This window comes from Polistes dominula, unplaced genomic scaffold, assembly GCF_049000335.1.
Source record: "Polistes dominula isolate Pdom_NZ unplaced genomic scaffold, Pdom_raw_medaka scaffold_35, whole genome shotgun sequence".
NCBI lineage: Eukaryota > Metazoa > Arthropoda > Insecta > Hymenoptera > Vespidae > Polistes > Polistes dominula.
In genome coordinates, this window is record NW_028300968.1 from 2,428,910 (window position 1) to 2,573,088 (window position 144,179).

The window sequence follows — 144,179 nt, forward strand, 5'->3', positions numbered from 1 at the left end:
TTCCTGCCTCCGGGGTTTTCAGCTAAGTATCAGCAAATTTTTACACCTTTCACCATATCTTTTTTCTCTATTCTTTTTTGCTGATACTATGCATTATGTTAAGATAATTGTATCAAACAGTTCAAAAATACTTTGCAACCAATGAGAACATTAGATAGATCACCCAATATCTTTTGAACTTAGCAAAGAATTTTGAATTAGTTTTGATACTTAGTTTTTTAAGTATATTAACACTTGCACTTCGCGATCTTTATTATACTATATATAATATATTTCTTAATATTAGAAATAACATACACCTATACCTCGAATAAAATGAGAATATTACAGTTGTTGTAATTTTTTCTTTTTATCGAAACATTATTCACTTTTAATGTGCAACGTGTTAATCCTAGTTTGTAATAGGTTCATCATTTAGAAAAAAAGATATCTGCTGGAGCATTCGATTAAATGTGCCTGTGTAGTTGCGCACGATCGGTGAATTCTTTCGAGTCCATTGATCGTCCACAGGCTAGCCTGATTACTTTACGGAATTAATTAAATATTTTCTCACTATTTTACACATTTATTTTTTTTATATTTCTTTTTAACACATAAATAAGTAAGTGAGAATTGTGTTAGAAAAAAATCGAGACGCACTTAGGTAGGAACGCAGTTGAGATTGCGTGTTGGGACTCGTCAGTGGCGTTTGGGATGATGCATTTACAAACTTTGTCATATTTCAGTGGTTATATTATTTAGAATAAATCGATACTGTACGTTGCAAGCTCTTACCTCTCGTTAGGTTAAGTAAGAATAAGAATAAATAAAAAAATACCAGCGCAAAAACCTGCGGAAATAACAATTATTAATACCTGTGTTGATTCCTTCCCCAATTTTCTTTCAGCTTAGATCCAATTGCGTCTCGTATAATAAAATGCGTTTTATTAAACACGAGGGTTTGAGTCTTGTCGCGTATGGTGAGAACAGGTCGGGATTAGGTCGGTTTAGCTCAGGGACGATTTCATTCTTTTGATATAATCCACTGAAATATGCCAATTTTTGTGATGTATTGTTTCAAACGGTAGGGCGTTTTTTGACACGTAATTTTGCCTTGCGTCGCACGTAGGGAATGCTCTATTGCAGTGGTCAGGGCACGAAGCAAAGAAGAGGCAAAATGCCGAAGAGGCCCCCACAAATTGTGGCTCAAGAGGGCAACTATTTGACTACGAGTTATTTTTCCAAGGATTAATCCTTTGAACGATGATTCGTGGTCTTATCAAAATCCCTTTTTTTCCTTTTATCACGTTGTCATTTATGCTCGTAGTAGTATTAGTTATAAGTTGTTCCTGAATGGAGATGATGGACCATTCCATCTCCCTGCTACGCTGTTCCACACTCGCGTTCGTGAAAAATTAGAGTCTTTTAAATATTAGAGTCTAGATTTTGCTATTTTTATTTAATTAATAGATTCATTGCATTTTTTTATTTAATTCAAAGTCGAGTCATTGCAGTTTTCTTATTAGATTAAAATTCGAGTCTTACACACCCCACCACACACACACATAGCAGTTTTTTTATTAAATTAAATTAAAAGTCCAGTCATTGCAGTTTTTTTATTAATATAAATTAATAGTCGAGTCATTGCATTTTTGAAGTATATAAATTAGAGTATTTTCTTAGATATTTTTCATTAAATTAGAGACACGATCGTTTAAATTGTGTGGACATCCATGGATTGCTGCAGCTTGCACAAAAGAGTGCATTTGGATACAACGATGGAAGAAGAGGATATTTCTGCATTCAAAAATGCAGATAAGGTCAACGAAAAGGTTTTATCATTCTGAGTGATTCAAATTGAATTAATAAATGCATTAATTAAAGTATATAATAAATAAATATTTTCAATATTTTTTAATACCATTTAAATTCATTTCAATTTTTTTCCAAGATATAATAATTTATTGAATATATGTAATGTAATGCATCCAAAAGTTACAAGATTCTTTTTTTACATAGTCTCTTAATTCATATATACATTTTATTTTATTAAATATATAGTCGTTGATTTTTATCTTAAATAGTAATAAATAAATAAAAAAAAATTTGAATCATTCTGATTAAGTGCACTGAAGAGTGCATATGAAAATCGCAGTAAGTACATGCCTTCACTAAAAAGTGCATATGAAAATCGCAGTAAGTACAAACATACCTGCTGAATGCAGATGGAAATACCTGCTGAAGTGCAGATGAACATATGATAAGAATATACATTTTTCATTCAAATAAATGAAATAAAAGGAACGGCAGCCAGCACTCATAAGTGCATATTAATATGTCCGGAATGTACATTTTTATTCTATAATTATTTATAAATAAATACCAAATGAAAGAATTAATAAATTCATAAGAGAGAGAAGGAGAAAGTATTTTTACTATACATAAATATTTAAAAAAAGATTTTATAAGAGATGTATGAAAGTGAAATAATGAGTAATATGAAGATGATTAATATATTTTTAAATTTATTATATATAAAAGTAGAAAGATTAGTTTTTGGAATAAAAATGTATAGTTCTTGGTACATAAATGAAACAATTGAAAAGGCTTGCCTGCACTTAAAAGTGCATATGAAAATCGCAGTAAGTACAAACATACCTGCTAAATGCAGATGAATATAATTGCTAAATGCAATCGAACATACATACCTGCTAAATGTAGATGAACATACAGTAAGAATATACATTTCTCATTCAGAATGATCAAAAGTGAATGAATGAATGCACTGATAAAAGTATGTAATAAATAATTATTGAAAGTTTTTAAATCTTCATAATATTTTTTTTAACTACAGAAATTTATCTAATAAAAATTAGAATATTTTATTTAAATCTATATATAATAATTAATTTATATTTACATAGTGCAAATTAATGAAAAACTATTTTGAATCATTCTGATTAGAAACGTATAAGTCTTGCTAAGCGAAATGAAAATACATAAAAGTACAGCCAGCACATGCGAGTGCATATAAATATGTCAAGAGTGTGCATTTTAATTCTAACATTATTAACAAATAAATATGTAATTGAAAGATTTGAGGAGAAAGTATTTTTATGAAATATATATAAATAAATATCCAAGTTGTTCTAAGAAATGAAAGCAAAGAGAGATGATACAAAAATCATTCGACTATTTTTATACAGATTTATAATAGAAGAAATTATTTAGTTGGAATAAAATGCATAAGTCTTGATATATAAACAAACCTAAATAAAAGGCTGTCCCACACTCTCGAGAGTGTGGATTATACGAATAAGTTGAGAACAGGGAGCCCAGGCTTTGCATACGGGATTGTAAATGCACCTGGGTGATTATCAAGCTTGTAGATATTAATTTGGAATAATTTTCCCTTGGCATTTTATTTTTCTATTTTTTATGTAGATTTGTATTATAATTCCCGTAGGGTAGGGACACCCCTCTCATACAGCTCATAGAGCTGTGGGTAATGTAAGGTAAGCCTTACATACCCTTCATTCATGTTCATTCATAATTGCGTCTACATATATAATCGCACTCTTCGACGATTAGTAGTACGCTTCATCTAAATATTCATCCTAATCACAATTGCTTCCACGAGGGTATATCCCTCTTACGTGGTCGCAGAAGAACATTATCACCTTGTTTAGATTTGTGTATTTTTTTTTTTTTTATATATGGGCTAATCAGATTAGTCCCATTAGTTAGAGTCAATCATCCTTTCCCATGAAAAATTAGTCATATTATTCCGATTAATTATCTATGAGACTTGATTAGCTTAGAATCTGTTAAAGCAAGCAGTAGTAATTAATTAATTATCAATTTTGTTTCAATTAATATTTTTCTATATTGAATTTCAATTTTGTCTTCATTTAAAATTTCATATTACATTGTGTACACTTGAATTCATATTTATTTAAAATACGTACTTCGAAAATTGTGAAATTGTATTACTATTTTTTTGCTTTTTTAATAGTTTACTAGAAATCAAAAAGTGTCTTGTACATAAATGTTGTAATATATGTACATCAGACACTCGATGTAACTGCATACTTCGCGTTAATATAAATTCAATTAAATAAAAAATGTGTATGTGTAATCTATCGATCAAATGTATATTTGATCTCAATATGGTTATGGTTATGGTGATATGCATAATTGCGTATGCATTTTGTAATACGACGTAAGGTGCAATATTGTTTTTTTTTCCTTTTGAAAGCGGTGTTAATTAATTTTTAAAATATTGTGAAATATTCACAATTGATTAAGTTTTTTATAATGTGTCTTGAATTATATTTTCTATGTGTATTTGTAATTGTATTAATCAATTAATAATTTCGTATGAATCAATATATTTGCATATTGAAAAAAGCATGCGTCCAGAGACATGCATTTTTTCATATTCACTTGTGTTTAAAATATAGAAAAACACATTTTCTAATGTATCGAGAATTCGATATTTTTTAATGTCCACTTTTTGGTCACTTCAAACTTTGTTTTTTTTTTAAATTGGAAATTTTTGGTCGGGGATTCTACATCGAATTTTATTTTTCCACACATGCCCTTTTAATCTAGTTTTTTGTTACAGAAGTGGAATACAAAAATAAGAAGACAGAAGACAAAGATTATTGGCAAGATCGATTCTAGTGTTTGTAGTTTGTGTTGTCGTAGTAGTGTGGTGGTGGGTTTTGTATCTGAATATATGAATGTATGAATGTAATAAATCTATTTGTGTGTTGTGTATGAACAATTTTTATTGATTCTTTTTTTTTATAAATCTTTCTACATTGTTTCTATTCACAGGTAGCAATATTGTTAATAGCATCTGAAGAGGATTAATCTTAGATAGAATGATATATCAAATGATAAGATAATAAAATAAATGATTGATTTATGATGCTATAATAAGATGAGTAATGCAAAAAGAATTTGTTAAATTATTTTAATCTTATGAAAGAATAAAATATAAATTTAATAATCATGAAAATATTTTGATCCAACGAGAAATTAAAATATTTTTATCAGGTTTTAAATAATATTAGGAGTATTTTTTATAACATTACGAATTCTTATTATTATTAAAATAATAGTCACTGCACGTTAGTGCACATAAATGCGTGCGTGCGTGCGTTCATATTGTAACACTTTGCGTGTTACATTGTAAGTTCAAATTTTTGCATTTGTTTAGTAGGAACTTGCGTTTGTATAATAGGAACTTGCGTTTGTTTAGTAGGAACTTGCGTTTGTATAATAGGAACTTGCGTTTGTATAATAGGAACTTGCGTTTGTTTAATAGGAACTTGCGTTTGTATAATAGGAACTTGCGTTTGTATAATAGGAACTTGCGTTTGTATAATAGGAACTTGCGTTTTATATTATTTAAAGTTCCAACCGAATCTACGTCACAGCTTTGACATTTTTGCGTTAATTTAGGATTGTAAATCGGGTAGGTAGGTCGATTTAAAACGATGTACATGATTTTTCATCTAACTTTAAATAATAAGTTGGATAAAAAATTTGGTGACACGTTTTTCCGGTTTATTTTTAGAAATTAATTTCTTTCTAACAAATGACTAATGAAAATGTAATAGTTAGAAAGATAATTATAGAATTAGAGTCTTAGCCCGTGGGTCTCCGAACACAGCAACCTTCTCGCGGTGAGACCTGGGTCGATATTGCTTGTGATCTATTCCAAATCTAATTGTAAATTATGTAACGCAAGTACTATCGGGCGAATGGCTGTGCTAGATTCAATTTAAATTCATATTTACATGTTTAAATTATTATTTAATTTTGTTGGTCCTTCTGACACATGAATTTTATTAAAAATAATCAAATGAATCTTAGATTTATCAAATAATTTGTTGAACTAGGAAATGTATATATATATATGAAAAAAAGTATTTAAAGCGTGTTGCGTGTGTGTTTGTACAAATACTTTTAATAATTAAAAATAAAAAAATGTAGGATATTCGAAAAATCATTGTTACAAAACTTGATGAGAAAAGGGGTAAATGAAAACATTAGGCAACGTAATATTTTAAAGCGAAAGGGGTTGGTTTAAAAAGTGGTCGATTTGACGTGGAATGCACCATATATATGTTATACATATATCAAAGTATATTCGTTATCTTATTTGAAGTAAAAGGATAGGAAGTAAAGTTAGGATATCACTTCTTCTTCTCTCACTGAACTATTCCACCCCCGCAGTCCCTTCCCATCTTTACATATTTCCTTTCTCACTATCGAGAATGACTTCAGTAGTTCCTTCTCGTTTAACTATGACTTTGCGAAGAGACCTCCTTTTATTCCTGCAACCCGAATTTCGTGTCGCATCTTTTCGTGCATTGTGGCATTCTATCCTCGTCTTTTTCTCCCTTCCACTTTACCAATTCTTCCTAACAAACAGTGCACACACACACACACACACACACATTAACATTCTTACATACACAGTTATATGTTTATATTCTTATCTATACGCATTCATACTTACTGACATTCTTACATACACAACTATACACTTGCATTCTACATATATAGTTACACATACACTTCTATTCATACATACAAAATTACACACTTATATACTCTCATAAACATACTAACATATTTACATACACACTGTAACTATTCTTATACACCCAGTTATATACTTGCATACTTGCATATTCGTAATACACAATTGCATATTGCATACACACCAGTATACAAACTTCCAAAAGTTATACACTCATATAAATACAGGTATATAATATACACAATATATATATATATATATATATATATATATATTATTTCAGTATATATTTTATATTCGTGTGTGTATGTGTATTCGTCCAAGTCCACGAATACTTTTTCATCTATCAGCCATCTCGTTCTACCTCTGACCCACCTACCACCCACGCACTCTTTTCTGTACCCATTTTTATGCCAAGCGACCGTCCTCTCATTGTGCCAGCCGGCAGAATGTGCCACGAGAAAAAAGAAATGTTAAAAAAAAAAAAAAAAGAAAGAAAAAGAAGGAGAAAGAAAAAGGAGCGAGGGAAAGGGGGAGAGTGTGAGAGGGGAGGAAAAAAATGGGAGGATAAAAAAAACAACAACAACGGCAAAGGAAAGGAAAATAAAGAAGAAAAAAAAAATCATCCACCCACCAACCTTTCATACACACACACACACACACACACACGTGAGCATACGTGTACACTAGCATACATCTATATGCAATCTCGCATACATTTACAAACGAATACGTGGAGAGAAAAAAAATAAAAATAAAAAGAAAGAATAAAAAAAAAAAAACAAGAAATCTGAATGCACCGCCTTCTCACTCGGCTCCCTTCCATTTCGATAATTGAAGATTCGTGACTTCGCGAAGGTAATGCGCACAAACCTGTCCCTTTCTCTCTCTCTCTCTCTCTCTCTCTTTTTTTTTTCTTTCTCTCTCTCTTTCCATTTTTTTTTCTTTCTTTCATTCTTTCTCTTTCTTTCTTTTTATTTCTTCATTTTATTATTCTTTTTCTCTTTCGACAAATCGTCGTTTCGTTTAATTGCGCGATAGATGATCGATCGTTTTTATATTTAATTCCATATAATTCGATATAAATTAAAATTTTACAAAACCCAAATCGTTTCATTTTTTTACACTACATTTTTACCATACATTTTTGCATTATATAAACTATGCAATACAAACTTACATATGTGTTTGCGCATATGTAACTTGAATATAATTTCATTGAGGGAATGTTCATAACGATATTTGCAAATTTTTCTGAAGAATAATATAATAAAATAAATTATAGTACAATAACAATATTATATTAACAAAACTAGAATAGAAACAATATTTTTCTTGATATCTAACACGTTTACTTTCATAAATTATATTTTTTTTCTTTTCTTCTCTTCTTTTTTGCTGATGATCGTTATTATAATGAGACTAAAGTAAAATGTGTATTGAGTAATAATTAATTATGATTATATATATGATTATTATTATTATTAATTATTTTCGTAATACATGGATTGATTAAAACTATGAATAAATAAAAATGTTATAGTAAAATGATATAATATTTATATAGAATATGCATTTATAATATTCACGTATATAATTAATATTAAATTGAATATTAATAACTCATTTGAACTTAACTATTATCAAAGTAAACATAATACTTAACCAAAATGAAATTTTCTGATGAAATGTATCCCCCTAAAAAAAAAAAAAAAAAAAAAAAAAAAAAATTGAAAAAAAGTAAAATTTGTTTCAGTTTCTTTACAACGCGTAGTTACTTTTGTTCTTTTTATTTATGTGTCAAATGTTTTGTAGTTTTCCAACCCGAAAATATAGCATTTTTAGGTAACGACCAACCGAATGTATTGTGGTTCATCATGAAGGAAAGATTAAAAAAAAAAAGAAAAGAAAAAAATGAAAGAGAAAATGAGAAAAATGTAGAAAAGATAAATAAAGTGCGAAATTGTCGAGCGCAACTGTGTTCTAGGAATAAACATAAATAATTCATAATTTTACAAATAACACGGGGTATACTCTATCTGAGTACGTGGTTTCTAAACATTGTAGAAAAATTCACCTAACTTGGTTTAATGCATCAACATTTTTACTAAACGTTGCACTACAATACAAAACAGATCTTTAAAATAATGTAATAATTTTGTTAATACATAATATTGTTATTAACATAAGTAAGTTTATATTCGCATAGTTTTCGTGACTAACGAAATAAATCGAAGAAAAAAAAACTAGGAACCTTGGGGTAAAATCGAATCTTGGAAACTCTTGTTTCATTCTCATTCTCTCTTTGTCTCTCTTATTCTTTCTCTTTGTCCCTTCGCGTCGTCTACACAAGGGTGGAGAAGCAACTCGAACAAGCTTGACGTAAAAGCTCGTATCTACGAAGGAGTGCGTCACTTCCGAGGCGTTAAAGCCGAGGGGGTGGAGTACCGACTTGACGAGTATCTCCCACCACCATCGCCACCACCCTTTCCCAACCCTCTCTCATTCCCTTTTGACTTCTGCATTCTACCTTCTACCGCGATTCTTTTTATTTATTCTTCCTTTTTTTCTCTCTCCCTTTCTCTGTTTTTTATATCCCATATTCATCATATACTTTTCGTCTCTTATGATATTTGTACACATGTTGATATATACAAAAGAGATTTAATAAAATAAAAAAGAAAGGGGGGGAGGAAGAAATGGATAATAATATATCATCGATATAGTAAATTATATTATTATATATATTATTTATTATATATTATATAATAAATATTTATATACATATAAAATGTGGTCATTAATTATATATTAATTATTTAATATTATTTAATTGCTAAATAATAATTATTTAAAATTCTATTATAATATAATTATACTATATATACTATCAATGAATACTATATTCTTTGATAGTATTCATTGATACCATCAATGAGTACCATATTCTTTGACCGCCATTACGTTAAGTACCTACTATCGCCCACTAGTGGTCAAGCTAGTAACTAAGATGAAAGTGAGGGTTATCATGTGTTACTATTTATCAATGAACGTGTGAGTTCTTTCAACCAATCTCGTTCCAAGAATCCTCGTATCTTATGCGCGGCAATATTTAAATCTTTTCTGTAGTTATGAATGATTATTTTACATTAGTTTAAATAAATTGATATTTTTTGTTCATTAAAGTCGACTTATATTAATATTAACAATCTTTTTATTAAAAAGAATAAAAGTAATCCTTTTAAATTATAATTAAAAGTGATAGTAAAAAAATCATCATAACGTGGCGCGATCTGGTGGCGAGATATGGAACAGAATACTTTGCTATGTCGGTAAAAAAGTTAAAGTGAGTATTGTCAATGGTAAACATATGGTCGTATTGAAAGAACGTCGATATCCAGCACTTCGTTGAATGGAGGGGACAAAAGTTGAATAAAGTGTAGGAGTAGTGGTGGGAAAGCCTCGTTGAGCTAAGTAATGAATAAAGCGCATGCGTGTGAACAAGACGATTAAAAGACAAAGAGAGAACGAAAACAAGTCTTTGTAGATTGGAGCGAGAAAGATAGATCTTTAGAATAAATTAAAAAAAAAAAAAAAGAAAGAAATATAAATGTAATGTGTAAAAGAGAGAAAACATTAAAAAAGAAACAAAGATCGATTAGAAAAAGCCATTAGTGCGTGTGTTTCAAGTCGAGTCGAGTTGATTTAGTTGTCGTTGAACAGCCGTTGTTTTGAGTAGGGGGGTAGTATGCACCGCCATCTATAGCGTTAAACTCGTAGACATGCATTCGTGAGAAGAAGGAAAGTAGATGTACTTCTTCGTCCGTATCGCGTTACGCTTTCGAAATCAGAGGTTCTTTTTAATAAAAATTGTTCGGAATATTTCATATGGCTAGTGAGTTTATTCTACATAACCTGTTTGTCTTTATCGTTATTATCGTTGTTTTCGTTCGCGATCATACGGTAGAGAAATAAAACGTTCGATAATTATCGCATGGACGAAATTTTGTTGAAATTTAGCCAACATGAAGATTCGATTTTAACAATACGTATTATTCTAACCTCGAATAAAACATTAAAGACTATTAATTGATAATAATAAAATTGAGTGAGTTTATAATATTATATTCGACGATTTAAAAATTAGGAGAAAAAAGAAAAAAAAAAAAAGAAACGACGATGTTTAATCAAATACGACGACGACGACGATCGTAGACATTTTCTTGACAACGAATTCACTAATTTATTAAAATTGTCTCTTTGTGTGTGTGTGTTATATCGATATATTTCTAAATTCTAATAGAAAATATTACAAACATTATTCCTGGGAGATTAATATTGTGAGAAAGTTGTTAAATAAAGTCTGACGACATAAAGGAAAAATAAGTTTCATATTTCTTCGTAAAGAAAGGGGAAAAAAAAGAAAAAAAAAACACCTGTCTTGTGTTGAACACAAAGGAAGGTTTAAAACCGTGCGACAGGAATAGTCAGCAGGGAAGTTTGGTGCTGAACAAGAGTTGAAGAGAAGAAAGAGGGGGAAGAAAAAGTTAGAAAGGGAAGGGGAAGAAGTGGGAAGAGGTTAGGTGAGGAGAGGAGAGGAAAGGAAAGGTTAGGTTTGCTGGTGAAGATCATGATAGATCATCATACCATGGGGCGCCATGACAAAAAAATGGATTTTGCTCTAATTGTCTACAACGCTGCGAGAGATGGCTCCCTTCATCGACTTAAAGTGAGTAAATGTTATTTATTTATAAATAGATATATATATATATATATTTAATATATAATATTAATTAATATATTAATAATATTAGTTTAATAAATATAATATTTAATTATTGTAATATAAATATAATTGTTAATTTATGTTGTTATATGGGATAAAATAGAAAGGATTACTTTAATAATTTCGGATATATTTTAATATGAGATAATCAACACGTGTTACATCTTAAGTCAAAATCGTAGAAGAAGAAAAACAAAAGAATAGCGCATAAACAGGGTTCAACTATTTACATCTTTGGTCTTTTTGACATCAATGTAATTTAACAATACAGTCTCAATTAACTATAATATAAATTAAATTAACATAACCTAACAATAATATTACCTGAAAATTACTATGGAAACTCGAATGATCGAATTAATAATGGAAATTAAAAAGTATATTTAGAAATGTTTGTAGGATAATAATTTGCGTCATTTTATCTCGATTTTAAATTTAATAAAAAGAATAAAGTAACATAAAGGACAAAAATAACACAGAAAAAAAAAAGAAAAAACGAAAATGAAAATATTAAGAAAAACGAAATGTAAACATTTTTACAAGAATCGTGTATATGTATATATATAAAAGATGCAGAATGAACACAAAGTGTATGGGAAGAAGATAAACGATAAATGTCTGATCGTGCAAAGTTTTTTTGTAAACAAACAAATCCATGTTACCTTTCTGTCCGAATATTTTTGAAGTGAAAGGGGTGGGGGGGAGAGAGGGGGAAGGAAAGGGATAAAAAATTGTTTAAAAAACACACTTTTTCGTTCGTTCATTGTTTTTAACATTTGTTTTCTTTATTTCGATTCGTATAGTTTACATTTCCTTTTTAAAGTGATTCATTTTGAACGATCGTAACTCGATCATTTTTCATTTTTTATGTATAGAATGTTTCATTTCATTTTTATTTTGATTTGTTCACTCGATCATTTTTCATTTATAATTTTCAATATTTTCTTTTTTATGAATTCATTTGAATTCATTTTCTTTCTTCTAATTATACGAACAATTTAATTACAAATATTAACCATAATTAAATAACCAAAAGAATAATACGTTGGTAATAATAATAAATCAAAAGATAAATACGTTGGAACAATTTATTAATATTTTTTAATAATATTTAATTTATTTAATATATATATATATATATATTTTAATAATATTATAATATATTATTTTATTTAATTAAATTTAATAATATTTAAGTAATATTTATTAATAATTTATTATTCTAATATTATTTTCAATCGTAATAAATTCGAATAAATATATATTTATATTTAAATATAATTGTCGATATTTATATTATTATTAAAAAAAAAAGAAAAAATATGATATAAATATAATTTGATCATTGAAGTATCGTAGTTTTAAATGATGTGTGTATAGTTTAACGAAAGGAGATGATTTTCTGCTCTCTTGGCTCGAGTTTATCTCGAGTAGGAAATAGCCAGTGCAAATGGTAGTTATATTTAGGAATACTGAAGTAAAACAGGACCTATAGTCATCTACTTTACCAAATCGTTCATACCATCACGGTTTTTTCAATTCAATTTTTTTAATATACTTTTTTTTTTTTTTTTATATAATACAAACATTATTCAAGGATTTTTTTTTCGCTTCATACATTTTATCGTATTCCATTTAACACGAATAATCAGAAAAATATTATGCAATTATTTCTTGTAATTCAGTAAATACGAATACTGACGTTAAAATATTGTATTTTTGACGTCATCAATGTTTTTTTTTTCTTTTTCTCTCGTCACGTGTATTAATTACTTCAATTTCATACACGAGAATTATACTTCTTGATTATTTCGAATTGAAAATACACATATCATTGATTTTAATTAAACAAAATAACCAAAAAAATAAAAAAGGCACATTTTAATATATAATATTACGATGATTAATGTTTGCGATAGTTTCATTGATTAGAATAATAAATAAAATATGTATACATATGTGTTTTTTTTTTTTTTTTTTTTTTTTTTTACTACATGTAGGATAGATACAAGTACAAGTAGAATAGATTTATCTTAAATCGTAAGAATTCAGTCGAATAATTATTCGTGTCAATGCTACAAGTGAAAATGATCATCGAAGGATATAAGTCAAATTAATTTTTTTTTTTTTATAAAATATCAGCTGACATATTTCTCTTCGTGTTGTATTATTATTTATTTGGAATAAAAAAGAGGAAAAAAATATTCTTAAACGTGCGAATAATAATGAATAAATTACAAAGTGATTAGGTTTAATAACAGAAGGAAAAAAAATAAAACAGAAATAGTAGAAAATAATTACGTTTTCTTTTTTTTTTTTTCTGACCAACAACGGCGTAAAATAAAATACAAAACAAGGTTTTTTTTTTTACGTAGTTGTAAATATGAAATATTTAACAAACAAAAAAAAGAAAAGGGACAAAAAAGTATATATAGTATAAATAGTATATATAGTATAAAAATATATATATATATATATATATCTTTATTTATTTATTTATTTCTTTATTTATTTATTGATTTATTTACGATCATTTTAAGCTGATTTTTAATAATAAAAATAATTAGCAATAAAAATATAATTGGTAATAGAAATAATTGACAATAAAAATATAATTGTGTGGTAATAAATAATAATTATTAAATAAATATAATTAGTAATAAATAATAATTATAAAATAAATATAATTGGGTGTGTGTGTGTATGTGTGTGTGGTAACAAATGGATTGGTATCGTTGTGTCATTTACATTAATTAAAATTCATCATGTAACATTAATGCTATAATCGATCATATAACATTTGTTATTCGAGATTTAAACTCGTTAAAGAAGTTCAACTCGAAGTTTTGTCAATTTATTTATGTACACACAAGTAGATAAACTATTTATACATATGTCCTCGTTTTCTTAAAATAAAAATCTATTCGATCATCTTTAAATTCTTTTATTTTTTCTTTTTTCTTTTTGTGTTCTTTTTTATTACGAAAATTATTATCATTCGTCATAACACTATGATCAAATTTTAGTTGAAATCAATTGTATAAATCAAAATTCTTTCTTATTTAAAAAAAAAAATGAAACAATTATAAATTATTTTCACTAACGTATGATGAAATAGTTGGCAACGTTTGTTAAACATTTCAATTGTTATCTTATATTATGTTTTTTTATTTTTTTTTTTATTTTTTTTTTAATACATTAACTTATCTTTCCATCGATCGTAGAAGAATTGACAACTCAAAGAGATAAGATTATTAAAAATGTGAAGAATTCATTGTACGATATTTTTTGTTTCCATTTAAAAAATTTAATCAAACAGATCGGTGTTTACTTTGAAAATATTTAATTAACGTTTTATTATTTTTTTTTCTTCTTTTTATTAAATAATCGATTTAATTCGAACAAAAATGTAGAACTATTATACCTTTTTTTTTTTTTTTTTCATTTGAAAATAACAATAAGAGTGATAGAAAATGTTTGTATTAACAAACTTAACTGGTTTATTTCGAGTATCAAAATCTTCTGCCAACATTTTCGACGAATGCTCGATTACAAATAGTTATCTAGTATTTTTGATAAATTGAAATGTTGAAAACAGGTGTTACGTGTATCATTTGTACACATGTATGATTAAATTTTATCTTAGTTTTTAAAAATATTTCTTTTTTTTTTTTTTTTTTTTGTGTGTCTCGTGTGAAAGAGATAAGAAATTATGATTTGTTTCGGAAACAAATGGGGAAACAATTATTGCTTGTCATAAAAATAATTATTTACGAAAGTTGTTACCAAAAAAAAAAAGTAGTAATTAAAAAATTAATATATATATAGTATTAACAAAGTATTTAAAAAGTATTAAAATTCTATATGTAATTTTTTTTTTTTAATTTTTCGTATTAAGAAAAGAAAATAGAAAATAGAAAAAAATATATATAATAATAATAATAATAATAATAATAATAATAATAATAATAAATAATATATTAATATATAAATATATATAATAAATAATAATAATAATAATAAAATATATATATAAGTTCTCTTATATCATATTAATCCAAAAATATAATATATAATTATAATAATATATTTATATAGTAATTATTATATATTAATTTAATATTACATTAAATAATATATATTTTAAATTTAATATTAAATTTATTATATATTATAATATATGTTTTATTTGATTCTAATCATAATATATATATTTTATATAATTAATTGAATAATATATATATATATATAAATATATATTTAAATTTTTTAATTGAAATAACACGAAGATGAAAGCCATGAAGATAATTATAGAAGTATATACCACGTTCTAGTAAATTAAATTTATATACAAGCTTATATAGATTCATATATATATGCATCCAAAATCTACATATCACACATTCGCATATGTCTCTCTCTCTCTCTCTCTCTCTCTCTCTCTATTTTCTCGAAAAGTTTAACAAGAACTTCGAGGTTAAATATCTGACATGAGTTTTCTGAAAGGAGAGCAAATTCTGTTCGAAAGTTAACTCGAAAATTCGCACTGATTTCCCAAGGTGTACTCGTTACGCACGTAACACGCTCCGAATAACTCAACACGCTTTTTTTTTTTTTCTTTTTATTTTAAAGTTAAACGCATTCATTACGCAATATATATGTATATATATATTTTTTGAAATATCAGTTTAAAAAAATTCAATGCTATTTTAAAAACATTTTTTTTTTTCAACATTTTATATTTATTAAATTTAATTAATAATTATTCTAACAAATAGTAAAATAATTAAAAGAAAATAATTAAATGTTTTATAAATGTATAGATAATAATTTAAAAAAGAAAATACAAAAAAAAAAAAATAATATAAATAAGGATAATTAATTTCGCATCATATGTTTAAAGAAAAATTTCAAAGTTTAATTTATAAATGTATTATAATAATTTACAATTTTTAAATATTTTTTTTTTTGGGAAGATTCATTTATTCAAATTCTCGTAAACAAATATAATTAATAATTATTCTAACAATAAGTAATTCAATTTTTTAATAAATGTATAAATAATAATTTAAAATAGAAAATGCACAAAAAAATAATATAAATAAGGATAATTAATTTCGCATCATATGTTTAAAGAAAAATTTCAAAGTTTAATTTATAAATGTATTATATTAATTTACGATTTAAATAATTTTTTATTCGGAAGGTTTCGTTTATTTTCAATTCTCGTAAACAAATATTTTTACATTTGTGTATGCACTTTTGTGAAACCCTTTTAATTTTTTCTCGTATTTTGTTACCTGCGCAACTTTACTTTACAGATACCATGTTAACAAAGTGCATATTATAAAATGAGAATTATACCTGTATGCAAAACCCATTAAACTCTTTTAAAACATATTTTAATTCCTTTCATGTTTTACCAAAAAACTGTAAACATTAACAAAAACCTACAAGTAATATACAAATTGTATAAAATTCATGTTATTTAATAGCATAGTTGAAAATTTATAAAGAATATTAGAAGAAAAAAAGGTGATTTTAACATTTTTCCATCGTACTATACCTAAATCCTATTTTCATAGCACTCTATTAAAAGGGTTCCAGTAAATATGTGTGTGTGTGTGTGTGTGTGTATGTATGCGTATACATTAATATACAGGTTGTTCGAAAAACTAACATGAATAAATAAATAAATAAATAAAATCTTTAATAATTTAATAAATCATCTTACAATATTTAATTTCATTTTTTATTTCATAAATCTTCAGTATTTATACGTATACATTAATATATACAGTATCTATTCTAAAACTAACTTCAATAAATAAATAAATAAATAAAATCTATAATAATTTAATAAATCATCTTACAATATTTAATTTCATTTTTTATTTCATAAATCTTCAGTATTTATACGTATACATTAATGTATACAGTCTGTTCTAAAACTCATTTCTTGTTTTATTTCATAAATCTTCAATTTGTTAGAAAATGATGATGGCTGTCAAATAAACTAAATTTGTTAATGTTTCACTTACGTAGGGATAACTTTTAGGACACCCTGTACTTTATCTGTAAATGTATGCGTATATATGCACCGACTGTGCACGAAAATGAACGACGAGTAACGTTTTCCTCGAGCAACTTGGAAATCGATAAGCTCAGCAATGTTCTATCTTTCTCTCTCTCTCTCTTTTTAACGACGTAAACAAGAAAGTACAGTCAACCAACCAACCAACCAACCGACCAACCAGTTAGTCGACCTTTCGTCGACCATCGAACCTCTCTACCTTTCTTACCCCACCATTAGAGTTCTGTTTCTGACGATAATCGACTGTACAGAAGGTTTCGTTCGACACCTTGACATTGTTCGAACTCTTTTACTATCATTTGTTCTATTCTTTAGATTTTCTAAGTATCCCTTACTCTCACTCTCTCTCTCTCTATCTCTCTCTCTCTCTCTCTCTCTCTCTCTATCTCTCTCTCTCTCTCACACACTCTTTCTTTCCCCCTCTCTTTCTTTAATTCTTTCTAAACTAATTTGTATATTTAATTTACCTTTATTGGATATTATCATTAATAATTGTTAATGTTTCTTAACGATGATGTAAATTCGATTGATTTGGGTTATTTGATAAGTTTGATGATTTGTTTAGAAAAATTTTTAATTTATTTCAAATCTTTGAATTAATTATTGTTGTAAACAATACTTTTATGAACACTTCAATTGATTTGTTTAATTAATTTGCTTTTATTTAACATTGTGATTTGATAATTGCTTGTTTTTAAATTCAATTAATTTGGGTTCAATGTTCAGGTTGTTGTTGGGTTATCTGATCAGTTTGAAGATTTGTTTAGAAAATTTTTTTAATTCATTTAGAATCATTGAATTAATTATTGTTTAAAAGTATTCCCTTTAATTGATTTGTTTATTTAATTTGCTTTTATTGGATACTTTGATTTGGTAATTGCTTGTTTTAAAATTCAATTGATTTGGGTTCCCTGTTCAATAGTTTGAAGATTTGTAAACAATTTTCTAATTTATTTGAAATCATTGAATTAATTATTGTTTAAAAGTATTCCCTTTAATTGATTTGTTTATTTAAATTGATACTTTGATTTTATAATTGTTTGTTTTAAAATTCAATTAATTTGGGTTCCCTGTTCAATAATTTAAAGATTTGTAAACAATTTTCTAATTCATTTAGAATCATCTAATTAATTACTGTTCAATAATATCTTAATTATTTTTAATTGATTTGATTAAATGATTTTTTGTGATATAAAATTAGCAATGTTAATATTTTGCTTCTTATAAATTAATATTATTTTTTAATTAGCATTTGAATGTCATCAGATTAAGAAATATTTTAATATGAATTATATATCCATCGATACCAATCAATCGATAACAAATTCAAGCAATTATGTAAAATGATATAAAACTTAAATCTAGCATAGAAGGTTACCCCATATATTACAAGTTACATAGATAAAAACACGTTTTATAATTATATATATATATAGATAATATGTAATACTAACTTATTAAAACGAATGTAATATGATAAAAAAAAAAAACGTGTAATCATTACACATAGATGATTAATATCTTATCTATCATTTGTACACTATTTTGGTTATCTCGTAGGCCAAATTAAAATATTGGGTTGACAAGAAAGTAATTTCGGTTTTCTAGTGTGAAATATTATTAGGTCGAGTCATAAATAACTTCCGTTTTTTTATGAAACAAAGGATGGCGTTTTTGCGACTGATAAGTGCAAGACACCTTTCATGGAATTTTTTTGCACTCTTTGCAATTGTTCAACGTATCTATTGGATTTTGCTCTAATATTACCTTTAACACTAGATATACCACCATTTTCAGTATACCTATTTCTACCACATTAGTCAAAATGACTGGTGTATAAAAAAAAAATGCTTTTTGAGACTTCCAGTCTTTATTTACTCCTAAAAAATAACAAAAAATCTTTAACAATAATAATTGTAATAAATAAATGGATTTATAGACATTTTTAAATAACAAAACGCTTAATTATTTACAGAAATCAAATGTTACATGAAGTAGAAATTTTGAATTAAAATGGCCCGACCAGTCAAAATGACTGATCTGGTATATCTAGTGTTAAAAGGTTCGTCAAAGTCGGAAATACGTCCTCTACTTGGTTCATCTTTTAAGATCGTATCTCCAAAACGGAATTTTACAAACCAATTTCTGACTGCCCTATCAGTTATCAGTCATGCACTGTATACGCTGCATATTTTTTCAGTTGCCACCTTAGTGCTATTGCCTTGTTTCAATTCTTAAAGCATTACATGTCGAATATGCACTTTTTACTATCCATTTCAGTGGTTAAGAAAAACGGTTAAATGTAACATTGACTGTATAAAAAAGTTAACAGAAGATTAACTGAATTCTCATCTATATAGTGATATCGAAATCCGTTTGTTTCGGTGACTTATAATAGGTAAATACGAAAAATAGATTCTACATAACCGCATCGGAAGTTACTTATGACTCGACCTAATAATTCTATTATTATTATTATTAATATTATTATTATTATACAAATTGTACAATAAGAAAAATTCGATCACACTGATATTCTTGTTGTTAAATAAAACAAATTTGATTACACATTACAATTATTTTCTACTTAACAAAATATAGTTTATCGAATTATTAGGTTATTAACTATGAAATGTCTGATTACTCGTATTATTTTCCCATCAAAATCAGACATTTTTATATTTAATGACCTAATAGATCTTTTCTTAGTTATAATACAAAAACCTAATTAGATAATAAAGATAATAAATGCCAGATAAGATAAAAGTAATAAAAAATACATTTATATATTAAAAACCAACACATTTTATAATGTGACTTGATTACGAATTTAATTATTAACGCGAGATGATAATTAATTCCAAGTTAAGACGATTATAACTAATGTTCCCCCTTATACCCCCATACACCCTTATCCACCATCCACCATAAATAGACGTCAGCAAAGCCAATAATATTTTCCGTCGTCGCGACGAGTCTTATAAAATATGGACGATTCCAAAAAAAAAAAAAAAAAGAACAGAACAAAATACAACAAAAATCAAAATAAAAGTAAAGTAAAGTAAAATAAAATAAAATAAAATAAAGGGGATGGGGGTGAATGGGGAAAGGGAGAAGAGATGAAACGTTAAACTGGGTTTAAAGAAGAAAAGGATGAAGAGGTTGGTTGTATTATTTATTCTTTGTTTTTCTCTATCTTTCTTTCTTTCTTTTTTTCTTTCATTCTTTATTTATTTATTTCTTTTTTTCTTTCTGGTGTGTTTGCTGGTACGTTTCTTATCTTAGCTTAGGTACGTAGCCGGTTATGCCCCTGACTCACACATAGTGTATTTTACTGTGTAATATTAGAACATGGTACAAGAGTTGACTGCACGTTTCTCTCAGGTCACTCCTCTTTTCTGCATATAGTGTTATACTAAAGAAAATAATCAAAAACCATTAAATTAATTTCCTACAATTTCTTCATTTACTTACTTAATTAATTTACTTAGAATAACAAACATTTATATTTTATTGTTAAATAGAAATCATGAATTCTAATTAGTTAATATTATTTTCTATTATATTTAAATATATCTATCTATATCTGTATACAGTAAGAAGGAGCATAACTGAACCAATAAAAATCACTAGTTTTGTATAAATCATTATTTATTGCTAAGAATGTAGAAGAGAATATTAAAAAATGAATGTTATAATAAGTTTTATTACAGTTAAAAGTACTATCAGAAATTGTTTCAACAAATAATGTCTCTTCGTTTAGCACTAGCAACAAAAAATGGATGGACTCTAATGTTCATTTTTTAATATTCTTTTACATTCTTAGCACTAAATAATGATTTATACAAAACTAGTGATTTTATTGATTTAGTTATGTTCCTTACTGTATATAGATATAGGGATAGATATATTAAATATAATAGAAAATAATATTAACTAATTAGAATTCATGATTTCTATTTAATAATAAAATATAAATGTTTATTATTTTAAGTAAATTCATTAAGTTAGAGTAAATGAAGAAATTGTAAGAAATTAATTTAATGGTTTTTAATTATTTTCTTTAATATAACATTATATTACAGTTAGAAGTAACATCAGAAATTGTTTCAACAAATAATGTCTCTTCGTTTAGCACTAGCAACAAAAAATGGATGGACTATAATGTTCATTTTTTAATATTCTTTTACATTCTTAGCAATAAATAATGATTTATACAAAACTAGTGGTTATTGGCTTCAGTTATGTTTCTTACTGTATATAAAAATGTAGATTTCCTTTGTGCCTATTCGATAATTTTTTAAAATACTTTACCAATTGTCTTGAAATTTGGACACAAACGTTGTATTAGCATACACCTAGGTTTTTATTACAGTCATTTTATATTAAATATCTTAGTTCGTTAAAACTAACATAAAATGTAATTAAAAAAAAAAAAGAAAAAAAAATATATTAAAATTCATTCCCATAAAAATTTGATATATTTTATTCTTGTAATTTGAATATAGTTTTGGAATTTACATTTTATGTAAATAATGTCATAACTTTGTCATAAAAAAAAAAAAAACTTCAAATTCTAAGAATCTACTGATGTCAATATATATTTTTATTTTTTATTTTTTTAAGAGGGTTTTTATTAAATAATAAAAAAATAATGATTCAATAATCTTGCTTGGACAACTGTTAAAATCAGAATAGTTTTATCGAAAGGTAAATGTTGAAAGAAGTTAGGAAGAAAAACCAGTTTAAAACCTGTTGCTACTGCATCTTCGTGCAATGGTTGGACGATAGGGTATGGTAGTAGTATGGTGGTAGTGTGATGGTAGTATGGTGATAGTATAGGCTTGTTAGAAAATAATCAAACAATTCTCTATATGTTTATTCATTATTATTTTTTAACATTTTTTTTTGTTTGTAATAAAATATTCAACGAAATTATTGTACATATGCATGTAAAAGTTCAACTAAAAAAAAACTAATTCAATAAAATTAGAATACATAAATAAAATATTAATTATGACTAATTATACTTTAGTTAAACTGAAAATAATAATTTGACAAAGTAATCTTTGGTTAAACTTAAAATATTAATTTAACAAATTAATCTCTTTGGTTAAACTTAAAATATTAATTTAACAAATTAATCTCTTTGGTTGAACTTAAAATATTAATAAATGTATTAATATTTAAATTATTAAATAAATACTAAATTAAATATTATTACAATGTAACTAAATTAACTAATTAATAAATATATTAATATTTTAATTATTAAATAAATATTACATTAAATATTATTAAAATGTAACTAAATTAAATATTAATATTTTAATTATTAAATAAATATTAAATCAAATATTATTACGATATAATTAAAATAAATATTAATATTTTAATTATTAAATAAATATAAATATTTATTAATGTTTTATAATAAATAATAAAATATAATATAAAATATTATATAAATAAAATATTAATATTTATTTATTATATATGTTTTATAGTAAATAATAAAATATAAATATGAAATATTATTTAAGTTCTGGAAACTATCGATTAAAAAGGTATTCAGATTGAATAGAAAAAAAAAATATAAAAATCAAAAAGAAAAAGGAAACGATCGATGAAGTAATCTGTTATCCCGTGTAAAATTTAACGATCATGAAAGATCACGAACCGGAAATATGTCGATAATTATTTTGATTACTATCCATTGAACCAATCAATTTATCGCGATCAATCGATTTACTTGATAATAATCGTAAAAAAAAAAAACACTGGCAAATTCATCTTACCGCAATCCTTTTGAAATTTTTCAAAAATCTAACAATTTGTTTTTTTTTTTTTTTTTTTTTTTTTTTTTTTTTTTTTTTTTTTTTCAAGAAATTATTATCGACACATTTCTGATGAATTTATTTACAAAAAAAAAAAAAAAAAAAAAAAATTAAAAAAAAACTGAAATATGCTGTAACGTGTGTTTTATACTTTTTTTTTTTTTTTTGCAATTTTATTTTAATTTCATAAATATTTATATTAAATCACATTTATCAGATTTTAATTGGATAAATTATTTTTTTATTTTTAAACAGTGCTATTAAAATACAAACTACACAGTCTCATAATTATACAAAATCCTAATGGATTTTTTTTTTTTCAAAAGTGATTATTAAGTTCAACAAATTTACATTTTTTTATTACTAATAATGCATATTCGTAAAAAAGTAAAAAAATAAAAAAATAAAAAATATGATACCTTATACCGTTAAAATTTACAAATACAGGTAACTTGAATTATTAATACAATTGGTTAGAGGAAAGTCAAGAAAATTTTATCGATGAAATCGGAAATTCCATGAAATCGAAACTTGTCATTTTTTCCTTCTTTACCAAGTAAAAAAAAAATCCAAAACATTTCCATAAAATTTTATCTTTCACAATATCAACGATAAAAAAAAAACAATTATTTTTCTTTTTTTGCATAAAGTGTATTTTGTATTTCCCCCCTTTTTTTGTTTTCTTTTAATTACTTTGAAATACTTTGAAGTATTGAATTAATTAAATCGTCCTTTTTTTTTTTTTTCTTTTTTTTTTACTTTCAAGACGAAGATAGATTTAATTACTGATATTAATCGTTATCACGTTTTTTACCTGTCTACTTCTCTTGACAGACAAGTAACAACAACCTTTGTTGAAATTGCTGACATAATAATCGTTCTAGTATAGTTTCTCATATTTTATAATAGCTCGTAACACACGTAATCGTTACACACGTAATGATAATTAAATAAAATATTTCTAATAATATTTTCAATATTTAACAACAATAATAATTTTAGTTATTAATTTGTTTCATATATGATTTTTTAATTAAATATTTCATTAAATATTATACGCATTGATTCAATTTCAATATTTTAATTTTTTAATAAAATTTTACTAAATTTGAATTATACAAATTAATTTAATTAAATTTAATTAATTTATTATTATTTATTATTGTATATATTATATTATATTATATATATGTATTATCTTCTCTTCCTAATATATAAAAATTACGTGTCACGTTGTTTGTCCGCAATGGATTCCTAAACTACTGAACCGATTTTAATAAAATTTTGCACACTGTGTGCAGTTTCATCCAACTTGAAAGATAGGATAGTTTATATCTCAATTTATAATCGCAATATTATTTTATTGCGAATTATTTGTTTATTAACAAAGAGTCATGATTATGTCTGTTAGTTCGATAAGATTCGAACAGATGGCGGTATAGGGTAATTCGTTGATTTAAAGACGTGTGTATCGGACTGATTGTGAGCCACAGCAACGCGTGGCGGGGCATCCTAAGTTATTATATATTATTATATATTATTTATTAATTTATTTATTATTTTATTATTTTATTCTTTATTTAAATAATTTAATTAATTGAATTTAAATTAATTTTATTAAATAATTAAAATATTAAATAAATCTACTATCACATAATAATAATAATAATAATAATAATAATAATAATAATAATAATAATAATAATAATAATAATAATAATAATAATAATAATAATAGTTATAATTATAATAATTATAATAACGATAAAGCAATAATATGTACTATTATAAAATAATTTTGGTTATTAATTTGTTTCACAAATATTTTTTAATTAAACTTTTGTCATATATTAAAAAAATTAATTTAAAAATTTTATTAAATAATTAAAATCTTATAAAATTGAATCAATGCATATAATATTGAAATAAATATTTAATTTAAAAAAAATATTAAATAAATCTACTATCACATAATAATAATAATAATTATTATTATTATTATTTTTATTATTATTATTATTATTATAATTAAGCAATACAAAAGTATTTTGTATTTATTAATTGTAATAATTGTAATTTAGTATTACAAAATAATTTTGATTATTAATTTATTTTACAAATGTTTTTTTTTTTTTTTAATTAAACTTGTATAAAAATGTTAAATATTAAAATTGAATGAACACATATAATATTTAATTAATAAAGATATCAAATAAATCTACTATTACATAATAACAAAAGTAAAGTAATAATTAATGTTATAAATATATGTCGAATGAGATAATTTGCAAATAAAAATCAGAGAAGAATGAAACGTTTTAATTATAAATAGAAGAAAAGACAAAAAAAACCGGTTATTTGACATATCACTTTATTTTTAGCGTTAACGTGTGCAATTTCAAAGTTACAGGAGAATTCTAGAGAGTTAACCTTCCACTTATGGGGGGAGATTGGTAATTTAAGTATTGCAAGTGTATACACTTACCACTACGTACTAACTATTATGTCACGAGTTAATTATAATTTTTTTTTTTAATTCTTTTTTTTATACGATTACTTATGACTGTTATATTGTTGTTAATAATAATAAAAAAAAAAAAAAAAAAAAAAAAAAAAACAGGAAGAAAACAAAAGGGTTAAACGTTAATTGTATTGAGACGTATATTGCATAAGAGAATTATAGATTATGTTTGTTAGTATTGATTATGTACTGTTGAAACAAGAACACTCGTCATAGTTTCCAATAGCTATTACTTAACTAATTGAAATTTTTCTTTCATTATATCATAGAAAGTAATAATAATAATAATAGTAATAGCAGTAGTGTCAATCAATGCATACATATGAGTAATTTGCACATTCAAATACTTTCTTTTACATTTATATATGCAAATTTATTACATAAGTTGATATTAAACTTTTTTATTAATTATTTTTATATATATTTAACGCGTTATTATTAATTAATTTATTAATAATAATAATAATAATAATAATAATAATAATAGCAGTAGTGTCAATCAATGCATACGTATGAGTAATATGCACATGCAAATACTTTTTTTTTAGATTTACATATGCAAATTTATTACATAAGTTAATATTAAACTTTATTAATAATTATTTTAATATATATTAAACACGGTATTATTAATTAATTTATTAATAATAATAATAATAATAATAATAATAATAATAGCAGTAGTGTCAATCAATGCATACGTATGAGTAATATGCACATGCAAATACTTTTTTTTAGATTTACATATGCAAATTTATTACATAAGTTAATATTAAACTTTATTATTAATTATTTTAAAATATTAAACGTTATTATTAAATAATTCATTATTATTATTATTATTAATAATAATAATAGTAGTAGTAGTAGTAGTAGTAGTAGTATCAATCAATTTTTAAATAAACGCAGGTAAATAAATTAATTCAAATATTGAACTCCGAATTAATTTCATGTAGAAAATATTTATCAAATAAGTATTATAATAATACTTGATGTAATATTTAATTCATATTAAATTCGTAATACATAGAATGTCATAATTTAAATTTACATGTGTCATATATATATATATATATATAAATTTATGTATACTTTGTGGTAATCAAATATTTGTGTTGCAAAATTACGAAAGTTATGATGTATGTACATGTAACGATATTTATTTGTGTTAGGTAGACAATGGTCAATGAAATTTATTGAAATTATTTTAAAATTAATTGTTATTTAATCTTAAGTCAAAAAAAAACATTTTTTACAATAAATTTAACATTGTACATTTGTATAGATAAATTATTTTATATTTCTTTGTAAAATTCTTATCATTCATTCGTAGATTATTTTCTATTTTCTTATCAATAAAGTTTATTTTTCTTTTTATGATATCATACTTGTAATAATTTAATATTTAAATTTTAATTTTGATGATTTATAATATTAATATTTTAATTTTAATAATTTAATAATTTATAAATTTAATATTTAAATTTTAATAATTTAACAATTTATAAATTTAATATTTAAATTTTAATAGTTTTGTAATTTATAAATTTAATATTTAAATTTTAATAATTTAACAATTTATAAATTTAATATTTAAATTTTAATAATTTAACAATTTATAAATTTAATATTTAAATTTTAATAGTTTTGTAATTTATAAATTTAATATTTAAATTCTAATAGTTTAATAATTTATCAAATTAATATTTAAATTTTAATAATTTAATAATTTATAAATTCAATATTTAAATTTTAATGATTTATAAATTCAATATTTAAATTTTAATAGTTTTGTAATTTATAAATTTAATATTTAAATTTTAATAATTTATCAAATTAATATTTAAATTTTAATAATTTATTAATTTATCAAATTAATATTTAAATTTTAATAATTTAATATATTTTATAAATTTAATATTGCATTTAATTGGTTAATAACATTTCTATTAAAAAAATACGAGATCAAAATAGTTTTGTTTGAAAGAAAACAAAAATATTTCGAAGGATTGTTATAAGATAATTAAGATTGTTATTAATTTTCATTTTGGATAGAGTGAAAGGAAGTTTTCCATAGTAATACCTGAGATTAGTATTGCATATAACACATGTAACACTGATTGGCATCTGTGTTAGGTAATAGGAGAGGCTGCAAACAAACAGACCGAGTCTCTCACATCGGGTAAAAGTTGAGTTGAGTTTGTACCGATCAGGAAAAACAATTAGAAAGCTGCAGGAAGGTGTTTCGTTCACATAAACCAGTATTTCTCAACTTGGGGACAACTTGATAGATTCATATTTTGGTTCACATGAGTAGATATCACTTTTTTTTTTTTGGCTCACATGAGTAAATATCATCTTGTTTTTTTTTTTTTTTGGTTACATGAATAGATATCATATTTTGTTGGTTCACATGAGCTACATATATAATATATGATATGTGTTTTTTTATTTCTTTTGTCAATCTATTAATTTATGTGAATAAAATTACATTAAATTGATTTATTTTTAAAATAACCTTACAAATGTGCAATATTAAAAAAAATATATTAATAATTTATTTTATTCAATTGAATTATTTATTAAGAACAGGTATACTTATATATATTATTTTAATCAGACAAAAAATATTTTTATATAAGTCAAAAAATATATATTTAATAATATATAAATATATAGTTTATAATTTTATAGTTATTTTTTTAATATAATATATATATATATATATATATATATATATATATATATATATATATATTTTTATAATTATATAAATATTTAATTTATAATTTAAAAATTAATTTAAAAAATATTATATTAATAATAATTATATTATTATATTAGTAATATATTATTATATATATTATTGTATACTAATATTATATAATAATATATTAAAAATATATAATAATAATATATAATTATTATTAATTATATATTTATAAATATATATTTTATAATTTTAAAATTATTTTTTAAAACAAATTAAAATTAAAAAAAAAAAAACATTATTATATTTGAAAACAATGATCTTCTTTACCATACTCCACCCCCACTTCCATTCTTTTTCATAACCAATTTTATAAATATATATATACTTATAATATTTTATTTTAAACAAAAATATTTGCAAACGATTTTCTTTACAATACATTTTACCATACTTTTTAACCCCCACTCTTATTCTTTTTCATTACCTTCAATTCGTATTGATATAAAAAGATCCACTCACGTCAACTATACTAATCTCATATGTATTCCCTTTCTCACTCTTCTCATTCATTTCCACTTCCGAGGTTCGAACTCCTCTCATACCATTGCTGGATCGAACAAACCTCAAGGAAGCATCAGTTTCGTTTCGTGACTTGCTTGAACAACTTGTTAAACTTCTTCTTCTTCATCATCATCATCATCATCATCATCATCATCTTATATTCTATTTTGTTTCTTTATTTATACTTCGTATACGAGTTTTATTAATTCTCTTAACGATACTAATCAACAATCGTGATACAAATAATGTTGAGTGATAAAGGGTACTATTATTTAATAATATATACGTAATATATATTATTATTATTATTATTATTATTATTATTAACATAATTGTTGGGGATTAAATAACCCAGTGGAATAACTTCAGTTGATTGTTCATTGTTTATCAAAACTTAACATCGAATGGAGTACGTGGTTGATGGTTTACAACAAAACAGACAATCGGTGAGTTTTTTACTTTTTTTCTTTTTTTTTTTTAGAGAAGTTTAATTTTTTCATTAATTTTTTTACACTAATTCTTCTTTTTCTTTTTTCTTATTTTTTTTCTTTTTTCTTTTTATGGTTATTATAACTTTTTATTTGCTTGGAAATCACTAAGAGGTTACGCGAAATGTTATATATGGTATTTATGGTGTTTTATTGATTGTTTATTATTGTATTTTTTACAGTATTATTTTGTATTGTTTTATTATTGTTTTTATTGTTTTATTATTCATTTTATGGTACGTATTTGTTATTAATTCTTTTTTTTTTTTATTGTATTTTTTATAGTACGATGATAATTGTGGTTGAAATAATCCTTGAACGTGATCAATGAACTTTGATGAAGTATTTAAACAAATTATTTATAGTAATGATTAATAGAATTTTTTATTAAATTTTTTTATAATTAATTTCACGATTGACGTGTTTGTACATGTTTTTCATTTTTTCAAATTTTTTTTGTTGTATTATTTTCTTAATTCTCGTACGATGATAATCGTGATTGAGATTTATTCTTGAACGAGTGATCAATGAACTTCGATGAAGTATTTAAACAAATTATTTATAGTAATGATTAATAAAATTTTTTATTAAATTTTTTTATAATGAATTTCACGATTGACGTGTTTGTACATGTTTTTCATTTTTTCAAATTTTTTTTGTTGTATTATTTTCTTAATTCTCGTACGATGATAATCGTGATTGAGATTTATTCTTGAACGTGTGATCAATGAACTTTTATGAAGTATTTAAAAAAATTATTTATAATTATAATTAATAGAATTTTTTTATTAAATTTTTTATAATTAATTTCACGATTGACGTGTTTGTACATGTTTTTCATTTTTTCAAATTTTTGTTGTTGTATTATTTTCTTAATTCTCGTACGATGATAATGGTGATTGAGATTTATTCTTGAACGTGTGATCAATGAACTTTAATTAAGTATTTAAAAAAATTATTTATAATTATGATTAATAAAATTTTTTTTATTAGATTTTTATTATAATTAATTTTGATTAAAGTGTTTGCACATTTTTTTCATTTGTTTAAATTTTGTATTGTATTATTTATTATTATATTTTCGTCTTAATTCTCGTACGATATCATAGTGGTTGAGATTTATTCTTGAACGTGTGATCAATGAACTTTAATGAAGTATTTAAAAAAAATATTTATAATTATAATTATAATTAATTTTGATTAAAGTGTTTGCACATTTTTTTCATTTGTTTAAATTTTGTATTGTATTATTTATTATTATATTTTCGTCTTAATTCTTGTATGATATCATAGTGGTTGAGATTTATTCTTGAACGTGTGATTAATGAACTTTAATAAAGTATTTAAAAAAATTATTTATAATTATAATGAATAGAATTTTTTATTATATTTTCATCAGAATCAATTTGACGATTGACGTGTTCAAAAATTTCATTTCATTTGTTCACATCTACCTGAATTAATTCTCGTACAATGATAATTGTGATTGAGATTTATTCTTGAACGTGTGATCAATGAACTTTAATGAAGTATTTAAAAAAAATTATTTATAATTATAATGAATAGAATTTTTTATTATATTTTCATCAGAATCAATTTGACGATTGATGTGTTCAAAAATTTCATTTCATTTGTTCACATCTATCTTGAATAAATTCTCGTACGATGATAATTATGGTTGACAATTATTCTTGAACGTGTGATAAATGAATTTTAATGAAATATTTAAAAAAAATTATTTATAATTATAATGAATAGAATTTTTTATTATATTTTCATCAGAATCAATTTGATGATTGATGTGCTGAAAAATTTCATTTCATTTGTTCACATCTATCTTGAATAAATTCTCGTACGATGATAATTGTGCTTGACAATTATTCTTGAACGTGTGATAAATGAATTTTAATGAAATATTTATAAAAAAAAAAAATTATTTTTAGTAATGATTAATAGAATTTTTTTATTAAATTTTTATTATAATCAATTTTACGATTGATGAATTTGAAAATTGTTTTTCTTTTTTTTTTTTTCTTCGTTCAAATCTACCTTGACAAAAATCGACAAAGGCGAATATAATAAAATGGATTTTTTGTTTTATAAGTAAATGAAAAAAAAAAACAAACAAAAAACAAAAAACAAATATGCGTATAAATCTCTCAATACGAAATTATTCGTCATCGTGCATTAATTCGAAGGTTAGAAATAACATGAATAAATGTATAAATAAATGTATAATCAAACGTTTTTAGTATATAATAGCATTTTTAGTATATAATAGCATTTTTAGTATATAATAGCATTTTAATTCTCTTCGTAAATTTTATTGCACCTAAAGATACCAAAAAAAAAAAAAAAAAAAAAAATCGCATAAAATTCCTGTTTACATTCTTCCGTATTTTTGGTTATTCCTTTTCCTTCCCCCTCTCCCTCCCCGCCCCCACCAATCCACTCCTACCCCTTTTTTTCGTTGCGTATAAAATTTGCGCGGATGTGGAATTTGTTTTTTGGGTGGGCAGGGAGGGGTGGGGGGAGGGCGGGGCTGTAACTTTACTTGTTTGAACGTTTGCTTTGTAATGTCAATAAAAAGATAGAAAAAAAGAGGAGGAAGGGGGAAAAAAATAAAAATAAAAATTTGAAAAGAGAGAAAGAGATAGATGATAACGACACATGTTTATTAATGACGCATACTTGTGAAACAGGAAGGAACGTTTTATTACTCCTACTACTACTACTACTGCTACTACTACTACTACTACTACTACTACTACTACTACTACTAATGCTATTCGTTATTTGATATTCATCAATTTGTATTCTTGTGGAAAAATGTATAATCGTTGCAAATAAAAAGGCAATAAATTGTTGTCGGATTTTATAGAATGAATGAATGAATTATTTATTTTAGTGAATGAATTTTTGTTTAGATAAATCACTTTTTACTTTCATTAATAATACAATATACTTAGAGTCGTTTCGTTTGATTTTGAAAAGATTTATTATTATTTTTCACATTTTTGAAAATTAATAATTTAATTTTATTTAATTTAAATAATAAAATGTATTATTTTGAAAATAAGTTCTTTGACTAATTTACTTTGTTTTTTCATTCGTAGAAATTATATCTCGATCAATATTAATTTGGAAAATTAATTCCTAAATTAATTTACTCTTACAAATGTTAGTAAGAAGAAGAAATTATTATATATTTTATTTATAAAAAATTATCATCGTATCATTTTATAATAGTTTAATGACGCAAATAGATAGATAATTTAAAAAAAAAATTAAATGTTTGTTGCAATTTAAAAAAATTAAATTAATTTATAATTCAACCACACTTTATTTATAAAAATAAGGATTTTTATTTTTAACAAAAAAAACATTTGTTGATTAGTTGCAGTTTATAAATAAAAATTAATTTATAATTCAACTACAATTTATTTATAAAAATAAGGATTGTTATATTTAACAAAAAAAAACATTTGTTGTGTGATTGATTGCAGTTTACAAATTTAAATTAATTTACAATTCAACTACAATTTATTTATAAAAATAAGGATTTTTATATTTAACAAAAAACATTTGTTGATTTGTTCCAATATCAAAAAAATTAAATTAATTTACAATTCAACCACAATTTATTTATAAAAATAAGGATTGTTATATTTAACTAAAAACATTTGTTGATTGGTTGCAGTTTACAAATTTAAATTTATTTAGTGTTCAATCACAATTTATTTATAAAAAAATAAGGATTTTTATATTTAACAAAAAACATTTGTTATTTGTTGCTATTTAAAAAATTAAATTAATTTATAATTTAACTACAATTTATTTATAAAGATAAGGATTTTTATATTTAACAAAAGAAATTTATTATTTGTTCCAATTTAAAAAATTAAATTAATTGATTGTTCAACTACAATTTAAATAATTAAAAGATTTTTATATTTAAAAAGAAGAAACATTTGTTTCCAATCAAAGTATGGAGGTGGAGGTGTAGGTGTAGGTGGTGGTGGTGGTTCTGCTTCTGCTTCTGGTTCTGGTGGTGAAAGGTTGAAAGTTTTAAACTATATTTTTATCAGATTTAAAAAATAAAAAAAATTAATTTTAATAAATAATTCACTAGCAAGAACAATGAAATACAAGTTATAGAAGTTTATTTTTAAAATAGAGATAAAGTTATCTAATTGTAAGTAACAAGTGAAAACATCTAACAAAGTAAAAAGAGAAAAGATGAGATACGTGCCTTTTTTTCCTGCTTGTTCTTATTTTATCGTTTTTTTCTTTGCTTTTTTTTCTTTTTTTTTTTTATTTCCTAGAGAGAGAGAAAGTTCATTCACGAATGAATGCACACTGTGAAAAGTTAAGAACTAGTTGTGTGTGTTGTTGTTCTTTTTAGAAATTCATAGTCATTAAATCAATGAGTCAACTTTGAGTTGATCGATCAAATCTTTTAATTCATTTAAACGCGATTATGATAATGAATTTAATTTTTGACTCTAGTAGGGAATTAAATAAAAATAATTTTTCTTTTCGTCACAATTAAGAAATTAAATATTATTGGATAATTCTAAATCACAAAAAAAAACAAATATTTGTAATCAATTTGTAATAGAAAAAAAAAAGGAAGAAAAAAAGTAAAATGAAAAAATATTGAATTAAAATTGAAATAATTTAAATTAATTTAAAAATATATTAAATTACAATTTAAGTAATTAAAATAATTTTAAATTAATTAGAAAAAATATTAGATTAAAATTTCAATAATTTAAATTAATTAGAAATAATATTAAGTTAAAATTTTAGTAATTTAAATAATTTAAAATTAATTTTTCAAAATATTAAGTTAAAATTTTAGTAATTTAAATAATTTAAAATTATGTTTTTAAAAATATTAAATTAAGTTTTTAGTAATTTAACCCTTTCACTACTACGGGTGACTATAGTCACCCGCCACAAAACGACACCCGCACACGACGGGTGACTATAGTCACCCGTCACACGATGCCACCTATACGTGACGGGTGACTATAGTCATAGACTATAGTCACATAATTATGAACAAAAATCATTTTGGTTCTAAAAGTAATGTCACAAAGTCGTTTTTGAGACAATAGGCTCCGAATGCTAAAGACTGCGCGCGCTTAATGTTCCCACTTTCGGTACGGCGCTCCGTTCTAGACGAGGTACTTCGCGGCGAGGCCCACCGTAGCGAAAGGGTTAAATAATTGAAAATTATGTTTTTAAAAATATTAAATTAAGTTTTTAGTAATTTAAATAATTGAAAATTATATTTTTAAAAATATTGAATTAAGTTTTTAGTAATTTAAATAATTTAAAATTAATTTTTAAAAATATTAAGTTAAAATTTTAGTAATTTAAATAATTGAAAATTATGTTTTTAAAAATATTAAATTAAAATTTTAGTAATTTAAATAATTTTAAATTAATTTCAAAGAAAATATTAAATTAAATTTTTAGTAATTTAAATAATTTAAAATTAATTAGAAAAAATATTAGATTAAAATTTAAATAATTTAATTTAATTAGAAAGAATATTAGATTAAAATTTAAATAATTTTAAATTCATTAAAAACAATGTTAAATTAAATTAAATCTACTATATTTTTTTTTTTTTTTAAGTATAAATTAATTTAGGTTACATATAAAAATCAATATATATGTTAATAACAAATACTACATTGCAATTTGTTAAAAATAATTAACATTACTTCTTTCCTTTGTTTCTTTTTTTTATTTTTTTTTTTATCGCTTACATGTCATTTACAATAAATTAAAAAACAATCGTACAAACACTATGTTTTATGTATCGTGTATAGTATGACATACAGTTATAATAATTCTTCGAAACGATTGATAAAAGTTTAGAATTTAAACGCGACTAGTTTCAATTGCGAATACATTCGAATGACTATTTCGAAAATTTTATATTCAGTACACGTTCTTCACTAAATGAAAAAAAAAAAAAAAAAATAACAAACAAACAAACAAACCTATCGTCGTCATCGTGGCAATACAAAATTATTTCGTTTGCTTTCTTTTTTTCTTTTTTTTTTTTTTTTTGTTGCATACGAATACCCTTTCTATCCCAAAATAATAATAATAATAATAATAATAATAATTAAAATTATTATCGTAATTATGTTAATTTCAGATAAAACGAGATGTTGTAAGTTGCACGAATTAGTCGTAGTATTACGATATATAGTAATTATTTCTAATCAGTTTTTAAATTATATTTACCAAGTAAATAACATGTGTATGTAATGTTATTTTATCATTTACATACACATATCTTATACGTATCCATTGAATGATTAAATAAATGCTGTATCATCGTGATAATCCTTTCTCTTCTTCTTATATTGCATTACAGTGATTATTATTATTATAATTATTATTATTATTATTATTATCATTATTATTATTATTGTTTAATTGCATGCTTTAAAGTACATTCCTCATATAGTAACATTGTAAAACATTTCAAATGTTTTTTTTAACAATCTTTGCATCAATGTTTGCAGATATTGCACTAATTTCATTTGATTTTATTATCAATCTTTTATTAATAATGTTAAATAAAATCAGATCAATTGTTAATCATTTTCAAATTATAAACTAAACAATTTTTTTTCTAATTCAATGAACTCGTTAATAAAAATTAATCATACATGTACACAATACACATTCATATGTGATTATAATTCATAGATAAAAGAATGTTAGAAATTATTTAAACTATTAAACAATTTTATTTGTAAAATATGACAATGATCATTGTACATACAACTCTTTTTTTTTATTCAACAACAACAACAAAAAATTAAAATTTTAATGTATAATATAAAACATCGTTCAAAGTCATACGTTTATATTTTCAAATTATCTTACGTAATCAATAATAATCATTGAAATATAATACAATCAATAAATATAGACTCTAAAATATTATAATGAAATCTGTTTTGTACAGTTAACATTATAAATAACGTAAATAAATATTTTCATAAGTCCAATGTTTTATTTAAACAGATTTAAATATTATTTACACATGATAATGTGATGGTTCTTTGAAATTTGATATTAAAATCAATGAAGTTTCGTAAAGGTCAAAGAATAATTCTCTAATAGAACATAAACAAAAGAACAAGAGATACATTGTTTTTTTTATTTTATTTTATTTTATTCTATGTATAGTGTGTCCCGAAAAAAATACAAACAGAATAAATGATAAGGTGTGGAACATTGTGTTGGGATATAAAAAAGTATTAAAAATGATTTTTAACATCAAAAAACAAAAAATAAAAAATAAAAAGCAAAGACACCTATAACCTATAAGAATTATTTGATATTTTTTTTTTTGTTCGTTTGATTTATGAATATTTTTATATATACAAAAAAAAATGTAAATATGTGTATATGTAATTAACACAACGTTGCATTCGAATACAGCTAGGTTTTTATTACAATAATTTATTTATAAAATAATTAATTAATTTAAAAAAATAAAGGAAATAGATATAGGAGTAAGTTTAGCGCCATCTGCCAGCCGTAGATTTCAAAGAATGGCGCCAAATATTTGAACATAACCTAACTTTTATCTGTTGGGATCTCTGGCAGGAGCGTGGCTTAGCAATTTGACCTATCTAGTCTAATTTTGAATTTAGGCACCAGATAGCGTGTTCAAATGCTAGAGATCCCACGTGGCGTAGCAATTTGACCTATTTACTCTAATTTTGAATTTAGCCACCAGATAGCGTATTTATTCAAGAGCTAGAGATTCCAATAAGAATTCTTTGATTTTTTTTCGTTTAATTTATGAATATATATATATATACAAAAAAAATGTAAATATGTGTATATGTAAATGACACAACATTGCATTCGAATACAGCTAGGTTTTTATTACAATAATTTATTTATAAAATAATTAATTAATTTAAAAAATAAACCAGAAAGATATAGGGTAAGTCCAGCGCCATCTACCAGCCATAGATTTCGATGAATGGCGCCAAATATTTGAACATAACCTAACTTTTATCTGTTGGGATCTCTAGCACTTGAATACGCTACCTGGTGACTAAATTCAAAATTAGAGTAAATAGGTCGAATTGCTAAGCCACGCCCCTGCCAGGGATCCCAATACAATGTCATATTTTGGCACACATGAGCCACAGTAACACGTGACAGGGCACATACTAGTATATATATATGTATATATAATATATTTTACATTATATATATTCAAGAAAGCAAAGTATATATATATATATTAATAAACACGTTGAGCGCCACGCGAATTCTTAGGGAAATTCTTGTCAGGCCACAGGCGTAACTTTGTATTGAAAAAATAGTTGAGTGTCAATCACCGATGACTGACGTGGCCTAAATGGAAAGTCTATTGTCAGTCACCGATGGCTGACGTGGCGCTCAACGTGTTAATAAAGAAATTGATGTCACGATGATGATAATGATAATGATAATGATGATGATGATGATGATGATGATGATGCATGAGGATGACGATGGCAATAATAGTAATCGTTACGAGATGTTAAAAATAATCATAGAAATTAAAAAAAAAAAAATTATAATAATAATAATTTACATTAATTCAATCAAATTCAACTTGTCATCGAAGTGTTAGAAGATTAAGTAAGAAAAAAAATAGAAATTTGTTTCTTGTGACGTCCTCGGAAATACCATTCATTGAAAAAGATTAGTGTTGAATGATTTAAGAGGTCATTCGAAAGTCTTTTATACTATTTTGTGTACACCATATATATATATATATATATATAAAGGTTTCTATAGTTTCTTCTTTTACCTTCATTTTGTCATTAGTTTTTATAAATAAATAGAACGAAGTGACGGTATAAATACATCCAATCGTAAACCTAGTTTTTATTTTTCATCGTAATCGTAAAATGGAAGAAAATTGCAACCTTCACCGTGTGTATTATTGCACATTGAAATTTATTTGTCATTTATTATTAAATAATACGAGAGAGACTATAATAAAATGACCTAAATGAAATAATTACAATTGTGTTGATATTTTTAATAATTTCAAAATTTTATAATTTCAAAATTTTATAATTTCAAAAATTTATTAATTTCAAAATTTAATAATCTAAAAATCTAATAATTGAGAAATATTTAAATTATTTGATAATTTTGTATTTCTATTACTTTTTTTATTATTTTTTTTTTTAATATCAAATTTTTTAATCAAAAAAGACAAATCAATTACAAAAGTTACATCATACCATTCCTAATATTACTTTATTTTCTATTTCTGGTTTTTTTTTTTTTTTTTTTTTTAATAACTCATGCATTTTTTATTAGACATATGGAATATTTTTTGAAGATATTCAAAATAATAAAAATAATAATAATTTTTTAAGATATTCAAAACCACCAATATAAATCAATAATTTTTTTTGTAAATCAAATTTTTTTCTTAAATATTCTTCTTTTAATTATCTTATGCAATTAAATTTATCATGCATCTGTGTGCTGTACGCATGTATATGTGTGCATACAACTACTTTAACATTTTTCTATTATTTTTTATTATCTTCTTCTTCTTCTTTTTTTTTTTTCTTTTTGCATTCACAACAAAACCAAATATTTAATTAATTTTTTAAATAATATAATATACAATAAATTAATAATAAATTGTAATAAAAAATTATAATTTATATTTAAATTATAAATTTGATTGTATTACATTTCAATGTTATATTTATGTTTAAATTAATAAATAATAAATATGGGAGTTTATTTTTTTAATGACAAATAAATGTTTTTGTTAGTATGAAAAATTATTTGCACAAACAAGGAAGCACATGCATGCACATACTTGTACATACATGCTGCATATACATGCAGATATGTATGAACGTGCATGAATGCACATATTCATCATAAAAATGTTTGAAAGACGATGCAATTTTAGCAACAATTCTTTCCCACCACCACTACCACCTCCCTTTCTTCACCCAACACCCCACCACCCCCCTTTCTTCACCCAACACCACCACCACCCCCTCTTTCTTCACCCACCACCTATCACGTTTTGTATGTCCACAAGTAGGTCGACTTTATCAGATGAGTTTGCATTTTCAAAGACTTGTGATTTTCGCGGTTGTACGATGATTATGCTAAAATGTCAATTTATAATAACGAAAAATTATCTTCACACGAATTTATCTAAACACACGCATACACGTAAAGTTAAGAGTATATCAAATTTATTTTAAAAAAACAAATTATATTATTATATGAATTATTTTAAATAATATTTTTATTATAAATTATATTAATTTTATTATATTATTATAAATTATTATAAGTATATCAAATTGTTAAATGTACAATCAATTATAAATTTTAAAATACGTTAACTTTATTTAAAAAAAAAAAAAATCAAATCTAATTTAAATTACTTGCAACAAAAAATCAAATTTAATTAAAAAAAAAATTATATTATAGATTATTATAAATTATATTAATTATAGAATGGAATATTTATATTCAAATATAAAAACATTACATAGAGTATAACACAATAAATCGAAATATAAATTTGAAAATAATTAACATTATTTACAAAAGAAAATCAAATTTAATTTAACAAAAAAAATTATATTATTATAAATTATTATATTATTATATTAAATTATTCTAATTATTATAAATATATCAAATTTAAATAGAATAAAATAAAATATAAATTTTAAAATAATTAACTTTATTTACCAAAAAAAAAAATCAAATTTAATGTAAAAAAATTACATTATTATAAATTACAATAATTATATTATATTATTATATTAAATTATTCTAATTATAATAAATATATCAAATTTTTCTACAAAATCAAATATAAATTTTACAATAAATTAATTTTATTTGCCAAATTAAAAAAAACCAAATAAAATTCTTATAATCTGTACACACCTTGAATTAATTAAAATTCCAGATAGAATTATTTTCTAGCTTTGATGATGTTACAGGTGTAAAACAAGATACTACTGACGATTTAATCCTTTATTACCCAATAAAAACCGAACCATATAAATCGATTCTAGAGAAAAGGAAGGAACGTATTTTTCGTCATTCTTTCTAGTAATAAATAACTAGAAAACTATGTCTCATTTTTTCTTCTTATTTGTTCTTGTAACAAAATGAATTTTTTCATTTTTCTATGTGGGTCACTTTGAAAATGTAAGAAGAAAAAACAAAAAATAATAACGAAAATAAAACTATAACTGGTCAAGTGTACCGATATAAATCCCCTTGTTTTTTTTTTTTTTTTTTTTTATCTTTTTTTTTTATTTTGTGTGTGTTCATGGTTTAATTTTAAAAGGTACTTCAAATTTAACGATTTAACTATAAGAACCAATACATAAAATAAAACAAAACAAAAAAATGTGAACCAATTGCATTCGTTCGTGTCCTCCTTTTTCAATTGGATTCTAACTGTATCGTAATGTTATTTGACCATTCGATTGAATTTAAACGAATGACAATTGACAATTTGTAATATGTCGATTGAAAAAAAAAACCCTTTTTATAAATCAATTCACGATCACGATATGTAAATAAATAAAAACGAAAATAAAATAAAAAAACTCATCTGATATGAGTCATTTACGTTCTTATCCATGTCTTTAAAATGTAATAGGAACGTTTTAGTATTGTAACAGGAATAGAAAAAGAATACATTATATTTTCATTATAATATTTAACAATTAAAGAGATTCAAGAAGTTGCATAAACAATTAACATAATTCATTATGAATTGTAACGTAATCAGTTAAGAGTAAGCATTGTTTTTCTTTTTATATATTTGTATTTTTATATATATATATATATATATATATATATATATATCATGTATTATATTATAAGTTATTATAAATTATATTTATTACAAATTATTATTAATTATATTTATTATAGATTATTATAAATTATATTATATATACATATATTATATTAAATTAATTATAATATATATATATATATATATATATATATATATATATATATTAATATGTATTATATTATATAATATAATACTATGTAATATATAGTTACTAAATGTGGTATATTGTTTAATGTTGTTTAGTGTTAATATTAATATCTAATATATTAGGGCATAATTAGAATTAGTATATTGTTAAGGGGAACGAACATGTAGGGGGGGGCCTTCGGGGTAAACACCCTAAAAGGGTATACCTGAAATAAACTTCTTAATTCTATAAATAATACTACGTAATATATTATATATATTTCAATGTATATATAATATAATATAATATTATATTAATATCTAATAATTAATATATTAATATATTATTATAATTATATATTATATTTTTCGAATAATATGATATAAAAGAACTTAATAATAAATTATAATCAAACATAATAATTTATATTTAAATTAAATTATTTAATAATATATAAAATATATAATATATATTATTATATTAATATATATTCATATATTAATATAATATTAATAATTATACATTATAATTATAATTAATATATTAATTTAATATATAATAATTAATAAATTAAAAAAAATCATACAAACAAAGAAGAAGAAGAAGAGTATTGGGTTGGGTCTTACGTTTGAAAATAAAATTGAAAGATTTTAGGTTAGGTTATATGATATACATATTCAACATAGCTGTAAAGCTGAGTTGAATAAAGATTATCTATCTATATAATATACATAATCAAAATAAGAAGATGACTCATAATTATTCATAAATTTCTCTCTCTCTCTCTTTCTTGTTCATTATTAGTGTCCAACACTATTAAAAATTCAAAATAAATTAAAAAGCAAAACTCTCTCTCTCTCTCTCTCTCTCTCTCTCTTGAATACAAAGAAAAAGAAGAAAAATATTAGGTTGGGTCTTACGTTTGAAAATAAAATTGAAAGATTTTAGGTTAGGTTATATTTCATATATATATATAATCAAAATAAGATGACTCATAATTATTCATAAATTTCTCTCTCTCTCTCTCTCTCTTTCTTGTTCATTATTAGTGTCCAACACTATTAAAAATTCAAAATAAGTTAAAAAAAAAAAAAGCGAAACTCTCAAATACAAAGAAAAGAAAAGAGTACTACCGGGTTGGGTCTTACGTTTGAAAATAAAATTGAAAGATTTTGGGTTAAATTTTTGTCCCATTTACCTACATTCGAAGGTAAGACGAAAAAGAAAAAAGAAAAAGATTGGAAAAAGAAAAAAAGAAAAAAGAGAAGAAGTCCACTGAAGTGTGTGTAGTAATAAAAAAAAAAAAAAGAAATAAAACAAAAGTCGGAGAGAAAGAGAAAAAGGGTGGGAAGTGGGGCCCAAAGTATAAGGTGACTCTGAAAAAAGAAAAATCGGTCAACGGAATAACGGACCCATCTGAAGATGCCCTACAAGTAGGAAGAAAGGTAGAAAAAGATTTAAAAAAAAAAAAAAACAGATCGTAAATGATAGATAAAATGGTTGGAAATGTAAAACTAAAGTTGTTATTGGTCGTTAAATTAATTCACTCCCCTTAAATAAAACATTTTGTTTTACCCTTTCTTCTTCATTTTCTTCTTCTTCATTTTCTTGTTCTTCTTGTTCTTCTTGTTTTATTTCTGAAACTATAACAGTGCATTGATCGTTGGTCGTTAGTTTAGTATCGAAGTAGCTCTCTTGTTGCTCGTTAAGCTGGGCCCTTCCCCCACCCCACCTCCACCCCCAATATCACCGATTATATTAGTTTAACGGGACCAACACGTCCCACACTGAACACAAACGTGCCGGTGGTGGTAATAGTGGTGGAAAAATAAGCCGAGGAAAAAGAAGAAGAGGTTGAAGAAGGGGAAAAGTGTGTGTGTATATATATATATATATATATAATTTCTTCAAAAGAAGAGAGAAAGAGAACACAGTTTTGTATGTGTGTGTGTGTGTGTATGTTAACCTTACGGGAGAATTTTTTGTATCTACGGTCAGTAAGTGACAAAGCTGCTTCGTGCGAGGATTGCACCAATTTTTCTTCCTTCATTGTTTTTCATTTAATTAATTTATTTATTTAATTTTTGTTTTTTATAAGTAAAATATTTATTTTATTTTGTTGGAAAGGATTTTGTTTACAAGGGGAAAGAAAAAAAGTGTAATTTTGATTGAAATAGTGCAACGTGTTTAAAATTGCAGTCAGTCGTTGACAAGGTTTTTTTTTTTTTTGTGAGACGATCGTTTTAACTTGTTTTTTTTTTTTTTTTGCTTTTTATTAAAAATATTACACTTTGTTAATTATTATAATAATATCTTTTAATAGAAATTTATTTTTTTATTTCAATTTTTTTTTTTCTATTAAAATTATAAGTTTGTTAATTAAAATTTACCCGTTGTCAATCATTGACAATGTTTCTTCATACGAAAATTGCTTAGGTTTTTTTTTTTTTTTTTTCTTTTAATCAATTTTTTTGTTTATATACTCCTTCTAACGAGACTATATATATATGTGTGTATGTGTGTGTGTGTGTGTGTGTGTGTACGAAGAAAAAAAGCTGACATATATTAAAATTACATGACTTTTGGCCAAGGTTGATCAGTTCACTGTGCAGATTTTTTTTTTTCTTCGTGCGAGGTTGTTTTGCTTTTTTTCATTTTTTTCATTTTTTTTTTTTTTTTAATAATTTATTTTTGATTTATTTCTAATAATAGAAGTTAATGATCTTTACAACGATTACTGTTTAAATATATATAAATGCGTATTTGTGTGTCGCGAACTTGAGTACTTTGAGAAATCTTCTCTTTATTTTTTTTTTTTGTTTTTTTTTATCTCTTGACCTATAGAGAAAAATGAAAGAAACGTTTTAAATTTGCATAAATAATTTTTTTTGTCTTCCCATAATGTTTTTTTTTCTTCCTTTTTTTTTTTTTTTTTGGAAGTTTAGATTGTCCCATATTTAACTATGCGAAGGATTGTTTGAATAGTTTTTTTTAAATTTTATGTTATTAATTATTGATTGTTTATAATCTTAATAGACACAATCGTGTTGCTAGAATATTATATTATTATAAATTTCAAGGATTATTTAGACAAATATAATTCAATTATAAAATATACAAATAGTACAACTCGTGTATGTGTTGATGTGTGTGTGTACGTGTATATAAGTGGAAAATTTATAATAAAAATTTAAAAAAAAAAAAAAAACACGTTTTTTAATCGAAATATCAAATTAATACATTTTTTATATAATAAATTAATAAAATAAATTATAATGAATTAATTATAAAAATTAATCTCGATACAAAAAAAAAAATAAACAAATTATTATCGTTAAAGTAATATTAGTAAAAATCTTTAAAATCAATTAAAATGTCAAATACAAACACAAATTTGTTAAATGAGAAGAGTTAAGTGATTTAAATGTTTTTTTTTTCTTTTTTTTTCAATAAAAATAAATAGAAATGAACAAATATTATATAGATGACAGAATTAACGAATAAACGGTGTTAAAAAATTAAAATAGAAATAAGGAAACAACATATGTTCAATGAATAGTAGAAGAAGCATTAAAAGTAGAATAAAATAGAACAATTTATTTAAACAATAAAAATAGTGGGAGTAAAAACAAATAATTTTGATGACAGAAATAACGTGTAAACGGTGTTAAAAAATTATAATAGAAATAAATAAACACATTTGTTCGAAGTAGAAGGACAATAAGAATAAAACGGAACAATTTATTTAACACTAGATATATCAGACCAGTCATTTTGACTGGTCGGACCATTTTAATTCAAAATGTCTACTTCATGTAACATTTGATTTCTGTAAATAATTAAGCGTTTTGTTATTTAAAAATATCTATAAATTCATTTATCTATTAACATTATTATTGTTAAAGATTTTTTGTTATTTTTTAGGAGTAAATAAAGACTGGAAGCCTCAAAAATCATTTTTTTTTTTTTTTTATATACACCAGTCCTTTTGACTAGTGTGGTAGAAATAGGTATCCTAAAAATGGTGGTATATCTAGTGTTAAACAATAAAAATAGTGGGAGTAAAAAAAAATAATTTTGATGACAGAAATAAGGTGTAAACGGTGTTAAAAAAATTTTTTTAATATAAATTAAGAAACACATTTGTTCAAAGTATAGAAGGTGAATATGAATAAAACGGAACAATTGTTTTAAACAATAAAAATAGAGGGAGAGACAAAAGACAATTTTGATGACAGAAATAAAGTGTAAACAGTGTTAACAAAAAAATTGTAAAAGAAGAGAGGAAACACAATTGTTCAAAGTATAGAAGGTGAATATGAATAAAACGGAACAATTTATTTAAACAATAAAAATAAAGGGAGAGACAAAAGACAATTTTGATGACAGAAATAAGGTGTAAACTGTGTTAAAAAAATTAAAATAGAAATAAGAAAACACATTTGTTCAATAAATAGTAGAATAAAATAAAGTAGAACAATTTATTTAAATAATAAAAAATAGAGTGGAAAAGCAAAGATAATTTTGATGACAGAAACAAAGTGTAAACGATGTTAAAAAAAAAATGTAATAAAAATAAGGAAACACATTTGTTCAAAGAATAGTGATAGTAGATGAATAAAAAATAGAATAATATAGAACAATTTATTTAAACAATTAAAAAATATAAAAAGATATATATCGTGGAAACGAGAATTGTTTATAAATAAAACATTTGACGAATTAATAACGAGTTGAAACGTGAACATCATTATCATCCTTTCATCGTTTCTCTCGTACGTGAAAAGGAAGAGAGAGGGAAAACACATTTTAAATATTTATTATTTACACGAAAAAAAAAAAATTCAAAAAAAAAGAATAAGAAAAAAAGACACGGAAAAGACAAGAAGAAGAAGACGAAGAAGAAGAAGAAGAAGAAGAAGAAGAAGAAGAAGAAGAAAATATTCTTACGTTTTATGCTTAACTTGGTGGTATCTTTCTTTGAGAGTTAGAGAATAAGAATTATACATATACATATACATATATATAGTGTATGTAAGTGTAGAATGTACACACACTAACACATAGAGAGAGAATATCTTTCGATTGTGAATTTGTACCTGAACGAAACGAAGAATACTGTCAGTTGACTTTGAAAACTCGTTAAAATCGGACGTCTCAATCGTGAATTCAACATTTGGTCGAAAAAATTGTCTTAAACAAAAACCAAAAAATTTTAATAGTTTTTTTTTTTTTATCTTAATTCATCCATTCAAAACGGGTACCGTATTTTCAAACGTAAGTTTGATTAATTTATTGTACACACAATATAAAACAAATATATTTATATTAAAAAATTATAAATACATATATTATATATAAATATGTATTAAATATATTATATAATTTATAATAATAATAATAATTATAAAATTTATAATATAAATTATCTAAATAATATAATATATATATATTTATTTATTTTATTATTATATATATTGAATTTATTTAAATTTATTTTAAAAAATTATATAAATATATTTTTATAAATTATATAAATATATTTTATAATAATTTTATTTAAAAAAATTATATAATATATTTATTATAATAAATTTATTTCTAAAAGATTATATATATATATATACAGGGTGTATTTATTATAATAAATTTTTTTGTAAAAATTATATATATTAAAATAAATTTATTTAAAAAAAAATTGCATATATATTGTAATAAATAAATTTTATAATATAATCAAATTTTGAATAGAAATAAAATATAAATCATAATATACAATACTATCACACAATATATTTACATATTGTCAATACATACACATTTATTATAATTAATTATAATTTTATTATTGACATGTTTCTATAATTATTGATATCAATTAAAGAAAAAAAGTAATAATTATATTATATACATTTATTAAAACAAATCTTGTTTTTATTTTAAAGCGATTTTTGGAGCGGCGTGAAAAACATGAGGTAGAAGTACTGGTTGGTACTACGACTCATGGGGCAACCCCATTGGTTATGGCTTGTCGAAACGGACACTATGACGTGGCAGAATACCTCGTAGAAAAATGTGGGGCTGACATTGAACAACCTGGTTCAGGTAAAAATTCCCAACAAAAAATTAACTTTTGTCAAAAACCAAAGTCATTTAACTGCACTCTCTCCCTCTCTCCCTCTCTCTCTCGTCCACGAAGTCTATGAAAACGTGTTCGTGTAATCTTATATGAATCATGTTTGTTTTACAATTTAAAAGAAAAAGAGTAAAGAGAAAATATACCTTTAAATGGCACTACGATCACTCATTCTATTTTCATTATAATTTATAATTTTAAATTATCTAAAGAAACATTTCAATAATTGTGACACATGTCATTTCTTTTAATTTTATTTTTTTTTTTTTTTATTGTGTACTTCAAAAAGTTTAATCACTTGTTTTAGAGATTATTTTTAAATTATTTAAATGAAATATTTCTATTCACATTTTTTTTTTTATTGCATTATATTACATTGACGAAATTAATAATAATAATACTAAATGAAATGATATTGTGTTATTGCATTTATTTTTATTATTATAACTAAATTTTAATATATATATATATATATATATATATATATATATATTATTGCATTTATTTTTATTATAACTAAATTATACTATATATATTTCATTGCATTTATTTTTATTATTATATCTAAATTTATATATATATATTTTAGTGCATTTATTTGTATTATTATAACTAAATTATACTATATATATTTCATTGCATTTATTTTTATTATTATATCTAAATTTTAATATATACATTTTAGTGCATTTATTTGTATTATTATAACTAAATTTCAATATATATAGTTTATTGCATTTATTTGTATTATAACTAAATCATAATACTATTTTATTATAACATTATAATTAATTACAATTGCATTGATTGTGTATATGCAATATATATATTATCAATATTTCAATAATTGTATTTTAAAATCTACCATAAATTTTAATGAATGATTAATAAAATACAACTTACATTCATGTTTTTAACTGCAATAAAATAAAAAACCACGAATATTAATGTACTGTATAATGTAGTATTGACATATACATATAATGTAGTATTAACTTCATTTGAATGTTTAAAACATACGCGTCGTTTAAAAAATGCCATTAAAATTATTGTATATACGTTCTTCTATTGCGTAAATTAAAAAACATTGTAAAAAACTTTATATACGACAATAAAAATTAATAAAATTAAATGATAATTAAAGAAACAATAAAAGAAAAATTAAATAAGAATGACAAGAGTCTTTCAAAAGTAAGAGTTGGAGGGGGTAGATTTCACCCACTTTTATTCTTGAATGATTAGAAAATGAATTATATGAATTAATTGAAAAATATATACATTTTATGATTTTAGTTGTTTTCGATGGGGAAACGATAGAAGGTGCACCACCATTGTGGTGTGCAGCAGCAGCTGGTCATATTAAATTGGTCAAATTGTTGGTAAGACGAGGGGCTAATGTTAATTCAACAACGAAAACTATTTCGACGCCATTACGTGCTGCTTGTTTCGACGGACATTTTGAAATCGTTAGATTTTTAATAAGCAATGGTGCAGGTATGCAATTTTTATCTTGTATGTCTATTTAATTGTTCATAAAAGGTTTCAAGAAAACAAAAAAATAAAAAACACAACTAGAAACAGTAATTCAAGTTAATACAATCAAAATGATTTCAAAGATTGCAATTAAGAATATATGATACAAAATTCTTGAATATAAACATCTAAAAATTGGCGGCACTTTAAATTACATTGCAATTGGTTTTTACAAACACATCCATATTTGTGGTTTATTTAAAATTTGTAATAACATTTTCTGAAACCTTGCTTATAGTATCAAGGAATTATTCTATTATTCTATATATTTAATATAATATTTATTAATAATAATTTGTATATTAAATATAATAAATTATATTTAATAAAATATAATATTTATTATTATATAATTATTATAATTTAAATATAATATTTCTACAACACCAAGAGAACATTTTCTGTAACAAATTAACTGTTGATGTATACATAACCTAGAAAAAATACAAACAAACATTAAAATCCATAGATTAACGAAACAAATCAGTTAATACATAGATTAAATAAACTTTAATATTCACATGAAATGTTTTCAAGCGTTTACCAATACCAAAATAATTTGATAATCCTTACGAAATTATAGAATGACCAACCACACATTACAACACACCTAAGATGTGTAATTAATTATTCCTTTTTCAGACATCGAAATAGCAAATCGTCATGGACACACGTGTTTGATGATTGCTTGCTACAGAGGGCACATTCAAATAGCTGAATTGTTGTTAGCATGGAACGCGGATGTCAATCGAAAATCGGTCAGGGGTAACACAGCTTTACATGATTGCGCAGAAAGTGGATCTTTGGAAATTCTTAAATTATTAATCGAACACAAAGCTCAAATGGACGTTGATTCTTATGGGATGACCCCACTTTTAGCTGCTGCTGTTACAGGTTTATAAAAAAATCTTTCTTTTTCATAAATATGATTTATTCTTCCTCATTCAATGATTTATTCTTCCTCATTCAATGATTTACCTGTAACATGAATTATTATTAATTATAAAACTGATTTTAAAATTGGGAAGAATAATTGTATTTTGTATCCAATGAAAAATATGTTCAAGCTTCATATTTCTATTTTTTGATTTTGTTTAAATAGGCAACACCGATATCGTCGAATATTTATTAGGAATTCCAGAATTGATAACACGTAAGGAACGTATAGATGCATTAGAATTACTTGGTGCCACATATGTTGACAAAAAAAGGGATATGGTGGGTGCTTTGAGTTTTTGGAAACGTGCCATGGATGAAAGGTATAATAAAATTCATTAAACTTTAATTATTATTATATTCGTTATCATATTAATGCTTAGAGATTAAAATAGGACTTTCAAAGTAAATTTATGGATATACCATAAGGAACAATAATATAATTTGTAACCTTAGTAGTAGTAAGTTCTATGCAAAGAATTATTCAAAAGAAGCAATTTACCTGTTCCAATAAAAAAAAAAAAAAAAAAACAAAGAAAAAGGTAGCATTAGCTGACGTCAATAAGAAATCTATAGAATATACATATCTATATATATATATATAGCATGTAAATACATACTACTACGTCTGGTTTAAAATTACAACTCGTGAATATAAACGTCCGGGGAAAAATACATTTCTCTCTGTGGTATGATTTCAATAAAAAAAAATAAAAAAAAATACAAATTCATTTTATACGCTATTACGTTATAATTGATAAAAACCAGGTATATAATTGTACCTATCACGATAAAGTATATATATATATATATATATATATATTCACAGAGTTATTAAAAAATAAAATAACCGCAAAGAAATGATGTTATTGTTGAAACAAAAATTGAGTATGAGTTAATTAAACATTAATTGAAAATAAATGAAAATAAATTAGAATAACCAACAAGTTACATATATATATATATATATTAGGTGGACGGGAAAGTAATGCCACTTATTAACCTCAAAATTTAAACAAATATTTCAAACAAGTTTTTATCATTATACAATAATTAAATTAATTAACTAAATTAATTAATCATGTTATCAACAACCTTTTTCTATCTGATATGCAAATCTTTAATATCGTAACGACAAAAATTATCAATCGGTTTTTTGATTTCAAATATTAGAAATTATTTGACATGCGTAGTAACGACATTACTTTTCGTTCTCTCTCTCTCCTCGTAGGTTATTCTAATTAACTATATATATATAACTATAACCTATAATTAATAACAAAATATAAACTATATATATTTTTATAATAAACTATATATATAACTATAACCTATAATTGATAATAAAATATAAACTATATATATTATTATAGTAAACTACATATATATATATTAGGAGGTTATGTATAACAATATATAACCTCCTATTGTTCAGTAATAAAAAAAAAGTCATAAAATTAATTTTGATATTAAATTATTACTATAGATATCGAAGAAGGCACGTTATACCAAAACCAAAGCCACAAATGCCAGTACAGGCCTACGATTGTGTGCAAGAAATATGTGAGCCAGAAGAATTAGATGAATTATTGGCAGATCCTGATGACATGCGTATGCAAGCATTGGTGATTAGGGAAAGAATATTGGGTCCTGCACATCCAGACACAAGTTATTATATTCGTTACAGAGGAGCAGTTTATGCTGATGCTGGAAGGTTCGATCGTTGCATACAATTATGGAATTATGCATTGGATATGCAACAAGGAATGTTAGAACCATTAAATCCGACAACGCAAAGTTCATTCTTTAGTTTTGCTGAACTTTTTAGTTTTATGATAGGAGAAGAAGGTAGACAAACTAGTAGAGGACGAAGGGTACCACCAGTTAACAGAAGTGAAATACTTAACATTTTCTTAAAGGCTGTAAGTTGGTTGATTATTTTCAAATTTTATGTTAAACACAAGTGAAAATGTATCAGTGATTTTAATTGCAATTTAATGTGTTACTCTTGTTGTGTAGAGAATTGTTTTTTTGTAAGATTCTTTTTGTATTCGAGTCATTTGAGAAATAATTTAACACATCACAACACATGTAACACTTAAAGACTATTAATAGGTTGATTATTTTCAAATGTTATGTTAAATTACAAGAAAGACAATGTACCAATGATTTTAATTGCAATTTAATGTGTTACTCTTGTTGTGTAGCAAATCGTTTTTTGTAAGATTCTTTTTGTATTCGAGTCATTTGAGAAACGTTTTAACATGTAACATGTAACATGTAACACGAAAATGTACTCATGATTTTTGTGTATAATATTTTATTCATAGATTTATTCTTCTGTTAGTGTAATGTTCTATAATACCAACTTGATGATTAATACAAAAATTAGATTCAAACTCTAATAGAAGATTTTCCTTTTAAATATTATATTATTGTCAAGTTCTTTATTTTCTATTTTTTCTATTTTTAAATTGATTCTCTTAATTACCCGGATTCTAAAAGTTGCACATAAATAGAATAAATTGTCTGCTACTTAATTGAAACTTAATGACATTAATTAACCAGGATAAAATACCTATGTTCAATTTACTCTTTGTTGCAAACAAAAAGAAATCATGACAAATAAATTATTGGTACTAAATGACTAATAGAAAATATATTGCAATACAACTGCGTGTAAACACTTAGCAGCTTTGCAACAACAACAAAATACCACATTCCATATAATTGACTCACTTGCTCTGTTATTTATTACACTCTTGTTGTTCTATTTCTATTTCTATTTTTATAATCCAATATTTTAATACGAAACAACGAAACTAATTGTATGTTTCAGATAGTAGAAGTTAGACAAGGCAAACAGTTATTAGATAAAGTTCCATTAAGGGAACGTGATGTATCGTCGTTAAATCGAATTTTATTGATCACGTTACATTTAGCATGTCTAATGACACGCGACATGCCTCCAGAAGGTACACAAGAGTACGAAGCCATACATAAAGCCATTTACGATTTGGTTAAAATCAATGCAAAGGGCAAAGAGGTAAATTAATTATTCATTTTTAAGAAAATATGAAGTTTGAACAAAAACAAAAATTAAAAATTCAATATTACATTTAATCATTTAATCATTTAATCATTCAAAGCTGTTGAACTACAAATTTGAAATATTTTAATTCTTATTATATTAAAAATAACACTTAAATGGTTCAAAACGAAGTTAGAAATATTCTAAAATATTATTTTCCTTATTTTACAAATTTATTAATTTATTAAAAACATATTAAAAACTTAATCATTCAAAACTAAATGAGAAATATTAAAAATCACACAAATTTAATCATTTATTAAAATATTCTAATTCTTATTAATTAAAAACAATAGTAAATGATTCAAAACAAAGTCTAAAATATTCTAAAAATCTTTTCTTTATTCTACTAATATCAAAATCCTTCCTATTATACAAAAACACAAATTGAATCATTTATTAAAATATTCTAATTCTTATTAATTAAAAACAATACTAAATGATTCAAAACAAAGTGTAACATATTCCAAAATCTTCTTTTCTTTATTCCACAAATATCAAAGAAACAATAATTCCAATTATTTAAAAGACACAACAGGATCATTCACCTTTTATTAAAAAAAAAAAACCTTTCATATTATAATTTCTATTTAAGGATCGTGACGCATTGCAACTGGTGCACAGTGATGACGTAGCATTGGTAGGAAGGTATCCAATTTGCAAATTTCACTCGCCACATTTGACGACAGCATTATTGAAAGTTGGTGCCGATGTTAATTCAAGAGATAGGAATGGAAATACTGCGTTGCATTGGGTTGCCATGTCGTCACCTTGGCGTCCCGAGCTCGCAATTGCGCTTCTCGATGCAGGTGCTCATATCGATACAGTTAATAAGGATAAGAAAACCTTCAAGTGTTTGCTACGGAACAAGCAAAACTTTTATTCCATAAATCCACTAAAATACGTTACCTTGACGTGTTTAGCGGCTAAGGTAATTAGAAGGTGGTGCAAGGAAGAACAACTCGACGAAATTGTTCCCGACCATTTAAGATCATTCGTTAAAATGCATTAGGTTTTTTATTATTATAATTAATAATAATAATAATAATAATAATAATAATAATAATAATAATATTAATAATAATAATATTAATAATAGAAATGCAAAAGGATAGAAGAAGAAAAAGTAATAAACCAAGTTGTGTGTTTGTTTGGTTTATCTTCATGAAAAATATTGTCCCGTACAAGAAGATGATACCAGTTTTTTATTCTTATTATTATTATTATTATTATTATTGTTATTATTATTGTACTTCTTCTTCGTGTTATTAATTTTATATTGAATCATGTCTCTTTCCTTTTTTCTTCGTTGTCTTTTCTTTTCTTTTTTTTTTCCTTCCTTGCAATATTATAAAAACCGAATTAGAATTTTTATATATATGAAAATTTGTTAAAGTCGCAAAAAACAAAAATTAACTCGATATATATATATATATATATATTATTTGATAATAATCGAGTGATTGTAATTGTAACTACACTTACGGCGAAATATTTTACGATTTACTTATTGCAAATGGGATTTACATCATATGATATTATGTTATGTATGTGTGTGTGTGTGTCTCTGTGTGTGATGACGACTGGAGTGAAATTGAAGTAAGAAAATTTCAAAACAAAAAGATAATACATTTTACAATTAAATAATAATTGAATTGACGATTAAATGATAAATTAAATACAAAGCATGAAATGAATGTTCTTTTTTTTTGTACACGAAGCACACACACACACACACACATTGAAATATGATGATGGTAATATAGCGCGTGCAACAACGTCATTAAGAAAGAAAAAAAAGAAAAAATACACACAGGACTCTGTTTACGCAATAAACGAATACTAAAAATTCATTTGTGATAAAATAGAATTTTTCTGTATCTTATCTCGATAAATTTTCTATGATAAGAAATATTTATTGAAATAAAAAAAAAAAAAAAAGAAAGAAAAATCATACTTATTGAAAGATATGTTAAAACTTGTAAAAAAAAAAAAAAAAAAAAAAATAAGAACAAAAGAAAAAACGTGCAGAAAGAGTCCAAGATATATATTTTATTTAAGACGTTTGTGTATATTAATTATTATTTAAATTTTAATTGCAACAAAGAGAATGTTCGTAAGTAAATAAAATAAATTCTTCGAATTTATTAAAATGGCTGATGATGATGATGATGATGATAATTGGTTATATAAGGGGAAAAAAAAAACATTTATAAAAGAAAAAGATTCTCAAAGGATGATGTGTTCGATTGAAAAAAAAAAACAAAAACAAAAAAAGAAAAGTAAAATTAAAAAAATAACCAAGAAATAATTACGCTTGTCAACTTTAGTGTTGCCATCCATGGAATATTTTTGCCAAGAGAAACAAAATAATAATCCAATCGTCGTGCTTTATATACATACACACACACATTAAAAGAAAAAAAAACACGGATACACCGAGCTTAAGAAAAATATTCTGTTAAAAATATCTTTTACCAAGTTGAAATAAATTCGGTATAGTTCGATAAATAAAATTAAAGAAAATAAAATGTAAAACAATTCAACTCAAAAAGAGGTTAGGAATTATAGTAATTGATCGTAAAAATTATTATAAAATTGACATTAAGATTAAACTTGGCAAAATAAGGTCTGTTACCTGTTCATCAAAAACAACCCCCAACCCTTAACGCCTCAGTTATATAAATAAGAACCCCCCCCCATGTAAAAGAAAAAAAAAAGAAAAAACAAAACAAACACCGCGTTGATAATATTTTAGCAAAAATTGTGGTAAATTTAATAATAATAATAATAATGATATTAATAATAATAATAATAAAATTAAATTGAACTTGTGTACTATCTATTAGAAAAAAATTTGACAAACAAAAAGATTGACAGAAAATAAAAAAATAAAAATATATTAAATAAGAAAATGTTTTTCCCTTTCAGTGATGTGATATGTTTAAAATAAAAAAAAAAAAAAAAAATATGCAAGACGAAAGGAAACAATAATTTCTTTAAAATACAAACGCATTTTCTCATGTTTAAGATAATTAATTAATAAAAATATCACTGAGAAACGAAATATAAAATAAAAATAAAAAACATAATAAATAATTAAAGATATGAATGAAGAATAAAAAAAAAAAAATAAAATTACGTCGTTGGGATAGCGCACAAATTTTTCGGATAAAATAATTTGTAAAAAAAAAAAAAGAAACAAACAAAAAAATATTTCGCATAATTAAAATTAATGTGAGATAAGAAAAATTATTTCTAAGAAAATAATAATAATAATAATAATAATACAATGCATTAGTTTACATGTTTTCATATATTCTATGTATAATTAAACAATTCATAATTACAATACGTCTTTTACCATAAACATTTTCACGAAAAAAAAAAAAAAAAAACATAAAAGAAAATGGGGGAAAAAGGGAAGAAATAAAAATAAAAAAGAAAATAATTAAACGATGATAATTATTATTATTAAAAAAAAAAAAAAAAAAAAAAAAAAAACAAAGCACGGAGAAGAATTAATAATAGTAGAAGAAATCACGTGATATATCATCTCGCGCGCATACATCTATATATATATATACACACCATAAGTGATATTTGCATAAATATATCTATAATAATTAAACATTAAAAAAAAAAAAAACATCGAGAGCCTTAAGCTTTTTGCGCCATTTAATAATTATAATAATGATATCATTTATTTAAAATATGTTTGAAACCTACACACTCTTGACATAGATTACAACAAGTATATTATAATAAAAAAAAAAAAACATATTAAACATTTACTTATACACACACACACACACAATATATATATATATATATATATATATATATATATATATATATATATATAATAAGACAATGTGCGAAAAATTATTATACTGCGCTTATTCTTTTTTTTTATTATTAAAAAATTAAAACAAAAAAATTACAGAATTTAATGCAAAAGGTTTTTCTATTTTGTTGTTGTTGAGTTTGTTGTAAGCTTAAAAAAAAACGCGGGAAAAAAAATAATTTACAAGATATACGTATTGTATACTCTTATTTTTTATTTATTTTCTAATTACTTGCATCATAGTTTTTTTTAAATTATATATATATATATATATATATATATATATATATATATATATGTATATTAGGTGGAAAGTAATGTCGTTTCTCTACACATGTATAAATTTTATATTTTTATATTTTAATTAAAAACCAATCTATTTTTATCAGTTCAGTATTATAAAATTTGCATAACAGGTGCAAAAAAGTTAGTTGATAACGAGAAATGATGAAATTATTCATTTAAAAATACAAATTTGTTAAGTTATTCGTTTGAATTTTTAGGTTAGAAAAGCGACATTACTTTTTGATTATTCATCTAATAATTTGTATGCAATTTTTTCGCGTTTGATATATATATATATATATATTTTTTTTTTAGATATTTTAGATATAATAGATTTAAGAAAGTCACATAACACAGACATATATATATACACATATACATATTTACCTGTAATACGGAACGTTGTCTCGATCTTCTGTGAAAAGATAGAATTAATCATCTTATTTACATATTTTAACGAAGAGACTTCGAACCGTTTTATAATGTGTAAAGACTGTCCGAAATACAGGTGTGATAACAAAATATATATATATATATACAGTGAGAATCATAGAAGTATTCGTATAAACTCATCTATCTTTACTATAAATTTCAAATAATTGTGATATTTTTTACTTTGTAACTCAATGATTCATAAAATTATTATACAAAGAGAAAATTTATTTATATTATTATTCAACTTTTGAATTGATACAAATTTTATTACAGATGATTATTTTATTGTTAATTAACATTTACACAACTTGTAATCATTTTCAAACATAACAACTCCGCATTGTTTTTTAAATCAATTATATTTACAGTTTTATTTCTCATGAAATAAAATGGTTGTTTTGCAATCGTAAATTAATATTAATGCATTTTTTTTTTTTTTGTTAATCAATTATATTTACAGATTTATTTCTCATGAAATAAAATGGTTGTTTTGCAATCGTAAATTAATATTAATGCATTTTTTTTTTTTTTTAATCAATTATATTTACAGTTTTACTTTTCATAGAATAAAATGGTTGTTTTACAATCGTAAATTGATATCAGTTTAAAAGTTGAATAATTTTCAAATAAATTTCAGTGTATATGTAAATTAGAAATATTGTATTACAAGAAAAAATATTGATTGTTGTAAATTAACAGTAGAGTTGGGGGAGGGGAGTACGAATACTTTTTGTTAATCACTGCACATATTACATATAATCAAAATATTATTCATTATGTTTATTTATTCAATTTTTATACCTTACACATATGCACAAATATACTTAAAAAAACCTTCCTTTTGATTTGTGCGATTAAATTATCATCCCTCTTAACAAAATATATTGATTAACTTTATTATGAATTTATTTTTCATTTAAATTGCGAAAAGAAAATAATTTTATTTTTTCTTTTTTTTTTTTTTTTTTTTAAATAAAAACTACACGATTATCGATAACGAATTAAATTTATTCGAATCTTTTTCTTTTTTTTTGTAATAAAAAAGAAAATAAAAAAAATTTCTGTATAAACTCACTGACAAACAAACAAACATACAAACAAACGAACACTTCACTTCTCTAATTTACGTTAAATTTTAATATAAAAAATTAATAGAAAAAAATATAAAAAAAAATTCTGTATACAATTTTTGTATAACATTTGCTTAAAACAATTGTTTTACTACTACTCTGCTTCTTTTTTTTTTTTCTTTTTTTTTTTTTTAAACAAACCTGTGTTGTATGTAGAATTAAAAATAAAACTGTTTATTCGACATTTTTGTACGGATAAAAATAAAAATAATAAGAAAAGAAATACTTTAACGTAAATCAATAAAACTTGTGTATATAAAAACGTAAGTGTGTGTATTTAACGTGTGTATGAGAACATATACATATATATATATCCATATATATATATATATAAATAGATATAGATATATATATATATAGCACTTACCATTCGATAAAAAAACATGCCACCTGGATGAAGTGTTTTCCTAAAAGAATAATAGAGACATATGAAATGATTTTGTTCGTCGAAGATCAATAAACTTACCTCGTTATCCTTGATCAAAGTTACATAATCTCAAAGTAATATCTGAAATTGTTAACTTATGTGTGAGAATACATATATTAGGTCGAGTCATAAGTAACTTCCGATGCAGCTATGTAGAATCTATTTTTCGTATTTACCTACTATAAGTCACCGAAACAAACAAATTTTTGATATCACTGTATAGATGAGAATTCAGTTAGTCTTCTGTTAACTTTTTTATACAGTCAATGTTACATTTAACCGTTTTTCTTAACCACTGTAATGGATAGTAAAAAGTGCATATTCGACATGTAATGCTTTAGGAATTGAAACAAGGCAATGGCACTAAAGTGGCAACTGAAAAAATATGCAGCGTATACAGTGCAGGACTGATAACTGATAGGACAGTCAGAAATTGGTTTGTAAAATTTCGTTCTGGAGATACGATCTTAAAAGATGAACCGAGTGCAGGACGTATTTCCGACTTTGATGAACCTTTTAAAGGTAATATTGGAGCAAAATCCAATAGATACGTTGAACAATTGCAAAGAGTGCAAAAAAATTCCATGAAAGGTGTCTTGCACTTATCAGTCGCATAAACACCATTCTTTGTCTCATACAAAACTGGAAGTTATTTATGACTAGACCTAATAATAATCAAAAAAACGATAACATCAAAATAATAATTATCATCTTTTAAATGAAACGCAAATATTATTCGAATACCGAACATATCAAAAAACTGTTATCGACAGTCGTGAATGAATTTTCTTTAACCTTTTGAGTGCTATGGACGCATATATGCGTTTGGTACAAATTACCAGAGTGGTGGTCTATCAATGCATATAAGTGTTTGTTTATATTAATTAATGAAATTATATTTAGAAAGATAAACTTTAATTATTAAATATAATTTATTATTAAAAAAAATTTAGTTAATAATAAATTATTTAATTAAATAAATTATATTTATTAAATTTTTTGTATTATATAAATTAAATTAAATTTTATATACTATATATAAATTTATAAATTTATACATTAAATATAATTTATTTAATATAATTTTTAATATTGATGTTATATTAAATATATATTAATATTTAATATAATAATATAATAATTTAATTAATATATTAATTAAATAAAAATTATATTAAATAAATTATATTTAATTAAATAATTTATTTAATATCTACTATTTAATTAAATATAATTTATTATTAAAATCTATTTAATAATAAATTGTTCCATTTCTATAAAACATTTTAATTAAAAGTATTCAGCACTCAAAGGGTTAATTGTCAACTTATGTGTGAATATACATAATAATCAAAACAATAACATAAAAATAATAATTTTTTCGCATACCAACATTAAAAAATTGTTATCGATACTCGTAAAACAGCTTTTCTTTGATTGAACTTTAGAAATACTTCGATTTAACCAAAAGATAATAGAAAATAAATATAATTCAAGAGAGTCAAGTTATAATTAAAACGAAACTGATAAATGTTGCAATAAGAAACGCCCCCGACTTCAAAAAAAAACAAGATAAAATATCATGAAATTAGAAAAATGTTAAACGCAATCGAAATTCTTTGAGAATCCCTGAATAAGACATTGATAAAACGTTATGAACAAATTTCTTATACACGATTTGTGCAATCTGACGATATTAAAAATCATTGAGAGAAATATAAATTAATTTTATCAACAAAAAAAAAAATATATATATATATAAAATCTATTGGAATACAATCTAAATGAAATAAATTATCTTAAGCAGACAGAATGAACAACACACAGAGAAAAATACGAACTTACAACACATAAATTGTGAACAATCCTTTCTGAAACAAATTTGTACGATTCAACCCTCCTCATCCATCCCTTCAATCTGTGGATTATTTTGTTCTAATATTGAGCCTCGAAAAAAATATACAAAATTCTTGGGGGAGGGTCAGAAAAAAAAAAACTGACAAAGCTTCGTTAAACAAATTGACACAAACTTACCCATCAAAATATTGTCACTCTCTTAAGTTTGTTTAATATTTAAATAATATATTTAAAGAGTCAAAATAGAAATATTCTAACTATAAAGATCTAAGAAAAAATTATGTATACGTTAAGGACACACAATAAGACAACAAAAACAATCGAATCACGAGAATATTTTTCCCATAGAATTTGTTCGAGAATTATCTTCAAGACGATTACTAAATTTCTGCTCTTTTTAAAAAGATCATCATCAAACATCAACACCATGTTAGAGGAAGGAAAAAACTGTGATAACGATTCGAAACTTTAGATCATATTCTTCAATATGGGTCCACCTTTCAAGAGGGTGGTGGCATGGGGTATGGAAATGGAAAAAAAAAAGTTGTTGAAGAAGGGAATAAGATTGCAAAATAATTCAACAAATACCTAGTACAATAACAAAATGTTCAAGAAGAATAAGAAACACTAATATTCAATAATCCAATTTTGATAATTGTTGAATTGTTACAAGGAACATAAAAATTTATAAAAAAGAAAATGAATTAATAAAAATGAATAAATAATATGAATAAAAATGAATAAATAATATGAATTAATAAAAGTGAATAATAATATAAATTATTAATAATGAATTAATAAAAATGAATAAATAATATAAATTAATATGAATATAAATTAATAATAATAAATAAATAAATAATAATGAAATAAATGGATTAAAAAGAGTAGGAGGAGGAGGCTGGGGGTGGTTGAAGGGTGGTGAGAAACGTTAAATAAACAATAATGAAATGAATGAGTTAAAAAGAGGAGGAGGAGGAGGAGGCTGGGGGTGGTTGAAGGGTGGTGAGAAACGTTAAATAAACAATAATGAAATGAATGGATTAAAAAAAGGAGTAGGAAGAGGCTGGGGGTGTTTTGAGTGTGGTGAAAAACGTTAAATAAACAATAATGAAATGAATGAGTTAAAAAGAGGTGGAGGAGGAGGAGAAGGAGGCTGGGAATGGTTGGAGGGTGGTGAGAAAATGATGGAAATGAAGAATATACTAAAAACATATGTGGATCCCCTAATTAAAAAAAAAAAAAAGTTTCCAAAACTGTTGGTCCTCTTGAAGGATCTTTCTTGACAACGATTTTAATGATGACTCAAACAAGAAGTATAACGAAATCAAAGTCACCTGAAAAAGTGTGTGTCTCACCTTGAGTTCATAGCACTAGTAATTATATTTAAAAAAAAAAAAAGAAAAAAGGAGAGTTTCATCAAATAATCTTCCAATAAGTTTCCAGATATATTGCGAAAGGCATCATGAATAAGATAAGATAAGATAAGATAAAAATCTTATGATTGTTTTTTCTTTTAGTTTACTTGATTAATATTATTATTATTATTATTATTTCTTTTACATTTTTTTTTCTTTTCATTTCTCTCCTTAATTTTTTTTTTTTTCTGGTATTGAGAACAAAATTCCAGAACAGAACCAACTCTCGATAGATTGTATTTTTGTTGACTTTTGTTTCTTTTTTTCTTCTTTTTTTTAAAGATAAAAACAATTTGTTAAACAAGTATTGAACTTATTAACAAAATCTTGGAAAAATTGGTTTGCTTCACACACCACCGAGAAGAAAACCCCAACAGCCGAGAGCAGCCACCACAAATGGATTTTCATCATCATCGAAACATATCCTTCCTTTCCTTTCTTTTTTTTTTTTTTTTTTTCTCTTATCCTTCCTCCATGACAGAGAAGCACGAAAGACACCATATACACCACCATACCCACCACCAAACCTGCTTAAAAAATGGTAAAAAAGAGAGACACGCAACAATACAAAAAATAAAACACACAACGACCACAGCAATTGTTTTTTTTTTTTTTTTTTAATCTTTAGTCATTTCTTTTTTTTTTTGCTTTTTTTTCTTACTATTATTTTCTATATGTATATATATATATATTTATCTATATATATATATATATATTATTAATTTTTCTTTTGTATCAATTTTTGTTCTTTTATATATAATAATATTATTTTACTTTAATCTTTTTTATTTCTTTTTTTTTCCTTATCAATTTCTTTTTTTTTTTTTTGCATAGTCAAAATGGATGTGGACTTTATTTTCAATTTACTATTAAATAATGAGGTTGCGGTTATACAAGAGTGTGTTACATAATACGCAGAGAGAAATGTTTTTTTTTCTTCCTCAAAATCTACAATGGCGAAAAAGAAAATATGTTTACCAAAGAATAAATCCGCGCGATTTTTTTTTTGTTTTTTTTTGTTTTAACTATTATCATTATTATTATTATTAATATTATTATTATAATTATTATCGTAAAATAGTGTAATCTAATATTATGTATATATATATATATATATATATATATATATTTTTTTTTGTTCTTCGTGAAATATTATAAAAAGCATAAAACATACATCACCATTCAAAATCTTATTTCACATTGTTTGTTTCATTTTATTTTGTTTGTTTGTTTCTTTCTTTCTTTTGTTCTTCATTTCAAATGATAAATGAACAATAAGAACAAACATGTGCCATATATTTTTTGGTAAACATATGAAATTGTGCACAATAAGTGTAAGACAATTCGAAAAAAAAAGAAGAAAAATCTTTAGAAAGTCATAAAAAAGAAAAAAAAAAAAAACTAAAATCATCCAATGTTCGTTCGCCGAAGTCTAAAAAAATTGATTGAATTCGAAAAAAAAAAAAGGACCTTCCTAATGAGAAATAACAAACACGTTTTTTTATACTCATTAAAATTCATCTAACAACTAAAAATTTAATTACAACAATGTAGCAATGTGCGACGTCGTCTGTTGAATACCGAATGATAATAATAACAATAATAATAATAATAATAATGATAATTAACAATAATAATAATAATAATAATAATAATAATAATAATAATAATAATAATAGTAATAATAATGATGATGATAGTAATAATAATAATAATTAATAATAATAATAATAATAATAATAATAATAATAATAATAATAATAATAATAAAAGAGAGAAGAAAAAATATGAAAAAAAAAACCATATATTATTATACATACACAAGTAAATTTGTAAAGATATGAAAAAACGTAGCGGAGAAAAATTGTTCCCTGTCGAACCACACGATACACATCATCATCATCATCATCATCATCATCTTCTTCTAGTTACATATTAATAAGGCATAAGAACAGATGTTATATGAGAGAAACTGACATTAGAATAAAAACGATAGATATATTAAAACTATATATCTATATCTATATCTATATATATATACGAGTTGAGTTGTTGGACAACGAATCATATCTAATAAATATCGATGATTTATCAACAAAATTTAACTGTTAAATAATATTCTTGAGAGCCGTGCAGCAAGCAGATTTAAAACAAAAATATTTATACATAAACTCTCGACAAGAAATATTATCATGCCCTGTTTTATTGACCTGTAAATATGCGAACGACCAGAGCGTCACTTTAGACCGGAATGTCAAAAAAACCAATTGATTGATTGATTGATCATAATCATCATAATCATCTCTCTCTCTCTCTCTCTCTCTCTCTTTCTCTTATTCTCATCATTATCATCATCATCATCGTATGTGACAACTATGAAATAAACTTACAATCTACTTTTTTTTTTTATACCGATTACTGTAAATAGTATAATATCCTAGATACTGAAAAAACCTACGGATTATGGTATGAGAACAGTACGAACCTAAACCTAACAAACTAAACTACGTTGTCGATCACTCGAAGAAAGCCGATATAAGAAGTGAACAGTTTAAATAGAGTTCGACTGTAAAAAAGGAACGATGAACTGACGCTGGTAGAATTTAGAACAAGATTTGTTACGTCAAAAGAAAGGCTGACCATTAGCCGTTCAATAAGAGCATTTCAACGTTGAACAGGTATACGACACAACAGTTGTTCTCTCTCTCTCTCTATCTCTCTCTCTTTTCCAACGACAAAAACTTCTCTTATCACCATTCACTGTCCTACGTTCTCTGCCAGATAACTACGATGAATTTCAAGTATTGTCATCGGGAACGGAACAATGCTGTTGACGACATAGCAAACCCCAGTCTCCTCTAGCTGCATCAATAAGTTATGGTCAAGCATCAAATTCTGCGAATATTAAATTCGTACTAGGGTTACCTTTAATCCACTCTCCAAGTCATTCTATCGTTAGTATAAGCGTACGTCGATTGTCCTCCCGTCAATTCTCGATCGATTCATCATCGCTGTTCATATATTATTTGAAGTAAAGGTAAATATATCAGTATTTTTTCCTAGATCAGAAATTGTTCAAAAAAAAAAAAAATAATAATAATAAATATTTTTCTTTTGTAACATTATTCTCTTTAGAAAGGATACACACTGCTCGCTCCGCGTCCCATTCTGATACAAATCGTACCATTCCCATATCCGTACCTCTCATTTCTGCAAACTTCACCTCGCCAACATCTTGGAATTTATCTCGCAACATCTGCCACGTAGTGTTTGGTGGTAACTGTAATCAATTTTTATTCATTTATCTTATTAATATTATTTTTGTTCAACCATCTAGTAAGTTCTAATAACACTTACGTTTCCTATGAGAATTGTGTCTGACATTGGTCGAGATCCATTAGCATTTTGTCGATTACCTCCGCCACCTTGTCCTTGATTACCTGAGAAAGCACCACCTCCTCCAGAAATACGATCGCCGTCCCCTCTGTTGAAACCTCCATCAAAGTCTCTGCCACCACCGAATGATGCAGTTCCGAAAGCATTGTTACCACCGAATCCTATGTCGTTGTCCAATTTAGACATGCCTCTTGGCGCAAAAGAATTGTTTCCTTGTCCACCAGCTAAAGATGCTTGCAAACCTGACAAACCTCCAACTCCTCCACCAAAGTTGTTCAAATTAGATGCCAGATCATTCGTTAATGAAGAATTCAATAAAGAACTTGTAGTAAGATTTGCACCTAATCCACCGGCAAGACTTGCTTGAATGGCTGCAGCATTTGAATTGGACAAAGCAGATGCTAAAAATAAATAAACAATTGAACACAAACATAGGACATATATCAATTATAAATATAATTAATGTTAACATATTCATAATATACCTAATTGGGCAGGCACGACATTATTTAATCCAGCACCGAAAGCCCCAGCAGCCAAAACAGGAGCAGAAATTGGATTTACGACTGGTGGATTGTTGGCTTGTACACTAGGAATGTTTCGAGCTACATCCATCAACCTGTTTCCTCCAGCTCCCAATCCCATTCCAATGCCCTTTAAACCTAATTTACAAATATATATAGATAGATAGATAGATAGATATAACAACATGGAATCTTTATTATATCTGTAAAAAGAAACATACCTTCTGGTAATTTTGGTGGCATATCTGGTTCATTAGCTCTGTCGAGTCTTACTGTCATTCGTCTATCATAAAGTTGTTGATTGTGTAACATTGAAATAGCCTGTACAGATTCTACAGGATGGTCATATTCTACAACTCCAAAACCGCGAGATTTTCCGTCCTTGTCTTTACCCAACTCAACGTGCAAAACTTTTCCAGCTAATTTAAATACTTCCAATAATTTCTTTTCATCAACTTTATAATCCAACTATAAAACAATAATAAAAATATATAATTAATGATTGTTACAGACAGTTTTGAGTAATAGTTGAATAAACTTACATTTGCTACAAAAACTCTGGTAACCAAAGGTCCATTGATGCCTAAAGATTCTAAAAATTGTGTACTTAGACCAAAAGTGTTTCCAAATTTGCTATCACCTCCACCACCGCCACCACCGCCGCCACCGCCACCGCCACCAACACCACCTCCTCCAACTCCACCACCTCCACTAGGTGCAGGCATGTTTTGTCTACCAACTCCTGGTTGCCGAGGGGGATCCCTAAACCTATCATCTCTTGGTCTATCATTATTACGTGCTGTTGCTAAACGACCATATTTATCACGCTCAACATCAAAGTCCTTAAATATTGTTACAATTATTATTATTAAATTAGTTTAATCGTACATTATATACCATCTTTAAATAATGTTACATAACAACTACTTGAATTACCTCTTTAACGACTAATTTTCTTCCTTTTGTATCAAAACGATGCATTTTCTCAACTGCAACCTTAACAGATTCTGCATCTTCAAATTCTACAATACCACAACCGCGAGGTTTATCATTTTCATCAGTAAAAAGTTCAACATGTGCAACCTTCCCAACATGTGTCCTAAACAAATCCTTCAAGTCCTGCCATCGAAAGTCATATGGTATATTGGACACATAAATCCTAGTGTCCGATGCTTTTCTACCAACACGGTCATTTCTTTCTCTACTCCTATCACGGCTGGTAGAATTCATACGGTTTTGTCTATCCGATCTTCTCATCCGATCTCGTTCTCTACTTCGATCTCTTTCATCAGTGTTTGGTATTTGTATTCTGTGTGGTATTACGAATAATATTAGGAAATGAAAAAAAAAAAAAAAAAGAATTTAGATATAATACAATAACATTTAATTGTACAGCATGAATATTCTGCATGAAAAAAAAAAGATAAGAAAAAAATTCAACTTAATGGTAGTTGATATTTATAAATAAACAAATACGAATAATTATATTAATTATAAATAAAAGTAAATATATTGATAAATATAATTTGATATATTAAAAGGAATGAAAAAGCTAATATTAGCAATGCAATGGAATACAATATACATGCCGACAATAAAATATTCATGGTTAATCATAGATAATATTATGAATTATTATACTTACTCTTCTACTTTGATCATTTTGGAAATTATTTAGATGTAATAATCCACGAAGAAAATCCTAGATAATCTTCTTTAAATTCCGAGGTTACAAAACGAGTCTTCGACCGAAAATAGAAGCAAACATACGCGAATACCAAAGAAGAAGCGTCTTATAAAATGGCTGACAACGGAAGTAATAAAATTCCGGAAACAATGATTTCAAAAGTCCACATTTCTAAACGCGTATTATTTCGATAAATAATAATATTATAGATTAAACATGGGAAATACTTTTATCGTATTAATTAATATTATTAAGTATACGATTAGATAAAAGTATTTTTCAAGTGATTTCCATTAATGTTATCAATGTTTTTTTTTGTTGGATTTTATTTGAAAAGATTTAAAATGTATTTTTTAACTTCCGATAAAATTATCAATGAAGAATGAAATAGTTAAATTCCTCTCGTTTCGTTGACCAATTACCGATCGAATTTAAAGATTGAATTAAGGCGGGAAATGTTTAATTTATTGTAATTAATTCAAATTTACTTATCGTACAAATAATAATCATTTCCAAAAGTCTAATAGTATTAATTAGATTTCAAAATAAAATTTATCAATATTAATATTTCCTTATTGGTAAAAAGTTTAATTTTAATTGTTTAATTAAATAATAATGTTTCATAAAACGTAATTATAATTGGAACGTATTGGATGGTGGCGCCATCAATCGATTTAAACTAAACGTCGTCCGCTATCTTCCATTTCCGAATAGCAGAAGACAAATGGAATTTAACCGACCAATAGGAAAGTGACTTTCGTTCCTTCATGTTCCTTTTTTTTTCTGACCGTTCTGACGTGCGCAACGTACATTTCGATATAAAGTATAGTGAAGGTTGAATTTTTTTTCTACCAAAGTTAACGTACTAGAGATAATGGCAGCCCAGTGGATAAGAAAATCAGTAAGTTAGACACGTGCTTTAAAATTAACGTTTCATTACAAATTACATTAATCATTTAATCATATCGTATTTTCGAATAGAAAGGTTAGAATATCTCTCAAGCATTTGTGGCTAGAAAATCTTGGTCTCTACTTGTCTTTAACAAAGATTCTTCTAATTCTCTTCTGTATATTGCAAGAATTAATCGTTAAATTATGTATGAAATGTATGAACAAATATCAAAAACAAGATGTTATTGTTCCCTTTTATTAAATTCATTAAACGTCGGAATAAAATGGACTAAATGTCATCGCAGAAAATTGAATAGTTTTATGGATTTTCCCGAGGACAGATCTCAACAAAAATTGGCAACGTACGCCTCTACAGCAGCAGTGCACGTAAATGTACTCTAATACCAGGAGATGGAATTGGTCCTGAAATTTCCGCTGCCGTGCAGAAGATATTCGATGCTGCTAAGGTAAGACATTGACATTTTATTTTTGGTTCTTTTCTTTTCTTTTTTCTTGTGCACTTTTCGGTTAATCGATTTTCACGAGTTTTCCAATTTCTTTTTTTATTTTGTTCTTTTACTTATCTTTTGGAATATGAGATAACACCAAGACCTTCCATGTGTTTTTTTTTATTTTTTTTTTTTTATATATTGCATTAGATTTTTTTGCAAGGTGACCTAATTTGTCCTTAGCACTAACCCCTTACAATGTTTATTTTAATCTTACTCTTATACAGGTTGATCCAATTATAGGCTTATTCAATGTGCTCTTACTATAGTTCAGGTATGTTTTTGACTTTTTCTTTTAAAAATAATATTCTATGTCAATGTTTAATTCTAAGGTTAAAAAAAGTTCAGAGTGTTATGTCATATCAGAAGGATCCATATTGAATCTATATATATATGCACCACATATATATATATATACAAATACATATATATGTATATGTATTTAGTACCCAATTTTTTCTCAATTAAATAATTTATGAAACAGAAATTTAGGTTTATAATTTTAAACGAAAAATATAAAAGTTAATTTTAAATTATAATTAATTTGTACAATAATGAATTTGACTGTAATAACAGGTACCAATAGAATGGGAGGCTGTAGACGTTACACCGGTAAAAGGCCCAGATGGAAAATTCGGTATTCCTCAAGCAGCTATCGATTCAGTTAACAAGAATAAAATTGGTTTAAAGGGACCTTTAATGACTCCGATTGGCAAAGGTCACAGATCTTTAAATCTTGCGCTAAGAAAGTGAGTTTCATTATCACTGTAATTAAACAATGCAGTTTAATTTTGTTCGTTATTGTTTGATGATATTATCTTATTCTTAGCAATGCTGCTTTTAATAATTCTTATGTTATGTAATTGTTAAGCATCTAAAGACAAATATAGATACCGACTTATTTGATATAGTTTATTTGATATTTGCACAGCGGTTTGTGTGTGTATTATTTGCACTCGTTCTGAATCATACTATTTAAGAAAAAAAACAAGCAAGTCAATTAATTTGTTTCTATTTTGTAGAGAATTCAATTTGTATGCAAATGTACGACCGTGTCTTTCATTGGAAGGATATAAAACGTTGTACGATAACGTAAACGTAGTTACGATCAGAGAAAATACGGAAGGTGAATATTCAGGTATAGAACATGAGATCGTAGAAGGTGTTGTACAAAGTATTAAATTAATTACGGAAGAAGCGTCAAGTAGGGTAGCTGAATTTGCTTTTCAATATGCTAAGGATAATAACAGGAAGAAGGTAAGATTATCTTTCATGACAATTAATACCTTTCACAATGATTTAACACATCAGAGTTGCATGCCGAAACCAATACAAATATTGTAGTAATTTAAGAAGTTAAAATCAGTTGATTTATTCAAAATTTTATTGTATTTTAGGTAACTGCAGTACATAAAGCCAATATTATGCGTATGTCGGACGGTTTATTCCTTAGATGTTGTCGGGATGCTGCACAGAAGTTCCCAGAGATTAAATTCGAAGAAAAGTACTTAGATACAGTGTGCTTAAATATGGTTCAAGATCCGAGTCAATACGATGTTCTTGTCATGCCTAACCTTTATGGTGATATCTTATCCGATATGTGTGCTGGACTCGTAGGTGGTCTTGGACTTACTCCTAGTGGAAATATCGGTCTTAATGGTGCTCTCTTCGAATCTGTATGTTCTATACATTCTTACTTACTTCTTTATTAATGTTACAATTTAAATTAGATTAAAAGAACTATTTGTGAATGCAGGTGCACGGAACGGCGCCTGATATTGCTGGTCAAGATAAAGCTAATCCAACGGCGTTGTTATTGTCAGCGGTGATGATGCTAAAATACATGGGATTAAACGAACATGCACGAATCATAGAACAATCGGCGTATGAAACCATCAAGGAAGCGAAATATTTAACCGGTGATCTTGGAGGAAGTGCTAAATGTAGTGAATATACTAACGAAATTTGTAAGAAAGTATCTGCACTAGTTAAATAAATTAGCTCATTAAAATAATAACGAAATACGAACTGCCAAATACTCGTAGAAAAAGAAATATTTTGGTGATCTTTTAAATGTGCGGTAACGTTATTTTGAATCGACACATTTTCACAAATGGATGTGTAGAATTCTATTTGTATAATTATTTGTGCTCAATATCAAATCTTATCAAAATACAATTTTAAATCGTATAAATATTTAACAGAAATGTAAGAAAGAATTGATTTTTATTAATTTAATAGTATAAAAAGAAAAATAAAAAAAAAATGATGTATACCGAAGATTTGCCCTAAGTTCGCTATGGCATTTATCTCATACATATATTCATAGATAAATTTAAAAAAATATGTATCTCGTTACATGCGACAATTCCAAGTAAACGCGTAACATGATGATCGTGTAGATTTTTTATTCGCACCAATTGTTACGTATCGTGTTTACTGGCAGACGAAGGATCCTAGTAGACTTTGTAAAGATTAGTTTGTACAAATTAATTAATATGTAGGATGCACTATGTATTATACTTTTAAAATGAAAAACCACTGTTATATGCGAAGCGTGTACTAAATAGAAAAAAAAAAAGAAAAAAATAACCAAGATCAAGTTTCGAAAATCGATATTGTGCAGTATTAACGACAAATAAAAGAAATGAAAAAAAAAAAAACATTAAAAAAACCAAAAAACCCATCTACGAACGGACAAATTTATTGTTCTTCCCTTTTATAATTAATTTATTTTATCTATTGTCTTATCAGTATAATGCATGGCCATATGTGTTAATCGTTTGCTTTTCATTTCATAGATAAAACTCGCTTATTTAAATAAAAATCAAAAAAGATATTGTACTAAAATTAATTAAAAAAAAAAATAGAAAGAAAGAAAGGGTGAAGTTGGATTTACAGAATGTTGGACGAGTGTAAAAATAAGAAAGAAAAAGTGCTTGAGAATATAAACATTCGCTAAATTTCACCCTACTTGATGTTACATTATATATATATATATATCACACTCATCGTCCCAACCACTTCATAACTTCCCTCTCTTGTTTTACACACCGTTCTTTTCTACAGTAGTGCGCAAGTATTATATACAGTAAAGCTACCTCTCAAGAAAACTCTCAAATATGAGAAAAGTTGTTAGCTATATTTCACGAGGCCGACGACTACTAGGGGGCTGTCCCGTTACGAAACGAGGAAAAGAAAAAGGAGGAAGGGATGGAAAAGGAGGATAAGATAGAAAGGAAGGAAAGAAGGAAAGAAAGAAGAAGAAGAAGAAGCCGAAGGATTCAGTGTCATCTTCGTTGCTCGTTAATCCTGTCCGTGATTTATCGAGATTCCACGAGTGAATAATGACGGACTTTGTAAATTTTTCGATATTAGAATTTCTCTTTGATCTATGAGGTATCTCTGTCCCTCTTATTTTTCTTCTTAACTGACAGGGAAGGTTTCTAGTTACGTTTTAACGTTAATCAATTTTAATAAAGAATAAGATGAATTTGGTTTCTTCTTTTTCTTCTTTTTTATAAAAAAAACATCTTTAAGAAATCATACATGTAATATAAAAACTGATACATCAGATTATCTCAAGCGTTATGAATAGTTTCTTGAATGATTGGGGGTGAGAATGATTAGATAGGAAAAAGATAAAGCTGCTGATTTCAGATATCTCGTACGATGGGCTGAAAACCCAAGAGTGTTTTGATACAAAAGGTGATGGGAATGTACATACACACTCGAGAGAAGTGCGAAAAGCGACATATGCATATTCAACGTTAGAGAGGAGAGAGGTGCCCGTTCGTAGTCGTTCCCTCTGGTCATAGGAATAATAAAAATTCGAGGGTTGAAATTATTTAGATTTATGCCCGTTCTCTTGTCACCTTCGTCATCGTCGTCGTCGTCGTCGTCGTCGTCGTCGTCGTCGTCATCGTGCCGGGTTGGTGCAACGAGGAGCAAACGATTCGATTCTAGGGTACAAATTTCATGCATTATTCAAGACTTGCCGCAATGCACCCCTGGAGTCAATGGAAAACGATCCTTTGGTTTTAAAAGAGAAAAAAAGACCAAAAAAATTCTGCGTTAAAAACAAACAAACAAACAAAAAATGTATATAGAGAGAGTAGGAAGTGGAATTTTTTTTTTTAATCTCTTTTCGCATCTCATGTGCAAGTCGCGACACCATCTACCAAACTCCCCCACACTCTCACACTTCCCTTTTTAACCACCCTTTAACCACCCTTTAGCCTTTGACAATCCAAAATCGTTTAGCACTTCTAAAGGAAAGACAAAGACTTGCATTTTCAAATGTAATCGATGATCAATTCCAACCACCCCTGATCTTCAACCGATTATTATTTTTCCTCCCTTTAAAAAACCGATAGCGTTTCCGATATATTTTTATATGCACACGCACACACACATATATACACACACTAAGGTTTACATATAAAACGTACATTTATTCCTCTTCTTCTTCTTCTTCTTCTTCGTCCTTCTCTTCTTTTACTTTTGATCTACATCTACCCTCCATTATTAAAATCCACTAGGCTGTGTCACGTAAAAGGAAAATATCCGTGAATTGTAATATTCGTTCGTGCGTTAGACTCTTCTCGCGAAGATTTATGCACCTAGAACAATACCTTCCTACGTTTCATCTCTTCCCCCTTTCCCCATTCACCCCCATCCCTTTATTTTACTTTACTTTACTTTACTTTACTTTTATTTTGAATTTTGTTGTATTTTGTTCTGTTCTTTTTTTTTTTTTTTTGGAATCGTCCATATTTTATAAGACTCGTCGCGTCGACGGAAAATATTATTGGCTTTGCTGACGTCTATCTATTGTGGATGGTGGATAAGGGTGTATGGGGGTATAAGGGGGAACATTAGTTATAATCGTCTTAACTTGGAATTAATTATCATCTCGCGTTAATAATTAAATTCGTAATCAAGTCACATTATAAAATGTGTTGGTTTTTAATATATAAATGTATTTTTTATTACTTTTATCTTATCTGGCATTTATTATCTTTATTATCTAATTAGGTTTTTGTATTATACCTAAGAAAAGATCTATTAGGTCATTAAATATAAAAATGTCTGATTTTGATGGGAAAATAATACGAGTAATCAGACATTTCATAGTTAATAACCTAATAATTCGATAAATTATATTTTGTTAAGTAGAAAATAATTGTAATGTGTAATCAAATTTGTTTTATTTAACAACAAGAATATCAGTGTGATCGAATTTTTCTTATTGTACAATTTGTATAATAATAATAATATTAATAATAATAATAATAGAATTATTAGGTCGAGTCATAAGTAACTTCCGATGCGGCTATGTAGAATCTATTTTTCGTATTTACCTATTATAAGTCACCGAAACAAACGGATTTCGATATCACTATATAGATAAGGATTCAGTTAATCTTCTGTTAACTTTTTTATACAGTCAATGTTACATTTAACCGTTTTTCTCAACCACTGAAATGGATAGTAAAAAGTGCATATTCGACATGTAATGCTTTAGGAATTGAAACAAGGCAATAGCACTAAGGTGGCAACTGAAAAAATATGCAGCGTATACAGTGCATGACTGATAACTGATAGGGCAGTCAGAAATTGGTTTGTAAAATTCCGTTTTGGAGATACGATCTTAAAAGATGAACCAAGTATAGGACGTATTTCCGACTTTGACGAACCTTTTAACACTAAATATACCAGATCAGTCATTTTGACTGGTCGGGCCATTTTAATTCAAAATTTCTACTTCATGTAACATTTGAGTATTGTAAATAATTAAGCGTTTTGTTATTTAAAAATGTCTATAAATCCATTTATTTATTGCAATTATTATTGTTAAAGATTTTTTGTTATTTTTTAAGAGTAAATAAAGACTGGAAGTCTCAAAAAGCATTTTTTTTATACACCAGTCATTTTGACTAAGGTGGTAGAAATAGGTATACTGAAAATGGTGGTATATCTAGTGTTAAAGGTAATATTAGAGCAAAATCCAATAGATACGTTGAACAATTGCAAAGAGTGCAAAAAAAATTCCATGGAAGATGTCTTGCACTTATCAGTAGCAGAAACGCCATTCTTTGTCTCATAAAAACTGGAAGTTATTTATGACTCGACCTAATATTTAAAAATGAGTAACTTACAACATTTTGAAATCTAGGGGAAAAAAAACAATTGTTAATTATTTTATTTATTTAAGAATTTGTAATTATCTAATTTATTATATGCTTTTATGTTTTATAACAATTTTGTTTATATTTTTATTCGTGAAAAATTATTAAAAAAGAAAAGAAAAATACTAATTAGTATATAGGATTTATTCTAATGCATAATCAAAATTTAGTTTTTTTCCCCCACTAATTTCATAAGAATAAAAATTAAATAAATAAAGTAAAAAAAGTTTAAATAAATAAATTAGCTGATACGAAATAAAAATGACACCATTTTACAATCTTATAATGAGGATAAAAATTCAATAAAAAAAGAAATAAGAAAAAAAGTTGAAATAAATAAAATAACCTTATATACGAAATAAAAATGACACCATTTTACAATCGTATAATTAAAGATAAGTTAAGATATATATATATGAGATTATTATAAATGTTGACGATCAATAAAATATGATATCCCCACATACGATTTGCATTTAATGTGTGTCATCGTAAAAATTCTTTCAATTCTAATGAGATTGTATTACATCGAAGGGAAGAAAAAAAAAGAAAGAAAGTAAATGAATCTATTAATGACACACAATCCTTTTGTGTTTAATAAATATAAGAAAATAAATATAATGAAGTTGCTTTTCAACGATTTACTTCATCAGTAATGAATATATATATATATATATATATATATATATACGTATTATATTATTTATATGAATTTTATATTTTATTTTTGTTCATTGTTTTAATATCTTCTTATGCAACGAGATTAAATGAATTCTCATATACAATGATGAATCAAAAAGAAGTATTCGTATAAACTATATTAATGTAAAATGTTCAATTATTTATAATTATTAAAATATATATATTGTTTTTTTTTGTTTAAAAAAATTTTAAAACTTTGTATAATATTATAAATCAAATATTTAGTTGTGAATTGACAATGGTGGTCATACAAATACTTCTATGATTCATACAATAATTTAATTGGGTCAAATTGACAACGTTAGTCATACAAATACTTCTATGATTCATAAAATGATTTTGTATATTATATTTGGTGTCAATAAATATAAATATTTAATAAGAATGATTGAAAATTACATAATTATGATGTATGAAAAATAAAATAGAATAATATTTGATTATTAATAAAAATAACTACGTGTATCAATCAAAGAATGATTAAAACATTTATATGAAAATAAAATAGAATGTTAGATGATTAATAAAAAAGAAATTGAAGAATGATTAAAAATTTGTATGAAAATGAAATAGAATGTTAGATGATTAATAAAAATGACTACGTGTATCAATTAAAGAATGATTAAAACATTTATATGAAAATGAAATAGAATATTAGATGATTAATAAAATAAATGTTATTTAAATAAATATAAGTATGATCAAAACTTGTATTTGATTTTAAAAAAAGACTACGTGTATCAATCAAAGAATTATTAAAACATTTATATGAAAATGAAATAAAATATTAGATGATTAATAAAACAAATATTATTTAAATAAATACAGTATAAGTATGATCAAAACTTGTATATGAAATTGAAATAGAATAGAATATTGTCTATTAATAGAATGAAAGAAAGAAAAATAGAAAAGTAATAATCTAAATCTCAGATAGGATTTATTACGACAATTTACACGTTCATCATAATCTATCATATTTCTATCGATACATATAGATACATCAGAAATACTACTATCATAATATGTACAGTGCATCATATCACATACAATTGAATTCGGAAAAAGAGGAGACCCCTTTTTTTAGGGGCCTCATGGAGGTAGCTAAAAAAAAAAAAATCCTCCTTGTTATTTATATGTAACTAGGGATTGATTTGTTTTTCAAATATCGCGATTAATCGATACTTTTGTTCATTTAAGTTTAAATTTAAAGGAAAATATATATATATATACTATAATAAGTATTTCAATATACGAGAGAGAGAGAGAGAGAGAGAGAGCGAGAGAAACATGTTTTGCAATTATTTGTGGGTGAAGAAATGAACGAAAGAGATCATTCAGAAGATCATAGAATATTTCAAGATATTATTTATAATTATTGAATGATTAAATAGATAACGCGATTTATTAATTCAATCCTCGTTTTTTTTTGTTTCAGGTGCTGGGCAAAGAGGGGGATGAAAAATTGTCAAGATTATAATTCTTGGGTTTGTTTTTTACTTTTTCTTATTTTTTGGTTTTTTTTTTTCTTTCTTTCACGATAATCGCGAGACTAAATTCGGATTTTCTTTTTCTTTTTTTTATTAATATTTATCTGAGATGATTCATCGATGCTAAGTCTTATATTATATTATACAATTGGAATTTGATTATACGGAAATTTAACAAACTTTGAAGTAAATAAAAAAATACAAAAATTGTAAAAAATTATGAAGCCCAATTTTATGGCTTGTAAATAAAAAAAAAAAAATATCACACGAGTAATATTAATTAAAAAATATATTATTAAATATTAAATAAAATAAAAATCATTTTTGTAATGAAAATATTTTTGCAATATTTTAACGAGAAACTTTCTGCTTTTTTTTGTGTTCCTTTTTTTTTTATTAATTAAATAAGATTTAATTAATTTGTAATAATTAAAAAATTTGATAAATGTTCCGTATAATAATTGAGTCCAATTATTAATTATTAAAAGAATCGAATCTAATTTTTGTAATATCACCTTTGGCACTTTCACAAATTATTCCGAGTTAACTCGTGCGGCTTGTTCATTCGAAGGGTCTCCTTTTGGTTCCTTTACGTAGTCAACCACCAATTCTAGACCAATTACAGCACGTAAATCCTTCCTCTCGTCTTCTTTACTCCCAGATGAATTGCTTGCGTCTTCCTGTTTCGAGGAATCCTCACCTGTGTTCGGAAAAACAATTGGAGGAATATTTCAATTTTAGTTTGATTAATAATTAAAATAATTCACAAAATGAGTATATAAATAAGTAAATAAATAAATAAATATAATAAAATAATAATTTTATTTGTAATAAATATAAAAATAATTATTATTTCTAATGGGGGAGGCGTTAACGCGTTTTATTGGTTGAATTTTGTGTTTTAAAAAGGATTTTATATTAAATTAATTAAAAAAAGAAATGCAAAAAGATTTCGATTAATTTATTAACGAAAATTAAATTAATTATAATTAATAAATATTTTTTTATATTTATAATTATATTTAAATACAGATATATATAATAAATATAATTATAATTAAAAAATAATATAAAACAAATTTAAAATTTGTTATTTTATAAAAAGTAAATTATTATTAAAAAAAAGAATAATAAACTGCTATAAATTTACAAACTACGCGTTTTAAAGGGTTTCCATTTTATAATATAAAAAAACAACAACAACAACAAAAAGTTTAACCTTGCACATGTTATTTGATAAAAAATAAAATTATTATTTGAACAAAATAATTAAAAACTTACTTTCCGACAATCCTTGTTTGATTTCATCATTTTCATTGATAGACGTTTCTTGTTTAGAAATTTTGTTCTTTTGTATATCCTTGTAAGTCCTACTGAGATGTTTCAAAATATAATTGGTGCCATGTATATTTTCATCAATGGTTCTAGACGTGCTAGCTTCGTCCCTGGTTAGATTCAATGGACGATTACCACCGTATTCCTTTGATTGTGGTACGCTAAAAGCTGAACAGTGCTTGCTTTTGAATGGTAACTGTCTCTCATTCAATTTACGATCCCATATATGTCCTGATACACGTAGGTCGATGAAAAAACGTAAAGGATCTATTCCAGGATAGGATTGTGGCATTGGATATGGCGGATACCATAATGGACTTGGAAGAAATTCCGAATTTGATACGTTGTTGGGTAAACCAAATCCTTTAACACCTTGAAATACTTCGCAGCCACCTCTTCCAGGTAATCCTGGAAGAAAGTTCATCGAAAAATCGAGTTTCTTCTGATCTGCCAATAATGACAATTCGGGAACGTTAACTTGATTCTTCGAACGTTCTTCATAACCATTTCTATCTACGTAATTACAATTTTTACGATCAACGTGTTGTTGCTGTTGTTGTTGTTGTTGTTGTTGTTGTTGCTGTTGTTCTTCCGGTTTAACTTTTTGCAATTCAGTAGTTGGAAAAATGGTTTCCGGTGAATGGGATTGTTCAAAATGACACGGCCGTTCATCGAAAAAATTCTTACTTTGTTTAACGAATTCAGATTTATTATTATCATCGATTGATTTCAACATATCCCCGCCAAAATTATTAACTTTTTGTTCGAAAACGTTGATCTTGTTATCGGTGGTGTCATAAGTGTCATTTTGTTTATTATTCCTGTTAGAATCCAAACGTGAATCTAATTGTTGCTGTGACGATAATTGTTGAGGTGTTTGTCCATGATAATATTTGTCTTGTTGAGGAGACGATTGATGATGATGATTGTTATTGTTGTTATTATTGTTGTTATGATGATGATGATGATGATGATGGTGATGATGATTTCTCTCCTTCGTCGTAAGTTCAAGTGGCCTGTCACGTACGTCACGCCATGATCTTTTACGACGTCTAGGTGTGTTACCATTGTTTGCCGTAGATGATGCTGACGATGATGACGTTGCTTCTGCTTTAGCTTGAACGAACGATCTTAACATTTCACTGAAGAAAAAACTATGTGGTGTCAAGGGTACGTTGTACAAGTATGGTGGTGTTGCTGCCAATAATCGTGAAACTAAATCACCACCTGACAATGATGCAGGTGTCTTCAATGTCGATGGATCACCCGTTGTTGTCGTCATCTTTGATATCCTTTAGATGATCGATTGTTTTCTATTGAAATAGAAAAAATATGGTTGTTATTTTGATCATAGATTTTTTAATATTGTTTTGTATCGAGTTGTATCAATATGGATACTTTTTTAATTTTTCATTTTATTTTTGTTATTCGAGTTTTAATGATATTTTTATTTCAAGGAGTAGAAATAATATTATAAATAATATATGATTTATATTTGTTATTTTTGAGGTTAGTATACATTTGAAATTTATATTTTAACATACCAATGAACTTTTGAGTTCATATAATGCCCATTAATAATTAATAATAATTTATTATTTCTATCGATACTTTTCTAATTTTTTATTTTATTTTATTATTCGAATTTTAATTATATTTTTATCTCAAGGTATATATAAATAATAAATAATATATAATTTATATTTGTAATTTTTGTAATATATTTTTAATATTCTTTTGTATCGAGTAGTATCAAAATGGATACTTTTCTAATTTTTAATTTAATATTATTATACAAGTTTTAATTATATTTTTATCGTAAGGAATATAAATAATAAATAATAAATAATAAATAATATGCGATTTATATTTGTTATTTTTGAGGTTAGTTAATTTATAATATTATTATATTAAATTAATATTTAGGATATAATTAAAAATAAATAAAATTAAATTCGTAACATTTTGACATACAACAAACATAATTGTACCCCCCAACAAAAAGAAAAGTATACTTAAATTAAATAAATATTTATTAAAAATATTAAATAATCAAATTAATTAATTAAGAAAATAACAATCAAACTTTTCTTATCAAATTCAAAAGAAAATTGTCACGGTATTGTTAAGAATCTGTGAAAGAAAAAAAGAAGAAGAAGATGATGAAGATGATGAAAATGATGACAATGATGACAATGATGAAAATGAAAATGTTGATGATAAGATTGGTATTGTTCTAGGTTTGTGAGTAGTTGTAAATCGACGAAGTGGAACCGAGCTACTATTGTCTTCTGAAATTAATCGAATAGAGCTAGCTAGCTAGTGCTGTTAAGACCAAGAAGACTAAGGAGGAAGTAATGCCTATATGAAGTTAGGCAAAAGCCTTACGACGGTTCTAGCATAGGAATCATCCATTAGGGATTACTAATTTCTGTCAAGCGCACGGGTTCTGTTTCGGTCGGATGCCTTCTCACTTCAGAAATTCTCAGAAAACTTCCTCCTCCATGGAAGAGGAATCGTCTGATGAGAGAAACTCTCCCTCACACCACTCATAAATGAGAGGATCATATTCTCTTAACGATGTTCAAACGGAGATCTGTTTTATTTGTTGTTTCGATTATTTCACACACACACATATCCTAAGAAATTCTGACAATTCAATTTTACAACAAAACTTGAACTCATTTTGTTCAATTCTTTTTTATGGAATTCATTTTTGTTTTGTTTTGTTTTGTTTTTTCTGAATTGAACCAAACTTTGAGCAAATTCTTCAATTTCTAACCTCAAAATATTACAAAAGATGATAGAGGTTGGGGATAGGGATAAATACAGGGGAGTAACTAATTTTATTAAATTACTTCACATGGTTTCTCTTGGCTTGGAACAAAATTATCGAACCCATGATTTAAGTGAGCATGATTTTAACGTTGGGTCTCGTGTAAACGTGTGTTGTAAAAGCTATTGCAAGTACCGTTACAAAAGATGGTAACCGATTTTATTCAATTACCGCGTGCGGTTACTACTGACATAATTGAGTTTACAAAATTATCAAACCCTTGATCTCACCGAATATATGTAAACATATAAGTGTGTGTAGAATGTGTAATATAAAATAATCGATTATTAATAAAATACCACAAGTTAGTGTCACGTGAAATTATTAGTTAGGAAGAATACATTTGGAAATGTATGTTAAGGGTTTGTTTTAGTAATTGAAGATTTTTAAGTAGGTGAAAGATGAATCAAAAATGTGATAGTTAACAAAACAAAACATGCATCAGAAAATAATCAGTGATTAAATGAATACAAAAATATGCATTTAAAAGCAATTACTGATTAAACAAATAAACCTTAAACTCGGGGTCACATAAAATTGTTAAGGTTAGGAAGAATTTTAGAAATGTAAGGGTGTGTTTAATCTTGAATTAGTAATAGAACATTTTTAAGTAAACCAAAGATTCATTATAACAACATGACAAATAAAAAATATGCACCCCCAAAATAACCAATGAACAAACAAACAAAACAACTCAACAACTAGGGTACCACGTAACAAAATAAGTTGTCATACTTTTTAAGACGAATAAATTTGTAAATGTAGGTCATTAAATCTTGAATTACTAGTAGAAAATTTTCAATTAGACAAAAGATACATTAACAACATGATAAATACAAAAAATATCCCCAAAATAAGCAATGAACAAACCAACAACTCGAGTATCACATAAAAAAAAACCCATGAATCGTCATACTTTTTTTTAGGATGAATAAATTTGTGCAAATGTACGTCGTTAAATCTTAACATATATTTTGAGGTTAGGATGGGAAGAAAAAAAAAAGAAGCAGAAGAAGAAGGTTTTTTATATTTTAAGTCGATGATGAAAGATTCTTTTACGATTGAAGAAAGAGAGGAGACAAGAGAAAGTAACAACGAATCATGTTGAAGAGTAAAACACAGAGAGAGAGAGAGAGAGAGAGAAAGGTAGAGGTCCGTATCCGTGTGTCCGCAACCGACGTTTGCCGCATACCATGAGAGAGAGAGAAAGAGAAAGAGAGAGAGAGAGGGGAGAGGGTGAAAAGGATCGGGTATTGTTTCGGTCCATTGTTTCCTAAACAAACGACGTCCACGTTGTTTCGTCAGGAGATATTATGTTCAGCCAGACAGGCAGGCAGGCAGGCAAGCAGGACGAACGGGAAATGGACTGCTGTCAGTTTTACTCTTCGTGATAAATACGAGCCCCCAGTACCACCATGTTTCTATGTATCCGTTCGTCCATCCTTCCTTCCGTTCGCCCACTACACACACACACATATACTTCTAAACATAATTCTGTTCATCTTTATCGTTTCACGAAACACATTCGACTATAACAAAACGAGATATATGACACATCTTTTCTTATTATTATCTTTCTTCTTTCTTGTTCTATTAGGTGGACTGTAAAGTAATGTCGGTTTCTAACCTCAAATTCAAACGAATAAATTTTGTTCTAACAAGTTTGTATTTTTAATCAATAATGTAATCATCATTTCTTGTTATCAACGACCTTTTTTCATTTAGTATGCAATATTTTTAATATCAAATTGATAAAAATCAATCGGTTTTTGATAAAAATATCAAAAATTGGATATTTGTAGAAACGATATTAGTTTCTGGTGCCCCTAATACTTCGTTCTATTCGATCAATTGGATGATTCCAATTGTCTACTGTTTGTTTCGTTTTTCTGATGTTTTTATTATCGTTGTTTTAATTTATTTGGTTTACTTTATGTTTTTGAAAGAATTCAATGGTGGAAAGATTGGATCGTAGAGGGGGAGGTTAATTTGTAGATTTAAGTTTTGTAGAAAAGAAGATTTAGTATTAATTAAGATTGGTGTTATAAATATTGCAATTTGGAATTTTTATGAATTTTATTATTATTATTTTATTATTATTATTATATTTTAATATATATATATATATATATATATATAATAAAAAAATATAATAAATAATATTATATTATATTTAATTATTATTTATTAATTTTAGAAAACAAGAATTAGTATAAATTAAGAATGATATTTAAAATATTGCAATTTGGGATTTTTATGAATTTTATTATTATTATTTTATTATTATAGATATTTTATTATTATTATTATATTTATTATTATTTAATTATTTTAGAAAAAAAAAGAATTAGTACAAATTAAAATTGATATTAAAAATATTGCAATTTGGGATTTTTATGAGTTATCTTTTTTCTTTTTTTACGTTCTTTTTTTTTACAAGGATTCAATGGTAAAAAATGGAATTGGAGAGAAGAAGATTTATCGAAATTAAATTTATAGAATTGTTTCGTGTAGAAAACAAAACTTATTATAAATTTAGATTGATATTAACAATATTACAATTTGGGATTCTTATAATTTTGAAAGATTTTTTTTTGTTGCAAGAACCTTCTATCCAATAGTAGTAGTATTTGTTAATTGTCTGTAAAATATTCTGAAAAATGACAATAATTAAAAATCGCGATATGAACATTGCACAGCCATATTGTATGAATAAAATAAATAAAAATAGAAGAACAAACTTAAAAATAAAAAAAAATAAAAAAATACCAATCCAACGAATAACTGTATTCCATGGATCAAAGTTAATTTCCGTAGTGAATTTAGCGCGACGTCATCCGACGTAAAAGCTTTCGCGAATGGCTGAGCTTCCTCCTCCTTTCGACGGATTCCTTGAAGAAGAGATCTTTATTGTTTCCTTTCTGTTATTCTCTTTCCCTCTCTCTTCTTCTCTTTCTCGAAGGATCTTAATAGCTCCTTTCATCTTTCCACAGTCGATCTTTACCAGCTCTACCAACCAAAAGCTATAGCAAAGTAAAAAAACAAAAAGAAAAAAAAATCCCTAACAAAACAATTCAAAAAAGAACCAACAACAAAACACAAAAAACAGTAAAGAAAAAGAAGAAAACCATCCACCAACGAACCAACCAACCCTTCCCCTCATCCTCATCCCTCTTCCTACCCTTCCTCAATCTACCCCCACCCTTGCACACTTTTCTTAGGATAGAACTTGACGGTAGCAACGTTACATTATTATTCTGCTCGAGGCGAAATGCTTCGAAGTATCCTCGAAGACGTCTCCTGCTTGCCGTTTCGGTTTCACGCTTTCGTAAAAGGGCTCCAAGGTAGAAATAGTTGTGGTAGTTGATAGTAGTAGTAGTGGTATGTTCGCTTGAAATACCACCACAGATAGAAAGAGAGTTAGAGAGAGAGAGAGAGAGAGAGAGAGGGATGATGGGTAGGGGGGTTTACGATTCATAAGACAACTCGGTGGATTGAATTAAGCGAGAGCAGGGAGGCACACAGCTGCCAATCCAAGCCCGACTAGGTCCTCCACCCACCTACACCCCTCATCACCTCCCATCCACAACCATCACGAATCTGCATAATCCCGTTCACGTCGACGATTCTAATTGGCGGATTGTTTCAATCTCTCTGTACCCGCGAATATTTGCATTCCTACGTCTACGCTTCGCCAAACTACCCCAACCCCGATCTTTTTTTTTTTTTTTTATTTTCTTTTCCCCCCTTCGTTTCAACCTTTTTCTTGTCTTTTCTTTTCTTTCCTTTAGCACACTTTGGTCAATCGAATTTTTTAATGACAAGATTATTATTATAAAGTATCGCTCTTTTTTATCTTTCTTTGTATTTTAATTTCTGTAGTAGTGGTGTTAAATGGTAAATTAGTTTGACTTAAGTAGTCAATGGTATTCTTTCAATACGGTCAGACACGTACCACCTTTTTTGATACGAGTTACATGAATTCGTATTATATATTATAATTAAATAAAATTCTGTAGTAATAAAAAAGGGGTAGTAGTTAAAAAGGTAATTAGTCTGACCAGCAGTCACTAGTTTTAAGTAGTCAATGGTTTAACCTTTTAAGTAGTCAATGGTACCTATTCTTTTAATATGGTCAGACACGTACCACCTATTTTGACACGAGTTACATGAATTCGTATTATATATTATAATTACATAAAATTTAGTAGGAATAAAAAAAAGGGGTAGTAGTTAAAAAGGTAATTAGTCAGACCAGACTTTTAAGTAGTCAATGATTCTTTCGGAATGGTCAGACGCAGTCAAACACACACACACACACACACACGTTCTCTTTGATACGAGTCACGTTAAATTCGTGTTATATTAAATTTAAGAAGAAAAATAATCTATGAAAATATTTGATGTATAATAATTCACTATCATTTTATATTCCAACCCCTCTTTATAAACCACCCTCTTTCCCTCATCCGTGAGAATTTTGTTTGTTTATTTAATGTTCTTTTATTATTCTCCCATTTCTTTGTGAGGGAGAGTTTATTCTTGGTTAAAATAAAATATTTAAAAAATGACGTATATTTTATATCTACCACCGTCGGCATAAACATTTTTATTACAAGGGATTTCTTGTATTTCGTCAAAAAAAAAAAAAAAAAAAAAAAAAAACAACCTTCTCCCTTTACATAATGGAAAGAAAGAAACAAACGTCGTCGTGTGACTTTGCAGCTACGAATTTTATCTTCCTCTCATTCTCTGTTTATCTTGTTTCTTTCTTTCTATTTTATTTTTTATTTATTTTTCAGGTAACTCGAACGTTTCTCGTAGCAACACTAGCATGACCAGTTTTGGTTTAAAAAAATAAAAAATATAAGAAAAAATGTATGCCACTGTCAAAGAACGCATCCACAACAGGGGGGGTTGTTTCTCAAAGACAATGACCGATACCCTAAAGAAATAATTCCTTATTCAAATTCTTACCCCTATCCCACCCTCCGGAGGTATATTTCTGTTTCTTTATTTTTATTATTATTATTATTATTATTATTATTATTATTATTATTCTTGATTCTGTTAATTTCAACAAGGTAGATGAAAGAAGTGACTTCGTCGTTGTGTGTTTCTTGGTTCTTCAATAAAAAAAATTAAAATAAAATAAAAAATGGGAGTCTTCGTCAGAAAACTGTGAGGAAAAACCTCTAACGAGGCGTTACATTTTTTAAACAAAACAAAAAAAATAAAACAAGGGTGTATCTAGTCCAATTAACGAATAATTGCAGATGAAACAAATTCCAATGGGTTTTCGTTCTTTAAACAATTTAACTGGACACTGAAATTTGTGACAAAGATTTATTTGTAATTTTTTTTTTTTAATTTAAAAATAATACATATTCTAATTAATAATAATTTACGAATAAAAAATAACTCTGGGATTTTTTTTTATTAATTTTTTCTTTGTTCCTTTTACGATTCACAATGAAACACAAATTCCAATGAGTTTTCTTTCTTTAAACAATTTAACTGGACACTGAAATTTATGACAATAATTTATTTTTAATCTTTTTTTATAATTTTAAAATGATATATAATTTTTTTTATTCCAATTATTAATAATTTATAAATCAAAAAATAACTCTAGGATTTATTTTTTATTTTCTTTTGTTCTCTTACGATTCACGATCTTACGAAACACAATTGAAAAACAAAATAATTATTATTTTTTCTTACTTCTATTTTTTTATTTATTCATTTTATTTTTTATTTTTTTACATTCTCAAAAAAAATGAATGAACATTTATTATCACCCTGAATAAAAACAATTAAATGAAATACATTTGGAAAAAAAGTTAAATTGGCATTTAAACTCTCTTAAAACTTGTTTCAATAAAACAAAATAAAAATAATTACAAATGAGTACCCCAATTTAAAAATAATTTATTAAATATCCAGATAATATTTTAATCTAATATTTTATTATCTATATATATATATATCATTTTATTTAGGTTGTTTATGTTTTTTAAGATTGCGAAACGAACCCCCTTAAAACTTGTCTCAACCAAACAAAATAATTCCAAATGAGTACCCCAATCCAAAAATAATTTATTAACTATCCAGATAATATTTTAATCTAATATTTTATTATCTATATATATATATATATATATATATATATATATATATATATATATATATATATATATCATTTTCTTTAGTTTGTCTATGTTTTTTAAGATTGCGAAACGAATCAAACGAGGAATGATGATATTCGTTCGTGCAAGCTCGTCAAATGAAAAACAAACAAACGTAACTAACTTTGTATATGTATATGTATATGTGTGTATAGGTATAGGTCCTATCTCTCTTTTTCTTTCTATCCACGAATGGGAATAGTAAGCCCCATGATCACGTATCGTATGAAAACTGGGAAACGATTATTCCGAATCTGGTGTTCAACGAACGATGAAATACGCGTCCGCGTGTAGATATTCGATGTCGATATGAACGAAACTGAGGGGCGAGGGGGTTGAAGGGGGCAAAAAGGGGAACGTGAGGATAGGTATGAGTTTTTTGGACACACAGAAAAAAAAAGGGTAAGGGAAGAGACGTGGAAAATATGTAAGCGAGTTGTAGTTTGGGGGTTGTACGTCGAACAATGGGAAAACTTGTGTTTCTTTTTAAGTTTTTAAGGGTTTTTTGACTGTCAAATTCTTTTGGTTTCTATCAATTATACCAATAAATTATAAACACCTGATTAATATATTATTTTTCTTTTATTTTAATTGTGTGTGTGTGTTGTTTTTTATTTATTTTCTTTTCTTTTCGTTAGCGAATCGTGTTCGTAAAACGCGTTGAAAAAAGTGGTGGTAAAGAAAAAGAGGGATGAAAAAAAAAATAAATACAAATAAAAACAAAAAGGAAGAAAAAACAGGACGAGCAAACGCGTGAGTGAGGTGTCCAGGCGTTTTATTACGTCATCGTCGGACACGCACATCACTCCTGTCGACTGATGAAAGGTTTTTTTTTTATTTATTTTATTTTTTATTACCGAAACCCCTTTTTCGTTTAGGTCGTGCAATAAATTTTTTATTTTGTCTTTTTCCTTTTCTTTTTTTTTGTTACAGTTAGACCAAAACTAGATTTTCACCGATTATTTGAATGGATTTTTTTTTTTATTTTTTTTATTTAAGTTTGACACGCGACGTTAGTTAGATCGATGTTTTCAAAGTAGCAACAAAACTATGAGAATGACCTTGTAATTTTTTTTTGTTCCTCCTAACTCCCCTCCACCCTCTTACACATTTTTTATTATTTTCTTTTTTTTATTTATTGTTTGATATAAATCAAGATACGATTTAACAGCAAATTGTAAGGGGTGAGTATTAAGGGGTAAGAGGTAAAGGGTTAACCAGCTGTAGGTGAGTGTAAAACATATAAAACGTAATCGCGATCACTCACATGCACACGTATGTTACACACACTCTCTCTTACACTCACGTAAACACACACACGCGAATGTAACACTCTCACGGAACAACTGATTTCTAAACAAACGGGTCCTTTATTTTATTTATTTATTTTTATTTTTTTTTTGTAAAACTTCGTCCTTTCTTCCTTCCGTCGATTCGTAAACCCAATTGTCACGCACTAAAAAATCACGAGGATATATTTTCAATCATTTTTCTAATCTAACCATGATGAATAATGTTATTCATTCATTAATTAAGCAAAGTTCACTTTTGAAGAAGAATTATGGTGTATGAGGTAAAAGGAAAATAAATTTGAAATATACACACACACACAAATAAATAAATCGTAAACAATTTGATTAAATTAATTAAAAAAGAAACATTATAAATTAATTGCAAATAAAAAAAGGAAAGGGAGTTCACTTTTGAAGAAGAATTATGATGTATGAGGTAAAAAATAAATAGATTTGAAATATACATGCACAAAAATAAATCTTAATTCGATTAAATTAATAAAAGCAAAACATTAAGTTAATTACAAATACAAAAAAAGATACTTAAGATACTCAACCTATTCGAGACCCACTTTTACACACGGTTTGTTCGATCATACTTTGCTATTATTAATTATTTTGAGTAAAGTATTCATTTTATTTTTGTAATAATATTTTTTAATATAAATATTATCTTTAAACTATAGAAAAAAAAACAAAATTTGATATTATAAATAAACAAAATAAAATAAAATTGGACAATATAACAAAATAAAAAAAAATACTTCCTAAGTTCTTAGCAAGCGTTCGTGTGTATTGAAAGAAGTCGTGGTCTCGAATAAATTAAATTTACAAAACAAACAAAAATTAGGAAGAACAAAGAATGAAACATTAAACAAACTCACCTGTTCGCACGTTACCAAATCCAGTCTTACGAGATGTTGGTAAGAAGAGGGTAGTACACGTTGTTTCTTCTTGCAATCGTAGATCCTTCGAGTTGACGATTAAGATCTATGGATCTCTAGAGGCTCGGTAGGAAGGAAACCAGAAAGGGGTTGCGATCAAAAATACGAAAGATAAATAAATATAAATATATATGTTTTATCTATATATATAAATATACATAAGATATATTAATTGAACAAACAAAACGAAACGAAAACTAGAACAACCAACTATAACAACGAACGATAATAATGATAATAATGATAATAATGATAACGTTAACTGGAACAAGAGATAAAGATAGAGATAGAAATAGAAATAGAGAAAGAGAGAGATCTATATATGTATATAATAAAGAGAAAGAGAAAGAGAAAGAGAAAGATATATATATATAGATATATAGATATATATGTATATAGAAAGAGAGTAAAGGGCCGGTGGTGTACTGCCGCGTGCTGCTCGTGCCGGCAAATGAGATAATAATCGGAGGACTCAGTCACTCGTCGTCGTCGTCGGCCAGCAGCACCGTGGCAGGCAGGGTGGTTGTTCGACGGCGACTCTGCCAACCAGTGGGGGTTGTATTCCACCCCTGACGAGAGAGTCCGTGGTGGCGGGAGCGCGAACGAGGTTGCTGCTGCTGCCTGCCTGCCAGAATACGAGGAACGTGTTCATACACATCTACATCTATATACATATATATGTATCCTTGCATGTATATGTATATGTGGGTGAGAGAAAGAGAGAAAACAAGAAAGATAGAAAGAGATCTAAATAGTGGTAGGAGGAGAATCACGGGGGATGATCGGCAGAGTAGTAGGAGGAGAAACCCGGAGGCAGAGGGTGGTGGTTTTTGAGATGATCCGGCCAATCTGCGCATCATTTCCCCATTGCATCTCTTCCCTCCAACCCCCAACCCCGTGGCAAACCGGCGCGGAATCCGCACCACCGCAAGCACACCCCGTGTGCGTGGTGGAAGAGCCCCTGTTGAATGCCACATTTTCGAGCCGAGGACACAAGAGAAAAGGTACCAGGAGCAACAAGAAATGAGGAATAGAGAGAAAAGAGTACGAATGAGTGAGTGAGAAAAAAATCAAATAGAAAGAGAAAGAGAGAGAGAGAGAGAGAAGAGGCGGTACTAAAAGGGGGAGTAAAAGAGGGAAAAAGAGTGACAGAGAGAGGAAGAAAGGGTAGGGGGTTGTGCTGGGTACTGGCACTGCTGTTACTCTGCCTCTGTTCCCTGTCTCTCTACGAGGGAGTGAAAAAAAAAGTGGAAAACAGATATAGCCAAAAGAATTTCTCCTTTTCCTCCTTTCACTCACCCCCCTCCCCCTTATCCTCTTCATCCTCCTCCTACTACTCTCTTTCTATTCCTTTTCCTACTACCTACTCTTCTTCCTCTTCCATTCTTCCCAAACCAACCACCAGCACAACCACCACCATCAGCATCACCATCACCCCCCTTTCTTCTTCACCACCCTTCCAACAGATTCTCTCCCTGGTTCGTATTCCGTTTCGTTTTACAGATGCGTCGGTGCGATTGAGTCGGTGTGTTTACACTTTGAAAAGAGGAATCGTCGCTTGGCGAATTCCCTTCAAAAATATCGATTTTTAATGCCCGGATGAAAGGAGACGAAGATTTCTTTTTTTTTTTCTACCCCGTATCTAATGACTCGAGCGTTATACTAACCGCTGCTGCTCTTTTATTATTTATTCTTCTTAATTTTACCAATTATCCAACTAGTTAACGTGTATTATATCGAATAAGGGATTTGTTTTTATTTTTTTTTTATTTTTATTTTTTAACTTCACCGTCCAACCCCCTAAGGATTCACAGATTTGGGAAATACGAGATTATTACTAGATTATTACTATTTATTAGATTATCCAACTAGTTAACATGCATTATATCGAATAAGGTATCTGTTTTTCTTTTTATTTTTTACCTTCACCCCCAACCCCCTAAAGATTCACGGATTTTTAAATACGAGATTATTACCGTCTATTATTATTGAAAAATGAATATTTTTCTTATATAAAATCACATACACAAGTTAACAGAACCAAAAGAAAGAAGTTTGAGGGTGGTAAAGGGCGGTTTATTTGCTTTAGTCAAGTTTTTTTAGGACACTGTTTAACAGCGGCAGGATAAGGCAAATTTGTCGTTTGGATGTTTAAAGGAGTGAAGTAAGAAAAAAACCCCCGAAAAATACATTTGCTAGGAGGAGCAACAGGAGGTGGACCCTACGAAACGATTTGTCGTTCACATCGTAGGGTTTAAAGAGAGAAAAGTGACAGAAAGACTAGGGTGGGGATACGTAATTTAGGGAGAAATTTGTCGACGATGTACGATATTCATTATTTACATACTCGGACTCTTATACTCTTACTAATACTACTATCATTTTATGGTGTTCTTTGGTAAAAGCTTGACGGACACGTGGGAAACTTTCCTCATCCTCATCCTCAGCTTACGCGTCCTCGTGGAACGTTGTTAATTGGTCAGCTACAAAGGGTAAACCGTGAAAACATACTCGTATACCTCATCACACCCCTTTCCCTTCCCTTTACCTTACTTTTCCTACCTGACAGTGCTATCGTATTTATTTCAATGTTTAAGAAAAGGATTTATACTTCTTTTCAATTTTTCAATTTTTTATTGGTATCCTTAACCCATTGTTAAGGGTTAAACCCATGGCCTTTTTTTTGGGACGCATTTTCAAATTTGGTTTTATTTCATAACCTCAATTTCAGAATAAAATATATTAAAAACTCTCACTATTTTATTTTAAATCAATAATCAATGATATAAAATATATTTTTATGTTTAAATAAAATAAAAAACAACAATTGTTGCAAAAATAGTTCTATTTGATTAGTATTAATATCATTATACAGTTAATTTGGTAATTACAGTAATGGGTTATGATGTTAATTATTAATTAATTGTCATTGTTTTTACATCTTCTATATTACTTTTTTTATTACAACAAAAGTATCATCTAATATTAAACAATATTAAGAAATATTAGGTCTACCAAAAAATTCTGTCCATTTTTAAAATAAAACAAAAGTATTACAATAAATTTTAATATCTTAAATAAACTTTATTGAATAATATAATTATCATCTTTATTTATAACTTAAGAAAAATTAGTATAATTGCTTTTTGAAAAAATGTCTTACACCCTAGTGAGGAAAAATTGAACCAATGGTTCATCAGAACGGACATAACCTATATGTTCTTTTTTTATATTATTTTTTTATGGTAATACGAATAAGTATACCAAGTATGCAAATAAAATTGATGGGAAATACGTGGTCTCTGACTTATCAATTATTATCTGATTATTTTTGATTGTTGTTGCATACGAAAGATAGAGACAGACTGATGATTTTTCACACGGGTGCTGGGATGGGGAGTGTGGGGGAGGGATGGTTTAACATTTTTCATTTTTCCGCAACAATCACGAGCATAGTTATGAATAATGTATTAACTAACGCGTCAGAGGTACAAAGCATATCGTGTTTATTTACAATCGATATTCAGAGCCATTCCCATGAAACACAATACTCGAGCGATTTCATTGCTCTCTCTCTCTTTCTCTTTCTCTCTATCACTCTCTTTAAAACATGTCTAATAGAAAAAAAATAAAAAAAAGTACAAAAGCACCCTATTAATACTTCTTAATAAATCTCAAGTATCACCTAACTTTAATAAGTACTTTCAATACTTTCAAAAAGCAATTGAAAATAAGCTCAATAATAAAGTGTAATTATTAGGGTAATAATTATAAAACTAGCATAATAATAATAATAATAATGGTAACTCGTAAAGGTAACGCAACGTAATTCAGGAAAAAGATTCCAAGAAAAGGGAAAAGAAATTGTATGTGTGTCTTATCTGTGATGACATTGATGGTCATGTTTAAGTAATAGTAAAATAGTAGTGGTGGTAGTAGTGGTGGTAGAAGTTCGGAGGGGTACTTCATCCCGCGGGCAAACACCCTAAATTTAAATCGACGATTTCAGGGTACCGAGATTTCCATTTCTATCTGTTTCTTTCTCTCTTTACTGTTTCTATCCATTCATTCTACTCTCTCTCTCTTTCTCTCTCTATCTCTCTCAAAAGACAACGAGGACAACGAGGATGACGAAAGAGAGGTAGAAAACAATTTACCCGAAATTCGCCTAGTCGTCGTCGTCGTAGCGTTTGGCTACGACTGGTGGGGTGGAGAAGGAGGCAAGGGGGTGGTATACACACTTCTATTTGTCCCCACGGCAATCTGTCGACTTCGAACGCGCAAGCCCTTATACCTTCTCTCTCCTAGCTTTCCTTGGCATCCTTTCTCCAGTACCCACTCCAACAGGGCTCTTCAACAACGCCTTTCCATCGACTACTCTCGAACCCACCCCTACGAACTCGAACCCCCCCTTCATACTGGGCTACCCCACGACTGAACGACGTTTCTTCTTTCTACCCTCTTACTCCTGTTGTACTCTGTACGAAGCGCGAAACCGCGAAGCCTCACGGGAATTTTAAACACCGTTCATTCCTCCCTACTCTTCTTCTTTTTCAACCCCCTCAACCTTCGAGATTGTCTAACCCGTTTCTTCTTCCTGTCTTCTTTTTTTTTTGTTTTTTTTTTTTTGGTTAGGTTTTCAGGATCTCAAGTGAAATATTTTTCCAGCAACTGCTAAGATGACATCGAGTTTAGGGAATTTTGATGGTTTATTTTTAAATTGAAATATTGTTTTATCAAATTTAGTTGAAAACGTTCTCAACGAAAGAGCAGTAGCAGTAACAGCAGTAGATTTGACTGTGTCTCCTTTATTCCCCCCTTTACTTTCTCTCATCCAACCGCGAACGAAGGGTCCTCTCTGATCGGGTACTTAAGTACTTGTAATCTTATAAATGAAAGTGAGAGAGTGAGAGAGATTGAAGGAAACCATGCGGAATTAATTCGTTCGTTCGAAATCGAGAGAAGAAGCTCGATTATGCAAAAACGAAACCTGGGGGTATTGATAATATCTATTAGGTGAGAGTAGGATTTCGATGAAGACTAGTCGATGTTACTTTGAGGACTTAACGTAGTCCCCCTCTCTCTCTCTTTCTCTCTCTCTTTCTCTCTCTTTCTATTCCTTTATACCCTTTTAGAAAAAGAATTAAATTCGTGATTTATTTTGTTGTGAACGAACTTTATTAACGAAAGAATTAACTCTGGGTTGCAAACAACCCTCCATGTGTCTCAAGGGTTGGGTAGCAAGGTTTTTTTTCTATATCCAAACATAGGTGGCAAATTTTTCGTATTATGTAAAAGAAGAAGAAAACAAAGAGAGAGATGAAAGAGGAAATGGGTGGTTTTAATTCATTTTGAATATAGGTTAAGTAATTTTTGTTAAATGAATTTGGTTAGAAACAAAATAAGATTCCTTCCCCCTCTCGTTTTCTATATATAAATATTAATATACATAATATTAATTATATTATATTATTAATAAATATTGGGTTGTGTTCTGAAAGTTCGTGTCGATTTTGACGGAAGATTGAAATGCAACACATTTAAGTTTTGTTTTGTTTTATATATTTATTACATAATAAATATAACTATATATATCAATAATTATATAAATATATATATATAATTATAAAAATAATATAATAATATATAATAATAAATAATAAATATAATAATAAATATAATAATATAATAACTTTAAAATTTTATGCTTCCAGAACTTTTCAGGTTTTTTAGCAAAAGAACTTTAATGCCATCTATCGAAAATCGGCACGAACTTTCCGGACAACCCAATAATATTAATATAAAATTATAATATTAATATATAATATTATTATAATATTAAACTTAAATATAATAATATAAATTAAAATAAATAGTAAATATATATATATAGAAAATTTATAATAATATATATGGACCGTTTATTTTGAAAGTAGTGTAAGTCCAGTTCTTAAAAAAATGTGATATCACGTAATTTATGCTTAATTTAAGTAAACTTTTTATGTATAACTATTAAATACTTAATTTCTTAAAAAGTGCCCATGTTTTGTACAATTTAAAATTGGTCGGTAAAAGAAATTGATATGAAAACCTATAATTTTCTCGAAACAAAAGAAAGTAGACTTACACCACTTTCTAAATATACGATCCATATATTTAATTATATATATAATTCTTTTCACAAGTTTTTCTTTTCTCTACCCAAACATAGGTTCTTAATCTTACGTGTTATGTAAAAAGTAAAAACAAAGAGAGCTAAAAAAGGAAAGGAGTTGTTCTAATTCATTTTGAATATAGGTATACTAAAGTTTCTCTAAATGAACTTGGTAAAAAGAAATAAGATTCGTATCCTCATCTCTAGCTCTATATATATATGTATATAATTCTCAGCAACCAGTTAAACGTTTAAACAAAGCGGCCCGGATCTCAGTCGTCGTCGTCGTCGTCATCATCGTCGTCGTCGAAATTCATGAGGCAAAGTAAAAGAAAATGCTCGCGGTGTACACATTGAAGATGCTCCGCTAGTTCGAGCGAAAAGAAAAAGAAGAAAAACTGTTAGGTAAAATAGAAAGAAAGAAGGGGTAGAAAAGAAAGAAAGAAAGACGGGTATAAAAAAAGAAAGAGAGAGAGAAAGAGAAAAGTAGAAGGGGGGTGGGAATCACTCGAATCGGCGAGTGCTCACGGCGGGGCGTGTAATATTCCCGGGAAGTAAAGCTCCCGAGAATTTCAAGCCTCTCATTCTCTCCTCGTCCCTCACAGCAAGCAGCAGCAAGCAGTAGCAAGCAGCAGCAGCAGCAGCAGCAGCAGTAGCACATCACCAGCAATCCCACCCCCAGCCCTACCCCTACCCCTACCCCCCGAGAGTCTCCTCAAATCCTCCCTCTGCCCCTTTCAAACCTACTCGCAAGTTTTCCGTCTCTTTCTCTTGCGGACTGGCAGCCAGTGGTGGCAACAACAACGACTACTACAACTACCAACTACGAAGGACTACTACGACGACGACGACGACGACGACGAGGATGACAGTGGCGGTGAGGAGCGTCTATCCGAAGGGATGCAAATAACTGGTGATAACAAGAGATAGCTCTGCTGGTACGTCTGCCTGCATTGGACTCGTGTGCGTACGACAATATATATATATATATATATATATATATATATATATATATATAGAGTTGCTTCTTCTCTTTCTCGTTGGCACGACGACAGTCGTCAGTAGAGGTTTGAGTTTTAGGGGGCGTAAGGGAACCTACTACTACAACTACCACCCTGAATAGTGGAAGGGGAAGAAAAGAGAACGATCCGAGGGATGAAGAGAAGAGTAATAGTAGTAGTAGTAGTAGTAGGTAGGCCGGTACGGTAGGTAGGTAGATAGGTAGAAGGGGTGAGTGGGGGTAAAAGAGAGAGTCGGTAGGAATCGTGAAATGGTGGGGAGAGGAGGGTGACAACAGAGGCCGGTTGGTGGCAGAGAGAGAGTGGATTGAAGGGTGGTTGTATCTCACTCACTCACTCTCTCTCTCTCTCTTCCCGTTGGTTCCATCAAAGGTGGGAGAAGAGAACGAGGGTAGTGGAGGAGGAGGAGGAGGAGAACGTCACTCGCTGTCGCATCGAGCGCGAACGATGAGTGGCGCGCGCTCGCTTGCTCGTTCGTCTTTTGTTTGCGATATGATGCGACTGCCAGCCTGCCTGGTGACGCCGGTTTTCGCGGGGGTGGGTGGAATAGTCGACAGAGAAGAAGAAAGATAGAATCAAACAGAAAGAGAGAGAGAGAGAGATAGAGAGGGTGCTGGGATGGAAGCTGTTGGAAGGAGAAGGGGGTTGAGCTTCGACTGAGCTATGCTACACTTAACGCGACCCACACCTGTACATCTATATATATATGTGTACAATACGTTCTACTATACATACATACATGTATAGATGTAAAAGCATGTAGAGATATACACCTCCCACCCCACACCTGTACAACACGTCATGCGTTACGCGTAGAGGATCGTGGATCGCTTTATCGGGAACCCTCGTCGGCAGGTTGCCGGATATGCGTCCACCTATGGGATCCTTCCTCTCTCTCTCTCTCTCTCTCTCTCTCTCTCTCTCTCTCTCTCTTGGTGTCCTTCTCCTACCTTTAATGTGTTACGTATCGTTTCTAGTAAACGTGTGCCAAGTGTAATAACGAGCTATGTACTACTCTCTACTAGGCACTATACTAGGTTCTATTCTACCACCTCCTCCCACTCACCCTCTCATGATGTCCACAACATATTCCTGCGCTATATTACGCGAATTATTGTATCCCATGTGTATGTGACTCTACATATATGTATGTGTGGTTCACGAATAACGTTCGAGTGGTTCTACTCCTACTAATTCAACAGGAATATTGACCCTGTCTATTTAGGATGATAAGCAATATGTTGTAATTTGTCTTATATTTCTTTTTTTTTTTTTTGAGTTCAATGGTTTTGTTATTGATGTTTGTTCAATGTTTAAGACTTACTTATGTTAGTTTCTTACTTAGGTTAACATCTGTTAGGGTTTTTTCTGAAATTTCTTTAGCAAATTGTTGTTGCAGATCGATTATCTTTAAATTTTTGAATTAATATTTCAATAAAATGTAATATATTGGGGTTTGTAATATTCAATATCGTATCTCGATAATCAGATTTTTATTTTACGATAAGATTTTGTGGGATATTAACGTTGTATGGTCATTGTGTTACGTAACGTAGCGAAGAACGTTACACTCGATTTAACGTTCTCAATGCAGGAACCAAATTCCATGAGTTCCAACTTGACGTTTTCCTCCACCTACTCCTCCTTTTCTGTGGTTCTTTTTTTAGGAGAGTTTTTCGTTTCCATGATGTATTTTTTTTCTGTCTAGATGATAGATATAACACATTTTTAAGAACAATCATGTTTTCAATAAGAAAATTTGGTATCTGATAAATTTGTAAAGATTGATATAAAGTGTAACAACATTAAATAATGTTTGAATATATATATATGTGTTATATTAAAATGAAAAGTGTTGTATCTGACAAATACGTAGGTGTTGATGGGAAATTTAGCAACATTAATAATATTTAAATACTTATATATGTTATAGGAAAATGTTGTATCTAACAAATTCGTAAGGTTTGATACGAAATTTAGCAACATTAATAATTTAAATGTAATATTTAAAAATATATAATATAATATAATAATAATTAAAAATATATAGTAATAATATAAAATATTCTAATATTATTAATTACAAAATAATTCAATACATATATCTATTATAGGAACACAAAAAATTGTGTATCCAACAAATTCGTAAGGTTTGATACGAAACGTAGCAATATTAATAATTTAAATATAATCATTAAAAATATATAATATAATATAATAATAATTAAAAATATAAAGTAATAATATATAATATTTAAATAATTAAATTTAATTAAATTAATTACAAAATAATTCAATACATATATCTATTATAGGAACACAAAAAATTGTGTATCCAACAAATTCGTAAGGTTTGATACGAAACGTAGCAATATTAATAATTTAAATATAATCATTAAAAATATACAGTATAATAGAATAATAATTAAAAATATATATTAATAATATAAAATATTCAAATATTATTAATTAAAAAATAATTCAATATATATATATATATATATCTATTATAGGAAAACAAAAAATGTTATATCTAACAACACACATAAGATTTGATATAAAACTTACCAACATTAATAATACCTAAATACATATATACCTATTACAGAAAATGAAATGTATTAATACAAAATATATTAACATTAATAATATCTAAATATATAATATATAGCAAAACAAACAAAAAATGTTCTATCTAACAATTCATAAGATTTGATACAAAACTTACCAACATTAATAATATTAATTTACATATATATCTATTATATAAATTATCCTTTAATAAATACATTTTATTCGTTATAACAATTATCGATGACCACTTTGATTAATCGATGTTATCGAAAGCATGGAAAGGAGAAAGGCGATTGCCAGATACCTGCCTGCCTACACTGCTTGCCAATCTACCGATTTGCTTTTCGAAACGAGTAAAGTCAATGTTTGATCTATCTCTCTATTTGTCTATCCTTTCCATAACATCTGTTTCGCGTTAATTCGATAGAAGAGAGGAGTATATAGTAAGTAATAATAGGAAATAATAAAAATTTTTAACTGCCCCCGTTAAACAGTTGTAGAATTTCGTTGGAAAATTTCAAACGTTGTCTCTCTCTCTCTCTCTCTCTCTTTTTCACTCTCCCACTGTCTCACTCTCTCTTGCGATTTAATTAAATTCTTTTAAATTAACACTTCTCTCTCTCTCTCTCTCTCTCTCTCTTTCTCTCTCTCAACATATATACTACAACTCTGCATATGTATTCGTATTCACACATACACGTGAGAAAATACCACAGGTAGACCGGATACCAGTGAGGACAAACGTAACTCGCTGAACACGTTTTTTATCTCACCGATATACGGGTTTTCGTAACGCGTTATACGAAAAATGTTGAAGAGAAGAAAAGTCTTTATTAAATGCTCGAAAGTATGCGTTTGTGTTTTTCACTCACTTACTCTCTCTCTCTCTCACTCTCTCTCTCTCTTAACGGGGTGATACACAGTGTTAAATCAAACTTTTATACTTTTGCTTTTAAAACGGGAGGAAAGGGCTTGAAAGTAGGAAGGTTGAACAGAGAGAAAGAGAGAGAGAGAGAGAGAGAGAGAGAAGGTTGGGAATGTAACACCTAGAAAACTTAGGGGTAGGAAGAACCACCACCACCACCCCTACAAAGTTGTGAAGCTTTATCACGGTGTGTTGAACCTCGAGTACGAAGTGCTTGCGAAATATTCGCGAGACTTCGCATATGTCGCGGATTTAGTTCTTTTTTTTTTTTTTTGAAAAAATAAAAAGAAACAGATAAAGAGTATGTATGTGTATATATGTATATGTATGTGTGTTAGTAGCAGCAGAAGCAGAAGCTATGACGTTGCTGTCAATGTGTGTCTTCTCTCATCCTATGAAAGAAAAGAATTTCCCTCAAAATAAAATATACATATATATATATATATATATATATATATAGGCATGTGGTGCCTATACTTGACACAACCCAACCACAAACACACGTATTATAGAATATTCAGTATCATACTCCTCTATCTTCTCTTTTTGCATGTGTGAATGTGTTAGATAACAGGAATACGTGGAAAGAAAATTTTTCTATCGAACAGGAGGAGTAGGTGGAGAAGGATGACGGTGGATGAAAAGGGGGATGAAAAGGGGGATGAAGAAGAGGTTAGAGAAGGGAGGAGGGATAGATGCGTCGTCAGATTATTTTTCTCTTCCCGAATCCTCGTTTCTCTTCGTATCGTTCGAACGAATATAAACGAACAAACTAAAAGTGAATAAATACGATAGAAAAATACTGATACGTACATATATATGTGTATGTGTACGTATGTGATATGGTATACGTCTTTTTATAAATACACACACAATACATACATAAACATACATAAACATACATGTCTGTAGTGACTCTGCAGCTACACATACACGTCTTTTTATAAATACATAAACACACATACAAACACACATATGTATATATATATATATATGAGAAAGTAATTGATAAGCTTGAAAAAAAATTCGTGTTAAATTTGTTGAACATTTCTTTTGATTGAAATATAAATCTTTCGATTTAGAAAAAATATGAAACCCTCTCTCACCCCTTCCTCACGTATCGTATCAAAGTATTTTTGTATCATAAAATGTTGTTGGTGTATTGGTGTAGAAAAAAAATTATGAGGAGTTTGAGATTGAGAGAGAGTGAATGAGTGAGTGAGTGAGAGAAAGAGAGAGAGAGAGAAAATCGGTTTGGCCTTGTGAGAAGGAGAAGCAAGCTAAGTTGGAGATGACGGAGCGAGGTCAGAGGATAACTCGGGTCTCGACCGGAGCTGCTTTTGACACGAATACGTTTATGCGATCGCTGCTCGGCTTCTCCTTTCTCAAGTTAAAGCATCGTTCACAACGTTCAATTTCGTTTTTACTTTATATTATCAAAAACTAATATTCTTTTTATAATATATCATTTATATTTATATATATATATATATATATATATATATATTTAATTTATTTGTTTCTTGTATTTTTGTTTCTTTTTAATTTAGTTTTTCTTTTATTTTATTTATTTTGTGTATTTGTGTATTTTATTTATATATATATATATAATATTATTAATTAAGTAAATATTGTTAGAAGAACAAAAAAATGTAATTCAATTTGTATATCAATCCATCAAATCAAATTATTATCTTCAATTATTATCATCTTGTAAAAGATTATCTTCTTCTTCTTTTTCTTCTTCTTCTTCTGTTTCTTTAGTTAGAATTTCGTACTGTTATTTACAAATTATTATAATAATTCAATAAACAATAATATGAAATTAATATTAATGAAAGTTTTGATTATTTCAGAATCAAACTTATTGTTAATTTTGTTCTTTTCTTTTTTATTACTTTTCTGAACTTTTAACAAATTTTAGAGATACATCGTAACAGGATATTGGATTTTCTGTGACACTTTGATGATGATGATGATGATGATGATGATGATAATGATGATGATGATGATGATGATGATGATGAACGAATAATAAGAATAAGAACAAGAAGATAATCTATGAGTTATGCGACGCATATAATGCGAAGACAATTAAATGGTTCCTTCCCTGTTTCCTGCCACTAAGTTATCCCCGAACTTTCCGAACTTGGTTGCAAGCAAACAACTTTAATTAAATATCTATTCTAGGAACTTACAAAAGACGAAAGAGAAAGAGAGATAGAAATAGACAGAAGGGATGAGAGAAGGAACAGAAAAGAAAAAGGGATGAGAAAAAGTAGTAAGGTAGGAAACTTAATAAAATGAATCAAAATCAAACAAAATCATTCCCCATTAATGTAACCCAACCCTCATTATTATTTGATTGTTTTTAAGGCTTTTTAAAAATAGAAGAGATGAAAGAAAAACGAGGGCTAGGTGAGTAAACAATTAACAAAAATTATAAAAATGAGAACTGAGTATAAAATCTAACCCCCTCAACACCCCAATCGTCCCAAAATTTTCCTCATTTCATTGTCTTTAATGAATTTGGTTTTCCAAAAATAGAAGGGATGAAAGTAAAACGAGGGCTAGGTGAGGAAACATTCAACAAAAATTATAAAATTGACCACAGATAATATAATCCAACCCTTACCCTTATTTGATTGTTTGTAAGTAATTTTGTTTTCCAAAAATAGAACGGATGACAAAAAAACGAAGGCTAGGTGACTTAGCATGCAGTCAAAGTTATAAAAATAACCACCTATCGTATAATTCAATCCCCTCAACTCCCTTAACCCCTAAAACCTCTCTCACTTAATTGTCTTTAAGGAATTTGGTTTTTCCAAAATAGAAGGGATGAAAAGAAAACGAGTCCTCGGTGAATTAACATGCAGTCAAAATTATAAAAATGACTACCTATTGTATAATCCAACCCCCTCAAACCCCTTAACCCCTAAAACCTCCCTCATTCGATTGTCTTTACGGAATTTGGTTTTCCATTGATAGGAATGAACGTGAATACACTTATGAAATGAAAATACACGTATACATATATATATATATAAATATATATATCAGATTAAATGAATAATTTGAATGCAAGTTAAATCGTAAACACACATTGAAAGATTAACTCGATGATGAATGGTAGTACCGGCATTAATCTCTCCTGTTCTAATTAATTCTATCAACTATCACAAGTAACTTAACTGTATTTATCACGTACACATATATAAGCGTACTAATTTCTGTTAATTACAACAAATCTGTGTCCTTCTTTTTTTCTTTTGTTTTTTTTTTTTTTTTTTTTTTTTATAAGCCCGTTGAAATCTTTTTCTTCATCATCATCATCGTTGTAGTCGTCTCTCGGTAACGTTCGTTTCGTAGTACTTGACACACATAAACGAACGATATTTTCATTTAACAGGAATCCTCCCTCAAAGATCTTTTTGATCGTATACGGAAAATCGTGTATAATCACTCGACTTTTTTCTTCTTCTTCTTCTTCATCTTCTTTGTTTTGTATGTTCATTTTTCTCATTTTTATTTTAAACATCCAAGGATGAGTAAGGTAAATCTCATCTTCGATTTCGATAAAAAGAAGAAGAAGAAGAAAAATAAGAAAAATAAGAAGAGTGTTTTGTGAATTCGTATCATAAACGTGGTAAAAGACGAATTGGAAAAGAGCAAAGAAATAAAAGAGAAAAAGGAACAAAAAAAAAATCTATGAAAATTCCTTTGAAGAAATTTTTTCTAACAAAATCATCGTCGTAGGTAAAGTCAAATCGTTTGACCTTTCCCTTAACACTTATTTCTTTTTTTTTTTTACCAAAACTTCGTATAATCCTTTCACCTATATCACGATGCTACTGGTTCTACTGCTACTGAAGAAAAAGAAAGAAGAAATAGAAAGAGAGGAAGAAGGGAATATGTAAAAAAAAATAAAATAAAATATAGAAAAGAGTAGTAGTAGTAGTAGTAGTAATAGTGGTGGTAGTGGGGGTGGTAGGCTGGGTATGATGGAAGGAAGGGTTGCAGGTACTTCTCTATATTTCTCGATTTCGGTAGACAGAGATAGAGAAAAAGATAGAAAGAAAGAGAGAGAGAGAGAGAAAAGAGAGAAAAATCTCTGTGGAATCGCACGTGTCGAGTACCAGGGAATGCATTACACGATGATCGCGTACGGAAAGCTCAGATCAATTACATAATGGCGCGGCTGAAACGGATGCTTTCCAAGCACCGGCAACCGTTTTCTCTTTCTATCTATCTATCTATCTATCTCTCTCTTACTCACTTACATTCATTCTCTATCTCTATCTATATCTATATATAACTATATATACATTTATATATATATATATATATATCTTTCTCTTTCTCTCAGAACGAGCCACGACCTCCCTCCGTTTGGTTTCTCTCTATCTATCTCTCTCTCTCTCTTTCTCTCTCTCTAGAGAGAGAGAGAGAGAGTATCCCTCTCGCGCCCTGGCAGAGCCCCTTTTGCAAAGTGACTATAGAACAAAGGGTTGAGCCTCTTCTCTGCGGGCGCTGTAATTATTATGCTCTTTGACGATCCCTCTGTCTGTCAACGGTAACGCCACGAAATCGATACTTCTAAAACTTTAATCGTTTCTACGTGTGTGGATGCATCCTCGAGCACACCGTTCGATGTCAAAATATTCCTACACCTTTTGTGTCCTTTCCTTTTTTGTCTATTTCTTCTTTTTCTTCTTTTTGTAATAGATGCTGTTATTATTATTTTTGTTCAATCTAATATTAAATTTGTGATACATTAGAGAAAAGATTCAACTTATTGTTTATGAGAATCTCAAACGTTTGTGATTATATGTTGTATTATTTTCAAATCAGTTTATTATTGTTAACTTATTCTGTTTTAGTTAGATGAATCATAGATGCTGCTATTCTTTTTATTAAATCTAATATTAGGTTTGATACATAAAGCAAAAGATTCAATTTACAATTAATGAAAATCACAAACATTTTCTATTACACATTTTATTATTTTCAATTTAGTTTATTATTGTTAACTCATTCTACTTTAATTAGATGAATCATAGATGCTACTATTATTTAATATTAAATCTAATATTAGGTTTGATATATAAAACAAGAGATTCAACCTATTGTTAATGGGAATCCCAAACGTTTGTTATTTTCCTTTTTATTATTTTCAATGTAGTTTATTATTGTTAACTCATCCTACCTTAATTAGATGAATCAATGAACAATTTTTCTTCTTTTTCTTTTCTTCTTTTTTTTACAATAGATGCTGCTGTTTTTCTTATATTAAATCTAATATTAAATATGATACTTAAAGCAAGGGATTCAACTTACAATTAATGAGAATCTCAATCGTTTGTTATTTTCTATTTTATTATTTTTAATTTAGTTTATTATTGTTAACTAATTCTACTTTAATTGGATGCATCATAGATGCTGTTATTTTTTTAATATTAAATCTAATATTAGATTTGACACATAAAGCAATAGATTCAACTAACATTTAATGAAAATCACAAACGTTTGCTATTACACGTTTTATTATTCTCTATTTAGTTTATTATTGTTAACTCATTCTAATTTAGTTAGATGAATCATATAGATGATACTATTTTTTAAATATTAAATATAATATTAGTTTTGATACATAACTCTAAAGATTCAACTAACAATTAATGAAAATCACAAAACATTTGCTATTACACATTTTATTTTTAATTTAGTTTATTATTATTAACTCATCCTATCTTAATTAGATGAATCAATGAAAAATTTAATCAAAGATAATATATTATGAAATATTGAAATATAATATATTTCATTATCCTGATTAGCAATGAATAATAATAGTAACTAAGCTAGGATCTCGTTATTTCGTTGAAAAAGAGGGAATATGATGATGAAAGAGTACGGGAGGTTTGGATAAAAGGGGGTAGGTGATTCGAGAATGTTGGTAAGAGATGAAGAAGAAGAAGAAGAAGAAAAAGAAGAATGAGGGTAGGGGGAGAGGATTGCACAGTCTCTAAGAGGAATTTCTTTATCGTTGGAAGGAAGAGAAGCCCTTCGTAAAGTTCAGAAATGCCTTCTCCTCGTTAGTCTCAATTTTCTTGGCGGATAACATAGGCGACACTTCACATCAGGGTGTATGGTAGGAGAAGGGGGTTAGGGGGTGTATGTATGTATGGGGTACACTCGCGTTAATGATAACCGAGGATACACACGATGAATAACATCGTAATAACGAGAGACCGACCGTTGTTCAAGCTCCGAACCTTAATTTTCCTGCCTAATGTTCGGATTAATTTTCCGTTCGCTCTTTTTCTTTTTTTTTTTTTTTTCTCTTTTTTATGTGCTCGAGCATTTTGTTCATTTTCTCTTTTTCTCATACGCACATACACTTTTTTTTTTTTTAGTATAACTATATATAAGTATATAAATTTGTTCATTAAATTGAACTTTAATTCTTTGATATGAATGACATTTATATAAATCAATTTTATTATTACTTTAATCAGATAATTAAAAATAAATATTTTATCTTAGTATAACTATGTATAACTATATAAATTTTTATTTATATATATTATATATCACTATATAAATTTTTCCGCCATATTGAATATTAATTCTTTGATATGACATTTATATAAATTAATTTTATTATAAATTTAATTACATAACTAAAAATAAGTACTCTATCTTAGTATAACTATATATAACTATATATATAAATTTTTATTTATATATATTATATATAACTATATATAACTATATAAATTTATAAAAATACATCAAATTGAACCTTAATTCTTTGATATAAAATTTCTATAAACCAATTTTATAATAAATTTAATCACATAACTAAAAATAAGTATTCTATCTTAGTATAACTATATATAACTATATATATAAATTTTTATTTATATATATTATATATAACTATATAAATTTTTCCGCCATATTGAATATTAATTCTTTGATATGACATTTATATAAATTAATTGTATTATAAATTTAATTACATAACTAAAAATAAGTATTCTATCTTAGTATAACTATATATATAACTATATATATAAATTTTTATTTATATATATTATATATAACTATATAAATTTTTCCGCCATATTGAACATTAATTCTTTGATATGACATTTATATAAATTAATTTTATTATAAATTTAATTCAAATACTTAAAAAATAAAGTGCATGCGTTTGAGATTAACTAAAAAATACAATTTAAACATTCATGAAAAATATATGCACATATACATATATGTGAATGTGTGTGACTTTTTAAACGGGTTTTTGAAAAGGTACATCGCATACTCGGGCAAGTATACTCTGGCTATGACTGCGTTGGTGGGGTGCTCCTGGCCCGAGCAAAATCTCAGCCCGTAGGAATGACAATAGACTGTCAGATAATGAATCCCCACTGTCACCCTTTCCCCAACCTCACCGCACTACCACCCTCGTCAACTCCATGTCCTAAAACCTACCCTCGATCCCGTTCTATCTCTCTCTCTCTCTCTCTCTCTATCTCGTACTCTCTTTCCTTTCCTTCCTCCCCTTTTCACCCTTTCTCTCTCTTTCACGGTTTACATCTACTACCTTCCATCTACCCTCCTCTCTCCTCTCTCTCTCTCTCTCTTTCTCTTACATGCCACCGAAGCGATAGCTTCGAAAGAGACGCGCTACTTTCCCGAGGAACAAACTTGAATCGCGTGATCTTTTCGTGGATCGATTCACAAAACTCTACGTCAACTAAATTTTCCTTACAAATTATGTTTTTTTTAATATGTGCATACAAATTAGTATGTATTAACACTTTACTTTAATATAAATTAAATATAAAATACAAAATACAAAAATATAAATTTTAAATATTAATATAAATATAAATGATTCTACTTGTAAAATTAATAACAAACTCAACAAAATTTTTGTTCTTAAGGTTATTATAAAATTTAACAATCATTAAATTGTCCAATAAAGCTCCCATTAATTTAAATAAATATATTTACTAGACATTAAATTAACTAAACACAACATAATATGCTCATACAAATTAACGTGTATTAGCAATTTACTCTAATATAAACATAAAATATTTCTACATATTTGATTCTACTCATCAAATTAATAATAGACTCATATTTTTGTTCTAATGATTATTATAAAATTTAAACATTATTAAAATTGTCCAATAAACCTTCCTTCATTAATTTAAATAAATATATTTAATAAACATTAACTTGACTAAACACAACACAATCCAATACATTTATTCAAAACAAATGTACGAATTATTAATATTATTATTAATATTATATAAATGAAAAGAAAAAAAAAAGGACGAAGTGTATCGCCCTTATGAGTTGACAATATGCGAAGGGGTGCGAGAACAAGCTTAATCTCCGTGGTACTTTATATCTCTCGCTAACCGCATCCCCCTCTCGTTCTTTTCACCCTCGGCTCTTGTAGCAAACAGGACTATGACCGAGTAGGCGAGGCGTCCACTTAGCGCTAATGCTCCTTTTATTGGTCAAGATTTCAACCGAAAGCCTGAATAGATGACTGCTTTCCACTCCTCTCCTCTCCTCTCCTCTCCTCTTCAACCCTCAGCACGAGATCTCCTCACTTCTCTTCTTCAACTTGCTTTCCGGTGAAAATTAAACGTACCCCCGATCGATTACTCTCTTCTTATTATTCTTATTCTTCTTTTTATTATTATATAAATCATGATTTTTTAAATAAAATGTTCATTCATTTTTTAAAACAATATATTTCTATTGGGTTGTCTGAAAAGTTCGTGCCGATTTTCGATAGATGACATTAAAGTTGTTTTATTAAAAAACCTGAAAAGTTCTGAAAGCATGAAAGGTACTTACGTATTAACACCATGGCACCGCAGCAAAAATTCCGCTAATGCGCCAATAAAGAGCAATCTTGTTGTTCGCACATAACAACCTTGTTGTTTGCACACAGTAACCGTCAGGGTTTCGTCAGGGTTTCGTCAGGGTTATGGCGACAGCATCAGGTGAAAGAAAATAGAGACTGTTTTGAATCTCTATGTTAAATTCTATATCGGCCCATTTTCCACCGAAATCCGATTGACTACTTTTTATAAATAAAATGTTTTGAATTTTAAATAAAGTATTTTATTTTATGATTTGTCACAACAATTTAAGGTGTAGATTGGCGCATTAACGGCATTTTGCTGCGGTGGCGTTAATACATAAGTACCGCATGAAATTTTGAAGTTATTATATTATTTTTATAATTATATATATATATAGTTATATTTATTATGTAATAAATATATAACAACAACAAAAAAACTTAAATGGGTTGCATTTCAATCTTTCGTCAAAATCAGCACGAACTTTCAAGACAATTCAACATTATTACTATTTTATTTCTTATATAAATCTACGTAATTCCTAATACCAATAAAAGGGGATGAAAGAAACAAAAAAATAAGAAACAAAGAAACTAGGACAATATTAAAATAACTTTTACATGCAGTACTTTGCAACAAAAAGAATTACAAATGCAAAATGTGATATTATATTGAACTGCACATCCGAGGAGAAGCCGTCTAGTACGAAGTAGAAAAAAATTCATATCCAAAAGTAACTAGAGAAAAAGAAGGCGTGACGAAGGGAGAAAGAGAGAGAGGTAGGGGAAGGGTGGGAAAAAAATTTTTTCTATAAAAATGCGCGTCTCTGCATGCGTAATCCGGATCAGGCTTAGCACCGTGCGAATGGACGAACGCCGTCGATGGAAATGGTTGTGAAAAGGCAAAGAATGGACATAGTGAAGATATCGATAGTCAAAAAAGGGACTATTCCTTTATATAAAGTGACTATTTGCCGGATTATCAATGGGATTTTTTTTCGGATTTACGTATTATATACACGCCATATTTTTTGTTTTTACTTTTTTTTTTTTTAAATCAAAAGTTAAATTCTGACTAATACGGTTAAAATAATTGTTCTTATTATAATTAATAAAATAATTTAAAGAGAGTCATTCTCGAATGTTGTCATTTGAAATGATCAAAACACGTGTTTCGTTTGATATTTTCATGACAAGTTTATTCGTTTGGAACGGATTTTGAAAAATCTGATGTTCTCTTTTTCTCTTTTTTTTTTTTTTTTTTTTTTTTTTTTTTTTTTTTTTTTTTTTTAACATTAATTTTTCCATCATTTGTTCGCTGATCATCTACACATTTAATCGATCGTTTATATATAAAACTAAACATATTGTTTTTTTTTTTAATTATTTTATTATTATATTATATTATTATATATTTTTTTTTGTTTGTTTTTTTGTTTTTTGTTATACGTTATTTTATTATAAATGCGAAACATCTCTTTTTGATATCTCTACGCGAATTATTAAAAAGAGGACTTTGCGTTTTTGACAGAATAATAGTTCTTTGCTTTTTGCACAATTGACAATGAAAATGTAATGTTAAAATTTTAATGACTTAATATTAATTATATATATATTATATATATATATATATATATATATATATATATATATATATATATATATATATATATTTTTTTTTTAATTTAACATCAAATTTAAACGAAGGCCATTAAGAAATATGAATTATTTATCGAACATATTTATTACAAAATACTTTTAAGTGTGATATATATATATATATATATATATCTATATATATTTTGTTGTCATTTTTCTTTTAATATATGCGGCATATTTTTCGGTATACAATTTAGAAGATAAAAGCTTATTATACACGCAATTAATCACTTATTATGGAAGAACAATGTTTGGAAAAGTTTCGTTTAGAAAAATGTGTCAGATTATAAATTCGCAAATTAAATTGCCTCCTAATTTTATCAGATGTTTCTCTAAGATTTTATCGAATGTATTTTTCATCACTTAAAATAAATTCAAAAGAAAAAAAAACTCTTATACAATTATATTAATAACTTTCACGAGAATTATCTTATATAGAAATGTAAAAAATTAATTACAAAAAAGTTGTTCCTTTTTTTTTTTTTATACATATTATAAGCATAGAAGCATTTTTTTTTTTTTTTTTTAGTTTTGTCGTTCAATTTTTGTTATCATCGACAATGGTTCCATCATATGGCTACAAAAATAAGGTACATTCATCGACTTTTTTTTTTACTTTTAACGTGTTCACATACAAAACGTACTTCTTACGAGATCATATCGTTTGTTTGTTTGTTTTGTCTTTCTTGTTTTGTTATTTCTTTCGAGGAGATGTTCAAATAATTATTATTTTCATAAGTGAAAAATTTAACATCACAAGAGATCATAGTAGTGATGGCTTGAGAGATTTACTGTTACTACTACAGTTTAGGCATTCTCGCTAGCCAGTCTCTTTTTGTTCTGAAAAAATAAAGGACAATGTAATTTGTTTTCATTTTTAATCGATAAATTAGAAAACAAATTATTAATTAAATTATTTCTTCTTACACTTTGTTTGGACGATTTAACATCTACGCTGGACGTACGAGTTTTGGACCTTTCTTGTTCCAGTTGCGCATGCAAGGATGCTACCTCCGAAGTTAACTCGTCACGAATTTCTTGTAACTTTGCAACTTCTGCTAACACAGACGCCTTATCCTTCACTGTAAATGATCGAATAAATCAAAATAATATTTCATTGTAAAATAATTTGGTACTTACGTATTAACGACATCGCAACAAAATTCTGCTAATGCGTCAATCGACAACTTAAATTGTTGCGACAAATCATAGAATAAAAAATTTTATTTAAAATTCAAAACATTTTATTTATAAAAAATAGTCAATCGGATTTTGGTGGAAAATGGACCGATATAGAATTTAACATAGAGATTCAAAACAGTCTCTATTTTCTTTCACCTGATGCTGTCGCCATAACCCTGACGAAACCCTGACGGTTACTGTGTGCAAACAACAAGGTTGTTATGTGCGAACAACAAGATTGCTCTTTATTGGCGCATTAGCGGAATTTTTGCTGCGGTGGCGTTAATACGTAAGTACCAATAATTTACAGAAATATAAAATACTATCAAACTTACTTTCACCATGTGAAAGAATTTGATAAAGTTTCGTGTTTCTTTCTTTAACTTGTGTTAATTCTTCCTTAAGTGTATCAACATCTTGTCTAAGTTGAATAATTATTTTATCCCTATTCTCAACTTCCACTCTTAATTGCGCCGATGTAATATCATCGTCTATTTTGTTTAATCTTGCTTTCAATATGTCTTTCTCTTTTCCTTTGATAATTTCTTCTTTAGCTTCTTTGTCAACCCTTTCGAAGAATTCAGCATCCAATTCTGCAGCAATGATTAATTCCATGACCTGTTTTGCTCAAATCACATTGATCACATTTTGCTTAAGATAATTGTATCAGTGTTTGAAGTATTATACCTTTAGATTTGTTTTCTTCCACTTCAGTTGTTACAACTGGAACTTGAGTGTTGTTCGCTCTCATGTTGTTGAATTCCTCCAATGACATGGTAGCCTTCTTCGTCCTTTTACCACCTTTCTTACATTGATCCTGTTCCTTCTCAGTTTTAGCAGCATTTACTAATTGTTCTTCGTAATCTAATTTTGATAACAAGATGGCTTGATGCAGATCTTGCTCAAATGATTCCTCGACAGCCTTAAGGAAATCACAATTGGACGTGATAACACACAAGACTTATAAATACACGACTACTGAAACAAAATCTTTGATTCAATGCTACAACTTAACGGGTGACACTTTTTTTTTTTTTTTTACTAAAAAATGTTTTGTTTTTTTTTTTAACAATTTATAGGTAACACCTTTTCCAACGATGTTCCATTAACGCATACACAACAGTCAAATTAAACTATTGCATCGCAGTTGCATTAGAATTGGATTAGAAGCTGAGATTTATGTCGAGACTATTTCACAAATTAATTTTAAATAACATATATATATATATATACATGTGTTTTTACTCTCATTACCATAGAATCTTTTTGCTTCCACTGCTCCCATTGTTGTTCCTCGTTAGTTGACTTTTTCTTTTTTCCCTGGAAAATTTAAACAAAAAATTATAACAATGATTTATTTGTAAATTAAAAAAAAAAAATTAAAAACAAATATTTTTCTCATACATAACTGTTACAATATTGCAAATTATTCGAATAAACAAATACTTCAAAATTGTAAATCATGAAATAAAAAAACTGCGCTTAAATTTCATCTACTACGTTAATCATAAATGACGTGACAAAAAAAAATTAAAACATAAAAAACTATAACTCGACTAATCGATTAGAAAAAAAAATAAGTTGATAACAAAAATAAAAACAAAGATTTGGACAGGCGATTTTTTACCTTGCTTTGCTTTTTCTTGTCATCTTTCTTCTGCTGTTGTTGTTGTTGATGTTGTTGTTGTTGTTGATGATGGTGTTGTTGTTGCTTGGACTTGTCACCTTTACCCTTTTGATTAGTTTTACCTGACGACGTATTCTTCTGTGGCTTCTTTGGTTTATAATCGTCATCTTCAATACTGAGAACCGCAAATCGCGACGGCACGGCGGTCGCCATTTTTATAATTTACGAATTCACGCAGTCAAACGAGAGAATGAATCAAAAGAGGGGAAAAAGAAAGAAAGAGAAAGAGATAAAAATAAAAATATATGTATATATATATATAACTTCCGGTATCTTATAAATTATAATTATGATACTTAACAAATTAACTTAATATCTCTTATAACGCACACAATTGTATTTGAATAATCCTTTAATCGTTATTAAAACACAATTCGTTCAACCTTCAATTATATTTATCGGCTAATGGTCGAGAAAAAAAAAGCTACGTTCGATCGCAACGTACGACTACTACGCAAACCGGAAGCCGGCAGTAATGTCGACGTAATAAATCTAGCGCCTCTGGTGGTACAAATATCGAACTATTATTTACCCGCCCGGCGACACAGTACTGACAACTTAATAATTAATATTTAATCTTATCTATAAATTTTAGTTGAATTATTATTTATTAATTTGTTTTATTTCCATAAAGTATTTTATTTCAAATATTCATTAATAAATGAACATTTATCGAACTGTTTTTTAAAATTATTCAACTTATCGATGAAAATCTTGTATCGATACTTTCAGAATTTAATTATATTTTGCTTATCATCGTACAGTTTATAAAAGAGATTTCGTTAATTTGTAAAATATAAAATACGTTATTATATTATTTGTGAAGTGTAATTAAAAAATATATGAATTATTTTTATATCGTTAACTTACGATTGTATTTTTACGTGGAAAATTATAATCCCTATGATCGGTAATCGTAAATAAATGTGTACGAGGATCTTGTAACGTAAAGAAAATCAAATAAAATAAATCAAAAAAAGATCTAATATACAAATACACACGTAAGTTTTATTATAAAATCTAATAATAAGATATATAATACAGAAAGTATTTAAAAACAATTTTATTTCTAAAATTTATTTAAAATAATATTTTTCAGCTGTATACAACGATATAAATAAATATGTGATAAGGTTGTTAAAATCTTGTGCAAAACAATGAAAGAAAACAGTGTAGTAAAATGAAAATGAAAGACGAATAATCGAAATAATCTTACAATTGACAGTAATCGATTTAAAATCATTTTTAATGAATAATATTTATTTCATAGATTGGTGGACAAGGTATAAAGGTTGGTACGCCTGAGTGCGCGCTGCTTTATCGAGAAATCGAGCAACAAGAGAGAAGGAAGTATCCATCTACACAAGCATATCGTTTAGCGTATATGAGAGAGGCCCCGTTGCACGACGGGTAAAACGAACATGTACGTACGTCGTAGGATAAACGTAAAGCATTAAGCGTGTGTTTTTTCTCGTGTTATCGGACATTAACGTAATCGTATATACTATCATTTAAATTGCCGTGTGTTCGTCCAAAGAACGAATTTTAAGTGTTGTTAATAAGTTTATTTGTTTGAAGGAAAAATAATTAAACAGTCAGTTAAAGGTAGACGACTCAGAGTGTCCGCGAACTTCCTCACCTCCTCTCTTGATCCTCCTGTCGCTGCTGGTTCTTCTTCTTGTTCTGTTGGGTGGTGGTGGTGGTGCTGGTGTATTGCTGATGTGTTGTCGTCGTTGCTGCCGCTACTGTTCCCTTTGGTGTATGTAGTGGTGTATGTAAAATATTTGCTGCGACGGTGAGAAGAGAGAGCACAGAGAGATACCAGAGAGAACGACGAACGCGAATGAAAGAGTAAGAGAGAGAGAGAGAGAGAGAGAGAAAGGGAGAAAGAGAGAGAGAGTGAGAAAGAGAAAGAGTGAGGACAACGAAGAGGCGAGGCGCCAAAAGAACATTTATATTTATTTCGTTTCATTCCTTTTATTCTTTATATATTACTTTTATTCTTATTATTATTTTCTTCTTGGTGACTTCCAAATAAGCCTAATTCCAACGGAATCAAGATATATGTGTGTTCTTTAATAAAATAGGTAAATCTCAAGCAGTCGAAGATCAAGCCGATATTAAGATCATATTTGAGAAACATATAGTGTTAACCATCTGCCGCATAACAAAGATATTATTTATCTACGATCGAAGTAATATTAGGAATTTTACCGGGCTAAAATGCCCGACGTGAATTCTACTGCTGGCGAGAACCTCGACATTTTTCAACGAACCATCATCTACGATAAGGTGGTGCGCGGCCAGGGGAACGACGCTCCATCCTGCTTTCCCGCGAATATATCGTCGTCGTCGTCGTCGTCATCGTCATCGTCATCGTCGTCGTCGTCCTCGTCATCGACGATCACCACATTAGATCTATCGTCTTATCTAACAGACTATCAATTTTAAAAACTTCTTTCTTTCTTACTTACTTACTTTCTTTCTTTCTTTCTTTCTTTCTTTTCTATTATTTTTTGTTCTTTTCTTTATTTCTCCTCCTCCCTCAACGATATTTTAATCAAGAGAAAACATTTGATCAATGGTCTTTTGCCAACATCTTTTAAATCTCTGAAAGAGAGAGAGAGAGCATGTTGCTGTCAGATATTTTAGAAAGAAGGTTCAAAGAGAGACGTTCTACTTACAATTTCAACGACGCTAAGAACATGTTAATCGGACTACTCTAAGTGCTTGTGTGATACAAAACCTTTCAACGAGCTAATATAACTTTGTCGTTTTAATCTAAGTTCATACGTTTAGAATAGATTGCAAGTTTGAATTCTTAATTTTGTTCTATCGATAACGACAATCTAGTATGGAATTACTAATGTGAACAAATGATTATTGTACTTTGATTTATTTCATTGTATTCTGTTTATTGTTTATCATAATTTGTTAAGAGAAGAGCGTTTAATATATCAATTGTAATGCCAAAAGACATTTAAAATATCTATACAAAGATTATACAATTTGGATCGTTATAGAATATATTAAGTTTGCTTAATCCTTATTATTATTATAAATGCTCTTTTAATCATAGTTCTGAAAACAGTTCTATGATATTTATTCATCGAGTCAATGTTGATTTTATAAAGAAATCTATCCACCTATCGTGCTAAGATGTGCGAGCAGACGGAAATAAATTATTTGGATGGCGATGTCGTTTGGGTGAAGTTGGGAGGATGTTGGTGGCCAGGACAAGTCACTGGTTTTCATAATTTACCTGAAGATATTCAACGTGAATTTCAAAAGAAACCATTGATCGCTGTTGTCAAGTTCTTTCAAGAAGACACATAGTAAGTGGCTTAATTAATATTATTATTTTAATATTACTGATTTTTTATTAATATTTTATTTATTTTCCAGCGAATATGTCAAAAATTATCAACAAATTTATAAATATAATTGTACGCTCAAAGATGAATTCATAAAGAAAGGTTTGGGTATGTAAAAAGTTCAATTAAATATTTTATATTTATATAACGTTATACTTATTTGAATATTTTTACAGATAAATATAGAAGTAAGATCAAAGATGGTTCTAGTTACATGTCCAAATTTCCTGGAGATGTTGAAATGGCAGAGAAATTAACCGGTGGTGATCCGGATATATTGAGTAGCAATAAATTTAGTCCAGAAGAAAAGCCAGATATATCTGCGTTATTTGGAGATAAAAAAGTACCGAAGAAGAGGAAAGATCGAGATGATATGCATAGAAGAAGTGATGCTGGTGAAAGTTTACGAAAAATTACACATCCCCGATTTTTAAAGGAAAGCGATCACGAAGTTCGTATTCGACAGCAACCAAGTAGTCTACCGAGTACACCAAATATTTTATCTTCTCCACAATATCCTTGTCATTTGTGCAATTTTATTTCTACTCGGGTAAACGTTATCATTTGTCACATCAAAAGTCACAGATCTGGTAATTCGTCAGCATCAAAATCAAGAGTTAAAACTTATTCTCAATCGAAAAGTAAAGATATTTCTGAAACGCCTAAAAGAAAATATGTTAAGAAAGAAAAGAATCAACATAAAAGTAATAAAGCCGAAAGTCCAATAGATTTTGGAAAAAGAAAATCGATTAGTAAACAGAGTGAAAAATCTCCGAAAAAGAAGAAAACTGATCCAGAACTTCGGGAAAAATTATTGGCAGATTGGGACGATGAATCTGACGAAGAAACGAGTTTTGATCAAACTAAATCATTTAATACTGGTACAAGCAGACCATCACCTACGAGAGATCAATCGTTCATGGATGTTACCGAAGAACATAATAAAGATGTATCAGCTTCTGAGGTATCAAATCCTCATGAAATTTTAGAAGAAACTGAAAAATTACTTCGGGAAACAGAAAAATTTGCATCTATTCAAATAGATTCAGACACATTGGCCAGCATTGTGCATAAAGTTGAATCAAATGTAGAAGAAAAAGAACCATTATCTCCAAACCTTGGTAAAAATGATTCAACAAATAAGTTCGATAAAGAAAAAGAAGTATCAAAGTCAGAGGTGGATAATAAACATTCAAAATCCGATAAAGATGACAAGAAATCTCGATTATCTTGTTTTGATTTTGACGAAGATGACGTGCCCGAGCCGTCTATACCACCTGTAAGAAAAATCCCCAGAGTTTTTGGAGAAAAGAATTTATCATTGAAGAAAGAAATGATTAAAGAATTTGAAATGAGTCAAGCATTGAAAACTGAGAAAGAAGTGGAAAATGATAAAAATTTAGTTACAACGGAACAGGAAGTATCTAAAAAGATAAACAAAACGGAAGAAATCACATCAAAAAGTAATTTAGAAGTGGAAGATATCGATAAAGTCGATGACAGTAATAAAAGTTTAGATACAAACGATGAAACTACCAATAAGTTGACCGAAAGTGAAGATAAGAGTGAAAGAAAAACCGAATTAATTTTGGAAGATAATGAGAAACGAATGTCTAGTAATAATAGCGAAACTAAATTAGAAATAGTTGAAATTCTTGAAGTTGAGAAGGAAGAAACTGAAAACACTCAATCTACAAATATTAAAATTGATAAGGAATCAGAGTCTAAAACTGTAACAGATAAAAATGATTCTGACAAACCTTCAACGGATAAAGAAACATGCGTGGAAGAGAAGTCTGAGATTAGCAAGACACCACCTGTTACGAATAACGTTGTAGAAAAAGTTGGAATAAGTCATGATAATACTGTTACAAAACAAACAGATGACACATTGTCAGATCCATTTACGACAGAGACAGAAGATGAAACTGTATCTGAATCAGCAGAGACTTTACCTGAACAAAGCGAAAGCTCTGACGTTGACATGATCGAAGTGCCTAAATCTGAGAAGGATAATATTTTATTACACAATCCAAAAGGAAAATTAACTTCCAAGATTAAAAGAAGAAGAGGGAGGCCTCGAAAAAGTTTGGAATCTTTAGATACTTCTGTTGATGGCAGTGAAAAAACATCTAAAGATAATAGAAGTAGAACGTCAGAATCTGATACTGATCGTTCGTATATTGGTAGAAAGAGAAGACCGAGTAAAAAATATTTAGATTCGGATGAATCTACGCAAGATGAGAAGAGTATTTTCAAAACTGATGATAGTCAATCAGAGGGAGATGAAAGATTTCATGAAAAAATAAAAGTCAAACCTAGAAAGGGAAGAAAATTGTCGGGACAATTAAAAAAGGATACTAATGCAATAAAACAAATGGGAGAATTGGAACTATCTGAAGAAATGATGGAAATTTCAGAAGATAATTCTAATAAAACAACTAACATTAGTCCAAAGCATGATTCTCCTGATCGAAATGAGATCACAAGTGAATCACAAATATCTTCGGAGGTTGAAAAGAAAGCTTTGGATGATGAAATAACTAGCAGTTCTTCTCAGAAACCGTCACTTGAATGTACAAATATGGAAATTAACGTGGAGAAATCAGATATGACTACTCTTTTGTCAGAGAGTATAACATTACCACCCAAAGATGTTACAGTTGAACCACTAAAAGAAGAAACTGAATTATTACAAGTTATAAATCAGGAAAAGGAAACAGATCTTGTATTAGAAAAAACCTGTGATGTTAAGGAATTATTAAAAAATGAAGATGAAGATGTTTTGAAAGTAGATAAACCTGATGAAACATCTAATAATTCCGATACACAAAAACAATCGTCAGATGTTTCAAAAACTGCTATCGATATGTTACCACCAAAAAAATCTCAAATAAAAAAATTTGAGTTATCTCAACTTGATATTCCTTCTGAAAGCACAACCACAAATCAAGAAACTGAATCTCAAGAAGAAGAAAATAAACTTATTGATACTGAAGAGAATAAAACAAATTTGAAGACAACTGACTTAGAAACTAAAACTATTGAAGTTTCATTGGAAAATATTGAAAAGACAGAAAGTAAAACTTCGACTGATGTAAATGTCGAGGTTGAAATGAAAGAAAGTATGGAAATTTCAATTACAGAAGATAAAAATGTGCAACAAACTGATACGGTTGTTTCAGAAAATATTCCAAAAACTGATGAGAAATTAGAAACGAAAAAGGCTGCTCCGGAAAAAGAAGGGGAAGATGTTTGTATGGAAAGTACGGAGTCAATGTCAAAGGATATCGAAAAGACCACAATAAGTGATCCACAAACATTGCAAAAATCAATACCAACTAGGTATAAGGGAAAAGCAATATTAGAAACAACAGGTGTAAAATCGAAAAAAGAAAAAGATACGTTTTTGGAAGAGAAACCGGTAAATACATTTCAAGAAGCTTTTTTAAAGACATTACAGATAGACAAGAAAAAAGCTGCTTCAGAAGATAATGAATTAATTACTAGCAAAGGAAAAAAGGGCAAGAAGTCAACAGTCAAACTAAACAGCGAAGAAATCAATAATATAAATACAGTAATATTTGGTATACAACAAGAAGTCAAAGTTGGAAATGTAGAAGAAAACAAAAATATGTCAGAAAATGTCTCTGGTATACAAAGTCAAGATAATCTTTCTGATATTTCTATTATGAGTGGGTTTCATGGAGTTGAAGTAGTAGTACAAGAGAATATTGAAACTGATGCAAAAGCCAATGAACCCGTTTTGCATAATACTAGTCAAACTCCATCTTCATCCCGTGATTTCAATCTGATAACACAAACTCAACCACAAATAATAGAAGATACTACAAAATCTACAAACGTAGACTTTCCAAAGGTTGAGGAACCACTAAAAGTAGAAGTTCCTACTCCTTCACCGACTTCCGAAGTTGGTATACCAGTAAAAAAGCGTGAAATGCCAAGGATCATTGAAAATGTAACATTGACAGAGCCAATGCAAATTTTAAAATCTAAACTATTAGATAAATTACCTCAAAAAGGAATAAAACATAAATTGGATATGGATGGAAAAAGTCCTAAGGGAAGTCCTAAAACAAAAATAATGAAAATCGAATCATTACCTTCTAACAGTAAAATGAAAACTGGATTAAAGGTAAATTCTCCAAATCTTTCGTTGACGCAAAAACTTCAGGTATTAAAAGCGGAAGAAAATGAAAGTGCAGTTATTGAAAAAGGAAATGTACAAACAGCAACTTCATCAGGTAGTGCAAAATTCATACAACAAAGTTCGCAAAGTTTGGCTGATATGGATTTGGATATTAATTCAATGCCATTCGTTTTAAGCGAAGATGTATTAACGCCAGAATGCATAGAACAAATGCCTGTTGTAATATCATCAATTATACCAGCATCTAGTTCAGTATCACATACGTTAGCTCTTACTCCTACCACTCAGGTTGTAACACCTAACCAAATGCAAATTAAATCTGTAAGCGAGAGTACTTCTGAAGGATCTCCTACAAAAAAGAAAAGTGGTACACCAGCAATTTTGAAAAATAAATACAGAACAAAACCTATAATTACGAATATAAGAACAATTGTACCACCTCTAACAGGAGGTGTAAAAGGATTGAAATTTCAAAACACACCAGCTGGAAAAACGTCACCTGTTGTGGCACAAAAAGCAACACCTGGGAAATACGTAGTAGTACATGCATCCGGAGGTCAACAGTTACGTTATAGCGTACAGGGAAAATCTGGAACGCAACAAAAAATTGCTGTATCTACTGGAAAAGGTACAGGAAATTCCCAAGGTGTAGTACAAGGTGGGAAAGTTGTTATATTTACATCAGCACAATCTGGTCAAACAAAGATGATACCATTAAATATATCAAAAACTTTAAGTGGTAAAAGAATGGTGACAAACAAAGGACAACTTTTGTGTCCAATCAGTCCACAAAATATTGTTAGTTCAAAGACTATTATTGCTCCGAAGGGAGACAATAATTCACCAACAACGTCTAAACTTGGTCCAAAAATTATAAATACACCAAGTATTATTACTTCCAAAGGAGTATTGACACCTTTGTCGGCAACTCTGACAAAAACTGCATTATTAGGGACCTTGTCGCAAGGTATTTTAACAAAAGGTGGAATATATACTCCCATAAGTGCTTCTGCTTTAGGAAATAGAATTATTAATTCTAAAGCATTAGTTACAAAAGGTGCTACTATATTATCTTCTCAAAATATAGGTGGAACAAAAGCTATTTTGACACCAATATCTCAAGCCATTGGAGGAAAACCTATTCTTGGAGCAAATATTGTTACATCTAAAGGTACAGTTCTTACTCCAGTTACAGGACAACAGGTTAAAGCAATAGTGGCTAAGAGTCCATCGAAAAGCAGCAAAGTGCAATATCAATCGGTGCAACAAAAAATACAATTGTCGTCTACTGCACAAAAAAGTCCAAAAGTTCAGATGACTCCTTCGTCACAAAGTAGAAGTTCATCATCAAAATCATCAAGTAGTACTATGGTATACCAAAGTACTGGATCAAGTTCCAAATCTGCTTCGCAGAGTAAAAAAATGAATAAACAAATAGCTGCTCTTCAACAGAGTGCTACTTCTATGCAGAATCTTTCGAGTCAAGGTAATACACAACAAACGGTTATGTCACAAGTTCAACAGAAAGGAAAATCTGCATCTTCTTCAAGCGTTCAAAAAGTTATTATACCTCGAAGCCGTCAATCTAGAAATCAACAAAAAATTCTTGTTCAAAAAGTGCAAGAAACAAACACTGGGCAAAATATTCAATCGAAACAAAACGTTTTAAGTACTCACACTACATTACCTAATATTTCTAAGACAATAACTCAACATAAATATACAAGTACAAATACAATGACTACTTCTAAGGGTGTCACCAAGAGTCAAACATCAAATAAACCTTCTCAGAAGAATTTATTAAATATTGCAATAAATTCGGTGACTGGTACAACTGTAAACACTAATTTGACTGGATCATTATCATCTCTACCAGCTTTAGAAGCTATTGAGCCAGAGAAAAAATTGAAATTGGATAATACAATGATTGACAATGTACCAAAGGAACAATTAAAAGTAGAGAAAATTCATACAGAAAAAAGTACAGAAATGGAAAAGATAGAAGAACCAAAGGTGACTACTCAGCCACAGATCATGGCTTTACCAACCGAAAGTAGTGACGGTACTCAAACATATGTTCTGGTAACTATAGATGAACAAGGTCAAATACATCCATTAGATAATAATACATTAATGTCTCTTGAGGGAACAACTCAAAATCCAGATGGAACAAGAACTTTATATATAGATCCTAGTTCTTTAGGTGAGGCTGGAACATTAGATAATATTGTTCTTCAATTTGACAATGGAGTACTTCCAAATGTATCAACTAATACTAATGAAACAACCCAAACAATAATGACAGAAAGTTTCCCTACATCAGAAATTATTCAAACATCAAATCAAGATATTTTGGCAGCAGCTTTAGCTAACACAGATTTTCAACAAGAAATTAATCTACCTGAAAATCCAGCAGGAAGCGTAATGACCACTGGATTAACTCAGACTAGTTTAATTAATCAAACAATTCTACAATCAACTATTATACCACCAACAGAGCCAATATCTTCTCCATCTGTATTAGAAACATCCTTGACTTTGAATCAACCGATTATGACACCGCTTGAAGTTCCAAGCAATCTTCCAATTCAATCAGAATCTACTAGTTCAGTAGTTTCAACGATACCATCTTCTTTAGAATTGCCAATCACCATTACAAATCCTAATATTTCATATATATCTACAGGAGAAACACAAATTCAAATTCCTGGTAATTCGATGCCAGATATTGGAGAAATCATGGATACGTCAGCTTCAACTGAAATACCAAGAACAGACATTCCCACTAGCACACAATATTTAGTAATACCTAATTTAGATGAAAACATAACTGTTACAACCCAAGAGACTGCAAGTCGTACTAATGTTTCTTATTCAGTTTCATTACCATGCAATATTGTATTAGAAACTACACCAGTTCAAACAACTCCATCAATGCCTATAATAGATGACACATATTCAGATAATACTCAATTTTCAACATCCGTTCAAACTGCAATTGTTACACAACACAATTTTGCCGATGTACCAGTATCTGAAATGTTAGTTTCTAAAGCTTCCATCACATCTCCAGTAAATGTACAAATGTCAGATGTTACAGTTACACCAGAAATAAATGTGATTTCCCAAGAAGTTCCTATACCTTCTCAAAACTCATCTACTTCGACAAGTGAAACTTGCGTTTTGAAAAAATCAGAGGATACAACGATGCCTTTGGAAGAAATTTATCCAACTCCAGAAATTCCTGTTTCATCGCAAGAATTACTTTTGCAACAAAATATTAAAAAAGATGTAACATGTGACATAGCAGCTACTACAGAAGAAAAAATACCTAGTAACGAAAATATACTAAATATGCAATTAGTTGATCAAGCTGTAAATTCCATGACCAGTAGTATGCCTATTTTAGACAACAATTCTTTAATACAATCACAATCTAATGTTAAAGTACAATCTGTAGAACATATGGCATTTGAAGTTACAGATTCAGGTGATATGGAAACTTCCTCTTCTCAAGAACCGAGTACTGAGGATAAATTTAATCAATTTTCTTACAAGGAAGATTCTAATGTTAAAGTTGCTTCCCCAACGCTCGTAGAACAAACTACTACGACAAATTCAACGGAAACAATACAGGAAGTATTGCAAGGTATGTCCTCAGCACAATCATTAAATAATACTAATGCAGAAGATAACAAAACAGAGGAACCTGTTGACTCAGAAATATATGACTCCACGGTAAAACCATTGGAAGATTGTCAAGCAGATGAACCATCGTCGCAAGATGAAACAGATGGTAATCAAGTTCAAAGAAATATTCAGCTACATTTTGAAAAAATGAAAATAGAAAAAATAGAAAGCAATCAAGAAACGCCTTCACAATCTTTTGAACAATTTGATATATCGATGACGAATGATCCAGCAGATTTACCAAGTCAATCAGTTTCTAAACTTGAAAATGCTGGTGAACCATCACAGTCTGTAACATATGAACCGATGGAGACAGATGAAGAAACAATTGCTGGAGAACCACCGACTCAATCGTTCGAACATTTAAAGCAAAATGAAGCTTCTCAGTCTTACGAGACATCTACCGAGGTGAACGTAAACGCACCCACGCAATCTTTCAATGAATTGATGCAAAGCCACGACGGAAGAATCGTTACAAACGAACCAATCGATGATCAAAGTTTTCCGACCCAAAGTTATGAGGTTGGCAAGGTAGAAAATATACAAGATAATTTAGAAACAGATGCTGAAATTAGCCAAGAAGGAAACATACCATCCCAATCAAATGATATTGGGAATGATGGTATTGGCACATCATCGGTTTCTACAAATAACTCTGGCTTAAATGAAGATGAAACAGCCAGTTCATCTTATGTTCCAGAAACTCCAGAAAATCAAGAAAGAGATCAGGATCAAGAAAGTGCAATAAGTACATCATCATATGAGATCCCACCTTGCGAGGAATTGAACATAGCTTCATCCAGTACGATACCAGATACATCAGTTAGAGCAGAACATACGAGTATCCATGACAATGGAGTACCTGAAATACCAACATCTTCATATAATCTAAATCCAGATATAACTTCCACTCATATTGATTCTGTACCCTCATCCAGTTATGAGGATCAAGTTATAGTAGAACAAAATGTATCAACTTCTTACGAGGTTCCAGTATCGATGCCTGGCCTAGAAGAAACATCCTCACAAAATTTTGTTACCGAAAGTACAGATCATAGAAACGAACCATCCAGCTATTATACACATCATCAAGAAGTAACAGCTAGCTATTATGAATCTGTTGATCAAGATGGAAACTCCAGATTGGAAGAAGATCCACAAGAGGAGGTAACTCCTAGTTATTACGAAGGTAATTCACAAGTAGCAAGTCAAAGTTACTTTACACCACAGGAAGCAACACCAAGTTATTCCAGTAGAAATGTTTCTTCTGGTTATTATGGTCACAGACCAGAAAGTGAAGCAAGTCAAAGTTATTATTCAACAGATGATTTAGAAAAAGCTGAACAATCCAGTTCACAGAATATCGAAGCTTCACAAAGTTTTTATCAAGAACATACAGATGAATTACGATTAAGGCAACAAGGAGAAGCTACTCCAACATATTCTGAACGATATCCCGTTGATTATACATTGGACAATTCTCCAATTGAAAGGCATGACCTCGTAGAAAGTTCTGTACCAGCAACTAAGCCTATGGAAAGGTAATACATTGTTACAGATTTTTTTTAATTATTGTAATGGAAAGTTTCTTTTTTTCTAAAATAGACTATTTGGAGTTATAGTTATGGAATTAATAACCACGAGTCTATTTTTAAATGTACATAGAATAATAAGGAAATAAGTGCTTAGATTTAAAAGACTAAATTTTCTTATAATAATTTATATCTATACTTATATCTTATATATAGTATATATACAACAACAAAAATATATATACATACACATATATAATAAGCACGGATGATACTTTAATCCGTTCACTCGATTTGGTACATAAATATTGTAGATCAGGATTAAAAAAAAAAATGTGAATTTTATTACAGTAAAATATGGTATAAGTAATAAAATAATACCTTGTCACACAAATTGATGTAAAAACGAAAAAAAAAACAAATAATCGTTTGTACGATATTCGAATTATATATGAGTTAATTCAATAATATAGAATGGACACTTTATTAATCCACTTTTAATTTTCTCCTTAAATATTATTATGTAACTTGTTAAGTCATTTATGTGAAAAAAAAAAATATCATAATAATATGTAATATCGTTGAGTAGTAGTAAGATTCACAGATCATTCATTAAAACATAGTATAACTTTATTAGAGTACGCAAACAAAAAATATATATGGGATGTTTTATATTATTCAAAAGTTTCGCATGATGATCTGAGATATAATCGAATCTTATTGAAAAGAGTTAGTAAATATTTTTACATTGTTATATTTCGTGATTGAAAATTATTAAAGGATAATTAAAAAAAAAAAAAAAAAAAAAAAAAACAGAAAAAAAGAAAAGAATAAAATAAAATAAAAAAAAAAAAAAGAAGAAGAAATAAATCTGCAAATTGTAGGATTTTACTGCTACTCTGTGATGTCAACTTATGGTGGGCAATTCTTCGTTTGTACAATTAAAATAAAACTTGTCTGCAGATACATTAAAATAAACTTAGAATAATATTATTAATAATAATAATAATAATAATAATAATAATAATAATATACCTATATTAATTTTAATTCGCGAAATGTTTAAATCAATAATAAAAGATTTCACATTTTATAAATAGAATCATTGATTTTTCAACTTGTGTTGAAACATAACTGCAGATTTTAGTTTAAAAAGAAATATATTATATATATATACATATATATACACACGAGTATATATAAAAAAAAAAAAAAGAAAAAAAAAGAATGGAGCGAACCAAGGATTGTGTATGTTAAGCTTAATGTTTAATTCATAAAAAAAAAAAAAAAATAGCTTATAAATATCCATGAAAAGTAAAAACAAATAATAAAATAAAAAAAAAGCCTATAATTTCAATTATCACAGCCGCTGTGTAAATCTGTGTGTGTTTAAAATGAAATGTCAAAGAAAAAAAAAAAAAAAAAAAGAAAATATAATCGTTTAATCAAAAAATCTGTCGTGTTTAAAACGAATTCAAATTTATAATTTTACACATCTTAAATATATTCGATTATTTTTAATCGCAATCAGTTGAATGTGCACAAAAAAAAAAAACAAGAAATAACGGAATTTTTTAACGACATTTAAGAATTAAAAGATTTAAAATATATATTTGTGTATACTAGATATATAGAAAATTTATACGTATAGATTCTATTGTATAATAAATAATTATACAGTAGAAAGGTACATTTATTTGTAAGAAGAAAAAAATATATAAAAAGAAGAAAAAACATATATATATATATATATATATATATATATATATATATATATATATCACATATTTGATTTCACTTAAACAAGACAGATTTTGCTAAATTATCCTACTAAGAATTTATTATTATATTCAATATATAATTTTGTGTTATCAAAAAATAAATTTATGATTTTATTTCTCGTGACATTTTTTAATCATCGTCACGCGTGTACATATTATGTTGATATTTGAGAAAAATGAAATTTTCTTATTAAAATAGCTTTCAACAAATATATTATTGGGGTATTTTCTTTATTTTTTGTTTTGTTTTTAGGCACAACTAAAAGCCTATATTGGCAAAGTAATCAACAAAAAAAGAAAAAAAAAGAATAAGAAGAAATGGACTGAATTGTTAGTTTTCTTATTAACGCCGTGTTTTTTGTTGTTTTGTTTTTTATACCTAGTACATCTCTTATTCGTTTTCATGAATTCATGATTTAAATTAGAAATTGTTTATACTACGAATCATTGTATAATTTAAATATTATATGAGAGAGAGAGAGACACGCGAAGAAGAAAATAATAAAAACATCTTCTAATTGAACTTTCATTGGTTCTATCGTATGTTGGGATATGTGTATTAATAATATGCTAAAAAGTAATTGAATATAAGTGGCATAAAGTGATAATGAATAAAATAGTACTATTGTGCGTTCATGTATATTAATAACAATTTGATATTTTCAACACTAACAATAATATCTTCTTATTTCTACTGTGTGCACCATTCACAATTGTAACTAAGTAAGAGATAAAATAAATATACAAATATTTACATAACAGATTATAACGTATGATTATTATTATAATTATTTTATCCGCAAAAATAAAAAAAAATAAAAATAAAAAACAAAAAGAAATATTTTCAATCCTCTCTCATTTCATTGAATTGAATTGAATTACAATTTATTGTTAATATTGAGTAAAAATTATTGTATCGTTTAAACTATTATATGCCAAATGTTTTAAAATTAGGATTATATTAACATAATTCAATATTATTATCAAATCTTTATTACTTAAAATAATCCCAAAATACAATAAATTATATTGTTTATAGACATACGGTCATTTATGTACAACAGATTAATATTTGCAAATTTTTATAAAGGGATACAGTCTTTATAATCTTATTCAAAATGATTTTTATCTTTTCATTCATTTTATTTTCGCCAATATTGAGCAAATTTATGTAATTGTTCCACTAACGCGGCCATTACTGCTGTAACAGACAAATCTAAGAGATTTTGAACATAATGAACTGCTTCTTCGTCACTCAAATCCAATCGTAATTTGTCTTGAACTTTTTTTACTGCTTTATCCGGTTCTAAAGCTATATCTGGTACACTAGCATCAACCATTAATGAAAACAAATTTAATATTAAATTAGCATGTCTGCGCAAATGGAGGAATGCTGTGTAACATTGCTTTCTAAATTCATGATAGTGTTCAGATGTTACACCACCCATAGCTTCAACCATTTCCTTACTAAGTTTCATTGGTGGTGGTAAAGGTTTAGGATCTCTGCCCAAAATATATCCAAAATCTATATGAAAAAGTTTGCCTGTAAAATACATTAAATAAATTAGTAAAAATAACCATAGGTAATATCAGACATATATAGCATAAAACAATTAAATATACCTGACGTCGTTAAAAGTAAATTATCTAAGTGTCGATCACCAACTCCTAATACGTATGTAATTATGCAATAACCAGCTAAAATTTGATAAAATTATAAAAATATTTACAAAATTCATTATTCTGTATAATTAAATCTTGAAATTGTTTTTTACCCACCACAACTTCGAACATATGTATCCATAACTTCAGGTGCAACACCGTAAGGTCCTGTATCAGAAGGATGGTGTTTTCTGAAGAAACTTAGTATTGAACCCTCGCTTGCGAGAACTTCAGCTACAGTTACGGATTCGATAAATTGTAAGAAACCATGTCTTGTACTTGTAGCAAGTACTCTGAAAACAATTTAACACAATTATTCTCTTGTTTATTTTTTAATTGATAATAACTGATAATTCGTCACCTGTATGGTGTCAATTTTAAGTCTAAATTTTCTCTCCTTAATAATTTATCCATAAGGGCTATTGTCTGTAGAATCAATTGATCTTGTCTCAAATCATCACCGTGTTTAAAAATGGCAATGTATTCCGTATTTTCGGTTGTTAAAAACGTAAGTTTAGATGGCATAAGAGCAGATTTAAATAAACTTGCTCTGTAAAATAAAACAGATTGATTATCTCATATATAAAATGAATATATGAAAATATATAATTGCATACTTTTCAGGAATAATTCCTTTAATACAAATTTCAGGATCCAAGGGAAAAGGTATTGGCTCGAAATTAGAAAAATGCATTTTATAAGCAGGATCTGGTTCAGCTAATAAAGTTCGTAATCTGTCAGCTTTCTTCTTACGATTGCCACTCTCTCTTGCTACAGCTTTTACAAGAGATACCAATTGATCGATGAACATTTTTTGTCTTAGAAGAAAATCTTTTCTTTTTTGCCAAATAATATTGCCATGTGCTAACATGGTGGTAAACATATCCATTACTGAGATATACATTTCTTTTACACGAGTGTCTTGTTTGGCTGTTATAACTGGATCATTTTGATCTTCACCTTCGATTGATAGATACCAATAAAAATAATTAGCCAGGGTAGAATTTTGACAAGCACGAGTTATCAAAAATGATGCCAAATCCATAAAAGTATCTTGACACGTTGATAGACATTCTGTTGACTCTATTGACTATAAAGGCAAATGTAATATTAGAAAAAGAAAGAATAATTCATTTAATGTGACAGAATACATAATTATTTTGTTTGTTTTTTTTTTCATTTTAAATACAAAACTTACAGCAGTCATAGGAGTCGACGTTGCATCACCGGGTCTTATATCCCTTTCAAATTTCTCTTTTTCTGTATCATGTAAGAAGGCTTGAAAAGTAATTTTCATACTTTCAAAATCTTCATATTTCAATGCTTGTACTAGTTGTAAGAGATACAACATTAAATCATCATCAGGAGCTTGACTTAGACGTTTGATAGCATATCTTCTTACAGCTGGATGTGTAAAAGCTGGTCCGAGTAATTCCAAAGCATCCTCAGGATCTGGTGGTGCCCAAATAGCTAACATTTCTAATGCTTGACGTTCCTCTCCAGGTACTTTCCAATTAACGCATTTCACAAATTTAGTTAATGCTTTCTTTTGACTTGACAAATAAAATCTGTATTTCCAAATAAGATCCTGTTCTTCTGTAGTTAACGTCGTTGTCGGTGGATAGCCCAATATTGTATTTAATGCATCTCGTACGCTAGATGTTGGTTTTAATTCTCTCGTGTTACCACCACTACGTAAACTGCGAGCTAGTTTATGATGTTTAGCTTCTACAAGGTTTTCCTGAAATAATTAAAATAAAACAAAAAACCTTATTAGAATACTGATAATAAAGATATTACGATTTGAAATAATAATCTTTGGAAATATAGCAGCAAGTATTTATTTCAAGCATATAAATAATCACTGCTTATATTCCAAAATTTGTTTTTTGAATATTTAAATATTTCAAAAATAGAGTATACAATTTTTTCTATGCCAATGATTATCACGATGATAACAAGAACAATAATGAAAATTTAATACCCGTAATTTTATTTTACCTGACATTCACCACTATGACTCGAGTAATAAAAAGAAATATATAATTCAAATAGAATTTGTTTTTTTCTTTGTTCGTTTTTTAGAAAGGGGAAAAATTAATGAATTTTTGTTTTCCTACTTGAAAGAATAAAATATTTGTATTTGTCAGCCTTTTACCATCTTACTTACTTTCTTAATAAGTATGGCTTCAGATTAGATAATTGTCAATACGCATTGACTAATAAAAGTTTTTTTATACTGCATCTTATAAGCCTTCTTCGTAATTATTATTTGCCAACTTGTAAGAAAATCTAAATGAATCATGTCAAGACAGCTCTTTTTACCTCTTTAGTAATTTCATGAATTTTTGTTTCTATTGATTGTGAATTGCACAGGTAAAATAGAAAAAGCGAACTTTCGCTTTTCTGAAACATAAAACGTCCTTAGATTCTTTGACTTTACAAAAGTAATACTCTAAAGAAGGCCTTAAATCGATACAAAAATTGTTTTTGTTTCATCTAAGATAGAAAAGTTAATCTCCATTTATAAATCATACAATTTTTCTTACTTGTAATATTTCATAATCTGGAAGTGTAACAATATCCGGTTGTGATCTGTGTTGTACAACTTCGTCTCCATCTTTTTCATAATACACAATAGAATACTGAAACGATAGGAAAAATTTGGTAAATAAAATGTAATATTTATAAAATAGTTTATATATATTAAATTATGAACAATTTTCATACCGGTATACCATCCATAGTGACTTCTGGAAATTCAATCATTAAGTAAAGATACTCTGACGCCTTTTTCTCTTTTTCATTTATTAATTCAATCTCTCTAAACGTCAATCTATCCAACCAATCGATCTTGTTCATTTGTCCATTCCTATGTTTCTTCGCAAGTTTAGCAAGACGTTGCATTTGTTCTTTTCCATGATCTCTTGATTTTCCAGGAGTACTCGTACAAATACTTCCATCAGCTTCTACGCCAGGCCAAACTCGAAGATCGAGTATTCCTTGACGAAAAACACCATGTTTTCCAAATAAAGATATGGTCGTACCACCAACAGGTATTTGTCTACCAGGTCCAGCACAATCGTATATACTTATACAAAGCTGAGCATCACGTGGCAAATCGGAGAATGATATTGGTAAAGTAACCCATTGATTCCAGCTGTAAAATATCAAAATGAATATTTATTATTACATGAAATATATTAGACAAATAGAAAATATCAATAAATTCATTATTACTTCCAACGTGATGTGAAGTGTTTGTAGGCCGTGTGAACAGGTAAAGCTAATGGTCTACCACCAGCCCATACTTCTAAAGAAGCTGATAAATCACCTTTACCACCACTTGCACTATATAAACCGGAATATTTTAACATCGGATCCAGAAGTAACTTATCATACTCAGGTCGTTGTCTTTTACCTTCCAAGGTACCTCTGTAAAAGAATAATATATATTAGTACTATATCAATGTATTGTTAATCCGTTGTAAGAATTAAATGTTTGCAGAAGCAACACATGTCAAATGTATACCAATTTGATATTAGATATTGCTATCATCTTTATTAAGAAACTTAATCCGATTATGCTATTAACATTAACGTCATTATTTTAAATGTATTCCTATTCGAACAGTTAAATACTAGTTGTTATTAGTTACTTCATATAACCAGCTGATACTAATATTTCTATCTTTTATTTAATCTGCTTAGAATAAATACTTACATTTTAATTTGGATTTTGGTATCTAAAGATGAACTGTACACGTAAAAAAACTTATCACTAATATCTTCCATCATAAATTAATTATAATGTATTAAGAATTTACAAATTTAGTAAAACTCTACTACACATCTCTCTCTCTTTCTTTCTCTTTCTCTCTCTCTTTCACTGCATATGCACTTTATTGCACACTAAATACACATCTGTAAATACGAGTAATGCACACTACGAACGGTGATGTCAGAACGTGAAATTTTTTCACGCATGCGCATATCTAATTCTTAGTGACGTATATATTTCACTCAAATATGGGGTATCGTTAGATCCCAGTGAAAATTGAAATACGGTAGATTAGGAAGGGCCCCTTATGCGTATCTACTATTGCACATAGATACGTCCATGGAAAGTCATCGTCGAGCTGTGACGTCAGCATGCGCATGCGCACAAAGGTTCCCACGTGGGAGAAAATACGACATTCAATGTTTGGTTGCTGCGCCATGATGATAATAATTATGGCCTCTATCGGTAACTTTGTGTTTTATTTTTACACATTCATTATCCAATAATAATTAAACTAAAAAAAGTTAAAATTAATTATCAATTAAATTGATTGTGACAGAAAGTTAATATAATTATAATTATAATAATCAATATGAAAATACTATTACCATATATTAAATTTATTTAGATATATTTATAAATTCATTTTTCAAAATTAAATTATTTAATTATTTAATTATAAGTATTATTATAGTTTGCATTTTTATATTTTTATAAAAATATTTGTTTATGGTTAGAAAATTAAAAATTATTTTGCATAATCGTACGAAGCGTCATCTGGAGATGAAAGAATCGATATAAAGTTAGTTGTCTGTCTATTTGGACGGTTTTTCATGGTTCCAATTTTGTAAAGCGCGGTCGTAGCATATGCATATGCGTATGCACGTGTTGTTAACTCTAGTTATTTGCAATAGTTTTACGTAAAAATTTACATAAAGCGTATAGAATTTTGTAATATTGTGTTAAAAGTTATAAATTTTGAGGTTATTATTATAAGTCAAAATGAGTACGATCTTGGAAAAAATTGCTTCGATTGAAGCTGAGGTATGTAATTTTTCCTATTCATAGTTCTATTACTTTAAAATTACATATAAAATGTATTGTAATGAATAAAAAAAATATATTTTTCCATTTTTAATTTAGATGGCAAGAACTCAGAAGAATAAAGCAACATCCGGTCATTTGGGTTTGTTGAAAGCAAAGTTAGCTAAATTGAGACGTGAACTTATAACACCAAAAGGAGGTGGTGGTGGTGGTGAGCAAGGATTTGAAGTTGCCAAAACTGGAGATGCTCGGATAGGTTTTGTTGGTATGCTTCTCAATAGTCTTATTAACAATTCCTTATACATATACCATATTCTTTATGTCATCATTTTATCTCATTTATTAGAATGTATTAAAATTACAATGGTTAATGAACAAGCCCAGTTTCCAATCTGTAATCATCACAGTGTTACAGTTTTATAATATTAATTCATTTTATTAATTACACAGGTTTTCCTTCTGTTGGTAAATCAACGTTATTGAGTACGTTAGCTGGTGTATACTCTGAAGTTGCAGCGTATGAGTTTACAACTCTAACTACTGTTCCTGGTTGTATAAAATATAAAGGTGCAAAAATACAGGTAATATATGAATAGAAAATTCAAAGCTTACAATGTAAACTAATTAAATATGTATTTATTTTATGTAAATAATGTAATATATATATCATTCTTTTAGTTATTGGATTTACCTGGTATTATCGAAGGTGCTAAAGATGGCAAGGGCCGTGGTAGACAAGTAATAGCTGTAGCTAGAACTTGTAGTTTAATTTTTATTGTCTTAGATGTGCTTAAACCATTGGGACACAAACGTTTGATCGAACACGAATTAGAAGGTTTTGGGTTACGACTTAACAAACAACCACCTAATATTACTTTTAGAAAAAAGAAAAGGGTGGCATCAATCTCCAAACAACGGTAAAATTAAATTTATATTTTTACTTATAAATATATGGTAAATGCTATTTACTATATTATAATGAAAGGTACACAAGAGCGAGTTCACGTAATATGATAAAAAGAAAATCATTTATGTATATACTTACTTATTGATTATTAGTTTGTTCTTATTTCTGTATAATTTGTAACAGAAAGAATAATTGGAAGTTAAAATCATTGACAAAACATAACTGATGTTAAGGATATATAGACAAGTATTTCTATTTTAATATTTAACAATTAACAATTAACTTGATATAATCCTTATGAATATTATAAAGTCACTGTTTAAAAACATCGTTTAACTTATTCTATGTAATTGTTTAACATTAAATATTAAGGGCAGTGGCTTTTTTTTATTTCTTTTTTTTTTTTTAAATTTACAGATCTTTTAATATTCTCTTGATTTTTATTATAATACGTACTAAAAGTTTTAAAATGAATATGCTTATTTATAATTATTCAAAATTATAACGCGCTGTATAACCTAAGCTTTAGTTATGTTATTATCTTGAGATTATTTATGGAATCATTGTAGTGGAATGAGCCAAGTGTAACCTTTTAACGTTATCACAATAAATTTAACATAATTACCAGACAGGCATTTGACAGAAAGACTAAGGCAGTTGCATTGTTTGCCAGTGCGCACAGTCAGAACTTGATTTAGACACAGTCAAGACCATATTGGCAGAGTACAGAATTCATAATGCTGATATTAATCTACGATACGATGCTACGTCGGACGATTTGATTGATGTCATCGAAGGGAATCGTGTTTACGTACCATGTATTTATTTATTAAACAAAATCGGTAATTATGAAACATATTATCTTATCTTTCTTTATTTATTATAAATGAATAATATTTTTTAGAGGACTAGGATCCTGTAAAAATGTTTCTCCCTTTTTTTTTTTTTTCATATTATTCATTTCATTTTGTATTTCTTTTATTAGATCAAATTAGTATAGAAGAATTGGATGTTATTTATAAAATACCACATTGTGTACCTATCTCTGCTCATCACAAATGGAACTTTGATGATTTGTTGGAGAAGATGTGGGATTATTTACAACTCGTTAGAATGTAAGTCTCTCTTTCTGAAATAATGAAAATAATTAAACGATAATTTTGATAATAATTTTGTTCAATTTTGTTAAACAGTTATACCAAACCTAAGGGTCAACTACCAGATTACAATTCTCCTGTAGTATTGAATACGGAAAGAAGAACTGTCGAAGATTTCTGCAATAAACTTCATAGGTCAATAGCAAAGGAATTCAAGTAGTAAGTACCCTTTAAATTTATTTTATATGTAGATTGTTTCAAGATTTTCTCGCTCAAATGGTGTCAGGGTATTCTGTGCATGAAAATAAGAAAGAAAAAAATAAGATTCTATAAAAATAGATCATTTAAATAAATTCTATTTAAAAAAAGTTTGATTTTTTAATCATAAATGTTTACATTTAACTCAGCAGGGATTGTCGTTAGATAGGTGTATATATCTAAACGTTTGCAAAATATTCATGAAAATTAATAATTATTAATATTTTAGCGCGTTAGTATGGGGATCTTCGGTAAAACATCAGCCACAAAAAGTGGGAAAGGATCATGTCTTGAGCGACGAGGATGTTGTACAAATAGTAAAAAAAGTGTGATTTTATTTTGTGCTATATATATATATGTGAGTAAATATTAAGAAATTGATTGAAAAAAAAAAAACAAAAGAAAAAGAAGACAGGTAACTCACGTATTATACTTAACAGAGCTTGGTAGTATAATACTCTTTTAAATTTCTCATTTCGTTTTACAAATAAAAAGTTACTAATTTAGAATGTGATACTAGTTTCTAGTATCTTTCTAATTATAAACAAACAAAAAAGAAATAAAATACAAATATGTACATATAAATACGTATATCTTTCATAATGATAGAATGTATAAGTTGAGATGTGGTAATGTCTAATTAAATAAAAAAAAAAGAAAAACAAACAAAGACATACACACACAGCAAGGAAAAACAAAAAATAATAATAAAAAAATTTACAAGGGTATCCAGTAATTCGTTAGAATGAAAAAAAAAAAAAATAACAAAAAAGGTAATTCTAATATGCGTGAGATATATATATATATATATAGGAAAATAACTACCATTTTCTAATGTAACATAATAATTTTTTTTCAATTAATAATTGATATATACTCATAAAGAGATATATATATATACTGCAAAATCTAATAACTTGTAATACGAAATATTACTCACATTGATATGGTAAGATCATTTTTCACATTAAAAATCAACAATTATTGTGAGTTCGATATAAAGACTGCATTTAAAATCAGTTTTAAATTATATTTTTATCTTACATTTATAAAATTGTGGTGAAATAAACAGTGACATTTCATGCTTGTAATGTTATACAGCAATGATAAAAGATCTTATACTGAAATGTATGTATGTATAATATGTATATGTATGTATGGTTTTTTTTTTCTTGTATGAATGTGGTGTATAATTTTTCTTATAGTTTTTTTTTTCCTTTTTATTTTATTTCATTTTTTTATTCTTTTTCTTAAGGGGGGATGGGGGATAATTTTTTTTGCCTTTCTTTTCTTATTTTTTCTTTTCTTTCTATTTTTTTTTCTTTTTTTTTTTTTTTTCTTTAATGTAGACATTAGCCCTGTGTGCACGTGATGATAATAAATTCTACATTAAACGGCGCTGGAAAAATGTATTTTTTTTTCTTTTTTGTTTTCTCGTAACAAATCCAATCCACTGACATCGTTCGTGTTAATTAATTAATTAATTAATTATTATTATTATTATTATTATTATTATTATTATTATTATTTATTATTTATTTTTTTTCTTTACTTGCATCTTAGATAGAGGTTTATTATTATAATAAGGTTTTTTTATTTTTTTTTATTTTTATTTCTCATGCATCGCCTATGAGAATTTTGAATGGAGTTGTGAATTATAACGATGTCCGTTGTGTTCAGTGCTTATACTCGGAAATCGCAGAGACAGAGAGTGTGTAACGACGCATTCACTTTTGTATTTCTATCTTTTTTTCCTTCTTTCCTTTCCTATCTTTTTATTTATATTTTTGTTTTTTTTTGTTTGTTATAAAGTTTTTAAAATGTATTCTTTTCGTTGTTGATCCAATAATTGTTCCAAATGTTCGCATTTGGCATTGACTCCTTCGAGTTCCTTAGAAAGATTTTTAATAGTCAAAACTTTTTGTGTTATTATCAATTTAACCCTGGAAAAACATGGATTTTATTTTATATTTTTTTCTTTTTTTTTTTTGGGGGGGGGGGAGGAGGAGGATTTTGTTTAACAAATAATCTAGAATTATATATAACAAAACCGAAAGAAATCTATTACGAGTGTGTGCGTGTATTTATATGTTTTTTTTTTTTTTTTTTTAAGAAGTGGTGGTGTATGTATTCGTTATTGCTTGAACAATTTTATCGTGACATTTCGATTTTATTTCTTTGAACGTTCAGTTAATTATTTAGTTAGTTTTCATTTCGATTAAAATTGTAGTAACAAATACCTGCTGTACAATTGTGACATTAACATATCTTTGTTGTTATTATTTTGCATTAATTCTTGATACAACGATGCTATTTTATCCTCTAATATTCTTTTCTCTGGTTCAATTTCTCTTCGTGCTATTTCTCTCGCATTATCCCTTTCGGTTGTTAACGTTTCTATCAACTAAAAATTTGAGAAATATTTCCAATTTTTGTTTTTCATTACACTTGTCGTTTGCAGACGTGTTATCTCAAACAAATAAAAAAAATTCTTTTACGCTTGATCGGTTCGAGTAGAAAGAAAATAAACGATAACAAGTAAAAATAAACAAGAAATAAGAATACAAATATTTAGACAAAAACCGTCATGTTCGTGCTTATAAAAAAAAAAAAAAAAAAAAAAAGAAAAATTGTTTTTACCACATTTTTATTGTTCAAATTTTGAACGCATTCGTCGAGTTTCATTTCCGTCGTTTTTAATCTATCCTCGGTTTTTCTAAGTTTATCTTCCAACGACAATAATTCTTCTTTATGGTGTCTCACATTATCAGTTGCTATTTGCAATTCCTTATCGTATTTTTCTTTCATAGACCTTAAACAGAGTTTGTTTGTTTGTTTTTTGTTCACAAAACGTTGGAATTATACAATTACGTATATGTTTTTTTTTTTTATTAGTCCATCGTACAGTTTTGTTGATTTATTTTTTACTTTTATTCTCGTATCATTATCTTTATTCAATATTTCATTCGGGGTTGGGTGGAGGGTGTGTGGGGTTGGGTCAGGGGAAGGTTACAAGATACATACTTTAATATTGTATCTTTTTTTTTTTATTTGTAATATTTTTTTTTCCTTTTTTTCCCTTTTTTTGTTCTTTATTAATTTATTTGTTTAATTAGAATCGAACATGTATATGTATTCACATTTTTATGTTACCGATACCGACATTGATACGGAATGGATACTTTTTCGTTTTTTTTCATTAGTTTAACTTTATGAAATTTAAGATTTGAAATGTTAATCTCGATTAATTCATCGATTAAATCGGTATCTGTAAAATAAATGTGAATATACATATGCAATTGGATAATCCTATGTTTTTAAACGTATTCATCAATATCATCGACTCAGTCATGTCATAATCATTGTTTATTACGTATGGCTATTTATTTTACGACGTATTTTATTTATTTTCTTCTTAATATTTCATTTTTTTTGTTTTTTTTTTATTCTTTCCACCCTTCTCTTTCATTTTAAATATTTAACCACCTTTTTTTTTTATTTAAATGTTATTTTTTTGGGTTATTTTATTTTTTTATAATTTTTTTTTAATTATTATTATTATTATTATTATTATTATTATTATTATTATTAATATTCGTTTTTACCTTAATTTACTTTCATAACTTTGCTGAACAACCATTTTCATGTTACGAGCATCCTCCTCGATACGACCAATAGCTAATTCGATTTGCCTATCACGTTCTTTAAGACATTCATCCCTTATTTTAGATTCGGATTTTTCTAATTTGATTATTTGTTGTTTCTTGTAATTATCTAACCATTCTGTCCATTCCTTTTGCAAACTTTCACGAAGAGTTTGTTTTTCAGCTTGGTGTTTTAACATCTCATCCTTTAATTCTTTCTAGAAATTAGAACACGTGATCGTTTTAATCTTAAGTATCGCGTTATTTTTTTCTCGTATGTAATAATAATAATAATAATAATTACAATGTATTATTCATTTAATAATGTCGTTTATTTTTTTTATTTTTTTTTATTTGTTATTATTATTATTATTATTATTATTATTATTATTATTATTATTATTATTATTATTATTATTTCGTGTGTTATTATTAATTATTTTTGAAAAAACATTTAACCTGTAACCGGGTGTACGTTTGTCGTATAATCGTATCTTTCTCGTTATCGCGTTTGATTAATTCATCGTTAAATTTTTTCCTTTCACGTTCCAAATCCTCAACGAATTGAATCCTTTCAGTACGAAATTGCGTATCCTTTTCGTCTAGTTTTTCCTTATACCTGACAACACAACACAACACAACAACAACAACAACATTCACGCCTGTCATATGTATGAATTTGATTTATTTTAATTGACTAGTACGATGATGTGTGGATGTGTATGCAGTGTATTTATGTATGTATGTACGTGTAATACATGTAATACGTGTTTATGTTTATTTTAATATTTTATTTTTTTTAATTTTTTTTTCTTCTTCTTCTTCTTCTTAATCATCATCATGAAATTTTTGTTTAGCTACCTGGTCCATAGGATATTCTTTTCGCTTGCTAATAATTTGTCGTTACTAGCTGTAAGTTCTAAACGTAATTGTTCTAATTGCTGGTTCGAGCGACGTATTACTCGCAACTCGGTATCCTGAAGTTCCTTCATATGAGCCCTTCGTATTTCCTGAATCTCCAGCTGATGTTGTTCGACCATACTTCGTAATTCGGGTTCTAATCCCTTAACCGTCATCTCCTGCAGGAACGTTATCATCCATCTTTGTTATAATATACATACACACATCACACACACAATTTATATTTTTTTTTAAATTGAATATCATTAAGGTATAACACACAAATAATATTTAATAAAAAAACTTTGCTTATGATAATCAAATTCTTGGAAGGAAAGAAAAGGGGTGGTTGAGGTTTTGGGTGAGTTCAACCAATCGAAAGTGAAATAAATCGAATTTTGTTGTTTCTTTTGCAACTAACACCATTAAAACGACGAACCTTAATCTTCGAAGTTCTCGATTCCAACCATCTTTCACGTTTGATCTTTTCGGATGCTGCGAAACGTTCCTTGGCACGTTGCAATTCGACAATATGCCTTTCCGTACAAACTTTCAAATCCTTTTCCGACTTTAATTCAATTTCCTTGATCCTACGTGCCAAGGTATTACATTTGTCGGTTAAATCGGTTTTCTCTTTGATCAACTTTTCCATAAACTTTTGATGCCTCTTAATGATAGTTTGATATTTCTTTTCTTGCGTTTCCAATTTAGTTACGTGACTTTTATTTTCAACGTTTAATTTTTCACAAGCAATTTCTCGTTCCTTTCTCAATTCTTTTTTTAATAAAACAATTGTGGCATCCTTTTCCTCCAATTGTAATTTTGCGGTAGCCAATTCGTCGTTGTAAACATTTGTAAAATAATTTTTCAATGAATTTGACCTAATTTATACACGCGTGTATATCAAATATTTACAAATGTTGACTTTTTTATTTGTCAATTAAATTTATTTGAAAAAAAAAAAATTTTATTTATCTTACTTATTGTGATTTAAATAATAAGATGAATTATTTCCATCATTTAAAAATATATCCTGAATAATTGTATTCCTTTGTTCCAATTGATTTCCATGTAATTCATTTGGATATCCTAATTAAGTAAAAAATTATAATAATTATATAAATAATATATATATAAATAAATAATACACGCCTAAAACAATGTTAACATCGAAACGTACAATTTCGTTGCATTTAAATGCTTATGTACGTTTCTTGATACAAGCATGTATATTTATATATATATATATTTTTTTTAAATAAATAAATAAAAAATACTTTTATATACCGATAATTGATTTAATAGAATATTATTGTAATGTGTGCGTTTTTTTTCCCTAATTAAAACTAATTTTAATACTCCCGTTTGAAGAACCAAAAAAAAATGTTACATATATATGTAATAATTCATGTCATTTCTTCAAATAATTTTGTTATTTGTTTGTATTTAATTAATACCATCTTCTAGGGTTGATAAAAATGACATAATATCATCATAGGTAGCTCCGATGGATCCACATTTATCTTTGGAACGATCTCTTTCTGGTTCTAACTGCAAATACG

The 144,179-nt window shown here is 27.2% G+C and overlaps 9 protein-coding genes across 13 annotated transcripts in view; 4 read left to right on the top strand and 5 right to left on the bottom strand.

Moving 5' to 3' along the window:
* Nucleotides 1-10,225: 10,225 nt before the first annotated feature.
* Nucleotides 10,226-56,936, top strand: LOC107069846 (protein fem-1 homolog CG6966). 2 transcript variants are annotated; one of them, XM_015327483.2, is made up of 8 exons: nucleotides 10,226-11,267; nucleotides 47,537-47,696; nucleotides 49,021-49,221; nucleotides 49,903-50,154; nucleotides 50,363-50,519; nucleotides 51,683-52,118; nucleotides 53,036-53,242; nucleotides 53,883-56,936. In XM_015327483.2, exons 1-8 carry the CDS (start codon nucleotides 11,169-11,171, stop codon nucleotides 54,297-54,299), a joined length of 1,929 nt encoding a protein of 642 aa, XP_015182969.1. In that variant the 5' UTR covers nucleotides 10,226-11,168; the 3' UTR covers nucleotides 54,300-56,936. The 2 variants fall into 2 exon arrangements, with proteins under 2 accessions (XP_015182969.1, XP_089029479.1); XM_089173353.1 differs by lacking the exon at nucleotides 10,226-11,267 and adding an exon at nucleotides 46,545-46,868.
* A 1,683-nt stretch (nucleotides 56,937-58,619) lies between these two features.
* Nucleotides 58,620-68,429, bottom strand: rump (heterogeneous nuclear ribonucleoprotein rumpelstiltskin). Of its 3 annotated transcripts, none has more exons than XM_015327505.2 (10): nucleotides 68,252-68,429; nucleotides 67,543-67,915; nucleotides 67,149-67,448; nucleotides 66,828-67,074; nucleotides 66,568-66,744; nucleotides 66,424-66,483; nucleotides 66,044-66,339; nucleotides 65,831-65,966; nucleotides 65,612-65,697; nucleotides 58,620-65,548 (listed from the first exon to the last, which is right to left on the bottom strand). In XM_015327505.2, the coding sequence occupies exons 1-9, from the start codon at nucleotides 68,266-68,268 to the stop codon at nucleotides 65,642-65,644; spliced, it is 1,662 nt and encodes a 553-aa protein (XP_015182991.1). In that variant the 5' UTR covers nucleotides 68,269-68,429; the 3' UTR covers nucleotides 58,620-65,548; nucleotides 65,612-65,641. The 3 variants fall into 3 exon arrangements, with proteins under 3 accessions (XP_015182991.1, XP_015182990.1, XP_015182989.1); XM_015327504.2 differs by having other exon boundaries at nucleotides 66,044-66,342; XM_015327503.2 differs by having other exon boundaries at nucleotides 66,044-66,483.
* A 605-nt stretch (nucleotides 68,430-69,034) lies between these two features.
* Idh3a (isocitrate dehydrogenase [NAD] subunit alpha, mitochondrial) lies at nucleotides 69,035-72,285 on the top strand. Its single transcript, XM_015327506.2, has 6 exons — nucleotides 69,035-69,194; nucleotides 69,526-69,651; nucleotides 70,270-70,442; nucleotides 70,716-70,950; nucleotides 71,091-71,369; nucleotides 71,450-72,285. Exons 1-6 carry the CDS (start codon nucleotides 69,168-69,170, stop codon nucleotides 71,687-71,689), a joined length of 1,080 nt encoding a protein of 359 aa, XP_015182992.1. The 5' UTR covers nucleotides 69,035-69,167; the 3' UTR covers nucleotides 71,690-72,285.
* A 5,224-nt stretch (nucleotides 72,286-77,509) lies between these two features.
* On the bottom strand, nucleotides 77,510-91,495 carry LOC107069863 (uncharacterized). The gene is made up of 3 exons (XM_015327521.2): nucleotides 90,612-91,495; nucleotides 79,358-80,724; nucleotides 77,510-78,776 (listed from the first exon to the last, which is right to left on the bottom strand). The coding sequence occupies exons 2-3, from the start codon at nucleotides 80,691-80,693 to the stop codon at nucleotides 78,610-78,612; spliced, it is 1,503 nt and encodes a 500-aa protein (XP_015183007.1). The 5' UTR covers nucleotides 80,694-80,724; nucleotides 90,612-91,495; the 3' UTR covers nucleotides 77,510-78,609.
* A 6,252-nt stretch (nucleotides 91,496-97,747) lies between these two features.
* On the top strand, nucleotides 97,748-130,085 carry LOC107069825 (uncharacterized). 2 transcript variants are annotated; one of them, XM_089173308.1, is made up of 4 exons: nucleotides 97,748-97,763; nucleotides 116,047-118,111; nucleotides 118,182-118,258; nucleotides 118,327-130,085. In XM_089173308.1, the coding sequence occupies exons 2-4, from the start codon at nucleotides 117,936-117,938 to the stop codon at nucleotides 127,554-127,556; spliced, it is 9,483 nt and encodes a 3,160-aa protein (XP_089029434.1). In that variant the 5' UTR covers nucleotides 97,748-97,763; nucleotides 116,047-117,935; the 3' UTR covers nucleotides 127,557-130,085. The 2 variants fall into 2 exon arrangements, with proteins under 2 accessions (XP_089029434.1, XP_089029433.1); XM_089173307.1 differs by lacking the exon at nucleotides 97,748-97,763 and having other exon boundaries at nucleotides 115,889-118,111.
* LOC107069826 (G kinase-anchoring protein 1) lies at nucleotides 112,199-115,259 on the bottom strand. Its single transcript, XM_015327431.2, has 6 exons — nucleotides 114,717-115,259; nucleotides 114,344-114,409; nucleotides 113,777-114,011; nucleotides 113,425-113,682; nucleotides 112,835-112,989; nucleotides 112,199-112,747 (listed from the first exon to the last, which is right to left on the bottom strand). The coding sequence occupies exons 1-6, from the start codon at nucleotides 114,927-114,929 to the stop codon at nucleotides 112,715-112,717; spliced, it is 960 nt and encodes a 319-aa protein (XP_015182917.1). The 5' UTR covers nucleotides 114,930-115,259; the 3' UTR covers nucleotides 112,199-112,714.
* A 214-nt stretch (nucleotides 130,086-130,299) lies between the features above and the next one.
* Nucleotides 130,300-134,945, bottom strand: Pi3K59F (phosphatidylinositol 3-kinase 59F). Its single transcript, XM_015327512.2, has 10 exons — nucleotides 134,711-134,945; nucleotides 134,227-134,421; nucleotides 133,717-134,146; nucleotides 133,536-133,631; nucleotides 132,185-132,727; nucleotides 131,604-132,076; nucleotides 131,348-131,536; nucleotides 131,104-131,279; nucleotides 130,948-131,022; nucleotides 130,300-130,867 (listed from the first exon to the last, which is right to left on the bottom strand). The coding sequence occupies exons 1-10, from the start codon at nucleotides 134,782-134,784 to the stop codon at nucleotides 130,467-130,469; spliced, it is 2,652 nt and encodes an 883-aa protein (XP_015182998.2). The 5' UTR covers nucleotides 134,785-134,945; the 3' UTR covers nucleotides 130,300-130,466.
* A 619-nt stretch (nucleotides 134,946-135,564) lies between these two features.
* On the top strand, nucleotides 135,565-138,743 carry 128up (GTP-binding protein 128up). Its single transcript, XM_015327520.2, is given in 9 exon segments — nucleotides 135,565-135,811; nucleotides 135,911-136,076; nucleotides 136,262-136,392; nucleotides 136,490-136,697; nucleotides 136,700-136,728; nucleotides 137,392-137,560; nucleotides 137,704-137,833; nucleotides 137,912-138,034; nucleotides 138,303-138,743. Coding segments are annotated over 9 exon segments (1,101 nt in total). The 5' UTR covers nucleotides 135,565-135,769; the 3' UTR covers nucleotides 138,406-138,743.
* Nucleotides 138,744-139,082: 339 nt separating this feature from the next.
* Nucleotides 139,083-144,179, bottom strand: part of dila (centrosomal protein dilatory) — a 5,772-nt gene continuing 675 nt past the window's right edge. Inside the window, exons 2-9 of the mRNA XM_089173168.1 lie at nucleotides 144,067-144,179; nucleotides 143,057-143,503; nucleotides 142,579-142,796; nucleotides 142,177-142,336; nucleotides 141,679-141,935; nucleotides 140,714-140,885; nucleotides 140,314-140,477; nucleotides 139,083-140,016 (exon numbers count right to left, since the gene is read on the bottom strand). The exon at nucleotides 144,067-144,179 is cut by the window's right edge and continues 52 nt beyond it. Of these exons, the coding sequence (XP_089029294.1) occupies nucleotides 139,878-140,016; nucleotides 140,314-140,477; nucleotides 140,714-140,885; nucleotides 141,679-141,935; nucleotides 142,177-142,336; nucleotides 142,579-142,796; nucleotides 143,057-143,503; nucleotides 144,067-144,179 (1,670 nt within the window). The 3' untranslated portion in view covers nucleotides 139,083-139,877. The remainder of the gene's footprint in view (nucleotides 140,017-140,313; nucleotides 140,478-140,713; nucleotides 140,886-141,678; nucleotides 141,936-142,176; nucleotides 142,337-142,578; nucleotides 142,797-143,056; nucleotides 143,504-144,066) is intronic.

What these genes read in the sequence shown, in the direction of transcription:
- LOC107069846 (XM_015327483.2), top strand. Translation starts at nt 11,169, where the DNA reads ATGATAGATCATCATACCATGGGGCGCCATGACAAAAAAATGGATTTT. An exon ending in TTAACATTTTCTTAAAGGCT is followed by an intron (nt 52,119 to 53,035) that starts GTAAGTTGGTTG and finishes TGTATGTTTCAG; the next exon opens with ATAGTAGAAGTTAGACAAGG. An exon ending in TCAATGCAAAGGGCAAAGAG is followed by an intron (nt 53,243 to 53,882) that starts GTAAATTAATTA and finishes TTTCTATTTAAG; the next exon opens with GATCGTGACGCATTGCAACT.
- rump (XM_015327503.2), bottom strand. An exon ending in CCAGAGTTTTTGTAGCAAAT is followed by an intron (nt 67,075 to 67,148) that starts GTAAGTTTATTC and finishes ATTGTTTTATAG; the next exon opens with TTGGATTATAAAGTTGATGA. An exon ending in GGACGCGGAGCGAGCAGTGT is followed by an intron (nt 65,698 to 65,830) that starts GTATCCTTTCTA and finishes ATATATGAACAG; the next exon opens with CGATGATGAATCGATCGAGA.
- Idh3a (XM_015327506.2), top strand. Translation starts at nt 69,168, where the DNA reads ATGGCAGCCCAGTGGATAAGAAAATCA. An exon ending in AGGATAATAACAGGAAGAAG is followed by an intron (nt 70,951 to 71,090) that starts GTAAGATTATCT and finishes ATTGTATTTTAG; the next exon opens with GTAACTGCAGTACATAAAGC. An exon ending in ATGGTGCTCTCTTCGAATCT is followed by an intron (nt 71,370 to 71,449) that starts GTATGTTCTATA and finishes TTGTGAATGCAG; the next exon opens with GTGCACGGAACGGCGCCTGA.
- LOC107069863 (XM_015327521.2), bottom strand. Translation starts at nt 80,693, where the DNA reads ATGACGACAACAACGGGTGATCCATCGACATTGAAGACACCTGCATCA. An exon ending in CAAACAAGGATTGTCGGAAA is followed by an intron (nt 78,777 to 79,357) that starts GTAAGTTTTTAA and finishes TTCCGAACACAG; the next exon opens with GTGAGGATTCCTCGAAACAG.
- LOC107069826 (XM_015327431.2), bottom strand. Translation starts at nt 114,929, where the DNA reads ATGGCGACCGCCGTGCCGTCGCGATTTGCGGTTCTCAGTATTGAAGAT. An exon ending in ACAAGAAAAAGCAAAGCAAG is followed by an intron (nt 114,410 to 114,716) that starts GTAAAAAATCGC and finishes TAAATTTTCCAG; the next exon opens with GGAAAAAAGAAAAAGTCAAC. An exon ending in GGAAGAAAACAAATCTAAAG is followed by an intron (nt 113,683 to 113,776) that starts GTATAATACTTC and finishes TCATTGCTGCAG; the next exon opens with AATTGGATGCTGAATTCTTC.
- LOC107069825 (XM_089173308.1), top strand. Translation starts at nt 117,936, where the DNA reads ATGTGCGAGCAGACGGAAATAAATTATTTGGATGGCGATGTCGTTTGG. An exon ending in TTCTTTCAAGAAGACACATA is followed by an intron (nt 118,112 to 118,181) that starts GTAAGTGGCTTA and finishes TTTATTTTCCAG; the next exon opens with CGAATATGTCAAAAATTATC. An exon ending in ATTCATAAAGAAAGGTTTGG is followed by an intron (nt 118,259 to 118,326) that starts GTATGTAAAAAG and finishes ATATTTTTACAG; the next exon opens with ATAAATATAGAAGTAAGATC.
- Pi3K59F (XM_015327512.2), bottom strand. Translation starts at nt 134,784, where the DNA reads ATGATGGAAGATATTAGTGATAAGTTTTTTTACGTGTACAGTTCATCT. An exon ending in CAGATTATGAAATATTACAA is followed by an intron (nt 132,728 to 133,535) that starts GTAAGAAAAATT and finishes TAATTATTTCAG; the next exon opens with GAAAACCTTGTAGAAGCTAA. An exon ending in AAAGGAATTATTCCTGAAAA is followed by an intron (nt 131,537 to 131,603) that starts GTATGCAATTAT and finishes TTTATTTTACAG; the next exon opens with AGCAAGTTTATTTAAATCTG.